At 35.7% G+C, this 144,179-nt stretch overlaps 8 protein-coding genes across 12 annotated transcripts; 4 read left to right on the forward strand and 4 right to left on the reverse strand.

Annotated features, from left to right (window-relative positions):
• Positions 1–30,633: 30,633 nt before the first annotated feature.
• LOC126708202 (protochlorophyllide-dependent translocon component 52, chloroplastic-like) lies at positions 30,634–33,643 on the reverse strand. Its single transcript, XM_050408005.1, has 5 exons — positions 33,550–33,643; positions 33,060–33,148; positions 32,791–32,978; positions 32,459–32,664; positions 30,634–30,709 (listed from the first exon to the last, which is right to left on the reverse strand). The coding sequence occupies exons 1-5, from the start codon at positions 33,573–33,575 to the stop codon at positions 30,634–30,636; spliced, it is 585 nt and encodes a 194-aa protein (XP_050263962.1). The 5' UTR covers positions 33,576–33,643.
• A 5,358-nt stretch (positions 33,644–39,001) lies between these two features.
• LOC126708203 (U-box domain-containing protein 52) lies at positions 39,002–45,758 on the forward strand. Its single transcript, XM_050408006.1, has 10 exons — positions 39,002–39,203; positions 39,675–39,787; positions 40,118–40,239; positions 42,755–42,969; positions 43,084–43,144; positions 43,250–43,553; positions 44,044–44,145; positions 44,217–44,645; positions 44,771–45,529; positions 45,699–45,758. The coding sequence occupies exons 1-10, from the start codon at positions 39,002–39,004 to the stop codon at positions 45,756–45,758; spliced, it is 2,367 nt and encodes a 788-aa protein (XP_050263963.1).
• A 6,962-nt stretch (positions 45,759–52,720) lies between these two features.
• On the reverse strand, positions 52,721–65,932 carry LOC126709665 (RNA-binding protein 208-like). The gene is made up of 12 exons (XM_050409978.1): positions 65,517–65,932; positions 64,683–64,744; positions 64,125–64,227; positions 62,866–62,942; positions 62,410–62,471; positions 62,209–62,296; positions 61,860–61,935; positions 61,505–61,535; positions 61,241–61,360; positions 60,046–60,131; positions 54,584–54,757; positions 52,721–53,322 (listed from the first exon to the last, which is right to left on the reverse strand). The coding sequence occupies exons 1-12, from the start codon at positions 65,628–65,630 to the stop codon at positions 53,008–53,010; spliced, it is 1,308 nt and encodes a 435-aa protein (XP_050265935.1). The 5' UTR covers positions 65,631–65,932; the 3' UTR covers positions 52,721–53,007.
• A 1,164-nt stretch (positions 65,933–67,096) lies between these two features.
• On the reverse strand, positions 67,097–85,100 carry LOC126709664 (uncharacterized). Its single transcript, XM_050409977.1, has 22 exons — positions 84,858–85,100; positions 83,353–84,123; positions 82,846–83,267; positions 81,900–82,554; positions 81,042–81,128; positions 79,781–79,827; positions 79,135–79,244; positions 78,932–79,032; positions 78,657–78,749; positions 77,528–77,611; positions 77,277–77,360; positions 75,410–75,478; positions 73,637–73,696; positions 73,462–73,533; positions 73,105–73,212; positions 72,917–72,993; positions 71,850–71,933; positions 71,539–71,647; positions 71,281–71,370; positions 70,295–70,360; positions 70,123–70,218; positions 67,097–67,714 (listed from the first exon to the last, which is right to left on the reverse strand). The coding sequence occupies exons 1-22, from the start codon at positions 84,969–84,971 to the stop codon at positions 67,601–67,603; spliced, it is 3,513 nt and encodes a 1,170-aa protein (XP_050265934.1). The 5' UTR covers positions 84,972–85,100; the 3' UTR covers positions 67,097–67,600.
• Positions 85,101–98,597: 13,497 nt separating this feature from the next.
• On the forward strand, positions 98,598–103,447 carry LOC126710472 (uncharacterized). 3 transcript variants are annotated; one of them, XM_050410942.1, is made up of 5 exons: positions 98,599–98,813; positions 99,576–100,117; positions 100,223–100,607; positions 102,108–102,376; positions 102,468–103,447. In XM_050410942.1, exons 2-5 carry the CDS (start codon positions 99,580–99,582, stop codon positions 103,226–103,228), a joined length of 1,953 nt encoding a protein of 650 aa, XP_050266899.1. In that variant the 5' UTR covers positions 98,599–98,813; positions 99,576–99,579; the 3' UTR covers positions 103,229–103,447. The 3 variants fall into 3 exon arrangements, with proteins under 3 accessions (XP_050266898.1, XP_050266899.1, XP_050266897.1); XM_050410941.1 differs by having other exon boundaries at positions 98,598–98,813; positions 99,511–100,607; XM_050410940.1 differs by having other exon boundaries at positions 99,576–100,607.
• Positions 103,448–104,797: 1,350 nt separating this feature from the next.
• On the forward strand, positions 104,798–111,839 carry LOC126708746 (UDP-galactose/UDP-glucose transporter 7). Of its 3 annotated transcripts, none has more exons than XM_050408663.1 (9): positions 104,798–105,126; positions 105,224–105,411; positions 105,801–105,906; positions 106,005–106,250; positions 106,907–107,017; positions 107,138–107,296; positions 110,895–111,038; positions 111,272–111,465; positions 111,594–111,839. In XM_050408663.1, the coding sequence occupies exons 2-8, from the start codon at positions 105,371–105,373 to the stop codon at positions 111,434–111,436; spliced, it is 972 nt and encodes a 323-aa protein (XP_050264620.1). In that variant the 5' UTR covers positions 104,798–105,126; positions 105,224–105,370; the 3' UTR covers positions 111,437–111,465; positions 111,594–111,839. The 3 variants fall into 3 exon arrangements, with proteins under 3 accessions (XP_050264620.1, XP_050264618.1, XP_050264619.1); XM_050408661.1 differs by having other exon boundaries at positions 105,230–105,411; XM_050408662.1 differs by having other exon boundaries at positions 104,798–105,102; positions 105,230–105,411.
• A 9,583-nt stretch (positions 111,840–121,422) lies between these two features.
• Positions 121,423–125,456, forward strand: LOC126708679 (probable xyloglucan glycosyltransferase 5). Its single transcript, XM_050408535.1, has 5 exons — positions 121,423–122,661; positions 123,213–123,521; positions 123,615–123,905; positions 124,040–124,153; positions 124,282–125,456. Exons 1-5 carry the CDS (start codon positions 121,939–121,941, stop codon positions 124,924–124,926), a joined length of 2,082 nt encoding a protein of 693 aa, XP_050264492.1. The 5' UTR covers positions 121,423–121,938; the 3' UTR covers positions 124,927–125,456.
• A 6,439-nt stretch (positions 125,457–131,895) lies between these two features.
• LOC126709336 (probable cyclic nucleotide-gated ion channel 14) lies at positions 131,896–137,844 on the reverse strand. The gene is made up of 7 exons (XM_050409539.1): positions 137,387–137,844; positions 136,713–137,295; positions 135,947–136,159; positions 135,556–135,857; positions 134,709–134,820; positions 133,846–134,082; positions 131,896–132,965 (listed from the first exon to the last, which is right to left on the reverse strand). Exons 1-7 carry the CDS (start codon positions 137,431–137,433, stop codon positions 132,231–132,233), a joined length of 2,229 nt encoding a protein of 742 aa, XP_050265496.1. The 5' UTR covers positions 137,434–137,844; the 3' UTR covers positions 131,896–132,230.
• Between the last annotated feature and the right edge of the window lie 6,335 nt (positions 137,845–144,179).

A 144,179-nucleotide genomic window follows, 5' to 3' on the forward strand; every position in this document is an offset into this window, starting at 1 on the left:
TTAGTTTTGAATTTTATGTTAAAAATATTTTTTTTGTTTGGTTTTTCATAATTCATATCAATTTGGTTAATACTAAATTTTTTTTTCTTCATTTTGATAAAATTTGATAAACAGGTCGACACAATTAACCCGTTTAATAAATGGGTAGTGTTAGGGTTGAGGAATCCTAATCTGTTTAATAAACATATCGGATTAGGGTTGACCTATATAGTCGAATACTCATAAGTCGATACGACATGAATCCGACACGCGAACACAAATTGCCACCCCTACTAATACCATAAAATATATAATAACCTCAAATAAAGATATGAGGGGTATTACACTCTTCCCCTCTTAAAACAAGTTTAGTGCTCTAAATTTGATGTACCTTAGTCCTTGAACAAAGAGAGATATTAGTCAACCAAATCAGCATCACTAAAACTCAATATTGTCCATAACGCAATCTTAAGAATATCTTCCTTCTTAACTTTGAGTTGATGGTAACCTAATTTAAGGACAATCTTGGGTAATTGATATTTATTCCTCATAGTCTATTCAATCGCCTATTGTCTATGCATAATATCTTTTCCACAAGGAAAATACACTATTGAATATAACCCCTCTTTAGAACTCAAAAATATCATGATAACCAATCCACATTATATCATATCAAAATCTTAAATCTAAAAGAGAATTAAGTTAGCCATTACTTCCTTGTCTACTATCATAACCATACAATACTTGCATAAACTCAGCAATCATTGTTTCACTTAATAAGAGAAAATAAGGAGACAATACCTGACTTAGGGTTCGTTTGGTTGGAGGGGTAGAAAAGTGAGAGGATAGAAAATGGAAGGAGGATGGAAAGATTTTTAATTTCTCTCTTTTTTATTTGGTTGGGAGTGGAAAAATGGAAGGATGGAAAAAGTGAGTTCGTTTAAATTTACTCATATACCCTTATTAAAAAATGATAGCCAATTAAAACAAAAAAGTGACAAACAATCAAAAAAAAAATCACCCAAATTATTAAAAAAAAAAATCATGTCTAGTTAAAACAAAGAAAAAAAAAGGAAGAAGAATAAGAAGAAGGCAATTCCTAGGAAATCCAAAAAAAAAAAAAAAAAAAAAAGAAGAAGCCAACGTCCAGTGAAGAAAAAAAGAAGAAGAAAGGGAGGCAACATCCCACAGCACCAAAAAGAAAAAAAGAAAAAGAAGGAATTGGATGAATTCCCATGTGCTTTTGCACATTGACATTTTTGTCCATTAAATAGTCTCATTTTCTCCTTTCAGTTTTCTCTCCAATTTGGAGAGAAAACTTTTTGGTGGGCCAGGGGAGAAAACACCTAAGCCCCATAATTTATTTTCCTTCCTCCCTACTCAACCAAACACACTCCAAAAAGTTTTCCTTCCTATTTTCTCTCCAAAGTTTTCAATCTACCCTATTTCACCTCCAAACAAACACACCATTAGTTTCCTCAGCACCTTGCCTGGTAATGGCAAACACCCGTCCTTGGATTTTTGGCCTTTGATTCACATCATTAGGCTTAACCATCGGCTCACTCTTCAAAGCTAGGCAATCTTTGATATGATGACCCATTTGTCCACACTTAAAACATGCCCCACTTTCACGATAGCAAACACTGTTATGCTTTTTACCGCACTTCGAACAATTCTCTATTACCTGATGCACCATATTAGGCTCTAGTTCTATTGTAGTCTTCTTTTTGAATGGTTTGTCATTTTCATTTTCTTTCTAAGATCCTTTAGGCTTGGATCTCTTTTTGTTTTGATCTCGAATTTTCTGATAGTCTTCACATTCCTTCTCAACAACTTTTGCTGTCTCCACTACCTTAGAATAAGGCTTCAATCGTAAGGTTGCCATCCTAGTTCTAATAATTGGTCGTAGTAACCTTTGAAATTTCTTAGCCTTCCTAACATTATCAGACACAACATGAGAGGCAAATCAAGCCAACTCAGTAAATTTAGCCTCATATTGTAACACTGTTTTATTCCCTTGAATGAGCTCCATAAACTGCACTTTTTTCTCATCCCACACACTTTCTGGAAAATATTTCTCATGAAAAGCATCAAGGAAAATAGTCCAAGTCAATATCTCATCTTCCTCAAGTGGCAAAGTCTTTTTGGTGGATCTCCACCAATGCTCTACTTCCCCTTTTAGCATAAACTAGTCGCAGACCCATGCGTGGGAATATATGATTACTTTGTAATTGTGATATGATGTATAATTTGTTCTCTCTGAAAATAAAAAATTTTCTAAAATTATTTTTCATCTATCCATCTTTTATATATATATATATATATATATATCATTTTAGTATTTGTTGTGTTTGATTGAAATTATTTCTTTTTGATGTAGTCCATATTTTTCTAAATTATATTATGGTATGTTGTGTTTTCCTTTTTTTGGCGAAAAGCACATTTTAATCCCTACATTTTCAGGTTATTCTCATTTTAGTCCCTACATTTTATTTTTACCGCTTTTAATCCCTATCTTGAAAAATGCTTCCCGTTTTGGTCCCTGCCGTTACATCAGAAACGGAAAAAGCTAACGTGGCAAACAGCAGAATAAATAATACTAAATTAATGTCCACATGGCTTAAACTAATAATAAAAAATGCCACATTAGCATTTAAATTAAAAAAATTAATTTATTAATTTTAACTAAATTAAAAAAATAAAAAACTAAAAATAATAGGAATTGAGATCTAGGTATGTCTTGAACAAGAACAACAAGAACACAATCTCAGATCCAATAACACAAACCCAGAAATTAAAAAAAAAAAAAAAAAAAAAAAAAAAAAAAAAAAAAAAAAAAAGCAAATTCCATTACTTGAATCTGAGAGTGCCAAATTACAGAAATACAACCTAAAAACAAGAAATGAAATCCAGATCTAGAGGCAAGATCTACAACAACCACCACAACTAACTAAGTACACAAATCTAATCATTAGTGTAAATTTAACAGCACCGTCGAACCCAACCCCAACACCACTGATTCAAACCCAACCCCTAGCACTAGTACTACAATCAACCATGAACCATCGAACTTGAAACCCAAATAGCACCACCAAAATGACATAACCCACAACCATCATGAACCACACCTCAACCACTACCATTGTGACCCATACCTCACCACAACTATGAACCACACTCTGAACCACACCTCTACTACAACCATGAACCACACTCTGACCCATCGTGACCCACACCATGACCATTGAACTTGAAACCAACCCACACCACATACCCAGCAACCACTGTGAACACAAACCCTGACGACAACCCATTGCCAACACCACCACCACTGAAGAGCATGACTGTGAGCAAAACCCACCACCACCCAAAAAAAAAAAAAAAAAAAAAAAAAATAGACCCACAACGAGCAAAACCCAAACCCATGACAGCAAACGGCGAGCAAATCCCAGACCCACAGCGGCAAACCCACACCCCGATTTCATTCAACCACCCAAACACAACCCCAATTCCAACCCCATCTAGGTTCGTTCAACCTCTTTCGATTTGCGTTTGGCAGAATCGTCAAGCCCCTTCAGCTCTTTACCCAATTCCTTAACCCTTCGATCCCCTTACGATGTGATCCCCAGGATTTTTTGCTTCAGCTCCACCATTGCTAGGTGGGTTGATATGGAGGGAGATCTTGTGTTTTGCTTTGTGGCTTTTGGATTGGATTTGGGTTCTTGGCTTCTGTTGTTGTTGTTGGGATGACATTTTTGAGAGAAGAGAGAGAGAGAGAGAGAGGTGTTGTTGGTGTTGTTACATTTGAGATCTGGGTGTTGATTTTTGAGTGAGTTTGAGCGAAGGAAAGAAAGTGTGTGTATGTGGGTGTTTTTTTCTTTCTTTCTTGTATCTCGAATTGTGTTCTTAGTATTTTTTTTTTTTTTTTAATTTTTGGGTTTGTGTTCTTGTTGTTCTTGTTCAAGACACACTTAGATCTCAATTCCTATAATTTTTAGTTTTTAATTCTGTTTTTAATTTTTTTATTTAGTTAAAATTAATAATTTAATTTTTTTAATTTAAATGCTGACGTGGAATTTTTTATTATTAATTTAGGCCACGTGGACATTAATTTAGTATTATTTATTCTGCCATTTGCCACGTCAGTTTTTTCCATTTCTGATGTAACGGCAGAGACCAAAACGGGAAGAGTTTTTAGGATAAGGACTAAAAGCAGTAAAAATAAAATGTAATGACTAAAATGAGAATAGCATAAAAATGTAGGGGCTAAAATGTGTTTTTCGCCCCTATTTTTTTCAAATATATTATTCAAATTTCTCATTTCTTAAATGAGATATTGTAATAATTAAAACTCATCACAAAATTACACTTGATATTGCTTAAATAGTTGAGAAACACATTCAAATACATAGCAAGATTGTATTTTGATATAAATTCCAATTTTCACTTTCAAAATAATGAAGTATTATGTCAAACAAAAATCAAACAAAAGCTATAAGATGGAGAGAAAAGGCTTGTGATGGAGAACTCAAAAACACACACAAAATTGTACATTAACCCAAAATAGTGTTATAAAAAAATACGATGATTCATCAACCTAAAGTTGAGTTGCAAGAAAGAATAAATAATTGAGAAAGAGAATGATCACCTTTTTCGGGAGAGACCTGAATTAGATAAATTTATAGAAAATAAGATAAGAAGAAGAATAGTCAAAATAAAAGATATAGTCACACCAAATTATCCAAGTCATGTTATGTAATTGAATAATATTATATTCTTATATACTATCTTTATAATGCAATATGATAGCATTTAACAATCAAAGAAAAGAAAAAGAAATAAAACAACTTAAAAACACAAAATCAAAAAGTTTGAAGCATAAAATACAATTTAATCCTATTTATTTTTTGTAGTGGTATGCATCAACCTAAAGTAGAGTTCTAAAAAACACACAAATTCATCAACCTAAAGTAAAGATATAAAGCATAAAATAAATCCACACAAAAAAGGGGAGAGAGAGAGGGGGGGGGGGGGGAGAGAATAATAGTAGAGTTCTAAAGAACATGAAAATTCGTCAACATAAAGTAAAGATACCAAAAAAAAAAGCCAAAAAAAAAACATGAGAAAGAGAGAGAGTAATAACCTTTTTATGTGATAAAATTATGTATAGAGTGAGAGAGAGAATAGCAAATTTATAGTAAGAGGATGGGGATAAGAATAGTCAAAATAAAAAGAAGATGAAGGGATAAAGGAAGAGTGATATTAATGTTGATAGTAGTGGGGGAATGAAAAGGTAAAAAAGGAAGAAAGAATAAATAATCAAGAAAGAGTGTTATAAAAAAATACAATGATTCATCAACCTAAAGTTAAGGAAAAGTGATATGTCAACAACATTTTTACAATAAATCATAGGTGGTTAGTTGTTATTGGTCCAAATTTGAACCTACTACTGGGATTACTTTTTTGCTCAAATAATAACAACCAATAATAACTTACCACTTATGATTTGTTGTGAAAATATTGTGGACATATTATTTCTCAAAGTTAAGTTGCAAGAAAGAATAAATAATCGAGAAAGAGAATAATCACCTTTTTCAGGAGAGACTTAAATTAGATAAATTTATAGAAAATAAGATGAGAAGAAGAATAATTAAAATAAATGATATAGTCATACCAAATTATCCAAGTCATGTTATGTAATTGAATAATATTATATTCTTATATACTATCTTTATAATGTAATATGATAGCATTTAACAATCAAAGAAAAGAAAAAGAAATATCACAACTTAAAAATACAAAACCAAAAAGTTTGGAGCGTGAAATACAATTTAATCCTATTTATTTTTTGTAGTAGTATGCATCAACCTAAAGTAGAGTTCTAAAGAACACACAAATTCATCAACCTAAAGTAAAGATATAAAACATAAAAATAAATAAATAAATAAATAATCCACACAAAAAAGGGGAGAGAGAGAGAGAGAGAGAGAGAGAGAGAGAGAGAGAGAGAATAATAGTAGAGTTCTAAAGAACATGGAAATTCATCAACATAAAGTAAAAATACCAACAAAAAAAAAACCAAAAAAAAGAAAAGAAAAGAAAAACATGAGAAAGAGAGAGAGTAATAACTTTTTTATGTGATAAAATATGTATAGAGTGAGAGAGAGAGAATAGCAAATTTATAGTAAGAGGATGGGGATAAGAATAGTCAAAATAAAAGGAAGATGAAGGGATAAAGGAAGAGTGATATTAATGTTGATAGTAGTGGGGAGATGAAAAGGTAAAAAAGAAGGGGAAAATGTGGAGAAAATGTAAAAGTAAACTACAAAATTAATAAATAAATAAAAAGAGTCAAAAAAATAAGAGAGAAATGATTGAAAATAAGTAGGTGATATGGCCGCTGATGTGGCTCAATTAGAGCGTAGTAACAATAAATGTTATGCTTCAGCTTTTATCTATATATAGATGAAGCAAAAGAGACTTTTTGCACCTCAATACAACCAACCACATCAAATATTTTCTCCATTTGCATTATCCAAGTCTCTACTTCTGTAGGATCAGGGTTTCCCAAAAATGAAGGAAGACCCATTTTCCTGAATTGCTCAATTGTACATCCTTCAATCTCAGCATCTTTGGGCTTAGCTGTTCTACTAGTACTAACATGTTTTTCCACCACCTCAGCAAGACTTCAAATAGCATTTAAAACACCCTCAAGATTTTCATGTTTTGGCTCTGTACGGGGGATGCCCTAGGGGCATTAGGCCTTGGACTCTAGCCTCGTAACACTATGCGGGACAGGGACCCAGGCCCTTTGGGCCTTAGGCCCTATCCTTAGGATGTAACACCTGGCCCTCTCCTCGTCGTGACCTTGACCCAGGCACCGCTTAAGACTTGATATGAGCCCAATAAACATAACGGGACCATGTCACTTGGAGCATCGAAAGCGGATCACACCTAATCAATCTTAACTTGGTCGAGTGTGTGATTGCTTGGCAAAACAACGTCTCGGCTTCCCGGTGTTGCCTTAAGTGATATTACTGCCGAGCAGGCTCTTGAAAGTGGGAATCAATTCCAATGCCACTACCACCTTGCCCACCTAAACACCCACTTAAACACAATGGAATTGGACTATCATTTCTACTTATAATTAGAGATAATCATGGCATTCCCACTAACCTCACACTATAAATAAGAAAAAAGGATGAGAAGATGGGGTTGGCAATTTTGGGAAGAATACTAAGGAAAAAGAGTAAAACACTCAGAGAGAGCAAAGGAGTGATTCCGTGAGGAAGAGAGGAAAGCTTAAGGAGATAGGAGTGTACTTAGGTCGGCCGAGCATAGAACCACCCATAGTAGGAAACCCAAAAGCCCACAAAACAAATAGATTGTGAGCCCAAGTAGAAGTTAGGCCCAATAGCCATATATTTTGGGTATGCACAGGCTCAGACCTAAAAGGGGTAGAATTGTGGGGTGGCATTTTCCTATAACCAAACAAACAACACTTTAGAGTCGGATAATCTCAAGGAAAAAATCGTAGTATACAAGAGATTCTAAAGCTTTTACTATTCTTATGATTCTAAGCACATAGGCACACAACTTCTAGCTTTAATACCATATGTAACGACCCAAGGAAAAGCGCTAGTCACATCCGCACTATACCTCAAAATGATTAGTCACAATACGGGCTCCTTGTAGTTGTTAATAAAGCCTAAATCTATCTAGTAAATACCCGATATGGGACTCATCACACACTCACACACATCACACAATCAATCAAATTAGGACATTACATATTATGTTTTCTCTATGTTATTTGGATGCTATTGCAATTTTATCATGATGCATCCTCTCTCTCTCTCTCTCTCTCTCTCTCTCTCTCTCTTATCATCGAAGTACCTATAGCATTGCACAAATCACTAAGTACAAGCAATGGCATTATAATTGAAGTAGCAGTTGGTGGGTTTGTCCTTTGTTAATGGTAGTCCCCGCAGTAGTTTATACTTTCCACCAAAAGAAAAGAGCAGAAAGAGCTAGTGAATAGAACAATCCTTTTTGTAAGATGAGTTTAATGTAGACCTAGCACTTTTTAGTTAATCATATGGAATTTATAGGGACTTATTATTGCTTTCATGTCACGAAAATGTAGCACATTGGGATCAAAATATGGGAAATGGAAGTGTTCCTCAGTTACAAGCAGCCAAGCGGTTCTCTTTTGAAGAGCTTAAGAAATACGCCAACAATTTTCAGAAACAAATAGTATTGGATCTGGGGGTTATGGGAAGGTTAATTTTGATAGTCTTTTATCATTATTATTTATTATTTTGCAAGATTCATTGGATGCATGAATAACTTATCGATATATAAAAAAAAAAAATGATTACTCAAAAGTCAAAACAAATTTGAACTTTTATTCTTTAAAGAAAATTCTACTTAAAGCTAACTTCTCAGAATATTCATGGACTATTTCAAGTGATAACCAAATGTCCATTTGTGAACATTTGCACAAGTTTATCAGGGAACTCTTCCCACTGGGCAACTTATTGCTATCAAACGAGCTCAAAGTGATTCTATGCAAGGTGGGCTTGAGTTCAAAACTGAAATTGAACTTCTATCACGGGTCCATCACAAGAATCTTGTCAGCCTTCTGGGGTTTTGTTTTGAGCAAGGTGAACAAATGCTGGTGTATAAGTATATTCCAAATGGTACTCTAATGGATAGTGTTTCAGGTACTTTTATCAGTTCTTCACATTCTCTACTCAATATAAATTCTGGCAACAATTGAATATCATTGCATACTTTGTATATAACCACATGGAAAATTTCCATTTTATTTATTTTTAATATTCTTTAATTATTGAGGAATTAATTTGGGCAACATAATAACTTGTATTCAACTAAAGCAATGATGAACTTTGTACTAGAACATGAACATATAATCTTTATATAGTTTCAATAGTGTGCCTCCAACTAGAGAAATCTAAGATGAATTCTCTGTCTACATGAACATCATTCGATGCTTCTCTGGCCTTATCTTCTTGAAAAATGGAAAGTGACTATTTTAATTACCCTAACATCACTGGCAAGAAAATATAAACCTAGTAGAGACTCTTGGTATAATACAGCTGAAAGATTTAACGAGTTGAGTTTAGGGGTTCAATCTCTATAACCTCCTTTGTGACATGTCTTGTCTACCTTGAAGTCCCATGTTTCAGTTTCAAGTGTACATCACTCCCTTTACAACCCATCTTGGAGACAACTTTGTTAAAAATGACATATGTAGTACCTATTAACTTTCCTTTAAAAGTTTTTTAAGTAAGAACACAATGCTTTGCCTTTTATTTGATAACGTGCATATTGTATTTGCAGGGAAGTCAGGAATCAAGTTAGATTGGATGGGCAAACTCAAAGTAACCCTTGGTGCGGCCAATGGCTTGGTCGATTTGCTTGAACACGCAAATCCTCCCATCATACATAGGGACATCAAATCAAACAACATCCTACTGGATGAAAGTTTTGATGCAAAAGTCGCCGATTTTGCATGGTTTTCAGACCCGGACCGTTCATTGAACCGTAAAAGGGAGAGGTTCAAGGTTTTTGAGGTCGAACCGAGGTCGAACTGGGGTCGAACCGTGATGACGTCATAATTAATTTAATAATTATTTTAAATATATATAAAAACATTAAAAACCAAACAGCCTACTCTCCCATGTAAAATAATTTCAACAAATTTCCCATGTAAATTCATTATTCGAATACCATTTCACAAGTATATATGAATCTCCAAGACAATTTTTCCAATTGAAATTTCAAGAAACTTTTCCAGTCATCAATCAACTAAAAGAAAACACCATAATACTACTTCCATCTACTATTACTTTCTGTGTGGTTAATGCAATCATAAAGCAACACTAAATTACTATAATAGAGGAGGCAAACGAAAACCCACAAGAAAAAAAAAATTATTATTATTATTATTACCAAAAAAAAAAACTGATAGTAAGTCCAAAATTCTAAACATCCCTACAATTATCCTAATTAAGTAAAACCCATTTGATATTTTACCCATTTTTAGAAACCAGTAATTCTTATACTCCAAAAAAAAAAAAAAAAAAAAAAAAAAAAAAAAAAACCATTGAAAAATTCTAGTATACTCCATGATCAGAAACATTCCTTTCCGAACCTCAAATGTAGCGATCAAAAACCATATCTTGCACAAGAAAAAAAAAACAAATTGAAATAATTGTTTACTTTTTCTTTTCCTGCATTTTCTTCTGCAACAAAATGAAAAACCCAAAACAAAGAGCGTACCTCAAGAACAGAGGAATTATCAGAGTGAATACAAGGCCAAAATTTCTGAATCATGTCGTGGCTACGGCACACGGCGCTAGGAGTGGTGGGCCAGCCGACGAGAGCCAAGAAGGGCCCACCAACACACATGAGCAACCCAGACAAGTAGAGCAGAGGAAGCACCACCAAGTACCACAGGTTTCGCCAGAACAGAATGCCACCGTCGAAGTAGTCCTTTAAGAGCTGAGACTGTGCTTTGGACCGCACTCGTCGCCAGCATTGGGATACGCTGGAGCGAAGCGGCGGCGACGGAGGCGGGCTCGGCGAGCTGCTGCGATCTTGGCTGAGAGAGATGAGCGTGAGAGAGAGGCAGAGAGTGAGCTGCGATCTGGGCTGAGCTGCGACGGCGACGAGGGAGAGAGGCAGAGACGAGAGAGTGATTGAGAGAGTGAGGAAGAGGCAGAGAGTGATTGAGAGAGTGAGGGACCTGAGGGTTTCGTTTCAGGGTAATTCAATCAAGATGCCCCAAACGACGCCGTATCAAAAAAAAAAAAAAAAAAAGGACAAAACGACACAGTTTTAAGCTAAAACAAGGCAACCCGTTTGAACCGTGTGAATCGGTCACGGTTCACAGAACCGGACGGTCGGACTGCGGTCCGGACGGTTCCATGCTTTTTTCGCATGGAACGGTTCTTCACCTTAAATGGACCGTAGATGTGAACGGTTCGAGGGTTTTCCGATTCGACCGTACGGTCCGGTCCGGGTTTAAATTCCATGCGATTTTGGTCTCTCCAGAGTCTGAGTTTGATGGTGAAAGGAATTTTGTCACCACTCAAGTTAAAGGAACATAAGTCAGCATATAATCCTGTCATGCATGCTGACTGCTAGCCTTCTAGGAATGCCCCTATGCATGCTAGCAAATGCAAGCATTTATGCATCCACACACACGCATATTCTTTTTACTGCTAGAACCACCATGTCATTGTAGCTCGCGGGTAAGGCCTTCCCGCGAGACACTCCCGAAACATTCTGTTTTGCCAGATTGTCCTATTTGATACACATTTTTTGTACTCACACTATATATACCCACATTACCCACAAATGTTAAGGAGTGCTTCAGAGAGAAAACCCTAGCCACAAACCTTGAGAATTAGAGATTGTTATACCCACATTTCTCTACATAATTTGCTTTTGGATTTTCCTCAACTCTTACCTCTCCATTTCCATACCATTAAGAGGTTGATAACCCAAACACTTACCACACCCTTTCAAAGTGTCAAGTGAGATTTTGGTGCTGCTGGGAAACATTGGAAAAAGCCAGGCTTTGGCAGATGCAATATGGAGCTTGTTGTAGGATCCGGAGAGCTAGACAAGACACGGTTCCGACAAGTCTTGTTAGAGTAGGAGCTTGAAGGGCTTAGGTACATCGGGTAGATTAGGCTTGGAAGGTCTCTTGCTAACCCATGTATCCCAACTGATTGTCTAGTGGATCGATTACTGCTTGAAGGGCGGCAGAGAGGTTTCACATCGAGAACTTCGATTTCCTCTTTGATAACACATCGCTGTGTTGTCTTTGTATTTGCATCTTTCTTCCCTACTCTTTTACCTTTCATTTTACTACTGTGTTATTATATGGGTTAAAGTAGCTTGTTTGTTTATACTCTTGCATTTTCTCTTTTCCGCACTTAGTAAAAGTTAGAGTAAAATCTATTGAGCCGTAATTTTTTTTTTTTTAATCTAAATAGCTCTTGTATTTTCACACATTTTAGAGAATTCACCCATAATAGGGGATAGGAACTCCTCCCATTTATCCTCTAATTCCTTTCATTTTTAAGGTGACTAGTATCTATCTATATATATATATATATTATTTTATTATTTTATAGTAGTATCTTTGTAGAAAATTTTCAAAACATTGCATCAAATTTTAACAGGGAGAATGGGTTTTTTTTTTTTTTTTTTTTTTAGGGCTACTTGGATCCTCAATATTACATGACCCAACAGGTGACTAAGAAAAGTGACATCTATAGCTTTGGAGTGGTCATGTTGGAGCTAAGAACTGCAAGAAAGCCAATACAGCAAGGGAAGTATATTGTGGTAGAAGTAAGGAATGCAATGGATAAGACAGAGGATTTATACAATCTTCATAATATTCTTGACCCATTCATTGGTATGGGAAAAAATCTTGAAGGCTTAGAAGAGTTTATGAATTTAGCAATGAGGTGTGTGGCAGACTCAGAAGACAAAAGGCCTACAATGGATGAGGTTGTTAAAGAAATTGAGAACATTATGAAGCTTTCTGGGAAGAACCTCAGTGCTGATTCCGAATCCACTACAAAAAATTTATATGAAGCCAATAAGAGCGGAAAAATTTGCCAAACAGTATAATTCTGGAAAAATTATAGGCGGATGGCATGCGTTTGAAGTTTATTAGTTAGTTGGATTGTTTTTGAAAGTCGATTTTAAGAAACTCTAAACTCGTCTTCCAGCAAATAAATAAGTCTAACGTGGATTAAAAAAAGGAAAAGAGCCACATAGAAGTCGAGTTTACTGAACTCGACTTCTATTAAAAGTCGAGTAAAGTGAACTTGACTTCAAGCATAGGTTAAAAAAAATTTCATAGGGGTAAAAACGAGAATCCGAGTTTAATAAAATCGATTTTGAGGGAATCTTCTTCTTCAATTAACCTTTTCTCTCTCTCTCTCTCTCTCTCCGATGTCTCTCTTAGAGATTCCTACACCGTTTCCTCTCCTCAGTCCCTCTCAACCAGCCTCTCTTAAAGATTCCTACGTCATTTCCTACGCTATTTCCTTCATCCATCATCTTCCTCTATGGCAAGGAATCCAACTCAACCAGCAATTCATTCTCTCTCTCTCTCTCTCTCTCTCTCTCTCTCTCTCTCTCTCTCTCTCTCTCTCTCTCTCTCTCTCTCTCTCATGCGATTTCTTTCTCTTTATTTATTGGCTGAAATAGGTTTTGATTTGCTTTTTAGGTTTAGTGATTTGGAGATTTAGGTTTCATTTGATTTGGGTTTAGTTTTTATTTGTTTTCGTGTTTTTGTTTACTATGCTATTACATATATTTGTTCCAATTAAAATATTTATATTAGCTGGAGTCATAAACTCATAATCATTGGGATAAACAAACCTTCATATAATCCTGATGTTGTGTTTTGGCTAAAAATGGAATCTTGTTCCTGTATTTCTACTTCAAAAGTTAAGATGAAGATATAGTAGAAGAAAAGAAAACTTAGAATCTTGAACTAGTACTCAATCCAAATAATATTAAGCTTCAAATTTCTTTCTTATTCAATGTCACTATGATGTAAGTCTCTCTCTATTCAATGTCACAATATTAAACCATATACGATGTGTTGAGGCCTAAAAAAATCACAATAAAATAAGCCCAAGAAAGGATAAGCTAAGCCCAAGAAAGAGTGAGTTAAGCCCAGAAGAAAAAAGACCAAGTCCAAAGGGATTATACAAAAGGCCCTGAGGATCCCGAAGCCCAGAAAAGGAAAAGCAACCAAAAAAGAAAAAGAGAGAACATCACAACAAAATATAAGGCGCAAGGATCCTCGGGCACCATCAATGAGCGCGAAGAAAAAAAGAAGACCAGGACAGATCGATAGAAAGAAAAACAAGAAAAAAACAAAAGGACGCAAGCGACCCTTCAGGGCACAGACAGAAAAGGCGTCGGGGAACCAAAACAAGGAAGAAGAATGTTAACAAAACGATTTCAAAAGAGCAGAACAGGATTCCGCCCAAATAGGAAAGAAATGGAGAAGTAAAAGACACCAGAAGTGAGGATGCCGAGAAGGGCATACCTCAGCACCTCCCAAAGAGGATGGCCAACCAGAAACTTTCAAAGGAATCAGAACCAAGAGAAGGAAAGAATGAGAGAAAACGGAAAAGGGGACTTACCGAGATGATGAGGACAGAACATACTCTGTTTACAAAAGACCAAAACAGGGGAACCAACGGTTCCCCAAGACGCCCAGAAAACTCCACTATAAAAGGAGAGGATGGGTTGTGAAGAAAAGCAGCGAGAAAAAAAGGAAAGAAACACAATAGAAAGAAGAGATTCTCTAGAAAATTATCAGAAAGTTTAGGGAGAAAGAAAAATACCAAGGGAAAACAAATACTGCTTCCCGATATCCTGTAAAAGCAACTATGGCACATACTCGGATCCAACGAGAATCAAACTTCGCAAGTTTTGAAGGCTGAAATAGCCATTCAAGGCTGCAATTTTTGAGCTTGATTGGACCTTGTATCACGTCCTAGTAAGCTTGCTGTGATCGAATAGATAATGCTTTAATTAAATATTGTTCCCAGGATCCCCACAGCACTTCTCTTTTATTGTCTTGCTAATCCTGCTTTTCTTTTCTGAGCTTACGTTGTTAATTTTCTGGCACTCCTCGATATCCTTGTTTGTCATTTTTGTGTGTTGTCAGGAGTATCCTCTGCATTCACTTGATTCTTAAACAGCCATTTAGCTGCGGTGAGTCAAGGCCCAGTCCACCAAATCCTTTCTTTTCATTCAGGTCCGGGATCCTTGGGCCTGAGTATCCCGAGAAAAAGCACTCTCACATTTTGGCGACTCCACTGGGGACTGGGCAAAGAAGAAGGAAGAAACAATCCCTTCGCAGAGAATGCCTCCAAGACAAAGAAACAGCAAAGGAACTAACGTGCCACCTACGGCTTCCGAGCCTGTAGGAGAAAACGAGGAAGTCTCCAGACAAGGAGGTGGGATACCCTTGGTAGAACAGGAGGTTGTGTCAGAACAAAGACACGCAAGACAGGAACCAGACCTAATGGCCAGGATGACAGCAATGTTAAAGGATTTGGAGCAAGAAGTTCGTCTTCTCAAAGAAGGCAGGACACAGGAAGTCAGAGACAACATTCCCCCTACTGGCCACCAAGATGGGACCCAGCCAGAAGGAGGGTCAGCAGTAGGAGGAAGAGCCAACCCTCAGTATTTGACACTGGCAGACGTCAATGCCCTCTTGGAGCAAGAAAGGGAAAAACTCTCAGGGATCCCCAAGAAATTCTCTCGGGATCCCCCGTTCCCTCCAGAACTCCTTGGCAAACCATATCCTAAGGGATACGAACCCCCAAAGTTCCATCCTTTCGATGGGAGGAATGGAAGTGCCGTGGAACATGTGAGCAGGTTTGTCCACACTATGGGCCCCTATGCAGGAGACAAAGAATTATGTCTGAGGGAATTTGCCAAATCCTTAGTGGATAGGGCATACACTTGGTACACCACGCTGAGACCCGGGTCCATTAAGACCTGGGATGAAATGATGGAAAAATTCTGCGCCAAATATTACCCTGGTGAAGACAAAATCACTTTCCAGAATCTGCAAATGGTGAGGCAGAGACCTGGAGAAGATCCTGTTCAATTCATTAAAAGATTCGAAGATGTGTCCCTAGATTGCTATGGAGACCACGAAGAAAAGGAGCTCGTGGAAACCTGCATAGCCAACATGCTTTTTGACTACAGGCTCAACCTTGAAAACTTATGTATCACACAGTTTGCTGATCTGCTGCAAAGAACCAGAAGGACGGCGCAAACCATGAGAACCAAAAGGCTGCCCGCATCCCAAGCTATGACAGCATCAACAGGAGAAAAAAGGAAAAGACCATACGGAAAGGTGTTTGAAGAACCACCAGTGATCCCATGCACAGCTGAGGAGTTAAACCATGTCCTAGACAAATGGATTGGAGATGGGGTTGTTAGGCCATTCACTGTGTCCAGGCCACCAACCGAAGAAGAAAGGAAGAATCCTTTATTTTGCAGAATCCATAACTATGTGAAGCACTCCACTAAGGACTGCTGGACCCTTCGTAGATTATTCCACAAAAAGTTGAGAGAAGGAACCCTGGAGCTCACCCAGAAGGAACCGGAAGTGCAGAGGAACCCCTTACCTAACCACAAAGGAAAAGGGGTGGTAGCAGTAGTAATACATGGGAACCCAGCAGAGGCAGGAGAATCTGAAGGATCCTTCCACCCGAGTACAGTCGAGACCCTCCAAAAGAATCCTAAGTTCAGGTCACTATTCAATCAATTAGGATTCGGACCAGAAGCAAGAAGAGTGGCCACAGAGTCTCTCATGAGTATAGCAGCAGATTCAGGGATGGAATGTTTTACAGCTGAGTCACATGCTAGTCGAGCTTTCCTGGAGACAACCAATGCAATAACTTTCACTGATGAGGACATGGAGATTGAGCACCCAGACCACCATAGACCCCTTTATTTAATGGCCACCATAAACGGCGTTCAAGTCAGGAGAGCACTGGTGGATACAGGGGCATCACTCAACCTCATAGCCTTGAGTACCTTGGAAGCTGTTGGCTTAGCTGACAGAAGGATCCTGGGGACCCCCATGGAGATAACAGGATTTGGAGGATCGGTGGAAGCAACAGAAGGATACGTACAGCTGGCCTTAAGGGTAGGGCCAATAGTAGCTTTGACAAGGTTTCATGTGATTAATGCAGAAGTTTCTTATCACGTGCTGCTGGGACGCCCGTGGCTTCACAAACATCGCCTTATTCCATCCACGTTCCATCAATGCATTAAAGGGAGACTGAATGGGAGGCCCATAAGGATCCCTACCAATCATAATCCTTTCAGCCAGGGAGAAGTAAACTTTGCAGAAACAATGTTTTATGATGAGTTGGAGCCAGATGATGAGAACCCCACCCCAGGGACCCCGGGGGCACCTATCCTAGAAGAAGAAGAAGGAGGAAGGGGCACCCGTGACCTGAGAAACCTTTTAGAAAGAAAAAGACAAAAGAGGGAGCCCAGCTCTTCAGGATCCCGAGAATGTGTGGTGGTGCGGGAACCTGGGGGAAGGCTAATTTATCGTTTGTGAAGGTGCGCGGGACCCGAATGCATTGTGCAGGAAGGTCCCGGACCACCAAGCTGCATGATGGCCCAAGAAGAAATCCCAGAAGAACCAGTTAAGGAGGCCCAGATTCAGCCCGAGGAAGAACTGAAGGAAGTAGACCTGGGAACAGAACCAGGATCCCGGAAACCTGTTTTCATTAGCAGTCAATTGGTGGCTCAAGAAAGAGAACAACTGGTAGCCTTACTTCAAAAATACAGAAATGTGTTTGCATGGACTTATGATGAGATGCCTGGTCTAGACCCGGAGTTAGTAGTCCATTCTCTTAATGTGGAACTAGGGGTGAGGCCAGTAGTCCAACCAGCCAGGGTCTTCCACACTGAGGTAGAAGCTCAAATAGTCCAAGAAGTCAAGAAATTACTAACAGCTGGTTTTATCAAACCCATCCAACACCCAAAATGGCTGTCCAACATTGTACCGGTGAAGAAGAAGAATGGTCAAATTCGCTGCTGTGTAGACTTTCGCAACCTGAACAAGGCATGTCCTAAAGATGAGTTCCCCTTGCCCAATATCGATCTCCTTGTAGATTCAGCTGCAGGAAACTCAATGTTCTCGTTTATGGATGGGTACAGTGGGTACAATCAAATTCGCATGGCAGCCAAAGATGCAAAAAAGACGGCGTTCAGAACTCCGATTGGGAACTTTTACTACACTGTAATGCCCTTTGGCCTCAAGAATGCGAGGGCTACGTATCAACGGACCATGACAGCCATTTTCCATGACATGATGCATGAGAAGATGGAAGATTATGTAGACGATATTGTGGTCAAGTCGAAAACCAGAACAGGACATTTCCAAGTACTTGAGCAGGTCTTTGAAAGATGCAGGAAATACAAGTTACGTATGAACCCCATGAAGTGCGCCTTTGGAGTGTCTGCTGGAAAGTTCCTTGGGTTCCTGGTACATCACAAAGGCATAAGCGTGGATCCAGCCAAGGCCACAGCTATTGCCACGATGAGAAGACCAACTACTGTTAGAGAACTCAAAAGCTTCCTGGGAAGAGTCTCCTATATCAGGAGGTTTGTGCCTGGTTTAGCCTCAGTTACGGCAGGCTTATCAAAATTACTGAAAAAGGGAAATGAATTCACCTGGGGAACAGAGCAGCAAGAAGCTTTTCAAAGAATTCAAAGCATTATGAACCATCTGCCCACCCTCCAGGCACCAGTACGTGGGCGACCTCTGTTGCTATACTTAGCATCGAACTCTCAGGCAATAGGAGCTTTGCTGGCACAAGAAGATGACCAAGGAAATGAGCAGCCTATATATTATGTAAGCAGAACACTCAAGGATATCGAGACCAGGTACCCCAGAATAGAGAAAGCCAGCCTAGTAATCGTTTATGCCTCCCAAAGGTTGAAGAGGTACTTCTCAGCTCACCAAATCCTCTTGGTAACCAAGTCCCACCCCATAAAAGCACTCCTGCACCAGCCCCTCCTCACGGGAAGGATGGCACAATGGCTGGTATTGCTCTCACAATATGATATAGGCACAAGAACTCCCAAGGCTGTAAAGAGCCAGGCCATAGCAGATTTGCTAGCTCAATTCCCAGGGAAGGAAGAAGGCCCGCTGAGCGAAGAAATCCCTGGTGAGGTAGCAGTGATGGAGATCCCAGGGAAGAAATGGACTATGAGGTTTGACGGGTCAGCTACAGCAACTTCAAATGGGGTAGGAATTGTGCTAAGCTGTGAAAATGGGGATGTCATGCCCCTGTCTTTCAAGCTTGGTTTCTCATGCTCTAATAATGCAGCTGAATATGAGGCATACTTAACCGGGTTGGCTATAGCACTCAGCATAGGAGTGAAACACATGAGAGTGCTGGGAGATTCTAATCTTGTAGTCTCCCAAGTGAAAGGTGACTTTGCATTACGGGAACAAAACTTAGCAGCCTACAGGACTTGGGCACAAAGACTGGAAATGGAATTTCAAACCTTCAGCATAGAATACACCCAAAGAAGCGAAAACAAGTTCGCAGATGCTCTCGCCACCCTGGGATCCCAAATACCATTTGATGGGAGAGATACACTGATAAAAATAGGAAGGCAGGAACATTCTATTGTGAGGATCCTCCAAGGAATGTACCCAGGGGAATCCAAACAGTGGGACTGGAGGGACGAAGTCAAAGAAAGGATGAAAGAAGTAAATCCTAGAGGGAACATCAAAGAGCTAATGGATTACACTCAGATAGAAGGAGAATTGTACAGAAGACTGCCAGGAGGAATACTGTCCAGATGTATCACCGAGAAGGAAGGAAAGTTGAAATTAGAAGAATTACACGCCCAAACATGTGGAGTTGCAGAAAAAGTCAGCCTATACAGGAGGATGCAACGCATGGGGTACTACTGGCCAGACATGGACAAGGAAGCAGCAGTCATACAGGGGAAATGTAGAGAATGTCGATTGGCAATCGATAAAGAAGAAAGCTACGCTGTGTTTGTTATAGAAGATTGGCGGGTTCCTTTCATAGGATACCTGGCTCAGGGTATCCTGCCAACCGACAAGGAGCTGGCCCATAAGCTCAAGAAACTGGCGTGCAGGTATTTCTTGCAGAATGATATTTTGTTCAAAAAAGGATACCACGGGGATCCCCTCAGGTGCCTAGGACCAAAGGAAGCCAGAGAAGTGGTCAGAGAAGTGCACTCTGGAGATTGCGGAAGTCACCCAGGAAAGAGAAGGCTGCACAAGCAGTTACTGTTGTTGGGGTATTACTGGCCAACGATGAAAAGAGACTCTGAGGAGCTGGTCAGAACATGTCATGCTTGCCAAGTCCTAGGAGATGCGATTCACACTCACCCAAATGTCCTACAGGATATGACAACACCATGGCCTTTTCATACCTGGGGGCTCGATCTCATAGGGCCCATAAACCCTCCATCCAATGGTTATATATGGATCCTGGCAGCCACGGAGTACTTTACAAAATGGGTAGAGGCCATCCCTTTGAAAAAAGCTACTGGAGCAACTGTAGCAAATTTCATTCGAGACCACATCATCACAAGGTTCGGGATCCCCAGAAGACTTATCAGCGACAATGGAACCCCATTCATAAACAAAGATGTGAAGGGATTAGCTGAAGCATACCACATCAAGCATAGAAGATCTACCCCATACTACCCACAAGGAAACGGCCAAGCTGAAGCTACTAACAGGGTAATATTAAAAATCCTTAAGAAAATGAAGCATGAGTATGGAGGAAAATGAAGCATGAGTATGGAGGAAAATGGAGTGACCATCTGGCAGATGTGCTTTGGGCATGTAGGAGCTCTGTAAAGACAGCCACAGGATTCTCCCCATTCTCCCTGGTTTATGGAACAGAGGCCATCAGCCCTGTGGAGTTAATCATTCCTACACCAAGGGTAGTTCTTGAGGAAAATCAGGGAGAAAGTGAAGATGCAAGCAACGAAAAGAGATTGGTAGATCTGGAAGGAGTAGAAGAAGAAAGGGAACTGGCCAAGAAAAGGAGCCAAAGATACCAGCAAAGAATGACCAGAGCATATGCACAAGCAGTACGCCCAAGAGTGTTCACCAAAGGGCAGTTAGTGCTAAGGATGGCGGAGCACGTGAGGAGGAACCTGCCAGGGCCTTCCAAGTTCACCCCAAAATGGGAAGGACCCTACATCATCAACACAGCTCATGAAAGTGGATATTATTACCTTGCCAAAGAAGATGGAACAGTCCTGACAGAACCCATAAATGGGAAGTGGCTGAAGCAATATTATGCATGAGGACAAGGGGATCCCCAGTACCTCAGGGTCCTTTCACCAACTTCACTATCTGCTAAGTTCCTTTTTATTTTGTCTTTTATTTTTTTTTTAGCCTTTATCAAAAATTCTAGCCTAAGATAATTTTGTTCAGGAACATGTGATAGATTGACACTTTGTGGTCAATGCTGCACCAAAAGACTTTTGCTTTGTTCCAAAAAAAAATGATTACGTTTTAACGAAATTCCTGTTTCTTCAAAGTTTGAGTTTTCTTATTGCAAAGACCAAATTTGGATAAATTTAAGGAAGGATACCTGAGTCGAAAAAAAAGAGAGGAGAATATGTAATACCCCTTTTTACATATGGCCCAGGATCCACCACACAAATAATTTCGGATATCCCACAAACAGTCCCAAGTGCATAGGTCTAGGATCACAGAATAAAAGAAAATATCTAGGATACCTAGCCTAGCACTTGGCAAAAGGGGAACCTGTCAAAGTTCATGAACTGGTACCGTATCTCAAAAAAAAAAAACATACATAGAGAAGGATACTAGTGTACCCAGCTCAGTACTTGCACAATAAGTCACCAAGTACCTGGACCAAAACTTACAGTGAAACCTGTGAAAACCATGGTCCAGGACTCAGGAAGGAAAAGAATCACAAGAAAGTAAAGACAATATATATACATCCAAGGAAAAAGGCAGATTCACATACCAAGAAATAAGAAGCAGTTTTGAAGCACAAAAGAGAAAGAGCAGAGCAATGTTTAAAAAAAAAATTATACAACCCCAAATTGTTCATATGAATAAAAAAAAAAAGCTAAGGAATGAGGCCGGCCAACAGAGAAGCATCTGGAGAAATAGCAGGAACAGCCAAAGAAGAAAGGATCCTCTGCCGCTTGACTTTCAAATCTTGTAGAACTTTGTGAGCATGAGCCAAAGCTTCCTCAGCAACAGCTATCTCAGTGTCTATACTCTTGAATGATTGCCTTTGAAACAGCATATGAGCCAGCAGACGCAAGTGATCCAGCAGGAAAGACAAATTAAACTTGGCCTCTAGAAGGTCCTGCACCACACCTCTCCATTCCAGAAGCTTTTCTTCAGACAACGAATCAACAGAGGAATTCTTTAGAGAAATCAACACAGCACACAGCAACTCCATCAGAATATTGCCTAGAAAAATGCCTCCCCTGAAGCCACTGGTAAAATCCCCGTGACTCTTGAGCAGGCTTTCTAGCAGCGGCAAGCCCTCCACAGGAACAGAGAAGCGCAGGAAGCTGCCATAAGAAGACCCAAAGACATGAAAGTGGCTGGCAGGAAGACTGTTGAATTCCAAAAAATCGAAGCGAGCCAGGAAAGAGGAAAGCCTTGAATCAAGATCTGAGGCAGCCACCTTCGAGGCATCCCCCATCACCGCGTCACCACTTGCAGAAGCCTGAGGACTTGCAGCCTTTTGCTCTGGATGAAGGTCAGCAACTTCAACAGGTCTCACAATTCCTTCAGGGATAACAGGCTCAGAACCTGCAAAGCCTGTATCAATATTCAAAAAAAAAAAGAAAAAAATAAAAGGAAGAACAGATTTAGAAGAAACAAACCGGTTCCAGTTTCTTGAGGCAGAACCTCTTCTTCCTGATCTCCTGACGTCCCCGAAGATTCTGGGAAGGAACATAAGGCAAGTTGAAGAAAAGGTGAAGGACCAATGGCAAATTGGCTAAAGGAAGGGATAGATGCAGGGGGCTTCGCCATATATAAAAAAAAAAAAAAAAAAAAGAGAAAGGGGGGAAAGAAAAGGGAAAACGCGATGGAGCAGCCTGCACTCACCTTCTGAGCTCTCTGATTCTAGAGAAGAGGCAACACTGGGAGCGGGTTTCTCACTGGTGTAACCTAAAAGGAAAAGAAGGAACTCAAGAGAAACTGGGAAAGAGAGTGAAACATAACGTTATTTAAAAAAAAAAAAACAAGGTTTACCTGTTTGTTTGGATAAAGGAGTGTCTCCCAAAGCACCTTTATCTGACAAGGACTGAGGAAACACAGTCTTGATAGGACTGGGAGTGCGTTCGAGATGGGGACTTTGAGATGATGGGATCCTAGAAGCTTTGGGATCCTGAGAGTCCTGGGAACCTTGCATCGGCTGCCCAATTTCCTCAGCAGGGTCATCAGTAGGGGGCTCCTCATCCATAACAGGAAAAATGACAGAAAGAGCTGTGATAGTTTCCTCCCCCAAAACCTTGCCAGTCACAGGAGGGGATACCTCCACCTAAAGAAAGGAGAAGCAGAGAAGGCAATACTAAGTAAAAAAAAAAAAGAAAGGAAAACAGCAAGAATACTAGCAACACAGAAAGAACAGAAGAAGGGGGAACACACGTACCACGTCGTCTCCAGAAGATTGACTCTTACCCTTCTTATAATCAGACTTGCGCTTGGACTGCAAAGAAAATCACCACTCGTCAGCAAAGATAGAAAAATGAATGCAACAAAAAAAAAAAGAGAAGAAGGAAAGAAGTTTTGCCCTTCTCTCTCTCTCTACAGATTCTCTGGAAGTCTTTTGCTTACTACGAGTACGCCCAGAGGGTCCTAAAGGAGGCTGGGATACCAAACCAGAGGATCCTAAAGAACCATGGACTGAAGCAGTCACAGGAACCTGGGGAAAAGAAGACTCTACCTTGGTCTTCTTCCGGGTCCTTGAAACTAAAGGTTCCTTGACATCCTTGCCTTCGTGAGATGCCAAGTGTGCTTGAGATTTCCCCGTTTTCCTTCTTTTTGCTTCAGAGCCTATCTCCACACCCCCTGCACTTTCGCCAACATCAGCAGCTTTCATTTTTTTCAACTTAACATCCTTACCTTTAGCAGTAGCAGCACTAATTGTCTCTGTTGCACCCTTTTTGATGGGCACCCCAGAGGAGGTACCAATGATAAGACTATCACCCAGCCAGGCCTCAGGAAGATCCTGTCCATAAGTCACCCAACCTCCCCTGGAGGAATGCCACTCTGCGAACCCAGTCTTGCTGCTTGCAGCAGCAGAAACAATCCCAACAATAGGAAGGGATAAACGTCTATTAGCTGTCGGAGCAGAAACAATGCTAGAGTTCGGGACTTCCCGAATTGTACCAGTGCCAACATAGTCAACAAAAGATTTCTGTACCCTTCTCCAATAACCGGTATAGCCACTGGAAGCAAAGACTCCTCTCTGGGAGTTAGGCACCACGAACTGGGGGCTCCTCCGAGACCAATAAGAAAAGGCCTGCAGCCTCAAGAAAGGATCCAAGGAAGGAAGGGATGGCACCACGTCCTTGAAAACTGGCGGGATATCTTGATCAAAACCAAACTGTCGAAGCACCCGGTGTGCTGAATAATGAGTGTACTTTGGGCCACTTGAAGAAGGCACGGGAAGCCAGGAGGGGCTAATGCAGGCAAGATAAGCCAGACTGCCCTCATCACCACGGCGCAAGTCGAAGGTATTACTTGTTGAAGATAAAAAAGAAGACAACACAGAATCACACGCGAAGCCAGGACCAAACTCGCGAGGGGATCTCCAACATAAGCTCCCTGCTTGGTCAAACAACTCCACAAGATTGAGGCCACCACCTTTTAAGCTAATCCAACGAAAAATAATGGGAAAGGCATCAGTAGAATTGCCACAAAGACCCTTCACTATGTCGGGGGATCCTTGGAACTTGTCCTTCACAAACTTCAAATTTCTACACTTAGCCAAAGTGGCTGCAGAACGGTCCCACATAAAAATCTGAAGAATGGCACAATGAAGAGATGAAGTAATCACATAGCAAGAGTCACCCTCAGCCTCATCTCCATGAAGCTGGTCCAGTTGAGAATAAACGTGACCCAAAAACAGAGGGGCCAAAGGATATTGGGTACCTCGAGCCAACTTGATAGCCAACGGAAAAAGCGAAGACTTAACTCCGTACCCAGGGAACTCACTAAACAAAAATTTACTAAGCCAGAAGGCCAGGAAACCGGCCCACCTTACTTCCTTATCCTTTTCACGAGAGAGGGTCATCACCCATCTCCCCATCCTAGCCGGCTTACCACCAGGAGAGGCGGAGCGACCACCAAAATGACCAAATAATTTCTCCTCTACCACAAGATCCTCACCAGAAAGATCAATATCAAAGGGATTCTCTTCACCAAACACCGGGAGGAGGAAGTTATTAACCACATCCTCCAAGGTGATTGTCAATTCACCAGTAGAAAAGAAAAAAGTATGAAGGGAAGGGCACCAACGACGTACCAGATGCCTGAGCCCTTTGGCGTCTCTGAAACCCTCAAGGTTTCTGGAAATAGCCACTGCCTTTAGGATGCCGGCGCGCTCCAAACGACCCACAAACTCAGCATCAGACAGTTCCTTGTCTACCCATATGGGCCAACCCTGAATCTTCCCCGCCACAAAATCAAAGAAAATAGGAACCGCCTCTCGGATTCCTTGTCTGATCTGGAGATCGAAAACCTCTCTAGAGTCAGGAACCTGGGCGGAACCAGCGAAACCCGCTTGGCCAGAAAATAGCCAAACGTGAGGGGATGGAGGAGCCTCACCATGAGAAATATGAGGAAAAAATAAACTGGGAGAATACCAAGGATCCCGTAGAGGGAAGGCTGGACGCTCAACAACCTCATGAGAATCGCTCGGAGCAGAACCAGAAGAACCTTCACCCTCAGAAGGACCAGGAGTACGCTCTCTCCTCTTTCGAGAAGAAGAAGAAGCCATGGAAACACACACACTATGAAGAAGAAAAGAGATTGAAGGTGCGAAAAAGGAAGACCAGAGTAACAGAGAAGAAGAGGAAAAGAAAGAGAAACACAGAGAGCGAAATAACCCAGAGAAGCGAAGTGATAAGATGAAACGGCTACAATAAAGGCGCAAATAGCAATTGGGGAAAACAGTTTATGAAAAGACGCGCCAGTTGCCAAAGAATTTAATTTGAAGTAGGGGTTACAGCAGTTATTAATGAGAAATAACGGGAAACGAGGAAAGTGGGTAGAGGAGTTTCACCTCAAATATCCAACTGCCACGTCCCGTATAAAGAGGGAGCTGCGAAAGAATAAGGGAATGCAACACGCAAAAAAGAGGCGGCTAGAAGCAGCAGAAAAAGAGCCGGGATCCCAAGTAAATAGGAAGGGAACCCAGTAAAAATTGAAAAGGGGGATACCACAAAAACCTAAGGAAACCTAAATCACTCACGCGTGGGCTTCAGGCAACCCACGAGCTCGGGGGGCTAAATGTTGAGGCCTAAAAAAATCACAATAAAATAAGCCCAAGAAAGGATAAGCTAAGCCCAAGAAAGAGTGAGTTAAGCCCAGAAGAAAAAAGACCAAGTCCAAAGGGATTATACAAAAGGCCCTGAGGATCCCGAAGCCCAAAAAAGGAAAAGCAACCAAAAAAGAAAAAGAGAGAACATCACAGCAAAATATAAGGCGCAAGGATCCTCGGGCACCATCAATGAGCGCGAAGAAAAAAAGAAGACCAGGACAGATCGATAGAAAGAAAAACAAGAAAAAAACAAAAGGACGCAAGCGACCCTTCAGGGCACAGACAGAAAAGGCGTCGGGGAACCAAAACAAGGAAGAAGAATGTTAACAAAACGATTTCAAAAGAGCAGAACAGGATTCCGCCCAAATAGGAAAGAAACGGAGAAGTAAAAGACACCAGAAGTGAGGATGCCGAGAAGGGCATACCTCAGCACCTCCCAAAGAGGATGGCCAACCAGAAACTTTCAAAGGAATCAGAACCAAGAGAAGGAAAGAATGAGAGAAAACGGAAAAGGGGACTTACCGAGATGATGAGGACAGAACATACTCTGTTTACAAAAGACCAAAACAGGGGAACCAACGGTTCCCCAAGACGCCCAGAAAACTCCACTATAAAAGGAGAGGATGGGTTGTGAAGAAAAGCAGCGAGAAAAAAAGGAAAGAAACACAATAGAAAGAAGAGATTCTCTAGAAAATTATCAGAAAGTTTAGGCAGAAAGAAAAATACCAAGAGAAAACAAATACTGCTTCCCGATATCCTGTAAAAGCAACTATGGCACATACTCGGATCCAACGAGAATCAAATTTCGCAAGTTTTGAAGGCTGAAATAGCCATTCAAGGCTGCAATTTTTGAGCTTGATTGGACCTTGTATCACGTCCTAGTAAGCTTGCTGTGATCGAATAGATAATGCTTTAATTAAATATTGTTCCCAGGATCCCCACAGCACTTCTCTTTTATTGTCTTGCTAATCCTGCTTTTCTTTTCTGAGCTTACGTTGTTAATTTTCTGGCATTCCTCGATATCCTTGTTTGTCATTTTTGTGTGTTGTCAGGAGTATCCTCTGCATTCACTTGATTCTTAAACAGCCATTTAGCTGCGGTGAGTCAAGGCCCAGTCCACCAAATCCTTTCTTTTCATTCAGGTCCGGGATCCTTGGGCCTGAGTATCCCGAGAAAAAGCACTCTCACACGATGTAAGTCTCTCTCTATTCAATGTCACTAACCAATATTGCACATTACACAAACCTATTATTTATAGCTAATATGGCACAAAAAATTTTTGCAGCATGACAATAGATCCTGAACCCATTGATCGTAATGTATTGACGGAACAAGTTAAACATCGATCTGAGTTACTGTGGAACCCTGGGGGACAGGTAATTGCATGAGTTTTCTGGTACTATGCATTCATGTCACAACTCTAATTAGCCATAAATACTAAATATTTGCATAAGAATTTTATCTATTGTTATAATATTTGTAGGATTCTCTTAGCACACTAGATTGTCGAAGTCGCCATGAAAAGTTAACACTTCAAGGTCCTATGGTAGATGATCGTGTCCTTGCCATTGTGAGGTTGCTTGGTCTAGAGGGTCTGCACTTAGTCCTATCCATATAGCTTGACCATGCATTGATCATTGCATTTGTAGAGTGATGGCGCCCAGAGACCCATACATTCCACCTACCACATGGTGAGATGACGATCACATTGCAAGATGTGGAAGTTATCATGGGGTTGCCCATTAAAGGTGAGGCAATGGTTGGGCCCGCTAAAAGAACTTGGACAAAAGTGTGTGCTAAAATGCTTGGAATATAAATTCCAAATGGTCATCAAACTGTGCTAAAAGGTCAAAGGATTTTGATATCCACATTTGTCGACCGAATCAAACAACCATTGCCTCCGGATGCCAATGAGATTCAAGTTTATCAGTACGCTCGCTGCTATATACTAGCCCTACTAGGGGATATGGTATTTCTTGACAAGTCTGAAGATAGGGTGCATCTTATGTGGTTAGAGTTCATGCAGAACTTTCGTAATCCACGTAAATATAGTTGGGGTAATGCAGCCTTATCATGGTCGTACAGACAGCTGTGCAATGCAGCCGACAAGAAGGCAAAGCAGATTGGCAAACCATTGATTTTGGTCCAATTGTGGATATATGTCAGGTTCCCATATATGTCCCCACAGATGGTGCCCTAACCCGAGGGAATTTATAGTCCACCACTACCACCAATTCTTCTTGCTATGAAGTAAGTATATATTGCATAATTAGTGTGCTATCATGTATTATGCCACATTTTTATACATAAACGACTAATGACCATGCGATGTTACTTGCTTATAAGTGGGCAGGGGCGATGTGTACAAAGAATGCTCCCACGCACGTGCTTTCTGCATATCGCAATCACATTGCCACGACATGGCCCGACCAGGTATAATACTTATATTTATACGTCCATAACATCTTATGTCCTTCAAAGAGTTTTTCATTGCCCACTATTGTGCTACTTGTTATGTAAACTATGGGAAAATTTCTGAATGTGGTTGCTTTACTTGGTGGCTTTTGTAGGTTAAGTGGGAGCCATATGGAAATGACTTGAGCCACCTCCCTCCTAGTTTTCGCATCGAGGGAAATAACGTGCAGAGGTCAACCGTTCCATTTATATGTTTTTGGCTGGTAGAGTTCCACCTACCCGACTGTGTCCTACGACAGTTTGGGCTAAAGTAGGAATAACCCAGAGATGCTAATACCATTCGCAATTTGCAAAAAATAGATGCGAGAGGCAAGGTAGAGAAAAATTGGTCGGTGGAACATGCAGTCCATATTCAGAAGTGGAATGATCATGACAAGTACGTTTGTAATGCACTCAGGATGGAGGAGGTGATGTCACGTCATCATCCATATATGGTGTGGTATCGTAGGATCACTCAACTATATATCAACTGCGCTAGCGCTAAGATGGAAATTTTGGTAATATGCATAAATTTATTTTATTTTGCATGTTGTGTTTGACATTATGTATGTGTCGTACTTAATAATGTCGGTGATTTAATGATAGCTTGCAACCCAACTGGCTGTCCTCAACTGGTTCAGTGAAGAATCTTATGAATACAAGTTCATTAAGAAGGCCCTTGAGGATGTGGATGAGGTTGATAGTATCGATGTGCCAGCCAATGACAAAGCAGCAAACCAGACTTAAATACTAGATGTAGGGCCCAGTACGAGCTCAGCTGCTCTAGTGACATGTCATCGACCTGCCTCCACCCCTCCTCCAACCACTGAGACCCTCGTTCCACTCTTGTCCACCCCTCAGGACACAATCGGGCCTCCCATGCCACCCATCCCTCCCATTGACACTGAATCTCCTTGCGGTTTACCCATGCTGAATTTGAGTCCTCCCCACACACCACCACCATTGACCACAACTCACCCATGGCCCCATCCTATAGCTCCCCCCAGACAATTATACCCACCCCTAGCCTTCAAACACCTTATGTTGAGCTCATGTGTACCAGCCCAAGTCATACGCAATCACCTCCTCTACCTTGATACATGTTCCACAAGCCACGCATCCACATGACAATGACGTTGAGTAGGGGCAACGTGACCAAGCTGAGCAGCCACAGGATGCAAACGCTCATGCTCCATTGAAATGGAAATCAACTCGTGCCATCCAACCAAGGAGATGTGGCACAGGTTCCCACCTGGTATTCCAAGTGCTTTACTTTGATTTTAATTTCATATATTTTTCAGGTTCCTTTGTGCATGAATTTGTTTGTTTGTAAAAGCTTAAAAATATAACATTTTGAGCAGGTAACAAAGCATGTTACAGCTCCATGTGATGGAAACGCTTACCCTACAACTAAACGGTACGCTAGACGCAACCAGAAAAGAAGTAAACGCAGGGAGGGTGCAACCTAATATGTTGAAATCCTATATGGGCTACTGCAGTCTTGAGATTCTTATTGTAAGTACAAACTAATTTCCTTTTTCTTTAATGAAAATTTATATTTTTTGGGTTTGATAAGATTTTGGAGATCCTTTATTTTGCTAGTGTGATCTGCAAGTACATATGTATGAAGTTCTTTGGCAAGAAAATTTGAATCCATCATTTTGCCATCTTTGTTCACCCCAACTAACGGGCAAGTGTAAGGACCGCTGTATACTGTGATGGCCCATAATCTGTTAAGCTTCCGTTGCGAGAATGCTCAGACTTTCCATGCACATGACTCATTCACGCACTTCACACACAATCTTTGCTGATTGGACCACTCAGTTATATAATTCTTGTTGTTGTCCATAGAGTAAACTATTAATGCTTGTCTCATTGCCTCTTTATTAGGGAAAATCAATCATTTGCTAAAATTCATTCCCTGCACCCAACTTGATGAAAATGGTATCTTAACATTTGAAGGATCAATTATATTATCCTAAGTGTCTGCATGGAATGACGGGCCATGAGCTTCATATGTAGGGACTGTAGTTGTAACATGCTACACACCTATACCATCGCCTATATCATCTTGAAAATCTATAGCATCATCATCATGATCATCCACAACATCATGACTGACATTGTCAACATTTTCATAGAACATACTCATGAAAGTCATCTCTCCCAATCATCTCTTTATACTAATCTCTACCATGATCAACATCGTCTTCGTCTTCCTCCTTAGAGATTGAATACATTCTTGTTGATAACTAGATCTGCAAACCTCCATTGGAGTTGGTGTCTCTTGACATGGTAGTGTATAACCCCCAATTGTGGTGCACGGGGTAAGAGTCGAATAACTATCTGCATGTAATGATTGGAATTCTTTCCCCCTACCACTCTCCAAAGTTGTTTATTGCACATCTTCACCGCTAACTTCTATACGAGGCTCCACACTTATATACAACTCGGTAGCTTTTAATTGGGGTGTAGAGTTTATCCTGTCAAACATAATCTTAACATGCTTGTCTCTTTTTATTTTAATAGGCGTGAAGACAATAAGGTCACTAAACACTGCATGAAGAGCATGATATATATTTTTTATGTTATGCAACCGACGGTCCAAATCCAGCTCTTTCATAATTTTCTTTTTCAACTTCTTCAAATTGATCTTCCACCATTTTTTTAGCTGAATAATCTCTAACTTTTTACCAGACCCTTCATATATCACTCCATAAGTCACGTCACTGCAAGGCTCCCCACCATAATATAGATATAAATCAATCGAACTCATTACAAGCCTATAAGTCAAATAAGTTTACTAAAAGTTAGTGACGAATATAACATCTTTATTCGATATGAACTACAAAATATTGCCTCAAGGAAAATATAAAGATAACATTGTATAGTCCACCAAACAATTATAAACAATTGAAATTTTATTCTCTCCAAGCAAAAATTCAAATTTTTAAACTCAAACAAATTTTTACATGGTCGCTAACCTTAAAAAATTAATGGGATAATTACACATAACCCACCTGTGGTTAGGGCGAAAATCACTTTGCCTACCCGTGGTTTGAAAAGTATCACTTAACCCACCTGTGGTATGTTTCCGTCAATCTCCGTAACCCACCTCAAGCCCAGCCGTTACAAAAACACCTCTTAACACCAAAACACAACATAACGCGAATCAAAACACCCAAAACTCAGAAACTTTTCAAGAGAGAGACTTGTGGTGAGATCAACGTGTTCTTCGTGGTTTTTATATCTCTTTTTCAACATCACTCACCCGCAAATCCCTACTCTCTTTCAGTTTCATGGGGTTTTCTCGCAGACCCATTTCGCATTCCACCCGAATTCCCACAAACCCAGTTCAGATTAGTGGGTTTCATACTTGTTCTTCGTGCCACTCTTACTCTCACCCGTTGAGTTCTAGCCATGGAGCCGAGTTTAAGAATTTGGGCCGTTTTGAAATGCGATTTGGGCAACTGGGTTTTGATCATTTTCTAGTTTCTACAGGTTTGAATGGTGGGTCGGGTGGCTATGGAGGTTCTGGTGGCTATGGGCAACTGGGTTTTTTTTTTTTTTTTTTTTTTTTTTATAAATTCGAGGAGTTAGCCAAAGGGTTGAGGGAGGCAATGGGGAAAACTTCTATCTTTCTTTTCTCTCTATTGTGAACCCATAACCACTGGCCACCGTGATTTCTGCAAAAAAATAAATAAATAAAGCACACCCATGAATCTGTAGTAAGGTTGATGTGGTGAACCTATACTAGTAACTTAATTCGATAGTAACCCATCAAAAGCAAAAGTGATTTATAATGGAATAAACCAGCTGCCTAGATTGAAAAAAGAAAAAAAGAAAAGAAACTTGCAATAACATACAAAGAGATGGGAGTCACCTCAATGTGTAGAAGATATAAATCAGAGTCTATAACCAGGTTTTGTTCCTTATGAAATATCCATCGTGGCACAACTTTATTAATCCAATGACCATAGTTTCTTGGGAAGCTCCATATCAATTTGCTACTCCCTAGACTAACTGGAATGGAAAAAAAAATTTTAAAAAATTCCTTCTGCACAGATGTATCCTGCATCAACCAAGATTTACATAAATAGAAGTACTAAGGAACGAAAAATGAAATACATAAGTAAGAATTAACCAAAAATTTTGTTTATCATCTATGTATAAAAGATTAATCAATCTAATAGATAACCTTTCTGGTTCCAGCTGATGATTCAGATCCATTAGCTTGATCCTCAGGCTTAAGAGATGCATAAACCAGGTATGGGGCAATAAATGTGCATCTGCTCCATTCCTGAAACTGTACTATATTGAACCCATTGCCGTCCAACTTTTCAATCTTAAATTCAATCGGTGTGCACCCCTCTCTATCAGCCTCCGCTGTGAAGGTAACTTGGTTTCAGTCATAAATAAAGAAATCAAAACTTATTGGCAGAACATAAGGATTATTCAAAACTTCACTGTTTTTGGATGGTAGAATTTCCTTTACTCTATAATGTGCATAAGGAACATGAGCAGGATCCATAAGATTCTCAATCAATACCTCATATCTGAATTTGTAAAAAATCAATATATTCCCAATCAGATCTGCTAAAGAGAAAGGAGGTAAGATATAAAAAATAAAAAAATAAAAAAAAGAAGCAAAGCCCAAATTCAGGTGCCCAACTTTTAGTGATACACACATTTGAAAACCTTCCATATGATATTTATGCCAAATGAAAAGAAAGAAGAAACCATTTACAATCAATCAAAAAGATATGAACTTTCTTATGACATTTGCCAAAATGAAATTATAAAATATTAATACTTTGTCCTTCAGCATTACAGGTGCCTAAAAGTTATAAAACATATAGCAGGAAAAAAGGCCAGATATGGTTTCATAAGTAGAAAAAATAGAATCTATATTTTCCAAGATAATAGGTTCTTGTCAGAAGATAGTAGCAAACCATACCCATTAGGAATATCTCTATTTCCCATTAAGTTAGTATATGAAGGATCATCTATTTCTGGAATGTAGGGGGGTTTCTTTTCCACAAGAATATCTTTGTATCAAAAAAAAAAAAAAACAAAGCACACCCAAATGCAAAAACCAACAAAACCCACAAATGGTGACACAAAACCACCAAATGGAGAGCCACAACTCATTAATGGCGAGAAAATTTGTAACCACTTATGGAGAGCCAGAACCATCGTGATGAGATGAAACCACCGGGCCAGGATAGGCTGAAAAAGAGATATAAAAACCACGAAGAACACGTTGATCTCACCACAAGTCTCTCTCTTGAAAAGTTTCTGAGTTTTGGGTGTTTTGATTCACGTTATGTTGTGTTTTGGTGTTAAGAGGTGTTTTTGTAACGGCTGGGCTTGAGGTGGGTTACGGAGATTGACGGAAACATACCACAGGTGGGTTAAGTGATACTTTTTAAACCACGGGTAGGCAAAGTGATTTTCGCCCTAACCACAGGTGGGTTATGTGTAATTATCCCTAAATTAATATTCGTTACACCTTACAACTAACAAACCATTACACATTACAACACATTGCAAATAAATAACATGTTACCCATTCATTCGCATTATACATAACAACACATTACAAAGAAAAACCCATTGCATATTTCAAATAACAACCCATTACAAAGCACAAATAACAAATACATAAAACAATAATAATAATGATAATGATAAATTACTATTACAAACAACGCATTACTCGTCAACAATATAAAAGTGGTATGTGTATATATATCTACCAAATGAAAAAAGTGAGTATATATATTAGCTAGGTCTAACCAAAAAATTTTAAAAAAATTAAAAAGGTTTGAATATTTACCTACAAATTGAAGAAGAAGAAAAGCTTTTTAATTTGTAGAATGATCAATGTGTGTGAAAGGGAGAGTTTGGGCGTGGGAGAGAGCTGGGAGAAGTGAGAGTTGAGTGAGTTGGGAGATGAAAAGTGTATCAAATAGTTTATATCTGAGATGGTTGAGGTTGGTGTAAAATTTATTGGAACTCGAATTTAATAGACTCGAGTTCCATTTAAAAAAAATTTACCGTGCTCGCATAAATGAGATAGGTGGGGTGGTGTAATTTACTAGCCTGGAAATTGAGTATGCTATACATTGAAAGTCAAGTATACCATACTCGACTTTCAATAGTCTACATGGCTTTTTCCTCTCTTTTTTAATCTAATTCAAAGCTAATTTTTAGTAGGAAGTTGAGTATAGTATACTCAACTTCCATTGAAAGTCAAGTATAGCGTACTCAACTTCCAAAAACAATCCAACTAACGAATGAACTTTGAACGCATGCCATCCGCCTAAAATTTTTCCAGAATTATACTATTTGGCAAATTTTGCCCAATAAGAGTAGTTCTCATCACCAATCAAGCAATGATGTATTTGGTTATAGTGGGTGTTGAGAGGAAAAATTCCCGACCTATCACAAGCTGACATGTCACATTACCAAGTCAACAAAATACAACCAATTTCAAAGCACCACATATTGCTGCTAGGTTTTGCTATCACTATTCAAAAGCCAACGAAAATTCGCCAAATGTCATGCAAAAACCAATCACGCATCAGCACACGTGTAAGCGATGACACAAGCAGCCTCGCACGTGTAAGCGATGACACAAGCAGTCCAACACGTGTATGCAATGACATAAGCGGACCAATTAGGCTGTGACATGTGTCACCAATCAGACTCCGCCACATGTCATTCACCCACCCTCAAACTCCTATAAATAGAAGCCTTCCTAAGACATTTAGGAGGACCAAGATTCAGAAGTGAAAAAGCTCTGCAAGAATCAAGCCTCAAAGCCTTCAAGAGCATCAAGAACTTCAACCCCAAAATCGAAGAACATTCGAAGCAGAATCATCCAGACTATCTGCCTAGATCTTAAAGTTTGCGAGAATCAAGCCTAAAGTGTCCGAAAACATCAACAAATCACAAATCAGTGAAGCTCTACGGATCCAAGCTTCTAAAGCCCCGAAGAACTTCCACCATAAACCTTCGAAGAAAAAGAACACACGAAGAACACGAAGAACGTGAAGAACAAAGGATTTCTAACAAGCTCATAGCTAGAGATTCATTGTAATTCCGTTTCAGCAATCTTCGATCCATCCCTCAGCCAAATCAAAGGATATTTTGTGTTCAAGTCAAAATCACATTACCACAAATCCAATCAATAAGTCTTGCAAGGAGATCAAATCAGAGGATCACTCTTTTGTAATTTCAGAGAATTGTACCACACAATCATCAATACAAATTCGCATTTGTGAAACTATTTTACTTGTTTGATTTATTTCGAACTAGAAATTTAGTCGCTTACGGTGGGTCCTTCCCTCCTTCGATAGAGCCTATGTGAATATGATTTTACAATTCAGAATGCTCAACTTGGTAGCAAAAAGTTTTTTCATAAATATCACAAGGCCTGACTTTAGGGGACTCCCTTTTGGGGTACCAAGGATGATAAACTGTGGCTATACATATGTCCAGAGAATGGTGGGTTAAATGACCCTAGCCTGAAACCAAGATCTTGATGGACTTGGGTGTGAGAGGGTGTTGGTGTTTGTGACTGAGGTTGACCATTTGAAGGGTCCAGCCATGCATTACTGTGACGAGCTGATGAGTGAGAAGGTGGGAAGGGAGTGTTGAGCTTAGCTTTTGGAGTTTTTTTTTTTTTTTGCTAAATAGGTTTTGGAGAATTTAAGAATGACACATGGCATAGTCTTGTATTTTGGTGATATAGTCTGCTCTCATTTATTAAGAAAACTAAGTTTTGAATCTCCTCTTTCCGTTTGTTGAAACTATCAAATTATTAACCAAAAAAAAAATGAACATGGCCTTCATTTGGGAAGAGAAGTGGGAATACCAAGAAATTGATTCAAAAATATGTTTCTTTCATTTGAGAAAAATAGGTTGGTGTTGAGATTTGGAGATATAGGCTTGGATTGGTGATGAAATGAGGTCATGTTTGGTTGCAAGAATTTAATTATGTTGGATTTGAAGGTGAAAACTCAGTCTTAAACTTTTTTCTGTTTAATTTTATTTTTGGGTCTTTTTAACTGGGGTAAGATCATCAAGTAATGACCTCTTGTGGTTTTGAAGTTTTTTCTATGCACCAGAGGAAGGCCATTTAGTGTGATTTTGTAGATAGATCTTGGGATTTCCTGCGAACCCTTCCTTGCCCAACTATTGGGAAGTGACATTGTGGCAGAATAAAAATGTTCACGAGATGACCAATTACACAAAGCAGATTTCATGAGAACAATTTAGGCCATTACGCCCATTACTTCTTTATTTCTTTATCTTTTTTTTGGGCCAAGTATAGATAAAAGGATCGGTTTTATGGGAGCTTTGCCACGTTTTGATGGGCTATTGCAAAAAGTACAATCTTATAAGAAGAGCCTTGAATACTAGCGTAGCGTGTGAAAAGGTTAATATAGTTAATACTTTTTTTTTCTTCTTTTTTTTGGACAAATCAATCTATATATATATATATTAATAGGTAAAATCTAGAGAAAATTCAATTAGATTTTACAATTGAAGACTAGTTTTGTATTATATGTCCTAAATTATTTATTTTCAGAGAATTTTATTTCTTAATTTTGAAGTCAAATGTAGGACCACATCATAAATATCCATCCAAGTGAGTTATTGTATAAAAAAACCAAAAAGTCTAGAATTAATGAACTTTAAAAAATAGACAATTTATATTTTCTACTTAATAATATTCTTACAAGACTTTATATATATATATATATATATATATTAATAGGTAAAGTTTAGAGAAAATTCAATTAGATTCTACAATTGAAGTCCAATTTTGCGTCATGTGTCCTAAATTATTTATTTTTAGAGAGTTTTATTTCTTGATTTTGGAGTCAAATGTGGAACCACATCATAAATATTCATCCAAATGAGTTATTGTGTACAAAAACCAAAAAATCTAGAATTAATGAACATAAAAAAAATTTAAAAAAATGGTCAATTTACATTTTCTTCTTAATAATATTTTTACAAAACTTTTTAAAGAGTTAAAAAAATATAAAAATCACTGTCAATAATATTTAAATTATATATGTAAGAATTATATTATGCATCTTCATGTATATCTTTTAAGTATATCTATGCATAAGCATGAAATTACAAGCTAGTATAATTAATGCTTATACTTCATTAATGGGGCCAAAATAATTTTCGAGCTACGATGAATTTTTGGTTTTTTGGGTGAATAACCCCAAAAATAGGGGATGAAGAATATATTCCAATCTCCACATTTACTTGTAACGCGGAAATTTTTAGAAAAAAGTTCATGGGTGCCCTAAGTAATTGGTTTAGGAAATATTTTTAGGAACTTTTTATTGAAAAAAAAAAAGTAATTCACTTTTTTGAAATCTTTATATATTTTCCAAAATAGTAGTATTAAAAATTTCTTAAAATAGTTTATTAAAAATTGCCTAAGGCCACCTTGTTAACCAAATCCAAAGACCAAAATTTTAAATCAACTATCAATTTTATTACAAAATATTTAAAAATTGGAATGTTATTACTTATTAGTAAATGGTGACACTTAAACAACTTAATAAATAAAGAAGTGCTACATACACAATATTTTTACAATATTTTCACAAGTGGTAAGTTGTTATTGGTTATAAATTGAATTCGTCACCAAAATTATGTTTTTGCCAATCAATAACAACCCATAACAACTTGCCACTTAAGATTTGTTGTGAAAATATTATGGACGGTTTTTAGGATAAATAAATTATTGAATTAGTATTTTTTATGATCGGTGCATAAGGCTTATAGATAGAATACACCTGATAATTATCAGACTGGTAAGAAAAAGATTCATAGGTCAAACACAACTAACACCCCCGCTAATGATGGGGGCTCTCATGTAACTGACGGATCCAACTTAGAGGGAAAGAGAGATTTTAGGATTGACTGGTTTGAAAAAATCAAATTAGACTAAAACAACCAAACTGCTAATTCAAGAACATTGGTGGAGAGAAAGATAGGGTCAGGTGCTTAATGTAGTTGCTAACTAGAATAACTGATGTCAAAGTCAATCTAAACAGAACACTGGAAGATAAAGTCCTGTCTCTCTTGGTTTCTACTAGAGAGATAGAGAGAGAGACAAAGGAGATCCGTAAAAAAAGAACCCATTTTGTTACTGTCCAGTAAGAAGGAATAAAAAAATTCCTGGGTTTTTTTTAGAGACACAAAACATATAAATAAATAAATAAATAATCCCATTAGATTCTAGTTGAAGGGAAAAAGTTGACCAAGAAAAGGGTATTGGATTTTCACATACCAAGACAATTACATTAAATTTGCCTTGTGGGTATTGTTGTTCTTTTGATTTTGGCAAAGGGTTTTGAAAAAGAGAGAAAATGTGGTTGGCAAGAAGTCATGCAGATAGAAGAGGAGGAGGAAATGGGTTGGTGGCAGTGGCAATAGACAGAGACAAAGGTAGCCAAAATGCACTCAAATGGTCTATTGATCATTTGGTCCTGAAGGGCCAGACCCTTATTCTTCTCCATGTCAAGCTCAAACCTGCATTGCTTTCCTCCTCAGCATCTCTTTCGTCCCAAAGTAAGTATTTTTCTATTATATTTCTAGGAATGTTTTCCTTTTCCAGAAGAGGAAATTATTGTGTACTTTCGGAGTAACATAAATACATACTCCTTCCTCTCACATAAATGGTAGGTCCTACTATGAATTTAATTAATGGAACCCACTATTCATGTGAGAGTAGGGAGTATGTATTTATAGTATTCCAGGAATACCTAATAATTTTCCTTCCAGAAGTTTACAGGCAATAAAATTTTCCAAAATTTTCTATGAAATTTTCATTGCAATTTTAGGTGCATGTACCAAGGTTCTTTCCTTTTTAGATTTGGGTCATAATAATGATGACTACCATCTTGAATTACCTCAATGTCTTTACCAACTTAAGCCTATTAGTTGATAGGTTTCATTTGCATTGAACCACTTCCATACAACATGCACACTTCACATTTCTCATCACATGGACTTAATTTTGTACATAATTTTTGGGCGCAGGGCTACCCCGTTTGACAGGTATTGTTGATGTAAATTCACTGATATGCAAAGATCCTGATCAACGCACAAGAGAAATGTTCCTTCCTTTTCGATGTTTTTGCACACGTAAAGATGTAAGTGCTTAGGTTCCAAATCTAAACATAAATTCACTGATAGCATTGTCAATGATTACAAGGTCTTTGCTCTTAGGCATTAGCAAAAACTTATTGTCTCATCAAAGGTGAATGCTCCTAGATTATCTAGCAACTGGTTCTGACTGGTGGAGTCAGTTATTCATAGGTTTTATTGGTTAGAGACGAGTCTAAAAGACTCTTCTTTATAAAGATTCTCTGCGTTCTTTAAATAAATAAATATCTTCTGTGTCTGAACTTACCTAAGAAAAAGAGACAGTTCCCCATATTATACATGTGTTCATATTCTCACTGGGTTCTCTTTGACATCAGATAAATTGCAAAGATATTGTACTAGAAGACACAGATGTAGCCAAAGCATTAATTGAATATGTAAATCACACGGGGATTGAGAATTTGGTTGTTGGTGCCTCAACAAAAACTGGCTTTCTCAGGTATGTACCTCTCTTAACTACTTGCTTCAGCAAAATTTATGAAATTACTCTAGTATAACATTCCTTTATATGACTTTTATGAGCTCAAAAGCAATATCTAACTAGAAGTCATTAATGGCATAAAGTTTTCTTTCCATTGTTTCAATAAGAGTGGTAGCATAAGATTACAAAACAACATTCTCTATAAATATAGGGAGGCAATGGTGATAAACCCAACCATCTGAATATTGAGGAAGCTATCCCAACCAAATTATGGTCTAAGCTTGGGGATATTCACAAACCACAAAACATATTTCAGTTTTGATATAAACTAGTTGTAGACCCGCGTGTTACGCGTGATAATATTTTTAGAATGATCTCATTAAATTTATTTTTTGTAGTTTGGACTAATCTAATAAATAGTAATGTATTTCATAATCCTATTTTCATTTATTATAACTGGGAACAATCACAAATGTAATACATATAATTTTTGTCATATCAAAATGAAAACAATACAGTTTTTCTCAAGAATTCAAAATGTAGCAAAAATATTAATTTTTTAATAAAAATTATTTATAACATTTTGTGTATCATTAAAAAAGTATATAAAATTTGAAATTTTTTTTTTTTTTACTTTTAAACAAACTTTTTCAAATCCAATTGTATCTACCGTAAATCAAAAACACCAAAAAACATATCAAAAAAAAAATCAACAAAAACTAAAATTCAAAAAAAGAAAGAGAAAAATAAAAATCACATTAAAGTCAAACTTCTTCTTCCGAATATGTAAAACATTACAAAAGTGATGTGATCAAGCCAAATATCCAATGTATAATCAAATTCAAAATTTTTAATAAGATTTTGAAGTGACGCAATAGGAATATGCCGTTATTCCCAAGAAAAAAAGTGTTGGTAATAATTTTATATATAATGATTGTAACCAAGAGTACAAAGGGGAAATTTATAGTTTTTTTTTTTTTTTTTATAAAAATAAGAAATACTGTGTTAATACTATCGTAATTTAATCTAACATCTAATCCAACATATGAAAAATGAATAGACAAATAAATAATTTTAAACACAAAATTGAATTTGTTTTTTTAAAAATCTCAAAGAATACACAAATGAGATAAAAAAAAATATGAGCAATACAAAATATTCGTAAATGCTTAAAAAAATTACTCAAGCATCTAAAAATATCATATAATAAGGACATAACAATTTGCTACTAATTTGTTAAAAAAAATATTTACAAATAGTAAAAGGAAACTACACAAATACCATCTTCTTCAACTGCATTAATTGTTCTTCATCGTATTATCTAGACTATCTTGCTGTTTTCCAAACTAACTAAAACCTGACAACAACACAAAATATGGACATATTATAATATGATTTTTCCCTAAATCTGGTCAACAACATTAAAACTATTTTGTGTTGTAAATAAAATGATAAAAAAATACTTGCATCAAGTAACACATATAAATTAGTCAATAATAAGAAAATGGGAGTACAAATCTCATATGAAATCCAATAAAAAATGAAAAAAAAAAAAATTTTGAGAGAGAGGGCGAGAAATAACCTTTTTGTGTAGGAAAAATATGCATAAAATGGGAGAGAGTGACAACTTTATAGTAAGGAGATGAGAATAAGAAGAGTCAAAATAAAGGAAGATTAAGGGACAAAATTATATGTAAAGTTAAAACCGTCTAAGAGGAATATGTATAGACAATACTTAGTTATAACATCAAAATTAAAGTAAGTGAATATGTAAAGTTAAAACCGCCTAAAATGAATTTGTAAAGTCAATGTATTTACATATATTTAATATTGTCAAAAAAAAATATGAAAAACAATAATGATGTGGCAATGACATGGAAGATGATGTGGCTTAACAGAAGCGTAGCAACAATAAATACTACGTTTCAACTTTTAGATATATATATATTGATATATTGACTAAACTGAAATAATATAAGACTTAATTTTTTATATTCAATTTCCTAATAAATATATATATTATAATTAGCTTTCAACATGCACACGTGTGCATCAGTGTAATGCAATCCTAACTGTTAAAGCCATTATTTTAAATAATTTGTTGAACTTTAAATAAAATAAAATAAAATTTGAAAAGCTAAAACTTATTACTATATTAATGAAAAATGATTATAATTACAAAACCAAAAAAACAAAAAAGTACACATATGTGCCTATATCACACACACAAAGAATTATCTTATAAGATCATCTCATGAAGTATCCCTCTCATAGCATATGGGTCTCATGGGTGTGTAAGTCCCAAAGACGTGTGGACCTATATAAAATCATGCTTGGTAAGAATTATGATCATTTAAATTTTCAGAGTATGTATATATAATTAGTATCACTGGTTCTTATATCATGATAAAATGCCCGTGGTCCCAAAAGTTTAAATTGTAGAAAAAAATGTTAAATTTAATCATTTATCCATGCATTATTCTAACACCCTATTAAAAGTTTCTTGACTTTCCAAAATCATTCCTCTCCGAAGATTCAAGGCAACAGATATTCCAGGCTCAGTAGCAAAGGGAGCACCAGATTTTTGTAACGTATATGTGATATCCAAAGGAAAAATTCAGTCCATGCGATCTGCCTCGCGTGCTGCACCACCCTCCTCACCTTTTCGTAGCCACCTTATTAACCAATCTAGCATCAAATCAGATGCATGGGATCCAAATCTCCATCACTCTACTACTCCTAAGAAAGGTCAAAACACCTTTTTTTTCAAGCGTATTGCTTACTCTCTTTTTTTTTTTTTTTTTTTCACCATATTTGCTCAGCCATTTCTCATTAATAAATAAGTAATAAATTCTGTTTCAGGAACAGAAAAGCCACCAGTTGATTTATTTCATAGAATGCAAGATGATACAGATATCATGAGGTCAGTGACACTACAGATTAAGAATGAGAAAGATCTAAAGTTCTTATATAGATGGTTTTAACTATCACTTTCTAAAAGGACTAATTTAATTCTCATTGGAAGCAGGTCACCATTCTCTAGAAAAGGCTATGATGGAAAATCATACGGGGAACTCACTCTGCCTGATACTGACATATCCTTTGTTAGCTCCGCGAGACCCAGCATTGACCAGATGTTCACTGTATACGACAATTTAGATATAGGCAGCACCCCCTCACGGATGTCACTCACCTCCACAGAGGTAGACATGAAAGAATACTTTGATATAATGCAGATAGGACGGAAGTCACCGGAAATCGGTTCTCCACCACCTGAAATTTCAAATCTCTCACAGGAAAATGATAGGCTATCAAACTCAGCGCAAACAGCAGTAAGGACATACAGTCAATTAATTTGATAAATGTACATATTTAGTTCCTATATTTTGTGCATGTATGTAAGATGAGGAATGCATTGAAGCTAATACAAATTCATGACCCAGGAGCTAGCGCCATATGTGATATTTGCATGTTAGTGCTTATTATGGATATCTAAGCAAGACTGTGTTTATAGTGTGTGTGTGTGTGTGTGTGTGTGTGAGCATATTAGTGAATAAAATTCTCAGTTATCAGTGTTTTTATAAAGGCTAGCTACCCTCTTATGAAGCATGATGACAGCTTTCCTATCTTAATCATGTGTTGGCTAAAGAACCAAATTTTTCAAAAACTTCACCTAATACCTAAACTTTGAATGTTACCAGCTTAGTGAAGATAACACTTCCACACATACACTTTTTCTTTTTCTGTAATTGGACTATAAAGGTACATTTACATGGATGCAATTATTGATACATGAAACTTAATCTTGTATGGAAATTACAGGAAGACGTGGAGACTGAAATGAGGAGGCTAAAGCTAGAACTCAAGCAAACAATGGAAATGTACAGTACTGCCTGCAAAGAAGCACTAACAGCAAAACAAAAGGTACAAGAAATAATATCCACTGAACGCCTTTCAAAATTTCTCAGCTAGCTCTGATATGATCTGCATAACAGGCAGTAGAGCTGCAGCGCTGGAAATTAGAAGAAGAGCGAAGACTGCAAGAGGCACGATTGGCTGAGGAAGCTGCATTGGCGCTTGCAGAAAAGGAGAAGGCCAAGTCTAGGGCCGCCATTGAGGCTGCTGAAGCAGCCAAGAGGATAGCAGAGCTAGAAGGACAAAAAAGAATTAATGCAGAAATGAAAGTATTGCAAGAATCAGAGGAGAAGAGAAAGGTACTTGATGCTCTAGCACAATCAGACATAAGGTATAGGAGGTACTCAATTGAGGAGATTGAAGCTGCCACTGACTTCTTCACAGAATCCCGCAAGATTGGAGAAGGGGGCTATGGACCTGTATATAAGTGTTATCTGGACCATACACCTGTTGCAATTAAGGTTCTTCGTCCGGATGCAGCTCATGGAAGGTCACAGTTTCTGCAAGAGGTATGTCTAAAATAGAATTTAGGTATATACAACACAAGACTAGCATTAAATTTTGGGAATTCAACTAGAAGTATTTCAAAGTATTTCCCTTATATGATTTGCTTATGAATCATGACCATTCACAGGTTGAGGTATTGAGCTGCATACGGCATCCAAACATGGTTCTCCTCCTAGGAGCCTGCCCAGAGTATGGCTGCTTGGTCTATGAGTTCATGGCTAATGGGAGCTTGGATGACCGTCTCTTCTGTCGGGGTGGCTCTCCACCCCTTTCTTGGCAACTTAGGTTTAGAATTGCAGCCGAAATAGGTACTGGCTTGCTATTCCTACACCAGTCCAAACCAGAGCCACTTGTGCACCGTGACCTGAAACCAGGTAACATCTTGCTTGACCGCAACTTTGTCAGCAAAATTAGTGATGTTGGCTTGGCCAGGCTAGTACCCCCATCTTTGGCTGACACCGTGACACAGTATCGGATGACATCCACAGCTGGCACATTCTGCTATATAGACCCAGAGTATCAGCAAACAGGAATGCTTGGAGTAAAGTCTGATATATATTCCATTGGCATCATGTTTCTACAACTAATAACAGCTAAACCACCAATGGGCTTGACTCACCATGTTGAAAGGGCTATTGAAAAGGGAACTCTTACTCAGTTGCTAGATCCAGCTGTGACTGATTGGCCAGTTGAAGAGACCTTGTGCTTTGCTAAGCTGGCACTCAAATGTTCGGAGTTAAGGAGGAAAGACAGACCTGATCTTGGCAAAGATATCTTGCCAGAACTCAATAGATTGAGAGCAATTGCTGAAGAAACTATGCACCCCACTTTGATGTTTAGCAGCCCGAGCCTCTCACCTGCCCACAGCCAAGTTTCCTTGCAGCTAGTAAGTTTGACATTGCATAAACTCAACCTTTTATTCAAGAACAGAAAAACTATCCCCAATTTCATTATCATTACCCTTAAAAGTTCCCTAGTATTTGCATAATGCTTGATTAACTTCTCCTTCATGATGAAAAGCTTAGTTTGCAATAGACTAATTGACATTTTTGCAGGACGAGGATCTTCCACATGAACATTCTGATCTGAGCTCCAAATATTCAAGCACTCTATAACGGGGGAAATGTAAATTTTGTAGATAATAATTGATGTCCATATCATCTTTAACTCTTAAAGCAATGTTAGCAAACTGCATCATCTGAACTTGCATGTTGTCAACCCCCACAGAATGTATATTAGTGTAGCCACAACCTCTTTGAGTTATCCATTGTTGTTATCTTCATTAAGAAATCGGAAAGGTTCTGCAGAGAGGCAACCGCAAAAACAGAAGTTTCTAGTTCCAAAATTAGGCATCAAACAGGCAACAAGATCCATTAAATGCAGGTTCCCCATCTGGCACTAATGTTGTCTTGTAAATTTACGTCCATTTCATGAGCTGGTAGTTATTAAGGTTGTTTGTGAAATTTTAAAATTTCCAGGCTGAGGATTGTCTTACTAGGTCTTATTTTTATAGTTTTTTTTTTTTTTTTTTTCAAAAGGTATATATCCTGTTTTAGAATTCAAACTTCAATGTACTTTTTGCACACCAGAGAAAAATTGCTTATCACTCAAATCAGTACTGTAAAGCATCTTGTTATCACTAAAATTCTGTCCACTTCATGATTTTCCCTATAAGCCATAGGATATTTCAATTTGGAAAAACCAACTTCAGCACCTCTACCATTCTAAAACCATTAGAGGCCTTGGGCATGGAACCATCATGTTGATTAATTCATTTTCAGGAAAATGAATGAGAAGAAGTAAAATGATTCAAAAAATGATTGCAAATTAAAGCAGGACTTAGCCATAGCGGTATGAAAATAGAGAAGAATAAAGTGTTTTGCTTATTCCTCATGATAATCAATGCTTGCTTAAATGTATGGATATTCTAAATTTTCATGTTAAGAATCTCTTTTTTTTCATTGGCAAGTCATGGACGCATCCAATAGGTCTTGAACCCAAGATCTCACCCTCCACCTAGAACTTATAAGTTAAGGATGTGCCAGTTGAACTAGAACTCATTGGCTTCATGGTAAGACTTTCATCAAATCTTTTTTTTCGTTTTTTTTTTGGGGGGGGGGGGGGGGGGGGGGGGGGGGGGGTAAAAAGGAAACTTCATCTAATCTTTTAACTTCCCTGAAAATTCCAATTTATAGGACATATTTGCCTTCAAGCGCCAAGGAAATATAATGCACCACTCTTGTAACACATAAAGCAATGTATGTAGAATCTAATTGATCAATAAATAGGCTATATTGTGTACTGAATATAATTAGATTACAAATCTATTTGTCCAATGTTTGAACAAGAAAGTTTTAACAGTTTATTACTTCATTATGGAGGTACAGTTTCCTCATAAATGCTGTCAGATTGTTTCTATCTTCCTAAATATCAGATGATTATAGATGCTATGGTGGGAGAGAAATTTCACCTCTTTCTCCTGTTGAGACCAAGAAGATCCAAACAACTTTTGTGTTTTCCAATTATTTATTAAGAAAATTACAAAATCCAAAAATGGCCAAATGGCAAAACAATTATGAAAAACTCGTAAACCTCCTGGACATGAGAACCATATTCTTCCAAGTAATAATGTCAATCATCAGTCATCACCCTTGATGCAGACATGCGCAATGCAAAATTTTGACAATTTTTTTTTGTTAAGTGGAAAATGAAAATAGTATATAAAACTATAAGCTTTAGTAACAAACCATTATTAAAACAATGTGATTATTTTCTAACAAATTATAGTTGATACAATATATTAAAATTTTTTAAATTAAGCTTTCTATATTTATTATTTGAATGTTTTTAAAATTTTATAAGTTTTTTTTAAGGAAATATAGTTCAATTATTACATGATGTGAGATATTTTGTAAAATAATTGAATGTATGGTTGAAATTTGTTTCTAATACTTCTTACAAACGATTCATTATCTACACGTCTTGAAATTTGAATAGCCTAAAGAGAAGCAAATATGATTAAATCCATTACTTTAAAAAAAAAAAAAAATGCAAGACTTTAATAACATACAAAAAATTAAAATTTTATCAAAAACCCAAAAATACAACTAGAATGTGACATATTTGTCAATGAAACGGCTCTTCTTTCTACACAAACCTCTCCTCCCAAAGTATCACACTAAATATATTGAAATGCTACGCTGATGTGGCTTAATAAGAGTATAGCAATAATAAATGATAGACTTCAACTTTTAGATATTAAATATAGATGCAATGAAGCTCAAATCAATTCGCACAATTTTTCTGTACTAAATTTACCTATGCTAAAACTTCTTTCTGCATGTGCTTTCCAACAAATGATTCAAATTAGTTTTGAATCTAAAAAATATTATTGTTATCTATATCTATATATATTTAAAAGCAGAAAAGTAGTATTTATTGTTGTTATGTTTCTATTAAAACACATTAACAACTACATCATCCACCAATTTTCAACACTTTCTCTCTTTTTTTAAACTCTTTTTTTTTTCTTTTTAATTTCCCAACTTATTATTATACTTTCTCTAACTTTTCTCCTCTCTTATACCTTTTCATATCCCCACTATTATCTATCTTAATATCACTTTTCCTCTATCACTTTATCTTCTTTTATTTTTGACTTGTCTTATTCCCCACCTCTTACTATAAATTTACAATTCTCTTTCTCATTCTATACATAGTTTTCCCACACACAAAATGTTATTTCTCTCTCTCTCTCTCTCTCTCTCTCTCTCTCTCTCTCTCTCATTTTTGGTGGTTTTTATTTTTTATTTTTTTTACAATTCTATTTTAGGTTGATGAATTTTTGTATTATTTGGAACTCTACTTTGGGTTGATGTGATTAAGGCTGTGTTTGTTTTGGGTGAAAATCACTTCCGGAAATGTTTTTCCGTAAATGCGGGTGTTTGGTTGCGCATGGAAAATAAATTTTCCGAAAATGCTTTTCAGTTGACCGTGTGTTAGGTTGTAAAATGATTTCCGTTTTTATTTTACCTTCAAATATCATTTTCCGGAAAACAAAGAAAGAGCTGAGTGAGAGTGAGATCGCGCCCATGCGCAGAGAGAGAGAGAGAGAGAGAGAGAGAAAGAGAGAGAGAGAGAGAAGAGACCGAACCCAGAAACCGACTCCGACAAACCCAGAAAACCCAAGATCGAGCTCGTTCGTCGAGCAATGCCCAAACCCATTCGTCAAACCCAGAAAACCCATTCGATCGCACCATCTCAGACCCTCATCGTGCCGATCGCACCACCGGCGAGATCGATCGCACCATCTCAGACCCTCATCGCACCGATCGCACCACCGGCGAGATCGTCGCACCCCAACACCGATCCACCCAAAACCAATCGTTCTCGTCGCACCCCAAAACCAATCGTCCTCGACCCAAATTCGTCGTCCCCAACCCAGATTTGTCGTCCCCGACCCAGCTTCGTTGTCCCCATTCATCGAACCCAGTCGCCTCTCTCTCTCTCTCAATTTGACCGGATTTGATGAATTTTTTTTGTTGGGATTTGTTTCTTTTGTGTTTATTTACTAAGAAATAATATTAATATTTGTTTGGAAGCTGAGAAAATGTGAGAAACATGATAAAAATGGGTTTTCTAGAGCATTTTCAAGAATACAACCAAACACCAGAAAATATTTTCCAAAATATTTTTTGGAATGCAACCAAACACTTGAAAATATTTTCTTTTCCTAAAAATAGCATTTCTGGAAAATATTTATTTTCCGGAAAATATTATACGGGAACCAAACACAGCCTAAGTTTTGTGTTTTTAAGTTGTTATCTTTTTTATTCTCTTTGATTTTATAGATGTTATCATATTGTATTATAAAAATAGTATATAAAAATATAATATTATTTTATTATATAACATGACTTAGATAATTTGGTGTTTATTACTATATTTTCTATAAATTCCTTATTATTCTCTCTCACATTCTCTCTTGAAAAATTGGTTATTCACTCTCTTGATTTTTTATTCTTTCTTACAACTCTACTTTATATTGATGAATCATTATATTTTTTAAACTCTATCTTGGGCTCATACATTTTAGTGTTGTATTTTTTAGTTCACCATCACAAGTAGTCTCTCTCTCTCTCTCTATCTCTCTCTCTCTCCCCAATAACATTTAGAGAATAAATTATACATATTCAGTATAAGTTTGATATGAGTTTTGATTATCATGATAATTTCTTTTAAAAGAATGAATAAGTTGTGTAAGGACTCAATTTGTAACGACCCCAAATTGTTTTGTTGGGTTCGAACGTTAAAGGCCCAAACAATAAATTTGTAGAGAGTGGGCTAAAAGGCTAGGCCTTGGTTATTGGACAGTAGTTAGTCATGGTGTTCATGATGATCGCATGGAGGTGAACTGAGTTTGTCCAAGAAAACGTTCTCCTCGGCACGGCCTGAGTGGCTCTGGTTCTTGGCCCTCGTCCGAGGAGTTTTATGTTCTTATTATCCTTTTTTTCTCCGGTTACCATGGTTCAAGAGTCCATACATAATGCCCTTTTTGGCGCATGAATTCTTACATTATATAGCCCCTCTTAGTTGATCCTGACCTTCCATCTGTTGATTAGGCAGGTAGCTACTCGAGTGTTTGTCCCATCAGTCGCCTTCCCCCACTTTCTGTTAGTTGCAATAACCGAAGCCATACTGTTCAGGGGTCTTTTCCCATCAATGTGGCCAAGACGTTTGTTGGCGCATTCAATGTGGAGGTGACGTCTTTTCCTTGAACCGTTCCCACACTGTACCCCCGTGCGAGTCCTATTCTACTCACCTTTTCTTCTGGGAGCGCTTTGGGGGCTGCTTTTGATGGCGTGTCGTTCTTCCCTTCTAGGCCTTGGGATGCCGAGGACAGGGTCGTCCTCGGCTGCATCTCTAGGCCATTTGAACTTTCGCTGCATGTCCTCAGTAACGACTCTCCTCGACGCGGGCCTTGGGCCCTAATGGAAAGTGGACCGAGATCACAAATTCTTTGGCCCCACAAGTTGAATAATTTATTTAAATAAAAATTATACACACACATATATTGCTTAATATATATATATATAGAGAGAGAGAGAGAGAGGAGCTTAAATGTATAATTAATCTCATGCAATTTATTTAAAAGTAATGACATTAATAAAAATGAATAATTGCCCTAAAAATTCTATTTGCATATTCATACCCTATATGTTTAGAAAAGTTTTCGTAATTAAATTTAGTCGTAACAAAGTGGACTGAAATGCTACATTAACAAGACTCAACAAAAGCTTAGCAATAACAAATACCATGCTTAAGATTTTAGATATTACGAATTTGAGATATATATATATATATATATAGAGAGAGAGAGAGAGAGAGAGAGAGAGAGAGAGAGAGAGAGAGAGAGATATATATATATATATATATATATTAATAAATTTGGATTTAGAATAGGTGTTTTCAACCCAAACATGTTTTTTCTCATTACGAAAGTGCACAAAAATATATCAAAGTGAACTAAAATGGATTGAAGTGGTTTGAATGGACAAGGTGGACTGAATATGACCGAAGTGGACCGAATAGGAGCAAATTGAACTGAATAAGAACAAATGGACAAATTAGGACCAAAGTGGACAGAATAGACTAAATGGGACCAAATTAGACCGAATAGGATTGAAGTGGGCAAACTAGACTGGATAGGACCAATGTTGACTGAATAGTTTCGAAGTGGACAGAATGGACTGAAGAAAACCAATGTGGATCAAATAGAAGGACAAAATTGACGGAATAGGACCAAAGTGGACCAAATAGCCCGAGTAGGACTAAAGTGGACAGAATAGACGGAATAGGACCAAATAGAACCAAGGTAGACAGAATGCACCAAATAGGACCAAAGTCAACCGAATAAAATCAAAGTCGAAAAAATGGACCAAATAAGACTAATATGGACCGAATAAGACCGAAGTGAACAAAATAGGACCAATGCGTACAAAATATAACCAAAGTGGACTGAATAAGTCCAAATGGACTAAATAAAACTTTAGTGGATTGAATGGACTAAATAGGACCAAATTGGACCTAATAAAACATTAGTGGATAGAATGGACTAAATAAGACCAATGTGGACCGAATAAGACTTTTGAATATTTATCATTTTTATTGCATTTTTAGGACTAAGGAGGATAGAATAGAACCACAGAATAAGACTTTTGAATATTTATCATTGTTATTGCATTTTTAGGGTTCAAATTTCTAATGTTTATTTTATTGTATTTTTAGCTCAAAACTAAAAGGTTTAGCTCAAATATAATAAAATTTCATACTTTTAAACACAAAAATTAAGGAAAAAAATTAATTTTTGAGCTAAACTTGAAAAGACAATCTACAAAAAGAATCAATTTAAGGCTCAATTAGTCTAAAATTGACCAAGTGGATCAAATTGCATCGAAGTAGACCTAATTGGACCAAATTAGATCAAATAGAAACTGTTTAATTTTTAGGGAGAACAAATTATCTTCAACAAATTTTAGAGAAAAAATTATACATTGCATTACAATACAAAATAATTATTTATTCCCACATATTGGTGGGTCTACGATTAGGTTATTTTGTAGGTAAGACAATTTTATTAATAAAAAACTACTTCATACAAGAAGAATGAAGCAGCCAAAAATAATATGTATAGAAAAAGAAAAAGCAACACAGAATTATGTGCAACAAAAAAGGGAATCTAAAAGCGATGGAATGGAATCCCTAGAAGTGACTCCCCAAGCACGAGACCAAGCAAAAAAAGTCCCTACAAACAATACTAATAGTTGGTCCCCTCTTTGCTCCTAATCCTAAGAAGTCTGATTATTACGCTCCCTCCAAATCTTAATTATTCTTTCAAATGAAAAATTAGAAAAATTATGCTGTTTATGAACATACGAGAGCACCTTTCCCAGGCCACTGCTCAGAGATGTGATAACATAAGTTTAGACACAGGCAGAGAGCTCCACCAAATTTGTTACAATTTGGTGATAGGCATTATTTATGTCCTTTTTCCCAATGATTTTAACACAACCAAAAATTCAAGGAACTGGGGAAAATGTGATAAATGTTGTTAACATGAAAAGTTACAGCAATCCACGTGCAATTGACATGAATGAGGAAACAAAATCCAAAAGAAGACCCTGTTACAAAGCCAAACAGAACATATCTTACAGGATACAACATAAGGTATCAAAAATTTAAAGTTATTGAAGAATGATTCACATCTCAAGCAGAAAGCCCATAGTATACTGACAAAAACCAAGAGAAAAACGATTTACTATAAATACTACCCAAAAGAGGGGAAGAATTCAGCTGAAAACACCACTAACGATAGTACATGAGCTGTTGGCCGGACGAATTGTTAGGATATCCATCATAAATTGTTTGGGATCCCCCAGAGCTCAATCCCATGGATCCTGCAGCCAGCCCATGCTGTCCAGTCATCTGCACGAGAGCTTGACCTGAGAGGCCAGATGCAGCAGCCTGACTTAAAGCAAGTTGGCGCTGATAAGCCAACAACTCAGCTGGAGAATAGCCTTGGTTCATACTAGCAGTTGGAAGTATCTGATATGGTTGAGTTGGAAGAGGTAATGGATTTGAAGCTGTCCCAGGAGGAGTTGGCTTGCTACCCCACGAGCACTACACACATGCATCCAAAATATAAATATTTTCTTCAAGCAGGTAAAAATGCTGGTTGTAATTTCCACTACAGCCATTAATCATGTAACACAGTACCGCTTGTGTTTCTCATAATGTTGCCATGGGACCTCATAGGTCCTCTTTTGAAACCAATCACAGATAATAGCAATCTGCACTTATTCTTCTAAACTGCCTAGTGGCCACAGATAAACGTATAAATGTTTTCCTAACAGCAAGCCAGGCAAAAAAATATTAATTTCTCAGTTTGTTCTCATTTTCTTTTCTTTCTTTCTTTTTTCTTTTTCCTTTCACCCTATTTGGCAAGACTGAGCCAGTGAGGTCCCCACTTCCATGTAGACAACAATGCACAACATAATTGCTAAAACCAAAATCAGGAAGAAAGATTAAAAAACAATCTAGAGCGCCTCAAGGTTGTTGTTTACTTCCAAATACAAGTAACAACCAGCAAGTTCCATATACACTATCTTCTCCTGTCCACCTGATCGCCTTAATAAAATATTTTATTGTGTTCCACATTTTCCGGTCTTGTTGACCAAAATAATTTATTCATTTAAAGAAATTTTCTTTTATTACATTATAATCATTCGAGTTGATGCGCTCATAGGCATTCCATAATCTATGTTTAAGATGAGCTCATAAAAAATACATAATTTTTTGGGGGTGTCTGAAAATCTTTGTGCATATAGGAAACTGGTTTGGTAGGAAGTAGTCATGCATCCATGCCCCCATTGCAAAGGGTTTTCTTCTTTTTTCTTTTTTATGGGTAGGTTACACATATCCAAAGGGTCTTGAACCCAAGACCTGATTCACATCCTCTATACAATGTGTCATTGTATAAATTCTACCAACATTACCATTCTCATACCACCACCATTGTTCCATCATTACGCCACTATGCCACTGCACCACCACCATCAACTGCTAGCACCACCACTACCACCGCTGCCAACACCACCACTACAACCACCGCCTACACCAAAATCATGGCGCACCATACCATCACCAAGTTATTGCCACCACTATTACCACCATCGTTTTAAGTGTCATAATACTCGAATTTCTTAATTTTAAATATATATCCCATGATTCCCATTGATTTAAATTCCATAATTTTAAAAATTCAAAGAAATTTTAATTTTTCATCCAAACACAACCTTAGAATACGTTATTATTATGCTCAAATGGGAATGACACTAAGTGACTGTCAAATGAAACAACCTCCCAGTAAAGGTTTTCTTACCTTTAAGGGTTTGCCACGAATTATCCTCCCATTAGCCATTTGAATGGCCGAGGCTGCTTCTTCATGAGTGTTGTATCTAACAAATCCAAATCCTTTATCCCTCTGGACACGCACCTCCTCTATAACCCCAGCTCCAAGAGCATGAAACTGACAATGGAGTTCAGCTTGAGTTACCTAAATGCAAACACCAGAATTTCAGGGAGGAAGTACAAACTTAAAAACAAATCTTGAAACTGAACAATTAGTTTATGCCATGGGACCTTAATTACAATTTAAAATTTAGGAAATGGGAAAATAAACTGACAAACTAACCAAAAAGACATATGGAGTTTGATACCAGAAAATAATTCAAGATGACCAAAAAAACTAAAATGAAGCAAAGAAAAAGTTTTTGGCTTTTTGCAATGAATCAAGACATCAAGAAAGAGTTTGAGGGACCTCATGATACGGAGAGCACATGAGCTAAGCCGTTCATGAAGACCTTGGGCTTGAAGGTGCAACATGCTCATTCAGACTTGTTTATTTTACTTAACAGCAAAATCCAAAATAAAATAAAAAATAAGGCCAAGCTCTAAACTTGTTTGGAATACTATGATAGGTACACTAACTAGGAAAGTGCTTTTGCATGGCCCCTCTAACAATGGGGTAGGGATGGAGAAAACTGGAACATAGGCCAGGTGGTGGTTGGGGAAGATGGAAAAATGCAGCATGAATTCGGGGCAGGTATGGATTTAATACTTCCCTGCCTCAGTTACAGAATTCCCTAGCATAGTTAAGTAATTTCTAAAAAATGCAGCAATTCCCTAGCATAGTTAAGTAATTTCTAAAAAAAATAATATACGTAGATATCTTATTGATTCCTTTGAATATGTACCCTACCGCACCATTCCTCTCATATTCCAGGGTTCTTTTTCTCTTGCCTGCTTTCTTTCTTAGGATATTTAGCTAAAAGATTAGATTGCAATATCAATGAGAAATTTGATAACAAAGGATTTCTTAATTCTGAAGTAACAGAGTTTCAGTGTTATACACCTTATGATCTCTTGATCCCTTTTTTTAATAAGTTTATGATCTCTTGATCCATACTTCCTTGGGAACCTTTCTAGTTTTTCTTCTCTTTTAAAATTTTAGACTTCCTTTTGAAAAATAATCATTTTACCTTCTCCTTGTGCTAAACACACCGCTTGGACTTTGTAAGCAAAAATGCAGAGATATGAATCAGTTTGAGGTTGGTGTTACTAATAGAATTAAATTTTGGCATCATGTGTGGGGTGTGGGTTGTACTCTCTAGGAGGCTTTTCCGGAACTCTATAGCATTAGTTGTAATAAGGGGTCTTCTATTGAGGATGTGATGCACTTTCCTAACCAAAGGCTTCACTGGGATCTTCAATTTTCTAGGGATGTCCAAGATTGGGAATTGGAACATTTATACACTATTTGGATATTCTATGCCTATTAATGGAGAGGAACAAAACAAAATTTGTTGGAAACCGGCAAGGAGTAAGAATTTTAAAGTGCGTGAGTACTACTTCTCCCTTTCCTCAACTCCTGACACTCTTTTCCCTTAGAAACCTGTGTGGCGTTCAAAGATCCCTCCTAGGGTTGCGTTCTTTTCATGGACTGCTGCCTTAGGTAAGATTTTGACTCTTGACAACTTATGGTATAAGGGTGTTGCAATTGTAGATTGGTGCTATATGTGTAAAAAGAGTGGAGAATTAGTGAATTATTATCTTCTTCATTGTCCTATTGCTTCTAAGTTATGGTTAAGGTATGGGCTCTTTTTGGTCTTCTACGGGTTATGCTGTAAAGCGTTACTGATTTATTTTCGAGCTGGCAAGGTTCCTTCGGTAGACATCGACGCATAGATTTGTGGAGGGCTGTACCACATTGTGTCTTATGGTGTGTATTTGGCGAGAATGGAACTCAAGATGTTTTGAGAGGAAGGAATGGTTTATTCTAGAAATTAAATCTCTCCTTCTCCACACCTTGCTGGATTGGAGTTTGGTTTTTAATCTTTTTCCATGTTCTAATTTTTTTTTTAAATGCTTGATCTTAGTAATTTAAGAGTTTGATGTACTGCTACCCATGTACACCCCCGGTGTATCTGGATTTTTTGATTAATACAATTCCGTTATTTATCACCAAAAAAAAAATATATATATATATATATATATATATATTCACGGAGAAAATGGGTGATGTGGGAGATGCAAGAAAATTATTATTTAATATTATTTATATTTGCAAGCAAATTGTATTTTTATGTTTTAGGTCCTATTAGTTTATTGAGCTTTTAGTATTTTAATTTAGAAGTAAGGTTATTTTTGTAATAAGGCAATTAGGGTTTCCTAGCCAATTAGAACTAGGGTTTAGCAATCCTTTATAAGCAACCTATTGTACTCCTTGAGAGATAGTTGATATTTTGATGAATGAAAACAATGGCTGTTTGGTCTTTCTTTGGTCTGTTGCTGACTCCAAGTCTACCCAAGGATAGTGCGTCAACAAATAGTTGGGAGTTGAAACAAGAACCTAGGCTGCTATGATGTTCTCTGGACAGGTCGTTGGAATGGGCTTCTAAGACTATTCTCTCAAATAGTTGCTGGAACTAGGCTTGGACTGGTCTGTCACGGGCCTAGACTCTGCTTGGTCAGTTTTTTTTTTTAATAAATTACACTGCTGCTTTAAGACACTACAGACACGGACTTAAAAGAAATTCAAACGGACTTAAAAGAAACTACAGACACAGACTTAAAAGAAACTCAAAGTACAGACTAAAAAGAACTCAAACCACGGACTAAAAAGAAGGACCACCGAAACTAAAAAAGACCGGCGATGGGCTTGCGGTGCTAGGGACCAGTGACTGTGGTGGTGCAACGACGGGGGCATCGACGAGGAAGACAGCGGCGACAAGACATGGAGGAGTAGTGATGATGGTGTCGGCGGCGGTGGTTGGTATCAGAGCAAACACCGATCTGTTGAAGCATCACCGCAGGAAAGAGCCAGAAAATATTACCCAAAAAAAAAAAAAAAATCCCTCACCATCGTGTTTTTCTCCACCAAAGGGTTGTCTCTGTCATTTTTTCTACTTGGTGCAAGAAAGCTGTCGTACAGAGTACAGTTGTGTTTCCCATTAAAAAAAAAAAAGAGAGAAGAGACCCACGTTGAGACCCATCAGCAACCTTGACCCACCACCCTGAGATTGACCCACCAGCCGCCGGAACCCACAAGTCAGCACTTAGCCGCCGACCCACCAGCCACCGCCGCCGACACTATCAACAGACATCAGCCACCGCCACCAACACCATCATCACCACTCCTCCATGTTTTGCCACCACTCTCTTCCTCATCGATGCCCCCGTTGTCGCACCACCACAGTCGCCGGTCCCTAGCACCGCAAGCCCATCACCGGTCTCTTTTAGTTTCAGTGGTCCTTTTTAGTCCATGGTTTGAGTTCTTTTTAGTCTATACTTTGAGTTTCTTTTAAGTCCATGTCTGTAGTTTCTTTTAAGTCCGTTTGAATTTCTTTTAAGTCCGTGTCTGTAGTGTCTTAAAGCAGCAGTGTATTTTATTAAAAAAAAAAAAAAAAAAAAAAAAAGACCTAGCCCACAAAATCCAAACCTGTCAACCAGCCGAGTCCCAGCAACTATTTGAGAGAATAGTTTTAGAAGCCTATTCCAACAATCTGTCCAGAGAACATCATAACAACCTAGGTTCTTGTTCCAACTTCCAACTATTTGTTGAAGCACTATTTTAGAGAATCATGGTAATATTAGAAGCGCCTTATTTTGATGGTTATGAAACTTATCCACGAGATTTTGTCAACTAGATGAATGGGATGGAGCAATTCTTTGAGCAAGCAAATTTTGCAGATAACAAAAAGGTTAGGTATGCCAAGTTGAAGTTAAGAGGTAAAGCACAAAGGTTATGGGAGAATATTGAATATTTCTGCTATATGCAGTATGAACCTGCCATTACTGTGTGGGAAGATATGAAAGAAAAGCTTTGTGATGAGTATTTGTCACCATACTATCGAGCTAAGTATCTACCCCAATCTCAGTGTAGTACTTTTCAAGTTGAAGCAAATACGATGAATTCTCATCCTCATCCCATTTCATGTCCTCAGCACACTTTTGAACAATCTACCAAGGAATTAAAGGAATTATCTTTAAAGCTCATGAAAAATGTTCAAGACAGGATTGCTCAGATGAAGCAAAAGAAAACTCAAACTGATTCAATTGAGAAACCAAGGATACTAGATCACAATGAACTTATTGCTGCCTCAATAGAAGACAACATTGATGATGATATCTTGGTCGTGGAGAATCCTCCAGCAACACCAAAGCCTAATGTTGACACAGACGTACATGCCTCGACAAGTGTTGCTTTAACATGCGTGCAAGGAAATGAATCTATTGAAGAGCAGCAAGGTGAAGAGATGGCGCCTAAAGAGAGTACCATGTTAGAGGGTGCACATGATGTGAAAGTTGAAGTTGTTGAATGTGCTTCTGATCAACCCTCCACAGTCCTTGAAGATCTACATCTTGGTAAAGTCGAAGAGGTTAAAACCACAATGCTTCCTATGGTTCATAAAGTTCAAGAAGAAATTATACTGATTCCACACATTGATTTTGTTATTCCAAATGAGTTTGATGTGGTGGAATTCAAGGTTTTTCTTTTCTCTGTGCTTCCTAAGGTGATTTCAAACTTGAAGCAAGTGTTATTTGTCAACATCCTAATCTTTCAATACTTTAAAACTCGAGGTCGAGTTTTCTCCAACCAAAGGAGAATGATGCGGGAGATGCAAGAAAATTATTATTTAATATTATTTATGTTTGCAAGCCAATTGTATTTTTATGTTTTAGGTCCTATTAGTTTATTGGGTTTTTAGTATTTTAATTTAGAAGTAAGGTTATTTTTATAATAAGGCAATTAGGGTTTCCTAACCAATTAGAATTAGGGTTTAGCAATCCTTTATAAGCAACCTATTGTACTCCTTGAGAGATAGTTGATATTTTGATGAATGAAAACAATGGCCGTTTGGTTTTTCTTTGGTCTGATGTTGACTCCAAGTCTACCCTAGGTGCTGACTCCTAGGTCATATCTTTTATTTTTCCGTTATTTTAATTTTGTTTTGGCTGTCCTGTGTCATAGGGTTGGGGGTAAATGGGGATGGAGCTGTCAAATTTTAGGTGGAGCAGAGATGGGGAAGAAAGTTCGCCCAGACACAAGTACAGAACAGTATTGGAAGGGGTCTCACCTGGGTGGCACAGGAATGGGAAAAGAGAAATTGGCCCCACCCCATTCTATTCCCTTTTAAACCTGGTACCTAACCTAATCTTACTAAAATAATAAAGAAATTTCTCAAATTTCAAAACTATTTCCAGTGTACAAAGACAACAAGTCTTTCCTGCAATAATGTGCTATGTGCAAGAATTAAGAAAATTCCATGCATTTCTTATTACCTCATGGGAAAGGTTGCCAACATAGACAGTAGTGTATGCTGGATTGTTTTCAGGAGCCTCCTCATTGATATTCTCCTGGCTTCCATCTACGAAACAAATAAAACAGAAGAAAATAGCTGTCAAAATCCAGATATTCCAAGCCAATTCTAGCCTAGCATATCATAAATTAGAGCACATACTTTGGGATACAGCAGGAAATAAGTCAAATTTAAAGAGGCCACATAATATATGAGCTTAGCTCTTCTGACACAACCTGACATCAGTTCTTATACTTACTCCTAAAGTTCTCATGAGCCTATTGAGCTAAGAAATTTCCTAAGACACATCAAGGAGAAAAGAAGACTTCTCACTCCATAGCCCTTTATTTTACTCGTCATTGCATGCCAATGGTCCTTGAACCAAATGCCTCCTCCCCCACTACCTGCCACCCCAGATTTTTCTTTTTGGGGGAAGAGAGAAGAGGGGAAGAGAAGGGGGGGGGGGGGGGGGGGGGGGGGGGGGGGTGTGGAAGGAGAGGAGATTCAATCCCATGTTAGTGCATGTGCTGTATACTAACCTATTATATATGTATGTCTGTGTATGTATCGTGTATCCCTATCCTTCAATAGCTCAATATAAATTGTCAAGGCTTAATGTATTGCACTTAATGACACCTTAAAGCATCTTAATTATTAAATGTGAATGAACACCCTAACAAATCCTAACTCAAAGCTTTTGTTTTGAGTCTGCTAGGCATATCACTTTCCAGTCTATCAATGACCATAAGCTATTTTGTGTTTTCCACAAATATTACCAAAATACACCTCATAAAAACAGCTTGTCACCCAACTAATAGAGTAACCAGATTGGCAACTAGCTGGGACAAAGTTTTTTTTTTTTTTGATAAGTTGGGACAAAGTTCTATATCACCCAAGCTATTTTAACTTTTGGTGAGTGGTTATACTTCAAGTAAATGGGCACACTTGTCGATTTTCTGTAAAGCTAATCATAGTCAGATTACTGATATACCCTGGCTTTTGGCTATCAAGTGTGAGATTATGTTGTGTTGTATGCTGTGATTCCATATTACATGCATAAGCATATTCCAGTGAATGTAGCAACCAGAAACTTGGCAACATAGGCCCTAAAAAGGCACTGTCCTGATTTTCCGGGACTCTACATAGTGGACAGAATCAAGTAGAAGGTTTCATGCTACCTGAAGACCCATTTGTAAGTACAACTGCATTTTGATTCTCATTGATTTGCCTGTCTTCACTAGAAGTAGAACCTTTGGTCGCCCAGTTGCATCTTATTTGCCTATTTCCAAGCCATTTACCTACATGATGGTGGGAAAAACAGCTCAGCTCCTGGAAGGATAGAAAACTAGACTATTCACAAAAAGATTATTTTTAATAAAAAAATAATTTTTTTATAAAAAATAAAATAAAAAAAGGCAATGGAGGTGAACAATCTGCCTAACCAGTCAAGTCATTGATGGCACTCTGTGCATCCTGCAAAAAAAATTCCATAAGGAATGTTATAAGTTTTTCAACTTGGCACATTGTTAACATAATGTTCTCAATGCTCTCAATACAAAACAATATTGTAACGTTTGTGCCCAAAAATCTAGGTGGAGTACTTTGGCTCTTTCTTTTAATTTATAAGTAAAGAATAAATTTGGCTCAATTTCATTTGGAAAAACATATCCAACAGTCTTAACTGTTCTTTGATGAAACACTATTTTTCTTCATGGATCTCCATCTTAAAGTGAGTAAAGAATTTATGCAGCCATTATTTTGTACTGTATGCTACAAAACAGTTTTTTAAAGAAATACCTGCTGATTACGGAAAGCAACAAATCCATATCCTTTTGAGCGGCCAGTTTTGTGATCCCACATGACCCTTGCATCACTATAAATGAGAAAGCAAAAGGATCATAAACCAAATATCTTAACAGACACCACATGAATTAGAGTGGTCCAAAACATGCACAAGGGGGGCACAAGATTTAAGCAACTAAATAACAACATTTGTATATTCCCCCATAAACTTTTTGTCTTGGACATGTTGCCAGTAACAAAAATATGGTAGTCATCAGAAAATCTAGGGTTTGCAACCCATATCTGGTACCTACTCATGACAAAATAGTATAAAAGGAAATATTCAAGGGAATGAAGAACTCACGAACAACTAGGATATACTGAGAAGCACGCAAATAACGTTGCATCAGTAACCTCTGGACTCAAATCACCAACAAATATATTGAAGTGTCCTGATGATTTTTAAAGTGCAGAAAAGGGAAAAACATATGAATGTTAATAAAAGGCACTCAACAAGCAACAAAATCAATCAGCAGGATGAAGAAGAATGGAAGCCTAAAGTAACCTGAAGTATCCTCCCTCTGGTTATTGGTATATGCCCAATTCACCTTAAGTGCCTGACCATAACTGAAATTGTAATATAACAAAAAGGAATAGCCATTAAAAACCAAAAGACCATAAATCAAAATAAAAAAAGGAATAAGACATTTAATGAAAGTTAAAGCATCATGATATATGTGGAACTGCCAAAAATGAGGAAATATGCTGATTTGAGAACTAAAACGATTAATTGGAAAGAGGAGCATTAATGGCAAAGTCCATTTATACTTGTATGAGCAGTTAATAACATAATTTTTTAATTTCCAAATGATGAGAAATCTATCAATAGATTCTTTACATATACATAAGTATAAAGAAAATCCCTGCCCTCTCGTTCAATGCCTAACAGAATACCAAGATTAAATTTTCCAAAGAAGGGACTAAAATGACCACGGTTGATGTATAATAAGTGAATGCTTACAGTTGGCGCCCATGCAAATTCATTATTGCAAGGGCTGCAGATGTCCGGTCATGGTAGTCCACGAAACCATATGATGACTGCAACAATGACGAATCAAGCCATCAAAACAAATCCAATTAAGGGAAAGTAAGGCACAGACAATGAATAATTTCAGCAAATAAAGAAATGTTTTTATTCAGGTGTAGGTCATATTAAACAGGTGAGTTGCCTCCTATATTTCTACAAATACGTTAGACCCAATTAGATGCTAGTCATGACAAGAAAAAACTATCAGAGCCATTTATTTGCTAGTCATGACAAGAAGGAACATATATCGTGATTATGGCAACTTCACACAAGATGGTTAAGAGTTAAAAGTTCATTGAAAAGGCCACATGATAAAAACCCCTAGGTTCAAACAGCTTTTCGATAAATAAGAACTCATGTCATCCCATGGAGATTGACTCAAGTTAAGGGAAACCGATTTATTTCTTATGTCATCCCACACAAGTTGGTTTACAGTAACAAACTTCCTATAGTGGTGGCTCATTTTATCTGGAATGCACTGTTTTTATAATTGGTAATTACTCATGCATCTAGTGCATGTTGAACCTATGACATCGCCCTCCACCTTATTCTTTCAAAGAGAAGAAGATCCATTTGAGCTAGAACTCAATGGCTTTATTTAAAATGCACTATTGGTGAAAATTGATTATGATTCACTGTTTCAACTCTAGAAATGAACAGCAACAACTTCAGGAACCATACGGATAGCAGGACCTGAAGGTGTCCCCCACCTTCTAATCCATCGCACCCCTCACTCTCAGCTTTAAGCACAAATATTTCCAGGTTAACATGTCCTCATCTTCAGCTGAAACGCTTGTAAATCACCACAATAAGAAGAGGAACAGAAGGTAAGTGAGAAATTTTCCTACCCTCCACATCATGAGAATTTTCTACAGAAAACGAATAGTTATATATAACAGGAAGTTTTAAATGGCTGAAGCATACAGTTGCCAAAAGATTGCATCACCAACTTAACTTTTGCACTAATTGCTTAGTATGTCATCTTAGCAAGACCTTGATGTCTTTACTAAATTAAAAATCTTGAATTTTAGTACCATGTAAAAAAATATATGAATTTTCACTCAAAAAATGTTTAAATATTTATAAAGAACTAAAGAAATTAAGAACATCAGTGGATGTTCCAACAAAGCTAGTACAATGACAAAACAAAGATCAAGTAATGATGCAACATATACATGAGTACTAAATCAAACCTTATCCTTTCTGATGAGCTTGCATCCAGCAAGAGGCCCAGCAGTCTGGAAAACTTCACCAAGAAGCTTCTCGGTGACATTTACATGAATATTTCCTACATAGCTGACATCATCAAGCTAATTAGATTGGCAATCAAGTAAAATAAATACAGCAATACAACATCTTAAGTAAACCAGCACACATCATGCTTATGCTATAAAACTTTTGATTTCTTAAAAAGCAATGTGATAAAAAAGGAATACCAGCTAACAAACAAATCCTTCCTTCTACATTTACAATTTCTCATTAATTTGATGTTATAGAAGTCCCATTAGGTGGAAAGTGCTTACAGAACCTAAACAGACCATGAAACACAAGATGTCCTCAGGCTAAAAGATACATAGGCGATTTTTATTAATTATTGGTAAGTTACACATACACCAAGTGGAACTTGAACCCACGACCTCACCCTCCAAGCGCTTGCAAGGGCCTCAGGTGCCAATTGAGCCAGAGATCATTGGCAAAGAGAGGAGAAAATTTTAAAAAGAAAAGAAAAAGAACGGTTACGTAGCACTCACACACTGCGGCATGTAGTCGAGTCAAAGCCAGGAGGCAGATTCCCACTTGGGATAGGCTCCATCTGCAAAATATAAAAATAAAAGAAGGAAAAATGAAAAAAAAAAAAAAAAAAAAAAAAAGATCCTAGCAACTACAAGCTAACATCCTAGATAAAATCAAACGAAGAAACCCAAGAAAATAAAACAAAAAATCTAACTATACACACACTAATAATTGCTACTTTCATTAATACAAACTAAAAAGATAACACAAAATACATATAGAAGCAAAGTAGTTGAGAAGGCAAAAGAGAGAATAATCAAGGGCTATAATTCTGCCAATTAAGCATAAGGGGAAAAAAATAAAGACACAAAGAAGATTAGACATCACATTAGTTTCAAGTAGCAAATCACATCCTTATTCAAATAGTTGAAATCTGATGTATATGCAAAATAAAAATATGAATTCACACTACGTATTTACATGTAAAGTGTTGCGACAACAAAAATGGTGCAAAATCAAACAAAATCCATAGGTCTCTACAACTACATATGGTACAAACAACCTTTTAGACATAACATGGGGCAACCCCACCATTCCAAGTCATTATAAATTAAAGTACAATAAATTGATTTTTTCCATTCTTTAAAAAAAAAAAAAAAAAAAAAAACACAATTGTTTACCCATAAGAAAAGGCTCATTAATTAGGCGCGAAATTTAAGGTCGTACCCAGTTCACAAAACTATAATGATTTATTGTAACTATAATGATTTATTGTAACATAGAATTGAATTGGAAATTAAAATAAAAATGATACACACACACATATATATATATATATATATAAAATATACCTGAGACATGGCAGCAGCGAGGACACCAGGGTGGTACATGTGAGGCTGTTGAAGAAGGGCTTGTTGCATTAGGGCTTCTTGTTGTTGTTGCTGAAGTTTCAACCTTTGTTGCATGTTCTACACTCTCTCTCTCTCTCTCTGTGATTTCCTGTGTATTTTGGGGAAAGAAATAGTTTATAGATAGATCACGATTTGGCAAAAGGTGGTGGTCGTTGATAAAAATCTGTTCGGTTCCTAAGAAAACGCAGGAAAGTATTGGATGGAAAAATTTAGGATTCGTTGGAAAAGATTTTAAATAAATGTCTGAAATTGAGAACGATTGGACAAAATAAATGAAATTAAGACAACCTGGGATCAGAATTTGGATTTCTCTTTAATTTAACGTGCGGGTTTGTTTGTTTCAAGGTTCAGCGTGTGCCACCTCTCGGTTCGGGTAGTTTTGAAGGTGTGCAAATGGGTTCGGGTTTGGATCCACTTAACCAGATGAATTTGTTGGACTTTAATTTTTTGTTTTTTTAAATTTAAAGAAATTGTTCAAAATTTTACAAGACACTATAAGATATTGACACGTGTTTACATCCTAACATATCTAATGCAACTGATGCACTAGACACAAACTCTTCTCACTTTAATAAACCATCAGCTACTATACACATAAGTTACTCTTACGAGTCACAACACTCTTGGCTATGATGTTTTTTTTTTTTTTTTTTACTCTATTTGTTTTTAAATTAGATTTTTTTTAGAGTAAATTATGTATTTAATCTCTATCCTTTATACCATATTTCAATTTTGTCCATAACCTTTCAATTGTGTCAATTTAGTCTCTATCTTTCAATATTGTGTCAATTCAATCCTTACTATTATCTCTTAGATGGAAATTACTGGCATACCTAATGACCAAAATAAAATAATTAGTTTCCGTTAATGTGGCAATAAACTAATCTTTTATTTTGGCTGTTAACCAAATTAGCAATTTTCATCTAAGATATAATGACAAGAACTAAATTGACATGACACAAAAAGTTAAGGACCAAATTGATACAATTAAAATATTTGAGACCAAATTGAAATATGGTGTAAAGTATTGGGACTAAATACGTCGTTTATCCTTTTTTTTATTTATAAGAAAGAAATTTTAATATTTTTAGTAAAAACTAATACGTTTTCATTGGTTAATCAACCGTTTTTAAAAATAAAAAATGGATGGAATGATTACCTTGACAACAAATGCAAAATTTTGACAATAATTAAACTTTAGAAATGAAAATGACAATTAATTCAAACTTGAAAAGTGGAAATCTAAATTTAGTTGATATTATTTATATGTAGGTGATTACAATCATACTAATATTTTGCCATCCAGCAATGATACATACTCGAAACAATTCTAAATAAATGCTATCTATATTCTCGATCTTCTCTATAAATTGACATATAATAATAAAATTGAATATATACACTTTTTTTTAATCCCTTTTGATAAGTACTTCAATGTACTGTTAAAAATAAAAATAAAACCCTGCAATTCCGACTAATTATGATAAATCATAAGAATTTTTGTTCAAGTTCGGTGTCCATAGAAAAGAACATCAAGTGGGGCTTATGGTTTTTATAATTATAAAAGTAAACTTGTACAATTACATTTTTAATAGATGCAAAAATTCTATCGGCCTTACATTACTGAGAAATGGCACCAGAACGAATCTACAATAAATGGCATAATCTTACAATAAAATTGACTACTGTCACAACTCTGATACACTCTTCTTGCAGTGCGAAAGAATCTCCATATGCCGGAAGTTTATGCACTTCTTTGGTCAGTTCTTGTTTTGGCCAATGAGCTTTAGCTCAAATGACAGTTTCTTCTCCCATAAAAATAGGGAGAAAATGAGGTTGTAGGTATAAAATTCAATGAGGTTGTAGGTATAAAATTCACCAAATGCATGTGTAACTTACCATAAAGAAACAAATTTCTTGTTGTGATGGGGTAAGTTACCAATTGCCAACCTAAGTATTCATAAAAAGTAGTCTGAATCATCCAAGAACTTGCACATTTCTTCTATTTACCAAGGCTAGATGGCCTAAAAAGCTTCTTCAAGCTTTGGTTTGTTCTTAGGTCGGCCACTTCGGCTTACATTGTCACCTGACAAGAGCTCCAATGCTTTCTCAATGGTAATGTCTTCTGGCTTCAGATTCTGCACATATTTCAGAACACAGTCCTTTATATTAAATACTGCAAGCCTTACATGGATCATCAATTGAAGTTAATAGAGCCAAGGGGTTGCAAAAATTACATTAATGGAGAACATGAGGAAAAAGGAACTATAGCAAGCTCACACATACTTTAGAAGCATTGTCCTAAAGTTTTTTGGTTTTCAACTCATCATAAGCAAGCAAATATATAAACAGAAGACACAGTACACTTTTACCTTTTTGGTCAGGCAAGTTAAATACGTTATGGTCCTGTCTCAGGTTACTCAGAGTTGGTGCAATCAGTGAGAAATAGAGAGAGAGAGGAGGGGGGGGAGGAGTGGGGGAGGGATAACCAAAGATAAATTGAGCTGATAAATGCAACAACCCTTTTAACAATCTTGATTTGCTATATCAACAAAACATTAAGCGGAATTGACAAAACTAGATTGCCATGAAAACTTCACTCGCTATTAAAGATTGTTTGCAATTTGACCATGTTTGTAACACCACCACAACATTATGCTGACATTGCAAATTTTGCATATATATTGTTCAGATACCTTCTTTTCCTATGTTAAGGCAATTATATTAATAGCATAATGTATAAAGATACATAGAGAACAGAGTATACTGGCTATATACCCAAAAGTTCCCTTACCAAGAGTACAACCAATCTATGTAATTGTACAAATTTGAAGGTCTACTCCCATCCAATACAAGACAGACCCAACAAATTAGGATTTAATGTTCTTGATAGATAGCTCTTGCTCCTCCTATTCCTCTCCACATTTTGCCCCATCAAATAATATGTAACTATATTCCATACTCTATTTCTGAAAGAGTTGCATCTTCATTGCCAATATTGAACATAACCCATTTAACTCCAAGTACTACAAATACAATATCCCGTTAGCTCCATGGCAATTGGACAATGAAGTAGCAAATGATCAACATGAATATCTGTTTGTAAATACAACACCAACTCACAATAAAAATCCTCCAATTCCAATCTTACTGCACCCCACCGATAACTTCCATGTAATTAAAACACCATGGCATCTTTATTTGCATTGCAGCTAGCTGGAATGTCTCAAGAAATAAAGATGATAGATTACTTTGGGCACACCACGTATCATGCCAAAATCTAACTGTAGTGTCATCCCAATCCATCCAACAAAATCTAGAAAATGATCCCACCTTACTCTGATTGCCTTCCAAACTCCCAGTCCATCTATTATTCCTCACCACAATATGCCCAATATATCATTTAATTCATACTTCATACTTCATAGCACAAAAAAAGGGGTTTCTATGCTACAACCTCTCTAAATTTTTAAATTTAATCCCTCAAATTATCATGCACCAACAAGTCCATCTCAATACTAATTTCATCTATGTATGTTATGCATGTATTATCCAGTACAACAAAAGGCTTTCTAGCTAGATCCCACTATCTATCTATCCAGTTAGTCTATATGGTGCTTCTGCTTTTTCCATCCACATAACTTTGCCCTACATTAAAAGGATCTATGTTCCCAACCAAGCAGTGCGGGGGGCATAGGGGGAGGAGAAAGGGGGAATGGGGGGTGCCCCTATTGTTTTGATCTGACTGGTTTCTAGGGCATGTAGACAGCCAGATAAAGTGGTGTAATTGTAAGCTAAATGAAAATAGATTCTATATATAATGTGTTATGAACCAAGATAATGTGCTCGATAAATTGTTATTTGAATTAGAAATATTTAAATTTAGGCTTAGTGATAGATCTTTATCTGAATAAGGTAATAGTAGATTAGTACTATTATTTGCTTGTATTCAAATTGATCCCTATGTTTTAGGATAGGATTAGTTTCTGTATTTTAGGATTTGTTGATGAGGTAATCCCATCCTTGACTATTTATGTACGCGAATGGATTAATAAGAATTAAGCAGAAAATTAACCAAAAATGTCTATTTCCTCTCTCAAATTCAAGAGAGTAGTCATCTCCAATTGACCATCTTTTATATTCAGTAACTTATCCCAGTTCACAACATAATGGCCAACTGTAAATTAAGAAACCAAAATTTTGCTAAATTTGTCAAGCTCTTAACCATCTGATATATAAATTCTCCAGATCCAATATGTAACTTTTTTTGTCATCTTAACCACGTTTGCTGCATGCCTTGACATATTCTTAGGTAGGGTATTATCTTTTGCATGCTAAATCCCACTTTCACGTTTTCCATATATAAAGTGCTCATACGTCCTATGTTGTCACCAATAACTACAACATGAACCAGCAACAATGCTTTGAACTACATAGAGTCAGAAATTGCCAAGGAGCAACTAAGTTTTTTTTTTTTTTTTTTTTGGGTGGATAATTCTGAATGACTGTCATTTAACAGCACAATTGTCAACAAATAGTCGTGTACCTTGGGGACTGTAGCATTTGTGCGTCGATGTCTAATTTTCAATCCAGGTTTTGTAAGCTTTAAGATCACCGGTTGGCCATCCTTTGGATGGTTTCCCTAAGAAGTTAAAATGAATGAGTTCAGTAATAAGTAAAAATGAAACAAAACTCATTTCAGAAAATGACATGCATACCAATGTGATAGGGTAGCGCAGCAACTCAAGAGCATCTTCAAGGGTAATAGAGTCCACATTCTTTATCTGAAAAGAATAAATTTAGCCTGTTTTAGTATGATAGTTTATAAAATCCAATTAAAAGTATGTCATTAAGTGCATTGACACAGCAAAAACTAGGGAAAGAAAAGGGACAAATGAATTGGTATTGGTTAGATCAGTGCAGTGATATACAAACATACATACCAAAAATAGCTATTGCAAAAAGGACCATGAAGAATCAGTTCTGCCATATCTGAGACCATTTAATTTTTTTAATTTATAAGAAGACCATTTAATTAATTAAAGTTGGGTGCTGAACAATATATCTATATAAGAGAATCTAATGACAAAATCAGCAAGACAGCAAGGTCACTGAAGCAGATGCTGGAGAAAGAAGTGTACACGTGCACGCACCCCCACACATGCAACTATTTCAAAAGGAACATGAATATTCAGTTTTGCCATATCTGAGACCATATAATTTTTATTTTATATTTTATATGAAGACTAATTAATTAAAGTTGGGTGCTAATAATATCCATATAAGAGAATCTAGTGACAAAATTGGGCAAAGACAGCAAGTGAAGTGCATGTTGGAGCTAGGTACATACACATATTACACACACAAACATACATACTATATATATAGACACAGCTATTTCTAAAGGAACATGAATATTCAATTACCATATCTGAGACCATATAATAAATTTTTTATAAGAAGACCATTTAATTAAGTTGGTGCTGAACAATGTATGCATATAAGAGATTCTAGATGACAAGATGAGGCAAAGACAGAAAAACAAGCATTGTGCGTGCCTATTGATAGAACCAAAAGGAATGATGATGTTTGCTTGAAACATGAAAGATACAAAGATAACATCTTTAGGATCCACAACAACAAATATTTGCAAAAACCCAGGATTTTTGGTTCCAAAATGTCAACAAAAGAAGAATTTACATACATGCGAAACAGAGGCTCTTTTAGGTACGAATCCCTTCCTGTCTTCACCATGCTGAACATAAAATCCATAAGGACCACTCTTCAAAAGAATCTGAAAAAAGAGAACAATTAATTGTCAATTTATACAAGTAATACAACAATGAAGCAAAACAATATGAAAGATCCAGTGATCACATTTGGAAAAAAAAAAAAAAACAAACAAACAAACAAAAAACAAAAACAAAAAAAAAAAATATTAAGACCAAAATTTAATGCAAACCTTTTCGCTGGAAACTGGGTTAGTACCCAGCAGTTTTGGCTCCTCAACATTATTGTTTTGAGGAGGAACCTCTTCATCATCATCACCATATAACGTCTTGGCAATATACCTATTCACAGTAACCAAATGCATGATAATAAGGACCTTTTTGCAATCACTACAAAACACTATGACCAGTATCGATGATAGTTTTTTTTTTCCCTGGCTGAAGAGTATGGATTTCAGTTGAGAACATATATCAAGCAGCACCTCTATTCTATGCATATAACACGCAATGAAATGAAGCTATTCTCATGCTGTTATGGACTTACTTGCATCTTGGGTGTTGATCACAACCTATAAAATAGCCAGCACCAAACCTACTTACTTTGAAAATCAAATTTCCTTCCATACAACTGAAACAAATCAAAACAAAGATTATATTAAGGTTATAATTGGTGAAGATATCAAATAATACATATCTGTAAGTAGATCATTAAATAACTATTACAGCATCATGTTAAAGACCAGAATAACCAAAACTATCCACGAGAACAAGAAATTATGAAATCATATTTTATGAATTATAACATCAACATGGAAACATTTTCCAAGTGTTACACTGTGGCAAAACGTGCTAGTACTAAATCATTTAGAATTTGGGGGACGCAAAATTTGCCAAGCTCATCACTTGTTTTGATATCTGCTACATGCTTGTTATATTCACCAAGTATCAATCTGGCTATAGATTGAGTGCTTAAATTCAAATTCAACACATGTAACTTTATGGGTCAGATAGATATGAACATCCAGTTAACCAAGATATTTTGCTTCCCAGGTTTAGAATGAGAACATTTTAATCTAAAGGTACCAAAAACTTCTTCAGGGATAAAATAGGAAGTTTAAAACTTTGTGTGTGTGTGCATATCTAGAAATATCAACTATTATCACAACTCTCTTAAGAGAAAATTGGAATGTACAAAATTTTGACATTAAGCTCAATAAATTAGAAATACATTGTCAAGGTTTGACACTGAAATGTGAAATGTGAGGAAATAATCAAAGCAAATGGATTGTATAATCCGATAAAAGGGGAAAATGAGAAAGCAAAATATCGTTTTCCTTTAAAATTAAGCATCAAAGTCCTATACAAACATTCCTTAAGGGAAACGTTAATAACAATAAACCCAATGGTCTCTAGGCCAAATGACATCTCCTCCCCCATAAACAAAGGGTGGAGTGCGAGTTCACAATTTCAATACTGTATAAGCGTGTGAGTTGTACTACCTAAAACAACAGCAATATAATATTACCCAGTTCAGATAGAGGTCACTTCACCATTTAATTACTGCACATTTCAATTTCCATTTCCAGAGTAGAAACAGAAGCATATACATACCTGGGACAGGTCCTACTTTTATCAGGGAGAGAATCAAACAAGAAATCCCCAAATTTTTTCTCCAACATTTTCTCCACCTGCAAATATCATACAACTATAGTAGTTGAAAATTCCTGAACATTATGCAAACTTATGCTATCATCTCTGAACAGCACAATCAGAGCCTACTCCAAAGAAAGCAACCATACCTGATGAATATGGACACTATTAGCACGGTCACAATATGAGCTGAATCGTGTCCAATAATCTCTAAGAAGGCCTTTCCATTCAGTCAATCCAGCAGATACATTATCAAGCTAAAGCAAAAGTGAAGAAATTAATTTTAGAAAAAAATTACATCACAGCTGACAAGTATCCAATCTTGAATCAATCTACATGACGCAGGATTAGACAAGTATATCAAATAATTAACGATCACATGAACATAAGATCACTTCGTAAAGGAGGCTAGTGTGTTTAAAAATTCACGTGGCAACATCAGCCAAAATTAAATCACAAAAGGTAATGAAAAACAGAATATGTAACAAAACAATGAAAAAAATTACCTCACTCTCCATATCAGCAGTGAAACTGTAGTCTGTGACCTCAGAAAAATGGTGACAAAGAAATGCTGACACCTAGATTAGATATAATCAAACAAAATTGGATAATAGAAAAGGTGGTCAAGAGAATCAGAAAATAGACAATGGGAAAGTCTTCAGTGACAAGGCCAGAACATACCATGCGGCCACGAAATTCTGGATACAAGACACGGCTTTTTGTTGTCACATAGTTTCTATCCTGATACCACAGATGAATCAGAAATAAGATCGCAACTCAACATCCCAAAAAGAAAAGGGGGAAAATTACTAATAAATTTAGTTAATTTTTCCAAATAATTGCAGACAACAGATGCATATTTATCAAAGATTATGACTCAATGTCAACAAAGCATGTCTAATGGATGATATTTAAATTAATCCTTTTTTGTTTTGAACTAAATAATGAGTCAATTTGCGCTATCTTACAAAGAATCACTGGTTAAAGCAGAGCGCAATAAATATTTGAAATTATTTATTACGTGATGTGATGTGATGACTCCGACCTACATTTTGCAAGAACTACTAATGTTATAATTGCAGATGATCCTTTCACTCACAAATTGGTGAGGAAGGGAAAAGTGGAGCAAATAAAGGTTCCCTGACTTGGATATTAAAATCATTAAATATCTCAATGGCAAGAGATATTTTGGTCATTTGTGTTTGCTTTATTTGGGGTATCCTGGGTTATGCAAAAGACCATGATTTATGTTGGATTGTTATCCAGGAAGCTTTCATCGCCAAAGGAGTTAACAAATCAGGATGATTGTTCCTTTGTGTGTATTGTGGACAATTTAGCGAGAAAAGACCTGAAGAAACTTTGATGGTTTTGAATGTCCTAATCATGTTATCAAACAGTCCTTTTTGAGATCCTTACACGACTGGTTAATTGCCTAGGGTAATATCCCCTCATCATCTTTTTTAGACTTTTTTTAATTTTTGAATTTGAGATTGTACATCTTCAAGAGTGGCTTGATACACATCATGTGTATTTGAACCATCTCCTTGTGCGAACAAAAATTTTTTTACTTATTTAAAATAAGCTCCAAGTAATATTTTTTTATAGGAAAAAATCTAAGAAAGCCTCCAAGTAATCATATATACATTGGCATATTGTGTCATCCAATAAACTCAATAATTTGCTTCTAAAAATATAAATTTATTAGAATAGATAATTTAGTGAAGAATGGAAAAGAAAAGATTCATTTATGTGTTGGCTTGCTGGAAAGGGTGATTCACAAGACAAGGTATTGGAGATGTGCAGTCCCTTTGTGTCTTATGTGGATGGTTTGGAAGGAACCCAACTAAAGAGCATTTGAAAATTTAGAGACGTTATTATGGGAGTTGAAGTTATTCATTCTCCGGGTTTACACGAGTGGATGGCTATGTTACCTACCCATCGAGGCATCTTCTTCCTTGTTAGCTTTTATTGATAGTTGTTCTTTCTCTTGATTTATTGCTCTCTTAGTATATTTCTTGTAGGCTAAGGGTTCCTTCTCTTTTAATATAATTTGTATTGTTAAATTACCGATTCTCCCAAAATTTTAACATGGTATCAAAGTAAGAGATCCTAAGTTCAATCCCTATCTCCTCCACTCTACCGTCCATTTAAAATCTCACATGTTGGGCCTCACTTATTAAGGAGTCTGAGCTTACACGTGAGGGGGAGTGTTAGAAGTATGTGGTTAAATGATTAAATTTACCATATCCCAATGGGTTAAACTTTTGAAAGAATCGGTAATTTAACATTTATTATTCATTAATAATAATAAATGGAAAAGAAGAAAATACAAAAGCAAGAGGCCCTCCAAAAGGAGCGCCACCCACTAAAACCCAAAGAAACAATTACAACAAAGGTACATGATACATCAATCCCAAGAATATATACAAATGCTATCCAATTTGACACTTATACCTGTAAAACTTTCAGTGTGCTTGCATATGTGGAAGGTCTTCCAATCCCAAGCTCCTCTAACTTCTTAACCTATAAATTTTAAGATTTCAAAGGTTAGAGAGCAAAAGAGAAAGCCAACAAATAACAGAAGTTCAAAAGCAATTTCAAGCCTGCCTCCCTCCCTCCAACCTTGGCACTTGGAAACACATAAACAATTGTGTATACGTGAGGCCACTGAAGCAACTAAATCATCACATGTGGCAAGTTGGTAACAACTACACCCTTTAGGAGAGAAAATCAGCAGGACCAATAATAGGTCTATCACAAAAGTTAATAATTAATTACATGTCTTTCAAATATTTCAAATTACATACAAATAGACTGATTACATAGGCAAGACTGTCACTGTTTCCAAATTTGAGTTTGCATAAAGGCTACAAATATGACCCAAACCAAGGCAGGCACTAGGTTGTTTGAGATTGGATTAGCTGGAAGGTAACTTTATTCAAGCCTGGTTTGAGCTGAGATAAGCCATCCAGCTTCAATTCAAACTCAGCTCCACTGTCATACAAGCCATTAAGGCTCAGATGATCCCATATGTTTGCCAAATACACCAGTCTTGTTGTCGAACACTCATGAAATTGGTTTTCAAGTTTTAAAGAAATAATAATAATAATCAATTTAACAAGTATAGAAAGGCTGATGCAAAAGACAGTGAATTGGCATCATTGTGTATAAAAGAGGTTACAAAAAATGCAGGTTAGTAAAATTGGTTTCCTCAATATTTTACCATGTTCTTTCTGAATACACAAACGAGTCAAATCATCAAAAATAATTGGAAGTAGAACTTTTCAAGCTGATCTAATAGTGCTCACACTCGGCTCATAAAGGAAGAGGGCTCTAAAGTTGTGCTCAAACTACACTCATTAAAGTTATAAACAAGTTTAAAGGATCCCCAGTCTGAAGCAACCAGAGATTGGAATTAAAAACATGAAAGAAATTACATGACATTTTACAAGCAGCTCAGATAAAGTGGAAGTGGAACAGGATCAGAACGCAATAAGATAGAAAGAGAAACCCATAAAACTATATTTAGAAGACTATGGGTAGATAGATCAAATAAAGGAAAAAAGAACTTTTAGCATTCCAAGAAAACGTGCATACATGGAAAACAATAGTATGATATATCAATACCAATATCTAACACATGGTAATTTTTTCGCTAAAACACAAACTACACCTATTGAGCTTGCTGAATTGTCATTTTTGTCCACCAAGTTACATTTTAGTCCTTAAAGTTTATGTTTGTTGCCAACATTAGTCCTTCCATCCATTAACTATTTAAAATAAAAAAAATTTACTGGTAAAAAGGTAATAAAATTACATGTTAGTATTAAAAAAAAGAGTAATGACTAAACACCTGACTTAAAAGGTGTAAATTTTATTTTTACCAAAAATAAAATGAAAAAATTGATCAAAAATATTTTTTAATAGTTAACCAAGTTTACGGATGGAAGTCTAAATTGACAAAAAAGATAATTCAGTAAACTTAAAGGTGTAATTTGTATTCTAGCCTAATTTTTTAAAACTTACTTTCAGTGCATAATATATTGATATTGCCCTGCATACATACCAAAACATAAGCAATTTCAATGGTTGTTATTAAATACTTATTACATAAAGAAATTATTAATATTCAACCTTCAGATACAAACACCTTTTTATGGGAATTTCAATTTTGTGAAATTTCTTTTTGTGCATGACAAGATGGAATGTTACATTTGTACGGAAATAGGATCACACACACACACACACACACATATATATATAGAGAGAGAGAGATTGTTCTAAAATACTACTAATATAAAGAACGGTGATGATAATGTACCAAGAATCCCTCAGAGTAGCGTGGTGGAGGCTTGGTATAGTGCTGCTTGAGTTCCACTTCATCAAGATATAATCGATCTTCTAGCTACAAAATGCACTAAGTTAATAAAGGCACAATTCAGGGAACAGGTATAAAAAATTACCATCATCAGTACAAATTCAAGAGAGATTTTGATACAAAAACATAGTCAAGTAATATTGCCCTCGTGCCTCATGGCCCAACGATATATATATATATATGAGATCCACTACCTTCAATGAATTAAGAATACCAAACGCCTCATCTTGATCATTCTCGACATTTTCTTTACTTCGGACTGCTACAGCTTCCACGTCCTAGAAAATTAAAGAGCCGACAAAAAGGAAAATCTCACAAATAAACTTGTGACAAGGTACAATAAAGCATCATATAAATCACACGCAAGTCAAATGAAAAAAGACAGATAAGGTGATTGAACTTCCATAGCAAAGAAAAAAAAAGTAAAGAAAATATAATAATAAGAAGAAATGCAAGCTAAGAAATAGAAATAATGACAATATAAAGTTACTATCAACTTCTTCTTAAACAACTTCAACTATAATTTCTAATCAGAATTAACTACTGAAAACTGATGAAACGTTTATACGCTCCAACATGTGAAAGTAGGGATTGAAGTGGAATAGTGGATATCAAAAATACTAGTGGAAAAGAAACCATCGGCACAATAGCCAAAATTTAAACTTACAACTGAAGAATGATGAGCACTATCATTTTGAATTAGTCAAGCATTTCCAATCATATGAATTACACAGTTATATGAAATACCATGTCTACAAGCATTTGCAGATCCTTGTGCACACATGTATATACGTAGTATTCATTTGCTTCCAGTAGCCCAAATTATGCAGAAATAAATATCAATTCTAAAATATAATTCATCTTGAGTTGACCTACTAGGAAACATGAAATTGTAAAAGGATATTACTTCAAACAATTCATGCAACATTCAATAGTGCATCATAAGAACAGCTGCACAAACAAGAACTGCAAACTTAATAACTATTTCTGTTCATTTTGAAGGATTCCTCATTCCGTCCTTCTGTCGCTTCTTCTTCTTGAAGTTATTCATCACTTCATCATAACTAAAACAATATTAATTTCAGAATATACATGCCAAAGAGCCCTAGTTCAAATGGAAATTCCTCCTTCCATAAAGAATGGGGTGGAGAGCAAGGTCCTTGCTTCAATACCCACTGAGCTCACACACAGAGCAATACAAGACTGGCAAGTAGATGAATTATGACCCGCTAATGGGCAACTGCCACACATACAGTTCTACTAAAGACACATTTACAGCTTTGCAGGAATATTGCCATTGCAAGATGGGAGTAATGAGTGCACCTTAAAAACTGACTGATATCCAAGAAAATTAACTCTTGAGCATGCAGATCGGAAAACAAGGGACTTGTCAGCATTTCCAACATCAAGTTGTATCTGTTTGATTAAAAAAAAGTTAGGAAACAGATGATTGTAATTGCATGACAAATACCAAGGAGAAACAACCCTTAATTGAGAACAAATAAGTCCAGTAGGACGTAATGCAATTTCTTTAGTGATTTGTCAAACAAAATATGGCTTAACTCACTTTGAATGAGAGAAAAAATTTACATTCTCACCTGCTCTATGATAGCAGGTTCCATTTGGCATGCCACTGTCCGAGACCAAATAAGAGTGTATAGCTTCATGGAATCTTCATCAAGCACTCCAATGAGCGTTGCTGAAAGCCAAAGAGAGAAATTTCTCTAGTTAATAGACTACAAACTCAAATTAAAAACCAACCAGATAAAGTTCCATAAAGCCTGAAAATATATTTATTTACATGGTAACCTCCGAATATCAGTGGGTCTAATTGCTTCATGGGCCTCTTGAGCATTCTTCACCTTCTTAAAATATTTGCGTGAATTCCCTGATGCAAACCCTTGTCCATACCTGCACAAAGTATGTTTTTTATGTTAAATGACAAGGAAACACGAGATATCATTGCATAAGGAAATGCAATTTTAGCACAAATAGCAGTATAAGAGGAAAAGGGTGGGGAGCAATTCAAGTAAATATTAAGGTAATGACATCTTTGCATCTTGATAAAACTGAAATTATAATTCTTTTCGCAACATTTTTTTTTTTTTTGGATAGGTAACAATTTATTTTTCCTCAACAAAAAAGCAACATTTAACTACAACGCCATCATCAGATCATGTATGATAATCAACAAGCATGTCCTTTCAATTATCGTAAACAAACAAGCCCTTCCAATAATAGCAAGCATCTGCCACCAGTTCCAGAACGTGGAAAACATATGTTGTACACAATACAAAATTCCAAAACAAGACAATAACCATAATTTAACAAATACATGCACAAATACATACATCAACAAGCAAATGCAGAATATATAAACTACAAAGAAAAAATGAAAAGAAACAAAAAGAAAGAAAGATGCAAGCGTGGATAACTATATATGTCACCTTTCAATGACCATAGAGCGAATCTCTTGGACAGCTTCATCGGACATCTGAGATAAAAAAGGAAATGTGTTTCACTATACATTGCAAAAGGATCATCTTTACAACAGAGTTTAATAATGTTAGCCAACATGGAACTCTACTGAGCTCATGCAGACATGTCCAGAAGAAATGGTGTAGTATATCACATCAACAAACATAATGAAGATATTGACATCAATTAAAATATTCTATAAAACTATTAAGAGCATTTAGAATCAATGAGGGTCCTAAGGTAAAGCAGGCAATATACATTAACCAATTTTCATACCCAAATTACTACTTGCAGTGGCAATACTTTCTCTATTACCAGTAAGAAGTAAATGATTTTGCAATTTAATTTTAGAACAATTAGTTATTGCCACTGCCAAATTTAATTTTGAATCAATTGTTTTGTATACATTAACCAATTTTCATACCCAAATCACTACTTGCAGTGGCAATACTTTCTCTACTGCCAGTAAGAAGTATATGATTTTGCAATTTAATTTTAGAACAATTAGTTATTGCCACTACTAAATTTTTTATTTTTTATTTTTTTTGAGGAACATTGCCACTACTAAATTTAATTCAATTGTTTTGTATACATTTTCTTAAGTAGGTTCAAGTAGACTCCCACCTAGAATATCCAAATTTACAACCACACACTACCATCAGTAGAGTTACAATTTTCAAAAACTATTTCTATTATAGAAAGGAAAGATGAAAAAAAAGGTACTAAAAGAAAGAGAGTCTTTAAAAAGAACAAACAGATATTTGAAGAAAAAGAAAATGCACCACAAGCACCATCCAACAACAAATCAAGCTGCATACACAGGGCCTCTAAAACATTTTCCTGTCCTTGATGCATTTTGCCAGGAAATTTGCCTCAATAGCAACAATCCATAAGTCAAAACCAAAGTAACAATCTACAAGTCCTTACGAAGAGGTTATAACAATACCAGCAAAATTAAAACTTACTTATGACTCGTGGTACAGGGCCAAAAGCTAACTTACATATATAATTTAATAAATTAAAAATATATATATAGAGAAGAAAAAATGACCTGTCACAAAAGATATTGGAATGCAGCTACAGATACTTTGAATAAAGAAGAAATTCAAAATTAACAAAGAATTCTGAATTCAGCCACCATTAGGCACTGGGACTGGGAGATTACAAAACACTACATTATGCAACAAGCTGCTACATTGAAAATACTCATGCAGCCAACGTGATACCTACATGTAGTCCATCTGTTCTCATGTATGTTATCAGACCAGCTGCCTTACCATCAGATAATTGCACCCCCTCATAAAGTTTCTGTGCAACCTGCATTCACACACATAATGTAAGTCAAAGGCTCAAGAACATATCTTGTCTCATAAAATACTGTTACATGTCAGCAGCAAATGTCAATGCTCAAGCAAAACTGTCCTCATTTTTTTTATAAGTATCAATTTTTTTTTTTTTTTTTGGGATAATTCAATAGTTGGGGAGGGGGATTTAAATTTTACTTATACTTTACCCCATTTTTCCCCTAAACCTAATACTTTGCCAATAATTTCTCCTAAAATAAGGTTTTTTTAGTGGAATAGAACAAAGTATGTCAAGCCTTGAGCCAAGAGCATCTTCATTCCTACATAAGTAATATAAAATGGTGGAAGTAAGAATCCACTGCTGATCTTGTTCTTCAACTAGCACATTGCTTTTGAGACAGCATTTTAAACGAAACTTTATCAAAGCATTCTTCTGGGTTGCTATAACTGGTATGTAAGATTCAATTATGAAATCAGGAATTAACCATCAATTTAGTTGTTACATATTAATGTATACTTCAATGAATGAATAAGTCTCAGCTAGATCACTTTAACCCAATCTACAACATATGAACGCAATATTTTATTAATATATTTTTCTTTATGATTTTATTATAAAGAAATTAGATTGTATTCATAATATAAAGTTATAAGTGACAAATAAAGCAAATAATTATAAATTCAATTATTAGAATTTGAAAAACATAACATTAAAAGTTTTACAGGAAGAAAAGTTATGAATATGAAATATGGAAACGCAACAAAGACATGAATTCTTCCAAACCTTCATTGTATAATATGCAGAAAAATGTAATTTGTTTGCTGCATCCTGCTGAAGTGTTGATGTTATATATGGTGTAGGAGGGTTTTTCCGCATTTTGCTTTTTTTAGAGCTGACCACTTGAAAATTTTCTGAACTAATCTTCTGTTCAATATTCTTTGCCTCCGTATCAGAGCTGATCGAATACTGATTTAACTTTTGGGAATCATAATGGGTCAACTGTGCTTGAAAAAAACATTCTTTCAGCGAAGAACCCGGTCTATTTGTGTTCATCTTCACCTCAACACTCCAATACTCCTGAGGTTTAAATTCATCAATTTCCATTTCCCTGTCACATATAAGAGAAAGTGCAGCAGATTGAACCCGCCCAGCTGACTGGCAACCAGGTAGTTTCCTCCATAATAACGGTGAAATATTAAATCCAATCAAATAATCGAGAGCACGACGTGCAAGATAAGCATGAACCAAGTTTGCATCAATTTCTCTTGGAGTTTGGAGAGCACTTTTAATGGATGTTTCAGTTATTTCATGAAAGACAACCCTTGCTATGCTAAGATCTTCACGTAAAGCATCCTGTTGCTGCAACATCTCAACAATATGCCATGCAATAGCCTCTCCTTCTCGGTCAGGATCTGATGCAAGGATAAGATTTTCTGCTCTGAGGAACAAGGCAACAAGAATAAGAAAATTTAGAAACAGAAAAACAACACTGAGGGAAAAAATTAATAATGAAAACGACTAAATAACAAAGCTCCAATTATTAACATAATAAATCAGCATCAGCAATGATTATGAAAATGACCAACAAAAACGCCTCTCAACTCAGAATTAAACTATTGATTATTAAGTTGATAGGCATGCAAATAGATAATATTCCAGTGCACTTTTATAGTCTTATGGCTTCGCTCTAGGTTAGTTTAAAATGATTGAAGAGGATAAGAAACCATACCCACTTACTGCAACCTTGATGCTCTTCAAATGAGTCCAGGCAGGTGATGGAACCTCCCACACCATACTAAAGTCATCATCAGGCCTCACAGATCCTGATCTTGCAGCCAAGTCTCTTACATGACCATAGCTAGGCAAGACTTCATACATATCACCAAGGTAGCCCTGAATAACCTTAGCCTTTGTAATAGACTCCACCACCACAACAGATTTCCCATCCGGGGGATATAGCTGTTTCAGTGGTCTTTGTCCAAGATGCTTAACTTTGTCTATCTGTTGTGGATTCGGTTTCTGTGGTGACTCATTAGCTGCTTTGACAGATTTCCCGCTTCTACTAGATTTACCATTTTTCTTCTTAGTCTGGAGTTCTCTTGAAGTAGAACTATCAAGCACTTCCACAGCTGTGCTCCCAACTGAATTCTTCTGAAGAACTGAAGTGTTAGTTAAAATATTGCAATGAAATAAAGGACTTAATTTTGATGCTACTACAAATTAGTTAATTGCTAACCTCTAAAGCCTGTGTAGAATTCTGGCTTTTTTTGCTCACACCAGAACTCTTCGCTTTAGGTCCTTTTGCTACAACAGCTTTGTCTGAAGCATTTGCAGCAGATTTCCGTACCTTGTTTTTCTTGTTTCTCGATGGCTGCTTCCGTTGTCTGTCAATTTCAGAGTTTTGATTATCATTGTTAACACGGGAAGTTGAAACCTTTGATGACAGTTCCACATCCCCTTTCCCATCTCCAACTAGCAATTCAGTAGAAGTCACCGTGTCAATGTCTTTAGAGGCTGAGATATTAGAATTTGCAGTTGTCTTTCTGCTGTGAGCGGCCAACACATTTGCCCTCTTCTGATGCTGACTGAACGTCTGGAAGGTATTCCCACCACCCTTTTTTCCCGTAACACCAGTATTTTCACGTATACTTGTTACTCTCGCATCTTTAGAAGAAAACCTCCGAGCAAAACTTCCACAATTATTAAAACTCCTAAAACCACTAATTAGAGGTCCATAAATTGAAGTATCCAAAGGTGCCATAAAATTAAGGAGCCCAAGTCTTAAGTGGGATGGAACTGTGAAACCAAACCGAGAACAACCAACATGGCTTCTGAAAATATGGAAATCCTTTCCGCCCTTTCCATGGTTGGTTGAGATCATGCAAGATACCTTGACTTTACTACACTTAAGTTGAGAACATTTTCTGTATCCATTGCCATTACTGATGCCAAATGAAGAACATGGTAAATGTGTTCTTGGGGTCTGCTGAAGTCCCCTATACTGCAACTGTGGCACCAATGCAACACACTAATATTAATATTCGCCACATCAAATACAGATAGACATAATAGCATAACATTTATGCATAAAAATCACTGAAAACCTATGCATAAATTTAAGCATGGAAACAATAGCAGCCTTTCATTTCCAAGAAAAATATGCTCAACCCAATGTACTCTGCTAATTTAATTCTCAACAAAAACAATTGAAACTGTGAGTTCAACAGTACTTTCATATATCACACATCTTCTACACTTCATTCATCAACTAAACAAAACCTACAGAATGCGCGTGTACACAATTCAATCAACTACAAGAATAACAGGATATAATAATAAAGAAACACCGCTTGATAAAACTTAGAGAATGAAGGTTCAAACAACAAAAACAATAGCATCCGTAAATGGTTTTCTGAATATTTTAAAACTTTTCAAAAGACAATAACAGAACTAGACAAAACTAGTTAAAATTTGAAAACAATAATATACGTTTTTTTTTCCCAATTTTTTTTTTTATATTTTCTTCTTTTCACTCAAAAATAAAAGGACCCATTTTTATAAAATGGGCAATGAATTTAAATTCTACTTACTTTTCCTTTCTTAAAATCTTTCAACAACTAAACCAAAAAAAAAAAAAACATAGCAACATAAGTATATATATTGCTAATTTTCTTATTTACAGTTTGTGGGTAACCAAAGAGAAATGTAATTGAAAAGGGAGTGAAGTGAAGAATGGGTAACCTTAGACATGAATGAGTTGAGGCGAAGAAATGAAGGAGTTGAAGGTTTAGAGAATATGGAGGAAGAGACAGTGGCAGTGTTCATCAACAGCGAGCTCCTATGCAGTTGAATCATCGCCACTATTGATTCTTATTTCCTCGACATATTTGGCTTTCTGTGTGTGTGTGTGTGTGAGAGAGAGAGAGAGAGAGAAAAGATAGAGCAGAGAGGTCGGTGTGGGCTGTGAGGGTTTTGGGTTGAGGGTTTTGGAGTGTGCTAATGTTATACTGTACACACTTATCACTTGCCCAAACAAAATGTTAAGGGCTTTTGGACTATTAACGTTGTATTTTTTACAAATCGGTGAAAAATGCGTGAAAATATATGTAATATTATTTAAAAACTGAAAAATGTTGCTTAAACCACCCTACCAAATAACACCTTAATGTTTGATTTTTCTACTTTTAATATTGTGGGGGATAAAAGACAAGGAGGTCTATGTCAATGTCTACGTTGGACCAAGGGCCCAATCCAAGGAAAAACCCCTCCTCGATCATGGGAAGAACCCTCCTCAGCATGAATATAGCCGAGGACAAAGGGGGCAACCTGCTACTGGTAGTGACACTCCAGATCATACCATGGAACAAGACAAGTATTAAAGCAGAAAATGACAACGAATAAAATAGAAATGTATGAGGGAAAGGCTGCCATTATTGCATTCAATGCCTTGTGCCTGACATAGCCATACTTTTCTGCCTTTACAACCACTCCCAACAACTGGAGAAAAGAACTGATGGGACAAGTACCTACCCTAGGAACCTCATTCAGGAGAAATGAAACTACTATAAAAAGTGAAGGGAGGGAGACAGAAAGCGAGGGCTGAAACCCCCCTAACACACCAGGCACCAGAAAAAGCTCATCGGACCGTGCTGAGGACCAATCCTCTCTGGTAAACTCAGTCCATCTCAGTTTGATCGTGAAGAACACCGTGTTAACCGTTGTCCATACACTAAAGCCTAGCTCTTTGACCCACTCTCTACAAATTCATTGTACCGGGCTCACTGATCTAAGGTCCTATGCATCTTAGGCCTAGGCTGAAAAACGTGACCCTACAATTATCATTTGTCATGTTTATGGAAAAATAAAAAGCCCTAAAATCGTGATATAATTATAAATTGTGAGATGGTGTTTTTTTTTTTTTTGAGAGAGAGAGAGAGAGAGTGAGATGGTGTTATTAAGGCAGGATTTCACGATTTTAAAATTATAATAACATGTTTTGATCATTCGATTTTTAAGAGGGTGTTTGGTACATGTTTTCAAACAACAATCTTCAATTTTTAAGTACATATACCAAACACCTCTTAAATTTGCGTGTATATACGTGTACAAGTACAACAAACATTATCAAAAATATTCTTCTCAAAAAAATTTATTATAAAAAATATTATTAAGAAAAAGTCTCATGTGAATGGCTAAGATAATTAAGACTATTTCCTAAATAAGTAAATAATAAATAAAAAAAGACTATCTCTCGACCATCAACCTATTGAGACGTGTGGATTCCAATTATCTTGATTGGTAAAGTCTCTCATGGTTAAATAAGAAATCCGGTGTTCAATTTCTACCTATACCGAAAACTTATTAGTGTTTTAGGCTCAACTATTAATTATTTTAATTTACTTAACAAAATAATTAACTATTTAAGTGATGGACCCAACAAATTTTTCAAGATACTAAAAAGGCTTCAATTAATATATATTACTCAAAACATATAAATTTTTTTCCCAAATATAATCGGTTGTTTAGGTGAGTAGGATGCTAATTATGTGAGGAAAACAAGCTAAATTAGCACTTACTTGGCAAAGATTTTTTTTATTATTTTTTTTAAAGAAGAACTTCAATGCATCATTAATAGAGATTGTTCAAATCAACATATAACACTAAGTGAACGTCTAGTGGTATATCTTCCATCCAAACTAACAAAGAAAGGAAATAATTGCTTGCCTTGCAAGTAAGTGCACCACGAAATTACAATGCATATGGATATGAGAGAATTTTAAAGCTATAAAACCTGAGGCAAGGTCATGGATATCCATCACTTTTTATTTTTCTTTTTTGATGGTGAAACTAGGAATAGATATATTCCAACTGAAATTGGAGTACAACAAAGAGAAAGTTCCCCTCAAAAAAAAAAAAAAAAAAATAGAAAGTAGCTAAAGTACAAAATTACATGAGAAATCATATATCATAAATTGCTGCACAAGAAGAGGAGAGACTCATTTCCAGATTTGAGAAATCCCAAAAGATTTAGCTACTTTGGCCAATTCATGAGCTACCCTGTTGCCTTCCCCTTCCAAGTGGTGAAAGGAACATAAGCCGAAGGAGTTCTTGGTAATTCTAATTTCTTGGAGAATATGTCCTAATTTGCCCCATCCTTACCAAATTTCAGAGCTTAGACAAGGGAAAGGACATCAGATTCAAAGATGGTTTGAGATAGGTTCATTTATGAAGCAAGTCGAACTCCTTGTTGTAATGCAAGGGCTTCGGTAACCTCTGTTGAATAAGGCATAGGCAAAATCTTACTCATAGCTGCTAAGGGTGATCTATGGTTGTCTCTAATAATCACCCCGATGCTAGAATTTCTGTTGTCATTTAAAGCAGCCCCATTAACATTGATTTTGAAAAAACCATGAAGGGAGAGGGGAGGGGGGGGGGGCTTTCCAAGTAGAGATAGATGAGGGCTGTATTGGGAGGGAAGTTGAGATTACATCTTTATATTCCAGCGAAGTTCTATTTGCTATTTCCCAAGTCTGAATAGGAGGAGAACCCAAGTCATCATGAGTAGCTTGGTTACAGTTCCACCAAACAGTCCAAGCTACAATAAAGAATAGTTCTAAGTCACGAGCAGTACCTTTATCTAGCAAGTTGAGGGTGATGTCTAGGATATCCTAAGCTTCCAAAGACAAGTTCACAGGGTAGTTATGCCAACAAGCCCAGGTTTGTTTTGCATGCTCATAATGAAGTAAGGCATGAGGGAGGTTTTCAGGAACTTTTTCACAAGGAGGGCAAAAATCAGCAATGTTCACACCTTTGAGTTTTATATTTTGCATTGTGAGGAGAGCATTCATGCATGTCTGCCAAGCAAAAATACCAATTTTTGTTGGTATCTTTAGCTGCCACATCATTTTCCAAAGTTGGGACCTTGAATACCTATTTAAGCTTTCTCCCTCCTAACTAGAGTCAACAATCTTAGCAACAATGTAGTAAGCGTTTCTTACTGTGAAGGAACCCCTTTTATTTTCCACACATATTAGTTTGTTGTCTGACATATTGTAGCTCAAGGGAATTTTTAAGATTGAGTTTGCTTCAAAAGGGAGGAATAAAGCCTGAATAGTATTCACTTTCCACCATTTTGTGTCCTCATCAATAAGGGATGAGACCATTGGAAAGTCTCCAAGGTCTTTAGGGGTAGAAATCACTTTATAAGTAATCGGAGTAGTGAGCCACTCATCTTCCCATATATGGATTCTTCAACCATTTCCTACCCTCCATCTGGTACCCTTTCTTATTACCTCTAAACTGTTGTGGATGCTTCTTCAGGTATAAGAAGGATTACTACCCTTCTTTGAGTTTAGCACATCATCAAAAGGGAGGTATCTAACTTTGTATACCCAGGCAATAAGCGAATCTGGATTTTAGAGAATTTTCCAACCTTGTTTTGCAAGCATAGCAAGGTTGAAGGCTTGGAGATTGTGGAAGCCTATGCCCTCATTGAGCTTAGAGTTACACATATTTTTCCAACTCACCTAAGCTATTTGTTATTCCTGTTTTCTTTGTCCCCAACCAGAAGTTTCGCATCATCCCCTAAAGATCATCACAGAGACTTTTAGGTAATTGGAAGTAGTTTATGGTGTATGTGGGTACGGCTTGGGCTACCGCTTTAATGAAGATTTCTCTACCCCTGATGGACAAAAGTATCTCTTTCCAACCCGCCAACTTCTTCCCCACTTTCTCTTTAATCTAAGCAAACATTGCAGTTTTTGACTTCCCAATGATTTAGGGGAGGCCTAAAATATTTTTTATGTTGTGAATCTTGCATTGGTCCTTGGATACTCAGGATCTCCCTCTTGGTTTCTTGGGGGGGGGGGGGGTGTTGGGGCTAAAGAACATTGATGATCTGTCAGTGTTGATTTTATGTTCGAAGGCCGCTTCATAGTTCTTAGGGATGTCAATGAGTTTCATACATTCCTGAGCATTTGCTTTGCAAAATAAGAGGCGGTCATCGGCAGAGAAAAGATGGGTAATTATTGGGCAGTCCCTGCAAATTGATATGCCATTAAGCAGCTGGCTTCGAGCAACTTCATGAATGAGGGCAGAGAGACCTTAAAGGATTTTTATGAGGATTTAATGCATCACATTCTGACCATACTGAGCTAAAGATCTGATGCAGCTCTTCAAGGATTTTTATGAGAATCTCATAATCACCTTCTAAAATAACCTCATTCTGGTTCTTGTCGTGCTGCCAAAGTCTTAACCTCAATCACTGTGAATGACAGAGGAACCTACTGAGATAGTGAAGCCATAATCAAGCTAGCATCATTCTTAATTATCACCCCCAAGCTAGCACAATTCTCTTCTTCAAAAATAGCTCTATCAAAATTTATTTTATACCTATTGGAAATTTTATTGTGAATATTTTACATAGTTTTTTTTTTTTTTTTTCTAAAAAAAAATTATCTATAATTTTTTCTTAATTTAATGTTTGGTTTTGAATGTTAAAACCTATTTTCATAAGCTTAGCTACCACAGTCATCACCATAAACCTAGCCACCACTTACCACTATAAACCCAGCCACCATCAACCACCACCAACCACCACATAACCAATTAACTTGAAAAAATCATAATCAACAAACCCACCATCGATCCACCATTGAAACCCACAACAAATCCATCATACAATTTGAAAAAACCCACCTCAGCCATCATTGAAACTCACAACAAACTCATCACATAATCTGAAAAAACCCATCCCAGCCACCGATCCATCACCCCCAAAAACAAATATTATTTGCAATAAAAAAAAAAAAAAGGCTAAAAAAAATCCAAAAAGGGTAGCGAGATCGTTGAGGGTGGTGACAGTGCGGGTGGGCAACGAGTTGTAGATCGATGAAATGCAATTCAAGATTTGGCCTTGGTAGGTGTTGGGGACGTTTTTGTGACAAGGGCCGAAAATGCGAGAACGGCCTAAAAGTGTTTATTTGTGGAGAATCAAGCCCAAAATTCACAATATATATAAAACAAAGGCTAATGGTGCTTTAACAAGAGAGAAATCAAAATTCCATGACAAAAGTACAAGAAAATTTCGAAAAGTACGCAAATACAATAGGTCCGAAACTTTGACCTATAGTCAGCGAGAAGAGGAAATTGAGAGAGGTTGTGAGGAAGAGAGAAAAGGTTTCCCTGTACCCATATTTCCACCCCCTTGGCCTTAGAATTTTAAGAATGTTAACTGACTAAATGAACTTTTACTATAAAGTTTCAGCTTTGTGGGGAAAACGTGGTTCAACAGGTCTGAAACTTCGACCCACAATGAGCGAGAAGAGAAAATTGAGAGAGGTTGTGAGAAAGAGAGAGAAGGTTCCCTTGTACCCACATTTCCACCCCTAAACTTCGAAATTGTAAGATTGTTGATTGGCTAAATGGACTTTTACTTTGAAGTTTCAGGTATATGGGTAAAACGTGGTTGGTTCATTTATGAGTTGAAGAGAGAGTTTTATATAGAGTTTGGGGTGTTGCTCTTGACTGGTTTTTAAGTAGTGGAAGAGGCTTTTATCCCCCAAGATACTAATTTGGTGTTTTGGCTTGGGTTACTTTTGTTTAGGGAAGAGTTTGGTTGCTTTTTACATAATTTTGTAAATGCTTGACTAAACTCCTATTGGCTCCCCATTTTTAGTTGCTTCAAACCATTGGGAGGCTCACTTAGATGAGAGCTAGCAGTTGAAGTTGGCCAATAAGAGCCAACTATTTTTAAAGGAAAAAATGGTCCAAACAGAAACTTTGTGCCACAGTCACCCAGAGCATAAAAACTGTTTTGAGGTGGAAATTTTAGATACAAGACCCCACTTGGTAGCACGCATGGGATGAGCTCATGCAAAAGGTCCGAAAGGAACCAACCTATACCCTCCAAACCATACTTCTTTAATTTTCCCCAAAAGTCACATGGACTTAGGCTATGCTTAAAATAATAAAATAAAATATAATATAATACTCCCTCTGTTCTACTTTTTTTGTCTTCTATTTCATTTTGAGATGTCCCAAAATATTGTCCTGTTTCTAAAAATAAAAGTCATTAATTTACTAATGTTCCTATTATACCTCTATTAATTTACTAATTCAATTTTTTGATAAAATTTTTTAAGGGTAGTTTTAGAAACTTATACATTTTTAAAAGGTAGATAAGACAATAAATGATGTTCCCTTAAAACGTTTGACTTTTCAAATAGGACAAAAAAAGTGGGATGAAGGGAGTACATGAATTAAGGCCACAATGAAGTTGGGCTTGGTTGAATTAGACTTGTAGAAAACGTGTCACAAAAATGGGTATCAATAATAGGTCATTGGGAAAGTGAGAGAAAGAGAGAGGACGAGAAGAGGAAGAGATGGAATAGGGAAGATAGGAGGAAGTGGCAGATTAGTAAGTGGAGGTAGCGGCATAGGCAGATTGGCAAGAGGAGGCAACGACAAGTTGGCGAGTGGAGACAATGGCAGAGGTGGATTGGTGATGGCATGAGCTGGGTCTCTCTCTCTCTCATTCATTTGGCTTAGTGTGTGTTAGTGAGGAAAGTGGAAATTGATTGAAGGTAAAATCACTATGTAGACCAATTTTCGGGTCTAAAGAGTTAACTTATGGTCAACTGAAATAGATTTTCAATTTGACCATATTTTCATGTGCACCCAAATACACTCAAGGGTGTAAAATATTTTCCTCATTTCCATTTCACCTGAAATAAACAAAACCTAAGACATTTGGAGGAGCCCAAAAATGAAAAATTACATTTATTATCATGGGTTAGGGGTAAATAATAAAATATTTATTGGTCTTTTTTAATAGATACGTAAAGTTTAACCAAACATATAAAAAAAGAAAAAAAGAAAAATAAAAAGAAATTCTTTCTGCTCGTTATTTCAAACGAAACCCCTAAACCCCCAAAAATCTAACTGAAAGAGCAACAGAGTGAGAGAGTTGAGGCTATCGAGATTTGAGAAAGCTAATCGATAAGAACACAAAGGTAAGTCTGTAGCTACTGAGAATCAGAAGAAGAAAAACTAAAAACGACAAGAATGAAAGCAAAGTTAAATTTTGTTACACGTGCCTTTTATTGCAGTGTTTTAATTGTTCTGGTGACAACAAAAGATAACAATTCTTAGCTCTTTGTTCGTACTATTGTATTAGTTGCTTTCCTCCGATGTCTGTAGATTTTTCTATTTGATATTTGTCTCACATTGTACACTTAGTAGGGGTGGCCCTAGACATTTTGGGTCCTAAGACGAGAACTAAAAATTTATGTGTATATGTATGTGTATGTGTGTTTATGTATGTGTATGTGTGTGTAAGTGTATGTTTATGTGTATGTGCATGTGTGTTTATGTTTATGTGCATTTATGTTTATGTTCATTTATATTTATGTATGTTTATGTATGTATATCTGTATGAGCGTGTATGTGTATGTATATGTTTATGTGTGTGTATGTGTATGTGTATGTTTATGTTTATATGTATGTGCATGTGTGTTTATGTTTATGTTTATTTATATTTATGCATGTTTATATATGTGTGTATGTTTATATTTATAAATATAAATATAAATATAAATATAAACATGCATACACATAAACATACATGAGCACAAATACAAACAAACAAACATAAACACACATACACATAAACACGCATAAACAAACGTAAACAAAAACAAACAAATATAAACACACATACACATAAATATATACACAAATATAAATATACATAGACATAAATACACATGCAGATTGAGAAAAATTAAATCCTCATATAGATTGGAAAAAATTGCAAATTAACACCAATCCTCAAACAATTTCGTTAGTTAATTTGGTGTGCTAAATCAAGCCTTTATATGTGTTTATATTTATATTTAAGTTTATGTAATATAAATATAAACATGCATACACATAAACATACATGAGCACAAATACAAACAAACAAACATAAACACACATACACATAAACACGCATAAACAAACGTAAACAAAAACAAACAAATATAAACACACATACACATAAATATATACACAAATATAAATATACATAGACATAAATACACATGCAGATTGAGAAAAATTAAATCCTCATATAGATTGGAAAAAATTGCAAATTAACACCAATCCTCAAATAATTTCGTTAGTTAATTTGGTGTGCTAAATCAAGCCTTTATATGTGTTTATATTTATATTTAAGTTTATGTGTGTGTATGTTTACGTTTATATGAGTTTATACATGTTTATGTTTATGTGTATTTATATTTATGTATATGTATATTTATATGTATGTGTATGTATGCTTATTTGTATGTGTATGTGTATGTGTATGTGTATGTGTACATGTGTATGTATATGTTTATGTATATATGTGTATGTGTATGAATGCTTATGTATGTGATTGTTAGAATTATGTGCCCTAAAAAACAATACAATGCATTTTTATTTGATGATAAAATTTTATTTTCACATTCATAACTTTTATAGGTATATTTCATTGTTTAAATATGGCATGTGATGTCACATCTGTAGGAAAAATCATGTTAATGGTTAAGGAACCAAAGACAAGGGAGTAATGATTTTTCATATATTATTAAAATTGTTCTAGGTTGTGGATATTAATTGAATATTACCATTGAAGCCTACACTTGTTGTGCTGCTATATGATAGGATGATTTACTCCATCATTGAAGTAGTGACTTTAAGCAAACAAGTGGGTGTAATGTAACAAGTACATACACTGAATTGAATCCGATCAAGGACACTTTATGGAGTGATCATTGTTAATTAAAAGGTTGTTCTATCACAATTTTTCTATTGTCGTCAAACATGAGGGGTTTGTGTATATTTATGGCGAAAATCACATTTTCGTCCCTACATTTTGACCCGATTCCCGTTTTGGTCCCTAAGTTTTTTTTTTACCGCTTTTAGTCCCTATCCAGAAAACGGTTCCATTTTAGTCCCTGCCGTTACATCAAAAACGGATATTGCTGACGTGGCAAACGGCAGAATTAAAAAATATTAAAAATATTTTATTTTATTTAAAATAAAATAAAATTTTAGTTATCAATAATTTTAAAATAAAAATATTAAAATTTTAGTTAAAAATAATTGTTATTCATGTTCTTCCCCCAAGAACATGGTTGCCCAGAAATATTTTCTTCTCTTTTATTTCATTTTCTTGGCATCCAAACAAGCAAAAACATATACAAAAGTCATTTCCCTTCACGCTCCGCCACCAATGCCTTGGTCTTCTTCTGCATAGTGATCAACACATTGTGCCAAGTGTTCACCCTCGACCTCTCTTTCCCAACAACTCCCACATTCATTTCCACCAGAAAAAGAAACCCAGATCAGAAGAACACAAAATGCAAACGAAAAAAAAATGAAAAAATAAAATACTAACAGGGAGAATGAATAACTAAGAACGAATGAAAATTCAAGGAATTTCTATTCCAAGATTTGTATATGTTCTTCCACAAAAATCAAACACAAAGACCTTTAAAGATTCTTTCACTCAGATGAAAACCACTACAAACCCAAAGGACCTTCAAAGATTCAAAACACAAATAGCAACAAAGCAAACCCAACAAAGTAAACCGAGATGTCGTGGGTTTGGCTTTGGTGTCGTGGTGCCTGTCGTGGATGGTGGTGGTGCTCGTGGGGTTTGGCTTTGGTTGAACTAGAGATTTGAGGGAGATCTAGAGATAGATCGAAGCGAGAGAAGCAAAACAGAGAGAGAAGCGAGATCTGGGAATGTTCAGATCAAGGAGAGAGAGGACGGTGGGGTTTGGTAGTGAGAAACGAGGGAAGCACCGCTAGAGGACGGTGGGGTTAGTGAGAAATGAGGGAAGCACCGCCTGGATAGGCGGTGGTGTTGAGTGGCGATGATCGAGGAAGAGAGATCTGGGCGGAGAAAACAGAGAAAGATAGAGGGAGGCCTTGCCAATTTGTGGGTATCGAAGGTTTTGAGAGAGTGAGATTGAGAGATGATGATAAGGACGAAGAGGACGATGGGAGGTGGAGGATGAAGATGATGATTTAGTTTTAATGTTATTTCCTCTTTTACCAAAAAAAAAAAGAAGATGATGATAAGCAAAAAATTTCTTTTTCTGGGCAACCATGTTCTTGGGGAAGAAGAACAATTATTTTTAACTAAAATTTTTAATATTTTTATGTTTAGTTTGTTCTTGCTGGGTTTAGTTCTTTCTGGGTTTTGTTGTTCTTGCTGGGTTTAGTTTTAAATTTGTTTTTGATTTTTTTTTTTTTTTTTTGATGAGAGTTTTTAAATTTTTTTTATTTAGTTAGAATTAATAAATTAATTTTTTTATTTAAGGAATTTTTTTATGAGAGTTTTTAATTTTTTTTTTAATTTAGATGCTGACGTGGCATTAAAAAATATTTTTTATTATTAATTTAGGCCACGTGGACATTAGTTTATTATTTTTTGACTTTGCCGTTTGCCACGTCAGCAATATCCGTTTCTGATGTAACGGCAGGGACTAAAATGGAACCGTTTTTCTGGAGAGGGACTAAAAGCGGTAAAAAAAAAACTTAGGGACCAAAACGGGAATCGGGTCAAAATGTAGGGACGAAAATGTGATTTTCGCCTATATTTATTTATTATGCAAATAACTTTGACAATGTCAACTGGTGATGCCAATTTTAAAGGCTATATACAGACACGTTGGGTTATGTGTGTAATGAGTAAAATATATAAATGCTCAACAATGAATCCACCAATCTCTAAAGAAGATAGTATATTAAGTTGATTTTCATATTGAAGTTGGATTTAAAACGAAACCGGTCGGTGACATTTTTCAAAAATGCTTTTTATATATATAATATTGTATATATATATTTAAAGAGTTTTTTAAAGATATTTTGGAGTCCAATAGAAATTATGAAATTAAGAAATTAAGGGTCACATAAGTTAGGGACATGACAACGATATTTATCCAGTCCTAGTGGCTTGTGAGAATATAGTATGGTGGAAGGACATAGATATAAAATTGTATGAAATGAGACCTCATTTGTAATTCTCTAATCTTCAGGGGTCAATTGCAATGTGTTGATGGACATTATTGCAATATGGAGAAGTTCAAATATTTTCTTGATATGGTTGAGAAAATTAAGAAATAATTTTGGAAAGAGTTTCAAGATAAGTCAATAACGTTCAAAAAGTTATTGATAAAATCCCACGGCTGAAGATTAGGATCCCTAAGGATCCCACGTCCAATCTCTCTCTAGGGTTTTAGAAGTCTACTATAAAATAAGATTTTATAATATCATATTTAGTGGTTGGCCATTAGAATTACTGTGTGATACTGCAGTCTTCTGAAAACTCAAAAGAAATAGAGAGAGACGTGAATACCTTGGGAGGCAACACGCTTGGGTTGCTAAGAGATGTACATAATTTTGTTCTATTTAGAATCCATGGTTGTGTGGTACAACGATATTTAAATGAAAATATGATTTTTGTTTTATATTACTTTTGCAAAAGTTTTCAGTGTATGTGTATGTGTTTATGCGTGCTTATATTTATGTATGTTTATGTGTATGTGTATGTGTTTATGCGTGCTTATGTATGTGTATGTTTATGTGTATGTGCTTATGTATGTGTATATGTATGTGTATGTGCTTATGTGTGTATGTGTTTATGCGTGCTTATGTATGTGTATGTATATGTGTATGTGCTTATGTATGTGTATGTGTATATGTATGTGTATGTGTATCTGGAGGTCTTTTTGTTTTTTCAGATTCAGGTGCAATACCTTGATGCAATTATAATTAACGGCTAAGATTGAAAGTTGTTCTCAACTATTAAATAAAATATATTAAAGGAGAATTAAAAAATTTAAAAAAAGAGTAAAAAATGTAAAAAAATACCTACGACTGTTCACCTAATCTCAGTCTGTCTTTCTTCTCTCACCATTTTTCTTTTCTTCTTTTTTACGTGGTGCTTTGTTCTTCTTCCTTTTATTTCTCTTCATACATCGCCTAGACTGGCAGGAGAGGAGCGAGCGAAAGTCACATCAAGAAAGGAAATCGAAGATTGTGCTGCCGAGCCAAAGATTATGAAAATCTCTTCCTCTCAACTTAGACGATCCTCTTATGTGAAATTGTGGCTTACGAGACTTCACCAGATTATGATATGTGGTTTTTGGTTATTTATTTATTTATTTGAGATTATGAAGTAAATAGTTTTTATATTTTGCTTACCCTTTTTATTTTCTGAAAACACTTTTATGGGAAATACTATTTTTTTTTGCTTTACTTTCAGTCTATCATTCTTGCTTGTGGTATGTGTTTGATTAATTTGGATCTAAAATTAGTTCAACAAGATGATTCTTCTTCTAAAATATAATAACAAAACCAATATATGTTTTTTAACAATGGGTTCACTTTCAGTATTTTCATTTTGTGATTTTGGTTGTTTTGTGCTCTGATTTCGGTAGGTATGATTTGATTTGTGATTTAGTGGGCTTCTGGGTTTTTGTTGCGATTTGATTTTGGCTGGGTTTTGGCCGTGGTGGTGGTCGTGATTTGATTTTGGCTGAGTTTTAGTAGTGGAGCGTGGTTGGAGGTGATGAGCTTGAAAAGCTCCAGCCATGAAGGTTTAGAAAGAGAGCTTGGTGGTCAGCCATGGAGCACGGTGTGACATGGGTTGAGGCAGAGAGAGGATGAGAGGAAAATAGGGGCGACCCTAGACATTTTGGGGCTTAAGGCGAGAATTAAAAATGAGACATTTTTTATACTTATATATTAATTAAATTAATGTTTATTTAATATTTTTATATTATATTTTTCATCATTATTTTCATTTTCTTTTAAATTATTTTGAAGTTCATTATCAAGATTTGTTGTATTGCAAAATTGAATATCAATTTTTTCTAAATTATTTTGGTGAATTTTTTGCTCATTTGTGATATTTTCATCTAAATTTTGTATTATATTTTGTTTATTACTAATAACAAATTTATCCATTGATCATTTTTGAGACTCAATTAATTTTTCTTATTTTTTTCTTTTTTTAAGTTTTTCATATCCAGATGCATATTTTTTAGTAGACATTTCTAATAAAACAATATATTTATAAATATTAAAATAAAAAATAACTTTCAAGTGTAGGGCAAATGAAAAATAGAACTTGATTTATATAAAAAGTATTGTTGTAGTTCACTGAATAATAACAAATTTTTAACAATTTCAACCTGCATAAATTAAAAAAAAAAATTTAAGTACAAGCATAACAAAAATTTAAACACAGCCATAACACTAACACAAAACTTATTAATAAGATCCATCCAAAAAAAAAAAGAAAAAAAAAAAAAAAGAAAAAAAAACCTTGAAGGCCCAAACTTAACGCCCAGTCCAGGGAGGGTCCAGGCAGCCATAATGATAAAGTGATAAGTGATAAACAAAGTTAACCAGGGAGGGCCCTAATAAACAAAGTTATCATAAGTTCTTAACAAATAAAATGGAGTCCCCTGTGCCCAAATATTTATAATTTTATACCTGATTCCTGAACCTCAGAACCTGATACGGTGAGGTGAGCAGTTGAGACTTGGAGAGAGGCGGAGAGCAGAGAATCAGAGAGAGGCTGAGGCAGATGAGACCAGACTGAACAGTGGAGACTGGAGACTAGAGAGAGGCGGAGAGCAGAGACTAGAGAGAAAGGTAAAATTTTTAGGGTTTTGATTTGTGATTGTTTTGTGGTTAATCTCTTAGACCGGATTTGTAGTTTATCTGGTTGTTTTTTGGTCAATGATTTTGTTTAGAACCAATGTTTAATAGGATTTACCAAATTTTTTGTTTTTTTGGTTAAAAGGATGTGCCAGATTATTTTTGTAATTCATTTGAAACTAATTTTTTTTTTCCTCTACTACCCGGTTGGTTCTTTTCTAAAATTTTGGGGGCCTTAGGCAATTGCCTAACTCGCCTAAGGGAAGGGCCGGCCTTGACACTTAGCCTTTAAAACCCAATTGAGTAAACAACATAGTTGGGGAGATGTATATTCTGTGTTCTTCTTTAAATGGGTTTTTGGTGAAGTATATAAGAAGTGTTTATAAATCAAAATTAGTTTCACATAGAAAAATGGGGTTTGCTAGTATAATGGCCCAAGGAAATGCGCTAGCCACATCTGTGTTATACCCAAGAGAATTAGTTCAGTCACAATCGAGTCTCCTTGTAGTTCCTAGATCAGCCCATGTCAATTAACAGGCAGTCAACTAATTCAATATCAATCCAAGGCATCATAGTTAGTATCGAAACAATGAGACGTGTTTCTCTGGTTATAATTCTTGTTTGTTTTAAAACAATGCCCATATCTCTTGCCATATAATGATTTTTTTTTGGTTGGGGTGTGTATGTTTAGTGTTGGTAAAGTTGAACATTGTCACAAGGGCTGCTGAATTTTTTGTTAGCTGATTCATTCTACAGGGTGATGGATCGACAGCCTCATGATTATGCATCGGCTTCCGCTATGGCATATGCCCAACAGCAGCGACAACCTCCTAACATGCAACAGCAGCAACAGTTTGGATTTCCTCCACAGCATCAACAGTTTCCTCCATCGGTGCACGGTCCTCCTTTCCTACCCCCACATCCTTCTCTCCAACAATTCCCTTATCACCACCACATGCAGCAGCAACCACAGCAGCTCCATCCACATCCTCACCTTCTTCATCTTCAGCAGCAACAGCAGCCACAACAAGCTTTCCCTCCACATTTAGCCCCTCCTCTCGCTCCTCCGCCTTTTCATGGACTATACGATGCCCCTCCACCTCCAGTTTCTCCCCCTTCTGATCCAGAGCTCCACAAGCGCATTGACAAACTTGTTGAGTATTCTGCAAAGAATGGCCCTGAATTTGAAGCTATGATTCGTGAAAAGCAGCAAGATAATCCTGATTATGGCTTTCTTTTTGGTGGGGAGGGACATGCTTACTATCGTTATAGGCTTTGGTTAGCTACACATGCTCCAGGTGGCCCCTTCAATTCTCCTTTTCCATCCTCTTCTATACCTATGATGCATCCTCCTAATCCCATGATGAGTCCATCTCCTTTAAATGCTCCTCCAATAAATACAGCAGCTGCAGGTGTTGGGGCTTCAGCATCAATGTTGGGTGCTCAAATGCACCAACCTCCTTTCCCACCATTCTACGACCAGCAGCAGCACCATCAACATGCTCAGACTTTTGGGATTCATGGTCGACCAGATTATGACCAGTCATCCAAGTCTTTCAGAGGTCTTTCTGGACCACTTCCATCCGATGTTGCACTGGAGCTCAACAATGTGCTGAATAATCTTAATGGTACAAAAGAGTCGATTAAGGGTGCCAAAATTTGGTTTATGCAGAGATCTCCTTTTGCACCTGCTCTGGCTGAGGCACTTAGAGACAGGATTTTTGTCCTAGATGATTCTGAGCGGCAACTGCATATAATATACCTTGCCAATGATATTCTTTTTGACAGGTATCATTCTATTGCTGCATAAATCATGTTATCTTACAGACTTGTGATTGCTACTCACGCTTTCCTGACACTTTGTTCATCAATTACTTTTTTCTTGCTTTACACTATGTCTGATAGCTCTTTCTCTATGAGTCTTTTCATTTATGTGATATTTCATTTATTTTTTTAAATGTTGTCTTTCTATGGTTATTTTGGGGAATACTTCCAAGAATACAATATAAATTTGTTTGTCTTGCAGTTAACATTTGCTGTGTAGGCAATTAAGTTTAACAATATGAGTGCCACAAACACACACAGAGAAGCCTTTAGTTAGCTATTTTATTTTTTTATTTTGTATTGACTTTTAGTTTTGTTCTTTGCCTGTTCTCCATAATGAAATGTGAAAAGTATTAATTTTTTGATCTTGGTTAACATAATTCTAGGAGCTTTAGTAAATCAAAACAATAAAAGCTATATATTTTCCTCCTTTTGTGTGTCTGTGTGTATTGGGGGGGGGGGGGGGGGGCTGTTTTTACCTGTATTCCTTAGGAAGGCCTGAAGGCTATCTGATTTTGTGTTGGTGAGATTGTTGTCTGATTTGAACAAGAATCCATCGAATTTGGCCTGGGCATTCCCTTGTGACATTGAAAACAAGGAAATTGTAGAGAATTAATCACAAAGTCTTTGGACCTTAGTTTCCTTAACTGGAAAGCTTTTAGTTTATTTGCACCCTTGTCCATCAACATAGTATGGCTGTATAATTTAGATTCTATAGTATTTTACTAAAAACCTCAGTAACCCAAAATCAGAGGCTCCCTTAAGATAAGTTCAAGCCCTCAGAGTTGGCTGAGTGACTCTTCAACTTTTATTTCAAACTAAATAAGTGTCAGCCTGAATTTAAATCACGTTGCTTGTGGTAGCCACCCCTGGGGATATGTTCCAGTCATTGTGAAATTGGGTATATGTGGGTTGGGAGATTTCCAGGGAAGGGAATAGTAGAGTGCTCAAAGAGCTGCAGATACTTTGACAACCAAAAAGAAAGAGTAGAAAAAGCCCCCTTCAGATTTTGTTCCTTTTTATTTGGCTCAAGACTTTTATTTGTAAGTTACACACACACTTGGTGGATCTTGAACCCACAATCTTTCTCTACTTTGTTTATTTAAAGTAGATGTTTTTGCTTCTAAAAGTCCATAAAGTACTTTCTGGTACTCAATTTTTTTTTGAATTGAAGGTTCCTGTGGTTTGTGATACAAGTCCTCACCACTTCGTTTCTTGCAAAATGACCTTTTTCTTTTCTTTTTCTGTTTTTTTTTTTTTTTTTTTTTTTTTTTTTTTTTTTTTTTTTTTTTTTTTTTAAGAAAAAAAAAATCTTGCATGCAATTGTATTGTTCTTAGTCAAATTATGGGATATTAGTTCTAATTTTATATTTTTTTCTTTGCTGCAATTTCTTTTAAGCTTTCTATATATTAAATGTTCCCGTATGCTATTTTCCCGATTCTTTTGCTTTGCAAACTTTGCAGCTTACAGAGGAGGACAAGCCCCGATTTTGATAATGAAGCCCACGCATTTAAACCTGTTTTAGGTTCCATGCTTGGGAGGATTTATCATAACCCTCAAAGCAAGGAGGAAAACCAGACAAGGTTACAGAAAATCTTAGAGTTGTGGGCTTCTAAAGATATTTATGATCAGAATACTATCGATGCACTTAAGGCTGAGATGATTGGTGGACCACCAACTATATCTTTCCCAGGGCCTCCTACAATTAGTGGTTCAGCAGATCCAGCTGCTGGTAAGCTATGCCTGTGTGTGTCGCGCGCGCGCATCTTGCAGTTCTCACATTGTCAATGCTAGAAATTTCACTTAGTTTTCTTTTCATGCAGGATTGCCACAGATGTCAAACCACAATATCCAACAATGGCAAACTGATAGGAGCTTATCAGATCAAGAGCATCTTGATAAACATGCTGCCTCTGCCCAAGTCATCCCACCATCTGTAGTGAGCCAGCAATTTCTCCCTAATTCAGTCCCTGCTGGTGCTTTTGTGGGATCCATGTCCATACCATCTTCTGTTCAACCTGCAAACCAACAAGCTGCGCCCCATTTATTGCCGGGTATGACTAGTAGTGGTGAAAAATTGCCGCCATATCCTTTATTTCCACCTGGTCTTATTCCTGGAATGGTCAGAAAGATGCAGATTGGTAGCGGGGTGCCTTACTCTCCCATGAGCCCTTTGGACATACCAACTGTAATACCTCCATCTACTGTACCTCAATCCGAAATTCTTGAGAGAGTGTCAAAATTCTTCAAAGAAATTGGAGAGGTTAACCCTTCTGAAGGGCCCATTAATTCTGATTCAAGAGATGAAGATGATGAGTACGAGTATGACAGAGAACCTCAAGTACGAAAGGGAGGAGCTTGCATCCCCCCTCCCCCAAACCTGCAACTGGACCCAGAGACAGGGACTTATGCTGATGGAAGTGTAGATCGGAAACCAGGATCAACTAGCTCTGGAAGGCTGGGACTTGGGGCCACAGCTAATCCAAATGAGGTGAGTCAATATGATGATGTTTATACATCTTACAGGAAACAAAGAAGCACCACGTATCACTCATCCATGAGTGCAAGAGCTGCTGCCAGGTAGAACTCATGCAGTTATTTGTCATCAGAGATTGTAAAATAAGGCTGAATTTGAATGGTTTACCTGATTTCGAATGGCGACTTGACGTGGAGCGACAAACTTAATTAACCTATGGTGCCATCTAGAATTTTGATTTTGAGAAATGTTAATGTTTTCATGTACTAACCAGATGTAAACAGTTTGACGTATTGTTAAATCATACAAAGTTTCTTTTCATCTTAAGGATTTTTGGACTCGAACTGAGATGGATGATTTATGACCAAATGATGTACCTATGTGGCTATGCCACTAGTCACAAACATTAGTATTTCCAGTGTAGGCTGCAGAAACTGTGTAGCATAGCTATAGTCAATTACGTAGAATTTGGAATTTATAGGCTTTGGGGTCTGGAGGGATTAGAAAGTCCTTTAAACCCACTATGTTTACTTTAGTTGTCCCAATTTGGTTGAAATTGGATAGGAAGAGATTATGGTTTAATGAATTTTTATGTATTTCACATTTTATTTTGAAACAAAATAAAGTCAATCAAACTAAACTTATCTAAAGAAATATATTCGTTCATTTTTTAAAAACATTTTGCTCTCCCCATTCCGAGAAACTATATGTTATAAAAAAGATACCAATATACCATGTAGTCATGTAATAAACCAATAATTTAATAATATCAAGTATACAAATAAACCACATTAGAAACTTTTGAATCTTTTGATTTTGAAGAAAATGGGGGAAACATCTAAAGTTTTCTCCCATTTTATTCAAACCAATTTCATTAAAAGCAAAAGAGGATGCAGAGGCTCTTAAGCTTGAATAGAAGGATATCAAATGAGGAAGAGTAACACAACACCATTACACAAATAGCAGATTGCTTGCACAACCCCATAAGACAAACAATATTATTACAAACACAACAACTTTCACAACTATTTTTTACATCATCTGTACTAGCAAATTATGATAATGTAACATCATTTTCGCATAAAAACTACTACTAATATTACTTTTATTGTACACTAATCACAACTTGTCGTGTAAAATAAGTTATGAAATCACTTTCTAGATTTATGATAAGACAAACCCAATACTTTTTTTTTAGATAGAGTTTCACAATTTATAACATCCGCTTCTAATAATTGTGCTCTTTATTATCAGACTAAGACATCAATCAGTTTTTAATGTAGGGGGAGATTGAACCACAAATTTCTTATTCATCAATCCGATTTCTGTTTGCAATAAATCTTCTAAATGATGCAAGTATGTAACACTCTAATACACAATTTATGTTAGATTAAGACAATAGAATATTTCTTATAAAAAAAGAAAAAGAAAAAGAAAAAAAGAATAGAATATTTTGTCCACCCAAAATAGATCCGCCTGTCCAGCTGGCTTGTGTCTTGATACCACCATCATTTGTCCTCAATTCCCAAAGGTTAGAAAAAACAAACAAACAAACAAACAAACATGGGTTTATGGGGTCCATTAGCAATAATTAATCAGAATAAAAATAAGCATAAAAAAATCAAGAAAGTTCCAAGAGAGCCTCAACCTTGCTCGGCGTATCCGCAACAACATGTCACCCATCCCTCATCAGATGGCGATAGCCGATAGCTTTTCCAATTTTCCAATGGAAAAAAATGCTAAAGCCATTTCAACAATCCCATGTGAATGTGATTACCATCACTCACTCCCAAATCCAAAAGTCCCACAAGACTCACTCACCCAACTCCGCCAACTGTTTTTTTTATTATACACCCACTTTGTTCCTCTCCCACTCAACACTATACTCCTTTACTTTGACTCACATATAAACTGTGAAACCCTTACTTATTAGATCTCAAATTCACTAACCCATTTTTTTTTAAAAAGAAAAAACCTCTCATGTAATTTTCAATCCATAATATCAGGTTTATTTATTTATTTTATTTTATTAATTTTTTTTAAAAAAAATCTAATCTCGTTTTCGTATTTGTTCTTAATTTCTTAGTTTTGATTTTGATTGAGTGGCAGTGAGTTCGGGCATAGGCTATAATTGGAGCTTTCCATTTTTTGATTTGATGGCGTCACTCAAGTAACAGAAGAAACCGTTTTTCAATATCTCGATCTCATAATCAATCATCACCATCGTCGTCATCATCGTAATCATCAGCCATGGAAAATCACAGTGATTCTGAAATAACTCCATTTTTGAGGTCCTTTCTTTTACATACATACAAACAAACACGTGCTTATAGATATTTATTTGCTAATCACTGAATTTCAGCTCAAGCGATTTTGGAAACTTTTTTATTTTTATTTTTAAATTGATTAATAATAATAAACAGTACTGAATTTCAGTTCAAGCAATTCTACTGATTAATTATTCTTCGTTTAAATTTGGCCTTTTTTTGTGCTTGATTGTTAAATTGTCTGTTAATATCAATGGCAATGCGGTTCGGGTAAAATAGAACAAAATTGATTCCTTCATATGATTTTAGTTATCTTATCTAATCGTTGTCGAATCGAATTGTTAATCACACTATTTTGTTTCTTAAATTTTTCTTGGGCGGGTTCTGATTCAATGATATTTGTGTCAATGTAGTTTATCTGCAGCCATTTCATATGGGATTGCTTCGATGGCGATGGTTTTTATCAATAAGGCCATACTTATGCAGTATGCACACTCCATGACCCTCCTCACTTTGCAGGTATCGACTTTGTAAAAAGTTAAATATAGCACTGTCTCTCTTTTGCTAACTTTGCAATTTGCAATTGCATTGATACACTCGTTATTCATTTATCGTAGCAATTGGCAACAGCAATGCTCATACACTTTGGTCGAAGAATGGGATACACAAAAGCCAAAGCGTTAGATATGGCCACGGCCAGAAAGCTTCTCCCCATTTCACTGTTTTACAATGCTAATGTCGCGTTTGCATTGGCAAGTCTGAAAGGAGTTAATATCCCGATGTACATTGCGATAAAGAGACTCACACCCCTAGCTGTACTGATCGCTGGATTCTTTTCGGGAAAGGGGAGACCCACAATACAGGTCTGTGTATTGTGAAACTGCTTTCATTGTAGTTTTAGAGTTTTTGACTCAATAAGATGTTAATGGTATTGACCAAATTTTGTGTTAACATTGTACACTGGGATGCTTAACATTACTTCAACAGCATAAGCTTATTTGATTCTGCATACAATATTGATTTCATGATTATAATATAGTGCACTACATAGCTACTTATGTTTTAATAAGTACAAGCTTAAATACTTTTAACGAGCATATATGACGTTCAAGCATCATATCCTGAACAAATTTTTGGCATTCAGGTGAGAATGGGGACAACATAGTTCTTGCATTTCCACGAGAAAAGCATGTCTACAATGTTGTACCCAACTAGTTGTTGTCTGGAAAAATTGAATTCTAGTTTGGATCTTTTAAAATTTACATTATCTAACTAAGCCCAACCCAACTATCAATTAGTCTGTTAGTGTTGTGTTGCGTTGCCTGTACTGATCTAAATAAAGAACTTAAATGTTAGATTCAGTTAGTAATTTCTGTTTGTTATAAATGCAATGGCTGTTTTTTTTTTTTTTTTGGAATCTTTGATATTTTTCGTGTTAAAACTGAGCAGATAATCTTCATGGCTATTAAATTTGAATAGTTGGTTCTAATCTATCGATGGCCTCGATATCAAATGTCAGGTGTCACTTTCAGTAATATTGACTGCTGCTGGAGTTATCATAGCTGCTCTAGGAGATTTTTCGTTTGACCTTTTTGGATACAGCATGGCCCTTACTTCTGTTTTTTTCCAGGTTGGACTTTTATTTTTTAACTATTACTGGATATGTTTTAGTTTCAAAACTGAGAATTGTTTTGGAGCTCATAATTATGCATGCTTTACTAATGGAATTGCTTATTTTAAATGCATGCAGACCATGTATTTAGTGTTGGTAGAGAAGTCTGGTGCAGAGGATGGGCTTTCATCAATTGAGATCATGTTCTATAACAGCTTTTTGTCCCTTCCATTTTTGTTATTTGTCATCATAGCTACAGGAGAGTTTCCAAATTCTTTAGCACTATTATTTGCAAAGGTCAGAATCTAAATTGGTTTTCTTTATGTTAGCATTCATTCTATTTTGTTTTGGAAAGCAATGGATGCTTGGGCATGAAATAATAGTCTACTTAAGAATTATCTTGTGAATTTTTATACTAGAAGAATTATGATGTGCATAAATTCATAGTCGTTAAATCTAATGCATGCTGACTGCTCCTTCTCTGATGCATTTTTTTCCCATGTGGACAATATAGGATATGATTGGTGCTTGAAACTGGGTCCATGTGGATAAGGAGCCAAATTTTTTCATGTATAACACTTTAAGGATATTCTCTTTACTATTGAGACTAATTTGTATATGATCCATAGTCTTCTATGTTTGCTCAAAGCTGGTGATGGCATAACTATAGTATGGTTAGAAAAGTAATATCCTCTTTGGAAGCCTAAGGTTATGGTAAAGCCCAGATTTAAGTGTCCATGGTAGTTAATTAGGTTTTTATATTTTATTTGGTTATTCTAGAGTCAAGGCTATTGTAGTAATTTTGCAAACGTTGGGTATGGGCAATAGTTGTGGACCTTGGGTTAGTAAGAAGATCTGATTTAGTTATGGGCCTTTACATGCAGGTTTTGGTTCAATTTAATTAGATTTGGTTTACTAGTCAAAGTAGAAGTCCTAGTTCTACTAGAAGTTAAGATTTAGGATCTATACAAGTGTGTTATTGTACTTAAACAAGTTATAATTGATCAATAAAATATTGAGTGTTCTGACTTTTGAGTGTTGAGGCACATCTGTAATATGTAATTTCCTGTACCCCAGCACGCTTCTTGTGTACTGGGGGGTCTTTTTTCTTTAATAAAGATTTCTTATTGAGGCACATTGGCCTTATTGTTCTTTTTCCCTTCCATTTCTCTTCTGCCTTTTCTTCTTTTCTTTCTTGCAGTATTGCTCATGGATATTGTTTACACACATTGTTCATAGATTCTGAAAAAATTCAATTTCTGTTTCCTCCCCCCCACCCCCACCCCTCCCGCAACCTGAAATCAAATATTTTCTCTTTTCTGCTACAACCATACTCATCTTGAACCCTAACTTTCTTCAACAGTTGTACTCCCTAGACTCACAAATTCTCCTAACCCTAAACAGCAATCACAATCTCATGTTTACAAATTCCCAATTTGTACTATGTCAGCTGGTTAGTGCTTAGTGTTTGTATATATTTCTCATAGATGGTCTCAAACCCAGAAAGAGGAGGGTTGCAGTGGGTTGATGACCAATGTAAAATATGGTCACTTTATTATAAATAGATCCTTTACTGTCTTCTATGTTGTACCACAATATAGTCTAAGATATTATTTAGTTGTCCTTTTTTTTTTTTGATAGATAAAGATTGTAATAATATGGTTGTCCTTACTTCTTATTCATAACATAGGGACTTGTGTCTCACACACCAGGTTCATGTTGGATCTTGAATTTCCAGCCTCAGCTTTTGTTCTTCATTTTTTTCGTCCTCTTCCCCTTATTTTTTACGGTGTAATCAGTTCCAAAAGTTTAAAAACAGGATTTCAGTTATGATGTTTATTGTTTCTAAAAAAAAAAATTATGATGTTTATTCTTTCATTTTCACTTATTAAGTTATTATACATGAATAGACCAAGGAAAATAATTACTTTTAAATAAAATTTAACGTTTGCCTGCACGATGTCATTAGAGAACACAAAAGACGTGTAGTTTAGAGCGCACACACACATAAGTATGTTATATTTACTTTCTGTGTCTTTGAATAATTTTCCTTACAATTTGTATTTAAAATGGATTTTGCTTAAGCCAATGAGCTCTAGATAATCTGGCACCTCCCTCCCCATATAAGTGTTAGGTGGAGGGTGAGCCATCGGGTGTGTGTGTGTAACTTAATAGAAAAAAAAATGGATTTCACTTAAACTTTCTTTAGAAGTTCCATTTTCATTTTTATTCTCTAAAAGAAATGTATCACTTCTTTATAGCGTGAAAAAGTATGGTTTCCTGCCAAAGGTCTTGTAGCTGAATTAGCACATTCTCATGCACAAAGTGCTTGGGGTCTAGGGGAGAAAGGGTTCAAACTGCAGAGTTAGTAGTATGTTGTAATTATCTCTAAAAAAAAAGAGAAAGTATGATTTCCTGTGTTCATTGGGTGGCTATGTATTATTTAATTCTCTTGCTACCTGTTTAAAAATGTCCTTACCTTTTTACATGGTACAATCCTTGAGTACTGTCTGGTATACAGTGAGATGTAATGGAAACAACCTAAGTAGAGTTTATAATCAAGGAAACATATGGGTCTTTTTTGAAAATGAATTTTGGCCCCAGGAAGATTCTCCTTAAGTTTTGAATGATAATGGCTTTCGAATTGTTGTTGAGGTGGGAAATTTTGAAATGGGAGGTGGATTCTTGGTAATGGTGATGAGAGCAGTGAAAAGAAGAGAGTTAGTGAAGAGGAAGTGAAGAAACTTATAGAAGTGTATTAAGGAGTTGTTAGATTGTGAAGGGGGACAGGAGGAGCTTATGAGAAGTGTATAAGGAATTATTTGATTGAGGCATCACGGGTTTGTGGGGTGCAAGAAGCTTGTAGGAAGAAGCTCTTTAGTCTTTTGTTCTGATATCCTTAATACATTGCCTGTGTGCTTTGGGTTCCTGTAAAGCTTAGTTTTTCTTTCAATGAAGCATTAATTACTTATCAAAGAAGCTTGTAGGAAGAAATTATCAAAAGAAAGAAAGAGGAAAAAAGAAAAAGCATGTCAGAAACATTCACCATCAGTGTGTTGAAATAAGTAGTAACTAGAGGGGTACAGTGTGTACCTTTGAATGTGCAGCTCATGGGACAGTGTGGGTTTAATTTCCAAAATTTGGAACATTAAAAACAAAATTATAGGATGCACATTTCTGAGCCTGCAGACATGTTACCAACTTTCGCTGGCACTTCCAGTAATTGTGGTTGTTTCTTAGCTTAAGATAGAGATCAACAACATTCTATTGTGGCATTATAAAATTAAGAAATAAGGATGTTTCTAAATCATAACTGAAATTGAAAATTTGCCTTCAAAATAGTGGTTTATGTGAAACCCTATCTGATGTCATGATAACAGATCTATTTGGGAGAATAAATAGAGTTCTCCTGAAAAAGAGAGCCAATTTTTTGGTGTTATGATTTGGAAAACCTTCTAATAGCTTGAAGTTTAATAAGTGAATCTCCTTGACACTTACTTGCTCATAGTACATCATTGGTTATTGATAAAGTGCATCTTTGTAGTTTTATAGTTCTTGTATACCATATACAATCCAAGTGCCTGGGTCTTTGAAAAGAGCACAAGGCATAGCACATCCAAAAGTCTGCCTTATTGGTCGAGAAATACGTATGAGTTGCCCTGACCTAGTGGAGGCGTAAAGATTTCAAGAATGCAGAGGAGAAGAAACTGAAAGTAGGAGGGGCTCATTTGGGTTCTTCATTATGCTAACATTATTAAATCACAAAAAATTGTTTTTTGTTCTGTTGCATTAGTGAAAAGTATTCTTTTTATTTAATGTTGTTGGCATATAAATGTAAATTATGAAATTCTATATAGCATTGATATCTAATGTTAAATTTTTTCTTAATATGCAGAGTAATTCTTTATACTTTTTGGTGATTCTTATTCTTTCATTGGTGATGGGCATCGTCCTCAACTTCACCATGTTCTTGTGTACCATAGTCAACTCTGCTCTAACAACAACAATAGTTGGAGTCCTTAAAGGAGTTGGGTCCACGGTATGCATGGAATATCCTCAGGCTCTATTTGTTGTACAGAAGTTTGGCGATAGGGAAGGAAAATTTAGAATTCTCAAACAACCAGCCCATTATGAAATTCTTGAGGGCATTAAATTTTCCTTCTGTTTTCCTGTCTTTACACTTGAAAGAGCATGTAGGAAACTGAATATGAACTATTCAAGTGCATATATCTGACATATACTTTCATTTATTTATTTATTTTTGCTTCTCAGACTCTTGGTTTTGTGTTACTGGGTGGTGTGGAAGTTCATACTTTAAATGTGACGGGATTGGTTATCAACACAGCTGGTGGGGTGTGGTATTCGTATGCCAAATATCAGCAAAAGAAGAACAAACCACCGAAGTTAATATCAGATCTTGAGGCTCATAGTAAATAAAAGCATTATTGACTATTGAAGGATTGCAGGTGACCAACAGTTGCTTTCTGTTTCAACTTTCAGTCAATTATTTACTGTATCACTTATCAACAATGAGATCATCTTTTTATTTATTTATTTTAATAGTTGTTAGTAATGCATAACTTTACTTCAACAGCATAAACTTTATGGAGCTGTGCAGAGATGAAAAAGATTTATTAGCTTGGATACTTTGTTTTCGGTCATAATACAGTCAAGAAGGTTGATCAGAAAAGAGAACTTTAGTTATCAGTGTTTATTGTTGTAGATGATGGGGTTTGTACCCCACTGCTATTTCATGGGAAATCAATGTTTATCATAGCCATAAACAATGTTAAATTTTTATCATCATGCAACCACAATACTTTCATCTTTTGTCCCATCATACGATTCCTTTCTATTCTGATGGAAAATCATATTCTTTTTTTTTTTTTTTTTTTTTCTTTCTCCCCTCTTCTTTTTTTGTAACAAACTTGATACTTGTCCTTTTTTCTTTTCACTGAATGCATTCCCTTTTCCCCGAAAAAACTTTAAACTGATAATGTTTTTGTTTCTCTTTGTTCCCTGGTTGTATTTTGCATTCAGTTTTGGGTAACAAATTGTCGTCAGGGACATGGCTTCCTTTTGCTGTACTTTGACTTGAATATAGCAATAGTGTTATGTTTTCTAAGGAAAATTAAATTCAATATAATAGGTGTTTGAATTCAATTGAAAAACCTAATAATATATTGCACATGAGATATTGTACTTGAGTTTTACGAGGTAAACGTTGGATTGCAAGTTGCAGTTCGCATGTGACACGAGCATGACACGAAGACAAAAGCCTTGCCTTTGACTAGAACTAGAATACTTTGGTAAATATTATTCTTGGACTTTAGCATGCGTTGAGTTTCAATTTGTTCTTAGACTTTCGATTTAAACAGCCTATCCTCTAGGCATTAGGTTTGTGATAAATTAAGTTAATATATTCTGTTTTAAGTATAATGGATTTAATCACTTAATGTCACATGATAATAATAACATTTCATAATTACAATGGGAAAAAGGTGAACCTCAAACATTCTCAAACACTTAAGTTGATCAAAAGATTTAACAAAAACTATTAACAAAACGATTTGTTACAAACCTAATATTCAGGGGTTAATTTTTAAAATAAAAAATTCGAGGATCAAATTGATATTCAAAGGTTATTTGCAAATTTCAAATTTTTTTTTTTATTGGCAGTGAATAGGCAAAGAATGAAACAAATTTAACTCCTTTGAATCTTGAAACAGTAGACCAAAGTCGACAATAACATTCCCCTTCACAAGTATAATCATAAAAACTAAGATGAAACACAGCCATAAATAGATAGAGACAGACCGAAATAATTTGCATTAAATGGTGAGATGTCTTGAGTACTAAAAATCAAGGACCACTATGTTTCAACAGAGGCAGCATAGATAGTATGCAACCGCTAGCTCACATAACGTGGAACCCATATGTGTGTCAGACTCAGACGGTCAGACCTACATTCTGTGAGGTAGTCTCTGCATAACTTAATTTTTGCTTCGGACAAAAACTGTAAAATTTTTTTTTTTTGATGGTTTAAAAAACTGTAAATTCAAATCAATGGGAACCGTGTGAGAAAAAACTACATGTTTTCGGCTCATGCTTACTAGCATTCTCAATGGTTCTACGTATGGTTCTACGTCAGCTATGGCTTATTTGGATTCCTGCTCCTACATGCTTAGGTCCAACAAGAGCAAGTAGGGTGCCACTATGGTTACGCCTAGGTAGAAGACGGCAACTCAAGTCGCTTCCTACCCATTTTTTTATTATCAAAAAATAAATAAATTCTATTTTTAAAAGTGTTTATCAGTAGTATATATGAGAAGGTCTAAAGACACAATAAAATCTCATAATATTTTCACAATATTTTTGTTTTGAGTTGCAACTGGTCTTAGTATATATATTTTTTCATTTTATTTTAATATATGTTGTAAGATTTTGTTTGGTCCGTAGAACTCTTTGCCAAAACAATCAATTCACACCAAATGTACCATGTCCAGACCTTTACATGTGCATGTGGCCATGCATGTGCACACACATGGGCTGCCCAAGGATTGAACTGGCTGCGGTTTGAGTCTCTGAGAGAGAAAGAGAGAGAGTGAGATTGAGACTGCCTTCGGTTTGTAGAGGAGACATTTCTTTGAGTTAATTTACAGCCCTTTATTTTAACCAGATGTGCCACAGCTATGATTATATGGCTGACTTGTAGTGGAAATTTTGTACTCCATTTTGTATCTTTTTGACCATTATTGTCAATGCTGATTTCATCCTAAATCATCTTTCATCATGCAAAAGACAACATTTTTGCACTAGAATGTTGATTGTTCCTTAGTGGGGGTTTTTCGTGGTGATATTTCTCTACAGTCCAGTAAAAAACATTAAACACCCACTATTTCTTTAGTCTGTCTGTCTGGGAATGAGCTAGAAGTTATTGTTATTACAATAAATCTATTGACATTGAATTTTTTCACTAAAACTACTTATATGTATGATTGTTACATAATAAAAATAGTTTTAAATGATAGGTTTATATGAAAGTGATATTACTTTAATCAAAACTAATTGTAAAATCTTTGCCTTTATTATTTTTCATCATCATTGATCATCGTTGTAGTTTGTTTCTGGTAGTCTTCGTGAAACTTGTGTGGACAACATTGCACATAAAATAGCCGAAGGATAAGATTAGTGGCTTTATCTTAATGAATCCTGCCTCATGTTTTGATTGTAGTATTATTATTTATGGGAAGTGAGACTTGGCTATTTCCTGATTCATTATAAATGCCGGACGTCTCTTAATAAGTGGATTCTTCGCCAAAAATTTTGTAACTCGACTAATATGCCATATGATATTTTCAGTATAGACATTTAAGGTTCAAATCTCTCATCCCAACTATTAATTTATCTTTAAAAAAAATTACTTTTTGAGATAGTACCCAAAGATGTTATAATTAGGTTACTGAAATCTGGTTCTTCTACGGTTTTTATTTTTCTCAGTGATTCTTGAATGTTTCATAGTCTTGTATGGTGTATTAGGTGCAGATTTGATTCTTATAGCCAAGAATGCTAACTAAAGTAGAGATTTATGCCTCACATCATCTTAAATTAGGCTTGGGCCAGAATTGTTGACTAGTGTAAGTGGGCTTGGGCTTGGTAGATGAGGCCTTTTATGGGCCTGCCTGGCTGGAGTAACAGGCTAATAGCTCGTGTTTGGTTCTCACTTCAAAAACATCTTTTACAGGAAAAGTGAGAACTTTTCCCTTTTTCAAGGGGGAAAAATTGCTGAAGTATTGATATTGCCCTCATTTATGACTTACGAGTTACGTGAGATATTCAATTATGTCAGCCATTAAATTTTGCATGCAATTGAAACCTAAGCATTTATGTACGCTATTCTTTTTTGACGAATGATGATACTTTGTAGTTTGTATTATTATTGATTTAGGTGTGGCTTGTGGTCACACTAATTTTTTTTTTTTGGTGTCATTTTGTCTCAATTTATGTTCATGTACTATGAATAAATCAGAAATTATGTTCATGGACAAATTCATTCTCAAAAAAAAAAAAAAATGTTCATGGACAAATTGTGGTCACATTAATTATTGTTTGTGTCATTTTGTTTCACTTTATGTTCATCTACAATGGCAAGTATTCTTGCTGCAATTTTTTTGAGCATTGAACTTGGGTGTATAATTTTTAAAGCTCAATTTAGCTCCAAATTTTGTTGTCAAGCACATATTTTATATGAAAAATTAAAGATGGAGGAGACATATTTTGAGTAAAAAGTGTGCATAATAAGCACATTGTTGAATGGGAATTGCATCAACTTTTTTTGTGGTGGGCAGTGGGCTTCTTTTTAGTGACCGGATCATTAGTGAAGCATTGAATATTTACAAAAACACGATGGATAATCACAAAAACCAATACAAAGACAATAGCTAAATCAAAGGTTCAAATCTAAACATGGAATGGTCCACAGTTCACTTTCATGTTCCTTTTAAAAGTATCTAAGTAGAGCTCTCTATACATTAAATTTAGCCGACACAAAATTGCTGGGTTAGGGAGCATTTAGGGTGTGCTTTTAATAGCGAGTTGTTGGATATTGAGTGTGTGGTTGTCTTCTTCAGTTCTTTGGATACCATATGTGTCGGCACTGCAGAACTTTTGTGGGTTAGAATAAGAACAATAGGCAAGAATAAAACCATGTAAGACATATATATATATATATATATATGTATTCTAATCCCTTCCACTGAATAGGTAACTTGTCATTCAATAGCGGCAACACTTATGAATCGGAGGTTGTTTTTTCTTGTTGGTATTTATGATGTTTTAAAAAAAAAAAATTTATCTTAGACGTAGAGTACGTTAAGTTCTCTAATTAAATTCGAACATATGGACAGTTATAATGATAAGTACAACATGCATAGTGTTAATTTTTTTAAGAACAATTAAATTCAATACAACTGTGTGTTTAAATTTAATTGAGAACTTAATCTATTGTATTTAAAGTACTATACATTTATACCTAAGTTTTATTAGTATTATTATTATTATGATTATTATTATTATTATTATTTTGTTTCATATATCCATATTTATTTATGACTCTTTTGGGTTCAAATTTCATTTTTTGGAGGAGGATCAGGTATTATAATATTATTCCTAAATTTTAAAAATTTTACCTAAATCATGTGTACTGTAATAATTAATATATATTTATATATATATATATATATATATCTCAATTATTTTTAAAATTTTCAAATTGGGGGATGGGACTATGGCCTCTCTTCCCCTGCTTGTTGAGAAAAGGGATTATAGTCTAACTCCAAGTTAGGAGCTCCAACATTAAGAAGAGTCTCTCCCAATTGCTTAGAAAAAATGAGAAAATATTTATATGTAGATATTAATATTATGGTTCTATTTATTAATTCATTAAAAATTTTATTTTACTTTGATTGAGTTTTGCATGGAAATATTAATTTTTCAACGAATGATAGATATTAAGTAATTTTATTGGATTGGAAAAGGCAGTTATTAGGATTTTTTTTCTTCTATTAATGAGAAATAAATACACATAAAGATATAAAGGGAAGGGAAAAAGACGTAAAGTTCTAACTCGAAAACAAATGCGTGCACAGCACAATAATGTATCTGTATGTAATATTGAACAAATTGTGAGGAATTTAATTAGAACAACTGAATTTTCATTCTGTCTCGTGACTAGACATACACTTGGATTATGAAGGAATTGTGTAGTATAGAACTGACAGAAGTACTAAACCTGTTAAGATGTTAAGACGTGTCAAATTGATTCAATTTTTTTCTGTGTATAATATTACTTTTTGATTCAAATAAAAAGAAAAAAGAAAAAAATTCAATGGGAGTGGCACACCTGTATCTTTATCCTATTGATTACCCCCTCAGTTACGTCACAATGCACATGTTTTGTTATATGTATTGATATATTGATAATGCCCCCTTTGATATCTCCGTCTCTCATTTTCTTCTTCTTTTTGGTTTGTTGGTTTGGAATATTGGGGTTGATTGATCTCTCTTTGTCATGTATGTGTCTTTTCATGAGGATCATGACATGGTTGATTTGTCCACTTTGTTTAAACCGATTGAATTAGTCTAATAATTAATATGCAACTTGTTTCTTAATTCTTATACCTGGAACTTTTGAACTCAAGAAAGGAACAAAAATATTTAGTCCCAATAAAACTAAAATTAAAGTGTGATGAAATCGTACTACCATTAGAAATAATCATTCTATAAAGTTTTAGGCCATTCCCTATGGCTAGGACCCAGGAGTAACCTGAATTGATTCTCAACATTTTTTTTGTTCAAACCAGAATCAATTCCAATTTGGCTGGCTCGCACTCACTGGTTACGATATTATTATTATTATTATTTCAAATGCTAAGCCAACATCGTGGATAGAAAAACAAATTTCATTATAAATGCATATTCTACCTACGATGTCCAAACCTAGGATGCACAAACACAGATATGGATACAAATAGACACAGTACAAGTACGATACAACGATATGATCAATTTTTTAAAAATTATTACATAATACAGGTATAGCAAATAGGACATCGTTATGAAACGAATATGATACCCCAAATAAAGTGTTCGTATTCTAGGCCCAAACTTGCATATGCATCTAAACAATTAATTCTTTTCTCGACCATTTCATTTTAAAAGAAAGAACTTGCATGAATCTTGCAAAATATTGAATAAAAAATGTGTATAGTAATCTCATGCAATTATATACTTATTATCTATATTTAGTCATTTATATTTCCTTTCCTGTAATGAAATCCAAATTGTTTCAAAGGAGTATATATTAAAAGAATTAAAGTGGCGTCTATGTGATGCAAGTGTGTGTGAGAGCTGTGAAGAAAGAGAGAGATCAAACAAAGCCCATTTCTCCAGCTCAGGCAAATGATTATAAAAAGATTTTTAAGGTCATTGTGGATCGTTTAGACAGTCCAAAATCACATGCAGGGATGGCAGATCTGAAAATAATTGAGAAAAGCCATGCAAGGAAAACCGAAGCACGAGTGCACGACCAATATGGTTTGTGACAGAGAGATTCAACGAGTCTATGACGTACGTATAGGGGTCTTATCCTAATACATTTTTAAACTTTATAATTTTAGATATGTTTTATAAATCTTAAACTTTCAAAAGATTCAATTAAATCTTAATAGTTTTAAAATATAATGATTTAAACCTCCTTTCACTATTCCTCTAACATTGTTTGAAGCACATGTGACAAAAAAAAATTGTGCATTTTATTGAGCAGGTTTAAAAGATATTTATCTAAAACAATAAGGTTAATATAAAACTATTTGAGAACATGCAATTTAAATCAAACTTTTCATAAACTATATGAGGTTAACAATTTCACAGTTTGTGATTATTTTAATTTTGTGATTCATGGAAAGTGTTCACTTAGGAGTTAGGACTTGTGTTTAGAGGGAATTAATTATTGTTTCACACTCCCTAATGCATACTTTGCACATACAATATACACACTTTTAGACAAAGACTAAAAGACCTACCAAAGTATTCATATTTTTTTAAAAATGCTTACATTAAACACGTAATGTACACATGATTTATACAAAAAGCGTGTAAAAGAAGTGTGAACAATCAAAGTTTGAATTCAAATCTTTGGAAAGTAAAACTAATAGTAAACTATATATTAGAACTCTTATATTTATGCATGTCATATTATATTGTATGGAAAATTTTTAAGTATTCTTGGAGTAGAAATGTTACCCTCTCTTCTCATATTCATGGTGGACCACATCATGAATTTAATGAGTGGATCACACCATGAATGTAAAAGGAGGAAATACTATTTTCTGTATTTTGAGAGTACTTAAGAATTACTCGTATTGTATTGCTGCAAAACAATTAGAATATATATATCTCAAATTGTTAAATTACCAATTGTACCAAAAGTTTAAGTTGTTAGGAAATTGTGAATTTAATCACTTAACCATAAGTTTAACACCACCCTCACTTGTGGGCCTAAACTTCCTCTTAATAAGTGGGAGCCCAACAAGTGGGAATTTAACATTTTAAATGGGAGGTAGAGTAAAGCTAGAGATCGAACTCAAGATCTCCTTCTCTGATACCATGTTAAATTACTGATTATCCCAAAAGTTTAAGTTATTAGAAAATGGTGAATTTAATCACTTATCCATAAGTCTAACACATATATTTTTCTCATAACTCATAATCAATAATCAAGGTAGAAGTAGGTTGTTGTCCTATATATTTTGACTTACCAAAGAGAAGTGTTGTCCAAGAGAAAAACAGAAAGAAAAAGAAAAAGTAACCTGTGTCAAATCTACATTTAACTCCTTAGCTACTTAAGCCAGCAAAGCACAATGCCTTTAAAACGTAGTAAATTGTTCTGCAATTTGAAAGAATCATAACATTGACAAAAATCTAAATAATCCAACTACTTCAAACTTAAAATTGTCAGTCATCTTTATGGCCCCCTCCCCTAAAAAAGAAGAAGATAAATAGAGAAAGTCGCCAAGACCTAAACATTTATTTATTTCTAGGTAAGTAATAACATTAGGGAAAAATTTATGGATTTACTATGAACATAAGTTTAGAAAATATTTTTTTAAAAATGTTATGAAGAAAGAAAAGAGTGAATGATTTTTTTGACTAACTTTTTATATTTAACATAAAAATAATATTAAAACTTTCTTTAAATGATTTAATAACAAATATCCTAAAGATATCAGTTAATTGGGCCCATAATATTATCTCCTTTAGGAAGGAAATGCCATTATCAATCTCCTTCAAAAAGTGCAAAATAAAGCATGGTATGGAAGAGATGAGATTCTTTGCTTTTGATTACAAGAAAATACCTAAATAATTAATAAGAGAGTAGACAAAAGAGTTTGTGAGTCTTATGAGAAGCATTCTGGTAAGAAAAAGACCTTAGACATTTACTACTAAATATTAATTTTTGATAGTGGGACCAAATCATGAATAGGTATATTATAACTATACTACATTACTACAAGTTATTGCGGGGAGTAAAGAAAACAATCCATACTACTAAAGCCAACATGATTCTCTAGATCAACCACACCGTAATCTTCTTTGCCTTATATATATTAATTTACTCCTACATTGTTTTCTACAATAATATTTATATTCTTTGCCGATCAAAAAAATATTTATCTTCTTTTTTAAATATATATATATATATATACTTCGTGTACTACTTTTCTTTTTATTGGGGCAAGCACATTTCTAAAAGCTTTTGTTCCTTAATCATCTAATGATGGTGTACTACTATATTTTAATGAAAAAAATAATTAATGAATTATGATATGAATTTCCTCCAAAGACCTGTATGACAATTTAATATGTATCCACTTTTTATCAATTTTTTTTTTTATAAAATATATATTCACTTTTTATGGGCAAGACAGTCATGTCGCCACATTTGTTTTTGTCCAAAATATATTTGTTCAAAATTTATTGTTTTCATAATAAAATTATTATGCCTATTAGTATTACTGTATTAGGGTTGCCATTCACAAAGTCTGTACTCTCTGAAAGGAAACCGACATTTATACCCTTCACTGAGATACTTTTCTTCTACACAGAAAAGGGTTTAGTACAGGCCAGTATGGGCCTTTGATGTGGGCCCCTAATCCATATATATATATATATATATATATTTTTATCTTAACTTTATTTTTTGTTTTAAATTTATTTATTTTGCTAAAGGTTTATTCTTTTTGATGAGAGCTAAAGGTTTATTCTTTTTGTAAACTAATGAAGTGATTTAATAGAATTATCCCCATAGCCCTTAGCTCCTGACGATGTAAAAGCATAAAAGAATATTCTCAATCATACACAACTTACATGTGTAACATGTCTCTCTAAAAATTTACCACTAGTTAAATATTACTATTACTTTCCTTTTTGTTTTTACTTACCATTATTATTATTATTTTTACTATTACAGGAAAGCTGACTTAAGGCAAATCTAAGCATAGCACCAAAAAAAGGTTCTTATTATAATGAGTTACCAACTTACCATGTCTAGCTCTGCTTTTTATTCCATTTTCCTTCATTCCAAGCGAGCTTGCTTACACTTGGAGTCAAGTCAACACACTCAAACACCTGAAAAAAAAAAAAAAAAAAAAAAAAAAAAAAAAAAAAAAAAAAAAAAAAAACCATATCTTGATTTTTCACAACATAATGAAAGTGTGTTTACTTATAGTCAACTCCTGTATACTCTCTCTACCAACTTGCTTGCTCAGCTTCAAGTAGCATATGTTCGTTTTACACTTTCTTTTTTTAAGAGAAAAAAAAAACTTTTTTTTTAAGGAAAATAAACCTTAATGCCATTTTAAAGTACTAAAGTTAGATTCTATAAGCTGGAAATTATACACCAAAAATTAAGAGTAGTAAAAAATTTGGAGGGAGTTACTTGGGCGGCTGTGCTTTTGTTGTCTGGATTGCTTGACAAATACCCCACATGGTTTCGAAGGACTCTTACAGCTGCAGAAGATACCTTCCCTCATAATGTGGCTTTTCCCATGTTTAAGAGTGAGCGAGACTGGCTTTTGTGTTTGTGAGAGTACAATTACAATTACATAGAACTGAACAAAGCACTAACCTCCCAGGGCCCCTTCTCTTTCTTGGTTTTTTTCTTCTTTTTACTTTCTCACATTATGTGTGTGTGGAATTAATGCATGGTCTTTAAAGTGAATTCCTTTTAGCCTTTCTTTGATATTCTTAGCTATTTTCTCAAAATGGGTTTTGCTCATTTCTCAATTTTGAGATCTGGGTTCTGAAATTTTTTTTTTCTTTCAAAGGTTCTTCATTTTTGTGTTACTTTTTCAGTTTGAGGTTCCAAATTCCAAACTTTAATGGCTCCAAGATTGGACTTTTCTAACTGGTGGGCAAAAGATACCCGCAAGGGAAACCCAGTGGTAGTCACAATGGAGAACCCAAATTTCTCAGTTGTGGAGATTGATGGTCCAGACTCTGCCTTCAGGCCTGTAGAGAAAAGTAGAGGCAAGAATGCAAAGCAAGTGACATGGGTTTTGCTTCTCAAGGCTAACCGTGCTGTCGGTTGTGTTGCTTGGCTAGCCACTGTGCTTTGGGCATTGCTTGGAGCTATCAAGAAGAGGCTGATCCATAGGCAAGGAGTAACCTTGGCAAGTGAGAAGATGGGAAAGGGGAAATTGCTTTTTAGAGTGATTAGAGTGTTCCTAGTGACAGCCTTGGCAATATTGGCCTTTGAGGTTGTTGCTTATTTGCAAGGCTGGCATTACTTCAACAATCCCAGTTTGCACATTCCCAAGACCTCTGATTTGGAAGGCGTGCTCCACATGGTCTTTGTTGCTTGGTTGACGTTCAGGGCTGATTACATTGCACCACTAATTCAAGCACTCTCTAAATTCTGTGTTCTGCTATTCCTTATCCAATCAGCAGACCGTATGGTGCTTTGCCTAGGTTGCTTGTGGATAAAATACAAGAAGATTAAGCCCAGGATTGTGGGGGATCCCTTCAAGTCTGATGATTTGGAAGGGTCAGGCTATGAATTTCCTATGGTTCTTGTTCAAATTCCAATGTGTAATGAGAAGGAGGTAAATAAAAAACTCAACTTTTTATCTCTCTCTTGCTTTCTTCTTACTTTTTTGTACAATATCTTTAGATTACTTAGCTTCTATCTAGTGGAAAATTCTGGATTTGGGAGTTTTTCTGCACTAGGCTCTAAGAGTTATATTGTTCTTCTTTTCTTTTTTTGAAGAGGAGTTATGTTGTTTTGGGGAATGGAATAATGTGAAATTTAATAAATTGTTGAGGGGTTTGTAATAGTCCGGAGTATTTTGCATGGTTCAGGTATGATGAAAGTCAGAAAGTGTTAAAGATAAAAATAGAAATATGTGCCTTTGCCCAATAAAAATAAAAAATAAAACTATTGAGATATAATTCAGCAGTACTTAAAAAGGATTTGAGAATTGTGTCACGGTCAGATCTGTTTTTTTAGTTAGTGGAATTGAGGAAGTTACCCTTATAGTTGATATGTCTGATGAGGACATCAAAAATTAGTTCAAATATGTATAAATAATTATTGGCTTTATTTTGGTAGATTTTTCTTGATGTTGATAACGTTTTTGATATTGACCTCAAGCAGGTTTATGAGCAGTCTATCTCTGCGGTATGCCAACTTGATTGGCCAAAGGACCGTATACTCATTCAAGTGCTTGACGATTCTGATGATGAGAGTATTCAATGGTTAATTAAGGCAGAGGTTACCAAATGGAGCCAAAGGGGCATCAACATAATCTATCGACATCGCTTGGTTAGAACCGGTTATAAAGCTGGGAATCTCAAGTCAGCGATGGGCTGTGATTATGTTAAGGGTTATGAGTTTGTTGCAATCTTTGACGCAGATTTCCAACCTAATCCTGATTTTCTTAAGCAAACTGTACCACATTTCAAGGTGGAAAAAGAATTATACACTTTTTAGTGAAATTCTTTGGTCAAAGTACTGCTCAGGAATTAATCTGTTTGTCTCTCTTACCTTGTATTGCAGGACAATCCTGAACTAGGTTTGGTTCAGGCTAGATGGTCTTTCGTGAACAAGGATGAGAACTTGTTGACTCGTCTCCAAAACATTAATTTGTGTTTCCACTTTGAGGTGGAACAGCAGGTTAATGGGGTATTCCTTAATTTCTTTGGTTTCAATGGAACTGCTGGTGTTTGGAGAATTAAAGCCCTGGAGGAATCTGGAGGCTGGCTTGAAAGGACCACTGTTGAGGATATGGACATAGCTGTCCGAGCTCATCTCAATGGTTGGAAGTTTATCTTCCTGAATGATGTAAAGGTAATGTAACATATGAATACAGATGTAAGTGAAGAAGCACATGAATTGGACCTAATTTTTTTAAGCCTTTCCTTATAACCTGAAAATTTGTAGAACTGTTTCGCTTTCAAGCCTTAATGTATGTACATTTTCAGGTCCTTTGTGAAGTTCCTGAGTCATATGAAGCTTACAGGAAGCAGCAACATCGCTGGCATTCTGGTCCAATGCAACTTTTTAGATTGTGTCTTCCAGCAATTATAACTTCTAAGGTACCTCAGATAGTCAACCTTGATCATTCCCACATACTGATTACTTATAACTGTAGTATACGGTCTTCATTTGCAACTATTGATTACTTAAATAAGAACTAAAAAGGCTTAACTCTTTGATATTGCAGATATCAGTATGTAAGAAAGCCAACATGATACTGCTATTCTTTCTTTTGAGGAAACTTATCCTTCCCTTTTATTCCTTCACATTGTTCTGCATAATTCTTCCTCTAACCATGTTTGTCCCAGAGGCTGAGCTTCCTGTGTGGGTTATTTGTTATGTGCCTGTTTTTATGTCCTTCCTCAACATTCTTCCAGCCCCAAAATCCTTCCCCTTCATTGTTCCTTATCTCCTATTTGAGAATACCATGTCTGTTACAAAATTCAATGCAATGATATCTGGATTGTTCCAGTTGGGTAGCTCTTATGAGTGGGTTGTCACCAAGAAAGCTGGCAGGTCATCAGAATCCGATTTACTGGCTGTTGCTGAAAAGGATTCAAAAACAATGAACCAACCACAGATCTACAGAGGAGCTTCTGAGAGTGACCTTTCTGAACTGAACCAAATTAAGGAACAGAAAGAAGCAGCTCAAGTTCCCGTTAAGAAAGTTAACAAGATATATAGGAAGGAGCTTGCGCTGGCATTCCTTTTGCTCACGGCTTCTGTCAGGAGCCTGTTATCTGCACAAGGAGTCCACTTCTACTTCCTGCTTTTCCAAGGGGTGACATTCCTTCTTGTGGGTCTTGATCTAATTGGAGAGCAGATGAGCTAATAATGAAGGGAAGCAATACAAAGGAGTAGAAAGAAAAACCACCCTTCTGCTTAGATTCAGTCTGTGTGCATTTTAGCAGCAATGATGATCTGTGTGGGCAGTGCAAGCGAGGAAATCGGTTCCTTTTTGCATGGGAAGATTGCAGTGAAGGGGTAGCCCTCCAATTCAATAAAAATAAATTTCTTGCATTCCTTATTTGATTTTAAGTGTCCCATAGGATTAATTCTGTGTTTACCCATCATCCTCCACACCATATTTACAATTTTTATTTTTAGTCATTTATTTCCCACATAGGGCATTGGTCATTGTAATCTTCGATAGGGATTGAATTATCTTTTGTTGTAGATAGGAATAGAATACTCTATTTTCTTTAGTATATTACAGTTGACATCAACTCTTGCTTGTGTGTAATTTGGCATCTCCTATTCAAGCCATACTGTGTATTTATATAACGTAGAATGCAAAGAGTAGAGTCTAAGAATGGGATTGCACAATGCTTTCTGGTTTATAGATTCTTTCTTTTTTAGTTAGTGAGACATGTAAGACATCTTTCTGTACATTTTTTTTTTTTTTTTTTTTTTTCTGGTTATTTCAAATAACAAACAATTATTCTACCTACCTCTCTCTCTCAAACATACATGAATGATGACACATGCACTACACACACATGTAGCTGAAACTCACCACCCTTTTTTGCCATTCTATTACTATTTTGTTTCTTCTGCAGTGCACGTGTGCAAGTTTTGAGTTGAAATCTAGATGAATAGAAAGTGTCGGCAGGAGAAATGGGTGAAACCAAGCTTAGCTTTATATACTATAGGGGTGGCCGGCTGAGGATTTAGGTTCATCAACGCACTTTATACTTTTGAATTATAGGGTTGGTTATACATACATAATTGAGAGGACCAATATCTTTTGTAGGGCATAAGCTGATTCTGGCTTTTGTAGATATGGTGGTTTCTGGTTAGCAATAGGGCCAAGTACAAATTAACCCCATGTCCTTGACCATCCATCTATGGTCCACTCCATTAAAGGTTTGTCATGGACTGCCGATTAACAAAATCTTTGATTTGACAAGCCAATTGTTATGCCCCTAGTATCTCATTTTATTCACTTTGGAATATACCTAAAGCAGCTAAGCTGGCAAGTCGGTTAGGGTAGGGTGACATTAATGCTAGGGGTATAAACTTTTTTGACAAAGGTGGTGTTGTAATAAATTGGAATTGAAATAACATCCGTTGACCATTAATATTGGTGGTGCTCAAAAGTTATATTACTATTTTTAGCACCACCAAATACAAATTTATGGTTGTATTAGTGGAACCAAAATCAAATAATTTGGTTTTACAATCAAAAGTGGCTGTGCACGGTAGCTCAAAGGTAAAAAAAAAGTATTATTAAATTGTATATTTATACTACTTTATATTAAATATCTTATTTTATTCATGTGTTCACACTGTTTTGTAGTGAATATACTATTTTATTGTAGTGAATATATTATTTTATTGTGTTGAAAACTAAAATAAAACCACTGATGTTGGGTGTTTTGTAAAGTGAGAAATTAAGATAGATAAAATAACTTTTTTTAGAGTCATATTGCTAAATTTATGGCTCCACCAATATGGATGCTCTTATAAGTATATTATTTACATTATTTTTATTATTAACAACAATTACAACATATCACATGAACTATTGTAAAAAAAGATTATAAAAAATTTTGTTCACCTATAAGGTGATTTATTATCGCTGTAGTTGTGATTCAGTTTGACGGTCTTTGTTTATGGTATAGAGTCCTAACGGCTACATTATTATTATACGATGAAGTATGTTTACAAAGAACCCTAGTAGGGTATATATAGGAGTTACAATGTCTAAGATTTGCCCTAGACTGGCTTTACACTAGGGTGAACCTCTTGGGTCATTACCACAGTTTTAAAAACCGGATCGGACCGGTCGGTCCGACCGGTTCAACCGGGAACCGGCCTTCAATCCGGTCCGGTTATGTTAAAAAACCGAAAATAATGTAAAAACCGTGAAACAGTAAAAACCGGCCGGTTCAACCGAAAAACCGGGAACTGGCACGGTTAAACCGGTTACTGACCGGTTACTTATTTTTTTGTCCTTTCCCAGCCTAAAACGACGTAGTTTTGTTGTTTTACCCTAAAACAACAAAACTACGTCGTTTTAGGCTGGGATCCTAACCCTAAAGCTCACTCTCATTTTGTGTTTGTCATTTTCATTTTTCACTATCTCAAACTCAGACTCTCCAATCTCAATATCTCCGCCTCACCCAAGCTCACAGCCTCTCTTCCTCACCGCTCACAGCCTCTCTGCCTCGCCGCTCAGAGCTCGCCCTCTCCGCCTCACTCTCTCCGCCTCACTGCCTCGCCAGTCGCCGCTCGCCCTCTCCGCCTCACTGCCTCTGTACCTCGCCTCACACTCTGCCTCGCCTTCTCTGCCTCGCCCTCTCCGCCTCACTCTCTCTACCTCTGTAACTCGCCGCTCACACTCTCTAGTCTCTTCCTCTCTGCCTCGCCCTCTCCGCCTCAAACATTTTTCTTCCTCTCCGCCTCACTCAAGCTCACAGGTTTGAAGTACTGGGTTTTTTTTTTTTTTTTTCTTTTTGGGTTTTTTCCTTCTCATCCTTACGGGTTCTCGGTCTCGCCCTCTAAAGTGCTCTGCTTTCTACTTCTTGGCTTCATCAGGTAAGGTAACATTCTTTTCTTTTGATTTTATTACTTGATTTTGATTACTTGATTTTGATTTTCATAATTTTCTTTTCTCGGTTCTGTTTTTTTTTTTTTTTTTCATTTCTCTCGGTCATCTCAGGTTCTCCATTCCTTCACTTCACTGGACTTCACTGGGTATGTGCCTAAGTGGTAACTTTTATTTCTATCTTTCAATTATTACTTGATTTTTTGATTACTTGATTTTGATTTTGATTTTGATAATTTTCTTTTCTCGGTTCTTTTTTTTTTTTTTTTTTTTTTTCATTTCTCTCAGCTTCATCTCAGATTCTCCATTCAAGTTCTCGGCTTCATCTTAGGTTCTCTGTTCTGTGATTGCCTAATTGGAGGAGGATTTTTTAATGGGCTTTCAATGAGTTGTTGATAAATGTTGTAAATCAGTAAATGTGTGGCAGTGAACTCTTTGTAATGTGCTAGTCATGAGCCTAATTATGTTTTTAGTATATTAAAAAATTATTAATTATTTATATAATTTAAATAAATATTAATTAAATTATTTATGACGTCACCGGTTCGACCATCGAGGTCCGACCATAAAACCGGTAATTAGTTCATTTTCCGGTTTTTTCACCGTACCGGTTTTTAAAACCATGGTCATTACACAACAACTACAATAATATTATCTCTAACATATTTCAAGTAGCACCTCTTGATATTTTTAAAAAAGGTGACTGTTCAAATTCTCATATTCTCATTAAAATGGATGGTCGAAATTAAAGTTTTTTTTTTTAAAAAAAAATTATTTTTTATAATCTGGTCGAAATTAAAGTTACCTTATAGTTGTACATATCCTTACATGTAAAAGAGTATGTAAGAAAATTTTCAATGATTTGACATATCCAGGGTCAATTTGTAATGCACTTGTTTTTTTTTGTTGGTAATTCACCCTTCAAACAATCATTTGTTATAATAGCATGTCTTTCATGGCATGCATGATGTTTAGGTTGGCTATATGTATTTTCAAGACATGATGTAAAAAACTAAAAAACTTTAAGAGGTATACAACATTTTACTTCTACCCACAAAAAAAAAAAAAAAAAAAATGCATTTACGTTATAAAAATGGACAATGAAATTGTGATAGAATCATAGAAGAGAGATTAGGTTTTTAACTTTCTATTTTCGTAAAAGGGATCATTTAATTTTCTTTTTGCATTTATTTTATATATTTTAAGTGAAGAGAAATATTCGAAATATGGATGTTTCTATTAAAAACATGACAATACTATTAAGTTAATAAGTTTCTTGATCACTAAATTTAAATAAAAATAAAAAATAAAAGGATTATTATTATTGTAGGGACAAAGACTCAAAATCATGTAGTGGGCTTTGGGCTTCACCCGGGACAATTGGCGAATCCGAGGAGAGGCAAATGGTCACAAAAGGGACTCAAGGTTAAAGTCCCATAAACAGGAAATGCATGAGAGATGATCCGAGGAGGAATACCTCCTCACATGCGATCGATGTAGCTCAAATGCGTAACTCTAGAAATTAGAGGGCCCCTCCGAAAGGCCCTGGTGATGGGAGTGCGCCATATAAACATATGGGAAAGAAGGAAACGCAAAATATCTAAAGAAAAGCTGCTACCACCGCATTAAATGCAATGCAGCTACTTTTCTGGCCGTATTTATGTGAAGAGGACCTCTGAACAGTGTTGCCTTGGCTACCACAACTCACAGAAGGTTGAAGGGAGGAGTTTGATGGGACAGGCACTCAAGTGAGAATTTGGATGATCAACAAGTGTAGGATCAAGATGGCTCTAAGAAGGTTATATAATGTGAGAAATCCCCATGGGGGAAGGGGAGAGAAAAGAGAGAGAGAACACTGTAGCAATCTAAACTGTCTTAGTATCCAACGGTAATCAATATACTATAATTTAGCCTCCTCAGACTGAAAGTCCATTGACATCAACATCTTTTATTTGTGCTTGATCATCGTTTAGCTCAATACTAGCCGTTGTCCAATTCACTAGGACCTAGTTCTTTGACCCATTCTCTACAAATTCATTGTTTTGGGCTTATTGGACCAAGAGTCCATACCTTTTGGGCTTGGACCTCAAATCGTGACCCTACAATTATTATTATTATTATTTTTTTTTATGAAAATGAAAACCATTCAAAAAATTTGATGGGTGCCATCTTATCTTATGATTTTTTTCTATGAAATTCGCGTTTTAGGTCTAAAAATCCTAAGATTTGCAACATTAAATAATTATTTCCACATACATAATAATCAAAACCGTATCCTCTTTCTTATCATAAATAAAATTTATTTTTTATTTTCTTAATTTTTTTTTAGTTTTGACAATAATTTAGTGTTAAATGTCGCTTTTATCATGTACGTTATTGGAATAGTTACATGTTTTTCACCACATAACTTATAATGGTTTTTATTATTATCAATTTTCTTGTAAGTTATGTGTATTTGTTTTTATTACTTTACATTCTTTTATTTATTGACTCATGCATCATACGAGCGGGTGGGCATATACTCCTAATTTAATTCTCTCATTTTCCTCTACTTAGTATCCGCTTGGATACGGATGAAAACTCACGCGTCTGCGTTTTTGCCTTTTTTTTTTTTTTTTTTTTTTTTTTTTTAACTAGTGCCTCTTGCACTGTTCATGGGACATGAACATGAACAGTGCATTAAGGCAAATGTACAGTGTTTGGGGGAGTGAACAGTAACTCAAAAATTATTTTTTTATTTTTTTCAGCAATAAGTTTTTAGTTTTCAGCAAAATAAGCGGTATCCAAACATATCCTTAGTGTGTGTTTGGGACAAGCTGAAAATTTCAGCTTATTAGCAATTTCAGCTTATTTTTGCTACTATTCATGGGTCCTATTGTACTATTCAGCTAACTTTTTACTTTTATTTACAGTACTTTTCAGTTAAATAAGCTGTTCCAAACGGACACTTAATATTTTAATATAAATTAATTAATACATACAATCATAATTTTATAATTGTGTTGATAAAGTAAGGGTTTAGTGCTGCTTAATTATATTTGGGAATCACCCCCAACTAGTTTGGATGCTTTCTCCAAAAAAAAAAAAAAAAATAGTTTGGATGGATAGATCTTTTTTAGCTTAATTTTGGTTGTATTATTTGTCTATTTAGCTTAAACGTATGATTTATTTATTTATTTATGTATTAATGATTATTGATATTATTTTCGCTTTGGTGTTTAAAGCAAAGAAATTTAATTTTAATATCTACATGGACTGTAATCTTGTTAAAGTGGTGATTTCTATACGATGATTAAGGGATGTGAGGAGCTATTATTTTCTTACCAGCGTACAAGCTAACCCGAATCAAGCCCAAAATATGTAATTACAAGATGGGATCAGCCCCAAATATTGGGTTGGACTTGGTCTCGAGAATAAAATGCTTGGGTTGGGCCTGGGTCGGACTCTAACCTGCTCCGGCCCATCTTAGTTAAGGTCTTATTCATTTCTATTTAAATTGCAATAATTGTTTATTCATTTTTAATTAATATCTTGAATGCCTTCCTGCCCTAACAAAATTGGAATCATTTACTGGTGGATAAAATAATCAGAAGTTCAGAACTAGAGTAATTAACAAAAAATGTAGACTTTCAGTTGACCTCATAGTTTTTTTTTTTTTTTTTTTTTTTTTTTTATTTTTTTTTTAAATTATTATTTTTAATTTTAATTGAGATAATTTGATAGTTACATTAATAAGGGAAATGGTGATTGTAACTTTGATTCTTTTAATTTAAGAGAGCAGACTATGCCACTGAGTTATAAGAGTGTTGACTAAATCATTGAGAATTTAATTCAATGCTTCACTTGTAAGCTCACTTTTTTTTTCTTTTTTTAAGAATCAATAAAATAATAATCCCTGAATGAATAAAGCCTATTCCTCAACCTGCTAGAGAGAGAGAGAGTTTTGGAGAAGGCAAACATAAGATAACAAAGAAACTCAGTCTTGTTAAGTCTAGAAGAGAAGATGGAGTCAGGAGGAAAACTACTTGAAAACTTTTTTGTATTCAAGATAAACCAATTTATACTGGACCCTGTTGTCAAACAGTCCTTGTTCTATAGTTTGTGCAACAATGGTGATGGTTTTTCTCTTTTGAGCAATAAAAAATTTGTGTTGTCACTGTCAACTGGAATGTGCAAGTCATTTTCTTTGTAGTTCACAGTTGGGCTTATATGTTAGGAGTTTCAGTGTCCAAGATTGTAGAAATGCAAGGATTAGAAATGAACAACTCAATAAGTTGCAAGTTTTATGGCACACATTGAATCCTTCAGCTGTAAAATATGCTTAAACTATGGTCAGATCTACTTTTAACAAGACATGCTAAATATAAGTACATGCTAAAGTATATATCATACATGTTTGATACAGCTTTTGGAAGGGCAATACCAATTTAGTATACAGTTTATGCAATCACACCTGAGCGTTAAACCTATCCTACCATATGAAGAATTTAATTTCCTTTTGATGATTTTTTGAAGCTTTGTTATCTTCTTCACCCTTGGCAATGATAACCATTGGCCCTCATATAATTTAATTTAACACAATCGAACTAGTCATCCTCTGGTTCCATTGAGAAGTCTGGCTCTTCAGGCTTTTGCAACTTAGGCAATCCAACATCCTTGATTTTCTGAGCTCCTCTCCGTGTGTTTGCAGCAAACCTTGAAGCCAATATTGTGACACCTAGGTTCTGCTTTGCTTGCAAACTAGTTGAAGATGATGTAGAATGCTCTTCCTTACCTTGTTCTGTTTCATTAGCTACTTGCTCATCAAGACTATATGAGAATGACTCTTTCATGCTAAGGCTCTTTGCAGTCATCCTCTTCTTGTGTCGACGCCAAGCAACCTGAATGAAGCAGGCAGCCCATGTCCTCCAGTGGTGAGAATAAAATCGGAAAGTATGCTGTAACTTCTTACTATGGAGACGTCTAAACTGATTGGCAACAAATTTGAGATCTTCTGCTCGCAGTGCAAAGGCTTCCACTTCAACAATGGCTCTAACTGTTCTTGTAGAAGAAGGCAAGTTGACAGTAGATTTTGGAAGCAACGCCCATGCAAGCAGCTCTTCCCCACAAAAATCACCTTGTCTCAAAGTAATTGAGTTGAAGAAACCTGTCCGGCCTCCATTTGTAGTTGAGCTCTCTAGCCTCCCTCGGATTATAAAAAGCATCTCTGTCACAGGGTCACCTTCACGAACAATGCAGGTGCCCTGAGTACTTAAGGATGACACCAACCGCTCACAAATAGCATCAAGTAGTTGATCATCCATCTGTGAGAAAAAGGGTACCTGCAATTGGAAAAACAGACAAGCTCAACTACACTATTGATGTAAGAAAAAAAAAAGAAGAAGATTACTGCTTCAATTTGTTGGATGGTTATCAATGTTGGGAATAATAAGAATTTCTCTTTAAATCTGAATGAACTGGAAGTGGAAGAGTTTCTCTTTGACTTTCTCAAAGCATTGATAGGGTTTATAGGAATCAGGAACCAACATTGAACAGTTCAATCCAGTACCTACTTCGTAAGGAAAATAGAATTATTAGTTTGTATTCTATAAAAGCTGATTTACATGGTGTATCTACAAGAGTACTACCAAAATACCGGGTTCTGTTCAAACACAATGCACACTCGGGCACATTAATAATAGCAGCTTCTAGTATTCCCTCCTGAAGAAGTGGCCTTAATTAACAAATGGGATAGGCAATGAAGTTAGAAGCTACATGATACCAGTGTTTACATTTATATCTACCAGCAGGATCATAAGGTTTGGGCATTGGCACAAAATTTTTACTAAGCGATAATCCTCACACGGTCACACTCAACACGCAAATGCTTGATTTTGGAGGGGAAAGATACACCAATAATTCAAGAGAATTATCAACATATCCAGCAGGAAAGAAGGTATGCATAACTAGACCAACTACTCATTTCTTTACTGCAGAGAATTGTAGAAAAGTCCACAGTATAAGGAAGTTTGTATTGCTTGTTTTGAATAATCAATCTTCTTAAAGATCTCAAAGTACACCCATCCATAGGATAAGAGCAGCTACTGGGTTTAACAGCATAAATATGTGACATACATTATCAGAGGATGGAATCTGCCTTGACAAATCATGGACTGCTTGCAGATTTTAGCGTAAGTAAAATAATCTAGTACAAGGACTTACACGTCGAACAAGGTCCAAGCATAGGTGGCGTTGGATATCTCGACGGAGATCTGGAGGTAAGGCACGTAAGATTGACTCTTCATCAACTCCTCGAGTTGCAAGCCACTTGTACTGCACAAATCGCCTGACACGTTCTTGCAGATCCTGAGGGAGTTGGCGATGTCTCATCCACTCCTCAGTGTCTCGTCGCTTGAGCCTCCACTCCTCAAGCCTCACAGTGATAGATTGCAGATAGGTCTACAACAAATTGAAATTCTGGAAAATGAGCTATAAAATATACTTTTCTCAGTGCTTGAGAAATAACATCTAAAGGGATTGATGTGAATCTATTGCAACACAAGAGACCTAAAACTAACTATAATTATAATAAGTGAGATGTTCAAGACTAGTAAACAAATGGAATTCTAAGTTCCAAAACCATCACCCTAATGAATTCCAATATACCTCTATGAATATCCAGGACATCTCCAAGAATTACTTTGCACAGAAGTGCTGAAAAAAGTTTACACTACAGTGTACTTGTCAAGGACCTTAAAAGAGCCTATCAAGTATAGAGATTATAAAGATATCTTTCTTTCTACATACTATCAAAGATAGCAAATGACCGGCTTTCTACTCTTCGGCTACTGATGAATGCAGAAGACATAAGAAAGCAAAGGTTCTCAGAATTTAGGAGTCAATCAGAATGAAAATTGAGGCCTTGGAAAAATAAAAATCTTATTCTTAAAGGTCCAATGAATCATTTACAAGTATCAACCCAATAGAAAAAGAGAAATTAATTTTATTATGGAAAATAATTGAATTTTGATTATGAACATAACGGTTACAGAGGATAATTGCAGTAAATAACAGTGTAAGAATACCTGCATATTTCCAATCAAATGGGCAAACAACACCAGTCCCATTATTGCAATGAGTATGGCAAAAGAAGTTTCCCCTATAAATGTGCTTGTTGATAAATTCTGGCCATAAGAACTGAAAAATATAGGAAGCAAAAGAGAGACATCAAAATTCTGAATGAACAAGCCATTTAAGGCACCTGTTTCTGTTAGCCACTCGAATAAAGTAGTGATTTTTTTTTTTTTTCCACTAAATAAGCATTATAAGCTGGTCGTAAGTATTAGTTTATATCTTTAAGTACCATACTATGCTGCCAATGCAGACTTTTCAAGTAATAGACAATCTAAAGCACAGATGAGATCCAGAAACAAAGCAAAAACCTACTATTTGTTCAAGATACTTCACATTTTTAGCAAAAAGTCCACTAGTTGTTCAAAAAATCCATGAGTTAGAAGATTTGATACAGGAGTTTTTCAGTTTGCCTGAGACTTGTGACAATAAGGTAAAGTATTAGTTTTAACATGTCATTTATTTTTCTCTATGCATTGGCTGGTGACTCTTCCCCGTTGGTATCAGGTGGCAACTCAATTAAAAAAGAGAAGAAGAAGAAGAAGAAGAAGAAGAAGAAGAAGAAGAAGGAGAAGAAACATGCAATTAAAAGAGGGAGGAAAAAATGAAGTTGAAATTTTACGAATAGTATATATAATAAGATCAAATTGATTAGGCCCTCCCCTTAAGTATAAGGAGTTATAAATATCGACTTCAACTGTCAACACAGATGATTACAGAGACACTCATGTATCATAACATCCTTTAAATTGGAAATAAAAGTGGTGAATATGATTAGCATAGCATGTTCATGAATTATACCTCAAGTTCTGTAAGCCCCACCACAGACAATAGAAATACTTCTCAACAAACACTGAGGAGACAACATTATTTGTCATGGCATTTGCAAATAGGCCATAATTGAAACTGCTAGAATTATTTGGATTGCAGTTATTAAACACAGCAGTGCTGTTTTCCCATTTGATGCGATCATCGTCATCCAAAGTATCACATGACAAGTAACGAGGGACACATTTTATAGGGCTATCTTCCATTCTGCATTCAGATTTCCAGCAAGTTGCATACCGTTCAATGGACAGCAAATACCATGATGCCCCTAAGACCTACAAGAACGGAAGTCAAATCTTTGCAGAATACTTGAGAAGATATTGGATGTTGGGTTATCAAATATAAGCAGAGAAAAGTTACATACATGACTAGCTAACATGTAGAGTAGGAGATTATATGCAGCCCCAGCCCAAGCAGTTTTTGTGACGACACCAGTGGCTTTGATAATCTGAGAACTTAATGGGAAAATGAGATATAGTCTGGGAATATATTGGAGCAGAACAATCAGTACAAGGGTATTGTCAGTACTATGAGCTTGTGAGGATTTAATTGCTGGTAGAATGAACCATATCACAATCTGCAAAGCAAAAAGAAAGTTTCCAAGAATTAAGAATATACATGATTTCTCATGGTTATTGTGTAAACTATAGTCCATTATAGGATTGCCATAGCAATCCAATTTATCACTTTTTTCGCAATGCATCTAACATATTCTACAGCAAACCTGAGCAGCGAACAAAATCGCTAGCAACACCACCCCCCCCCCCCCCCCCCCTCCCCCCCTCTCTTTCCTATCCAAAAGTTCTTTTATGCTAAAGTAGGCTCCAATCAATTGCTGAGAAATAGTAGGAAAAGAAGAAAATTTGGAATGTTAAAAAGCCACTTCAATCCAAATTAGTTACTTAATGTTTGAAATTTTGCATTCTGTTAGTAGAATCACTTGGCAATTACATAAAGAGATCAACATAATTTTCTTTTACAATCTGCTTAACTATAATTCAGTAACCAAATTCTAAATAAACCTCAATAAACGATAGATTTGTTTTGGTTTTTCTTTTTCCCTGTTTTGAACCCCTACAAAACCATAGAATCAGTTGCACATGAATCGCAGTGAAACCAAATTGCAGTACCTGAGGAAGAGGCAGCGCAGCTATGAGATCTACCAAGAAATCCGATCTTAAATACCGCCTCAAAATCATCTTTGGATCCATGACAAGCTCACCTCTCCCAAACACTCTTGAACTTGGTGATACAAAAGCTGTCCGGGACTTTATGACTATATGTAACATGTAAAATATATCAGCAATTGTCCTAAAACACGTTATCACAATCCCCAGTCTCAAATCAGTTGTCATACACAAAGTACTGGCATTGTTCACTACCATTGGAACGTAGAAAAAAAGTGGATCAACAAAGAGTGCTACCAAACAAAAAAAGAGGAAAATCCTGTTCCATTGCAGGACAACGTCACTTCCAGGATCAAGAATTCGCCTATGCCATTGCTTATGATTCTCTGGGGAAACCTTAAGCTTTCCAAACGTGGAAGTTGTATTAATACTTTGGTTTTTAAAATCGCGAACACCAACACCACCACCCTCTGGTTTTAACAGAGCTGCAGAGACATTGTACACTGGCAAAGGCTTTTCTAACTGTTTCTGGGTGTCATTTTTTTCCCATGGAGATCGTAGATTTTGTTTTTCATCGTTGTAAAACCTGTGGAATTGAAAACCCATTAAGCAAATTACATTAAGAATGAAATGGGAATAAGAGAAACAGTCAAACAGAGGACATAGCAGAGAATTACCTCACTTTCTTTAGCTCCATGCTTGTATTTTGTTCGGTCGCATACATGAACTAAAATACAATGAAGAGAAAAAAAACATGGAGTGCATGAGTTCTACCAAAACAACATTTTTCTAAGTATCCCATTTTTTTCCTGGAACAAACTTTATGACGCTTCTCAATTCTCTTTCTATTATAAAAATATGGATCTTGATTAAAACTTCCAAGAAAAAGGCTCCACTGCACCCAAAATTTGAAAACTTTTGTATTGTACAAACAAAATTTAGAGTAGAATTTCACACAGATAGAGAGAGAGAGAGAGAGAGAGAGAAGAGAAAAGAAGAGGAAGAGGCCTGATTGAAGGCTCAAACTTAGGTGAAACGCTGTATGTATGGGTTTAAAATTTTTAATGTCGTTGACTTTCGTTGAAGCCCAAGAAGAAAACCAACAGTAATAGCTAGGAAACACAGCTCAAATAGATTTTAGTCTTTTTTTTTTTCTTTCTTGATAGCTCAGATAGTTTTAGTCACTGTTTTTTTTTAGGTATATTCAATTAAAAAACGCATTGGACTAAGAGAGAGAGAGACGTGCGGGCCATGAATTTTTATGAAAGACTGGCAGTGGCCCTAGTGAAAGAGAAGAAGAAAAGGAACAGAAACCCATGTAATAAGAGACATTTTTTTATGGCAGATTTTTTGCTTTGGTTTTAGGATTTCATATTAGAAATTTAGAATCTCTTTCATAAAATATATTTCTTTTTTCGTTTTGGAGATTGGTTAAGGTGGCAAGCAAGATCTCATTTTTGGCGCAGACTCCGGGTCAAACTTATGTAGGATCCACACCACAGCTGAGCAGACATGGTTCACAGCTTATAGTAGATCCAAAAATAAATTTAGGCTCACTGTCATGTCCAAAACAGTATGTTGCAACAATTTTGAGTATATATGATTCATGTGTCAATGTTTTTCAACAAATTGACTTGCTACTTGCTAGATAATTGTTTCCTTTTTTTCTGTTTTTCAACAAATGAGGGCACAAACAACAAATGGAAACCTGTCTATCAACATCTTGACCAAAATGTCCAAAAAGAGATAGATGAAATGGGTTGAGGTTCCCAAATTGAACAAAAGGAAGCCCAATAGGTAAGAAAATGAGTCAAACCATTCGAAGATTTTGGTCAAAAATTAAATTTAAAACCAAAGAAACGGGGGAGCAAGAGCTGTATATTGGCAATGATGGCCCTGAGATCCTATAGAGGAGTAGAGCTGTATATCTCTAATTTCTATAGATAAATGATAGATCCTCATTGATCAAAGTCTAAACCTTTGTCCTTGCCTTATTCATTTCCATGTAGGGCCAAAGCATTAATGCATATTATTGACAAATAGGTGTCACTAAATGATGATAGTAATTGAAATAGATCGATTAACCAGTGTACACACAAAAATGACGTTTTGCATATGTTAGGAACTTAAGCTTACCTTCTATTTTAATATACATGAGAGAGAGAGAGAGAGAGAGAGAGATTTGTGAATGAATGCAAAGGGAAGAATAAAAAAAAAAAGAAAAAGGAAAGAGAAGTATCTTAGGGCCAACCGGCCAAGGATTCTCAATGGAATTACACATGAAATACCTGCTTAAAGGGTTCTGAACACTATGTTTAAATAAAGAGAAATGTTAACTAATGCCCTTAAAGAACTATTTTTAGAAATATTTTATTGGGAGAATGATAAAACAATAAATGTGTTATTGACAGCTTTTTATATTTCTCATTAAAGTGGTGTCAAAACTTTCCTCTTATAGTTTATTAACAATTACTCTAAAGGCATCTGTTAACATGACCCTTAAATAAAAAACATGAGAAATTACAAATGAAATGACAATCCCAATTTTATTTTATTTTTAAATAATTATTACATTCTAAACCATAAATATAAAGCTAATTAACTAATAAAAGTTTGCCGACCGGTGAATTAAAAGCTTTAATAATGACTGACAAGTAACCAACAATCGATTATCACATTCTCAAAAAAAAAAAAAAAACAACCGATTATCAATGTGAAATAGAGAAACGGCAATGCCGTGCCCAGCTGATACCTTAATGGCCAAGGATTGCAGTATGACAAACTAATAATAACACATTGGCCAAGTTAAATCTTAAATGAAGTAAGAACTAATTAGTAGGACTATAATTTACGTTTCTAATAATGAGAGAAATACCCTTTATTCCATAATAGTAATATATTCTACAGTTGTAGTAGGTTAAACCTTTAAACCTAGGACTGAGCCGGTGTAGTTTTAACACGTTTAGTATTACACGGAAAAGAATATAGAGAATAGTATGCATTATTAAGGTTGTTTAGTTGTTTTGATGTCTCAAACGACAGCATTTATATGTTTTTTGCTGGAATCAAACGGCAGCATTTATTTCAATCAGAAAAAGGGTGTACATTTGGATATGTTTGGTGGCACAAAGAGGAATTTCTTTCAATCATATTCCTGCTGAACCTACCTTTCTATGGCTTCCAAAGTAAGCGTATGGGGCATCTTTGAAACACTTTATGTTGGAGTGTGAATATTGGGTTGAATTGAATAAAGCTTTGTCGTATTGAGAAATTTTCAATTCAATCCATCGTCTGTAAAATCTAACTCAACCATTAGGTCGGGCTGATGATCGTACTTAAATGTTTCATGTCTTGTAAAAAGTTTTTTTTTTTTTTTTTTAAGAAGGATATTTTGTAAAAAGTTGAGTTTTCATAGACTATTTAAGCCCCATTTCTTTTTAATTATTACTATAATCCTAACAAATTTTCAAGTTTATTGAAACTAATTCTGAAAATATCAAAGTAAATCAAACTAAAAAAAGTTAAAATAAGGATAATAAGGAAAAAGTTTACCTTCAAACATGCTTAGTGGAATTTTCCTTTAACTCATTATTCTGCACTTGAAAGAATTGTCCACTTACTTTTAGTCAAATAACTTTTTTAAAAGAGTGATGTGACTTGTTTAATTGGTACACATAAATTATCTTATAAATTACCATGTATTGGATTAAAGGGGATTCTTTAAAACTAGTTTGGGAAAAAAAACTTTATCCGAATGGTATAATATACTTATATATATGTTAGGTCTAATTGAGCTAAATATGTTGAAAAAAACTATAAATCCTAACCAAATTTAACACAAGGTTCAAAAAAACAATTCCAACACACAAATAACCAAATCAAGACATCATGCTAAATTGGATTGGTTGGTTTTGTTTAGTCGGGTTTGATGCACACTATTTACACTAATTTATACTTTTATGGAAGTTCTTTGCCATCACCTTAGAAGATCGAATTAAGGGTATGTTGGCCATCACTAATTTTATTTTTATATTTACCCAAATGCAAAAATAAAAACAAAATTTAACTTAAAAAAAAAGTTTTGTTATTTATTATTATTATTATTATTATTATTATTATTATTATAGGTGGGGGAATAGAATTTGAACCTAAGTGTTGATCTCACAGAAAATGCGGTGAAAGTGAAACTACAGAACATGGTCCAAGAAATAAGACAAAAAATAAAATAAAATTGATCGGATTTTCACTTGATTACCACCACTGTTGACTGGGTCGACCATGAACCACCACAAATTGTTAAAAAATGATAATAAAAACATTATGTTGTAATCAAAACAAACATGCAGAAACACTGGGAAGAAAAGGAAATAGAATGAAACATTCTAATCAAATGAGTTCAATTTACGACGGAGGAAATATGGTGGAAAATAATGATACGACTAGTACACCAATACAAGTGACCTTTTTATATGAATGGAAAATACTCTTAATGTCAATTTCGACATAGTGCCATAGGATGCGAGAGTTAATTCTATTGTTACCACAAAAGGTGGGTGCTGACGCTGAGCCCAAATAGCTACTCGCATTTTCTTTGCACCACATTTCATAGGCAAACATTATTTCAAACCAATATTTTTTGGTGCTGTAATAGCGTCCCCCATTGTCCACCAAAGCATAAAAAGATTTGTTTAAAACATCGGGTCCGTTTGGTACTAAAGTTTAAGTAATGTTATTTGTAATTTTTTGAAATACGTGTGGGTGAAAAAGTGTGTAAAAATGTATATAATGTTGTTTAAAAATTGAAAATGAATTGTTTAACAACTCTACCAAAAATTGAAAATTGAAGTTTGAAAACTCACTTAACTGACAATACCTTCCTACAGAAGGATCTCAGCAATAGCCAAGTTCATAAAGTCGATATACTGAAAAATGCTCACAGAATTGACTTGTTTAGGTACATATACCATCCTAGAGCATGAAATAGTACACTCTCACACAAGGTATAAATCCTTTTTTTTTTTTTTTTTGGTAACTAAAGATAATATAAATTAGGAAGAAGGGGGGAAAAAGGCCCGGAACCATCTCTAGGACCTGTGGAGAATACCCGATTAGGCAGAGAAAAGACGTCTAAGGCCCGTCTCACTTACAATGAGCAGCCCAACACGCAATATTATATGTATACATGTAGACTGTGTGAAACTCATGTAAAAATAAGAGGGAAGAAACATATATTGAATGCATGTCATACCTTTCCTCAACATGCCTTCCTTTTACGTCTCCCCCAACCCCTTTTTCTCTAAAATCATTTAAAAGTTTTTTCCCAACGGACCCTGGTTACTTCAACAACACAAGATCATTACTCATTTAATAAGATTCTTTTGAAGTCTTCATTGAAAAAACCAAGAGGGTTTAATGATTTTAATGAACCACAACACAGATCAAAATTAAAGGTAATCTGAAATGTAATTGATCTAGGTAAAATCTGAGGAAGATTTCCTCGTTATTAATTATTGACTAACCACCGCACACCCTTAGTGCGATGATCACTTTATAAATATAAACGCTTGTGAGACGTGAAGGGCAAGAGCCGGAGTTCAAGTTTCTAGAAAGGAGACTCACACACATATATATACCTAAATTAGCCTAAAGTAGAATTTCTATTTAGTATAAATATATATATATATATATATAAATTTATTGACTATCATACACACTGCACGTTACAGCCATTGGAAACAATAAATGATCATATTCCGTTTACCTTAAAAATATAAAAGCAAATCTCTCTGGCCAAAGGTAAGCTAGCTACTGTAGCAACACAAATTTGGTTTAATGATGAGATTGCTCTACTTACTTTTGGTCTAAAAACGGGGGGGTCCTCAAATCAACAACTTATTAGGAAGAATACTGACTTATCATCAAAGATTTGCATGAATTCAAATGAATGCATCAACAAATTAAAATGATATACGCAGAACACTTGGTAATAGCAGGAATTTTATAAAGGCTAGGCATCCTTTATCGTGCCTCTATTAGAATTTATATAAAAAGATCACACAAGATACATTTTCAACATGACTGCTTGTGTTGTATCCATGTCTTATGACACTAAGATATACATCACAAAAGACTTTGATTCAGATCACTACCTCACCAAATTAAGATGATATCTCTGTAACATTTGGCACAGGCAGTGAATTGTTGAAAAGTCCCCAATCCTTCTCTAGATGAACGTATGGCAGAATATTGAAATAAAAAACACTATCAACAGATTCATGCAAACCAAGTAACCCAGTGTTGACGTCAAAGAAGTCTCCACAATGAAGCCTACTTGCAGCAGGTGACATCCCACAACCAAAAAAATCTCCATTGTCGAGGTCAAAAGAAAGAAAATCATTTTTCCTTTCAATCAGGGGCTTAACAATACCTTTCCTACGGATGAGTTCTGCACTGTTTATTGATGTAATGCACGTAGATCAATTATATCCCATTTGAGCACAACTAGTTATAACATTGCAGTGAACTACAAAAATCATTCAAGTGCCGCACATATTGGAAGATTATTCATCCAGCAAAAACCACACCAACTAAGGGAGCCAGTTTAGCACCAAAGGGCAAACCAAATCATGGGTGCTGCACTGCTTATTGGTGTAATGCATGTATGTAGACCAATTATCCCATTAGACCAGAACTTGTTAATGACGCAGTAAACTACACAAGTCATTCGATTGCCGAGCATTTTGGAAGAATAATCGTCCAGCAAAAACAAAGCCAACTAAGGGAGCCACTTTAGCACTAAAGAGGAAGCTGCTTTAGCACTAAAGGCCAAGCAAAATTAGGGAGCTTAGCACTAACACCAACTGCCACAGATCCTCTTCAATTCGAGGAGCTCCTGATCTTCTACCAACACCATATAAATAGCTGAGGTCACCACATACTTTAGCCAAGGTCACAAAACCACAGCACGAGAAACCCATGACCCAAAAGATATGAAGGAGAAAGAAAAGTAAAAGACGAGAAGGAAATTAAAGAATGCACATATGGAGTAATATTAAGAAACTAAAAAGGCTAATGTCAAATCCATTCCCACCCCATAAAGGCAAAGTAAGATTCATTTAAATGCCAAGACTAAGATGGAACTTTTAGAACCATTCGCAACCCAATACAAGTCCGAGATTCAAGATTATCCCTTGCAAATTTAAAATTTTATTTTAAGTCCAAGACCTTTTTTAAACAAACAACAAAAATAAAAATAAAAAGCCTTCCTATTGACCTTACACCTAAATCTTTTTAAGTAAAATCCAATTTAAACCATGAACGAAAATAAACCCATTTGTTAAAGGAGAACCCCAAAGACCCAACTTCTGTAGAACAGATATAAATACCTGCCAGAAGTGTTTGACGCAGCTCCTCAATCCTTTCAAGTTAAATAAAAGAAATGCCACAAGAGAGGGAGGCGCATCACAACTG

Source organism: Quercus robur, chromosome 12 (assembly GCF_932294415.1).
Source record: "Quercus robur chromosome 12, dhQueRobu3.1, whole genome shotgun sequence".
Taxonomy (NCBI): domain Eukaryota; kingdom Viridiplantae; phylum Streptophyta; class Magnoliopsida; order Fagales; family Fagaceae; genus Quercus; species Quercus robur.

Coding starts and splice junctions, on each gene's coding strand:
- LOC126708202 (XM_050408005.1), bottom strand. CDS start 33,575: ATGGGAAATAGAGATATTCCTAATGG. Junction 33,149..33,549: donor AATAGAGATATTCCTAATGG/GTATGGTTTGCT, acceptor TTACAAATTCAG/ATATGAGGTATTGATTGAGA. Junction 32,979..33,059: donor AATTCTACCATCCAAAAACA/GTGAAGTTTTGA, acceptor TTACCTTCACAG/CGGAGGCTGATAGAGAGGGG.
- LOC126708203 (XM_050408006.1), top strand. CDS start 39,002: ATGTGGTTGGCAAGAAGTCATGCAGATAGAAGAGGAGGAGGAAATGGG. Junction 39,788..40,117: donor GTTTTTGCACACGTAAAGAT/GTAAGTGCTTAG, acceptor CTTTGACATCAG/ATAAATTGCAAAGATATTGT. Junction 43,145..43,249: donor GATGATACAGATATCATGAG/GTCAGTGACACT, acceptor CATTGGAAGCAG/GTCACCATTCTCTAGAAAAG.
- LOC126709665 (XM_050409978.1), bottom strand. CDS start 65,630: ATGCAACAAAGGTTGAAACTTCAGCAACAACAACAAGAAGCCCTAATG. Junction 54,758..60,045: donor TTGGCAACCTTTCCCATGAG/GTAATAAGAAAT, acceptor GTTTGCATTTAG/GTAACTCAAGCTGAACTCCA. Junction 53,323..54,583: donor TTCGTGGCAAACCCTTAAAG/GTAAGAAAACCT, acceptor GCATGTGTGTAG/TGCTCGTGGGGTAGCAAGCC.
- LOC126709664 (XM_050409977.1), bottom strand. CDS start 84,971: ATGATTCAACTGCATAGGAGCTCGCTGTTGATGAACACTGCCACTGTC. Junction 75,479..77,276: donor GCTACTCTGAGGGATTCTTG/GTACATTATCAT, acceptor TAAAATTTATAG/GTTAAGAAGTTAGAGGAGCT. Junction 73,534..73,636: donor CAGAATTTCGTGGCCGCATG/GTATGTTCTGGC, acceptor TATCTAATCTAG/GTGTCAGCATTTCTTTGTCA.
- LOC126710472 (XM_050410941.1), top strand. CDS start 99,580: ATGGATCGACAGCCTCATGATTATGCATCGGCTTCCGCTATGGCATAT. Junction 100,608..102,107: donor AATGATATTCTTTTTGACAG/GTATCATTCTAT, acceptor CAAACTTTGCAG/CTTACAGAGGAGGACAAGCC. Junction 102,377..102,467: donor TTCAGCAGATCCAGCTGCTG/GTAAGCTATGCC, acceptor CTTTTCATGCAG/GATTGCCACAGATGTCAAAC.
- LOC126708746 (XM_050408663.1), top strand. CDS start 105,371: ATGGAAAATCACAGTGATTCTGAAATAACTCCATTTTTGAG. Junction 105,412..105,800: donor GAAATAACTCCATTTTTGAG/GTCCTTTCTTTT, acceptor GTGTCAATGTAG/TTTATCTGCAGCCATTTCAT. Junction 111,039..111,271: donor TTAAAGGAGTTGGGTCCACG/GTATGCATGGAA, acceptor TTTGCTTCTCAG/ACTCTTGGTTTTGTGTTACT.
- LOC126708679 (XM_050408535.1), top strand. CDS start 121,939: ATGGCTCCAAGATTGGACTTTTCTAACTGGTGGGCAAAAGATACCCGC. Junction 122,662..123,212: donor CAATGTGTAATGAGAAGGAG/GTAAATAAAAAA, acceptor GACCTCAAGCAG/GTTTATGAGCAGTCTATCTC. Junction 123,522..123,614: donor AAACTGTACCACATTTCAAG/GTGGAAAAAGAA, acceptor CTTGTATTGCAG/GACAATCCTGAACTAGGTTT.
- LOC126709336 (XM_050409539.1), bottom strand. CDS start 137,433: ATGTATGCGACCGAACAAAATACAAGCATGGAGCTAAAGAAAGTGAG. Junction 135,858..135,946: donor TCTACATGTTAGCTAGTCAT/GTATGTAACTTT, acceptor CCGTTCTTGTAG/GTCTTAGGGGCATCATGGTA. Junction 134,083..134,708: donor ATTTGATTGGAAATATGCAG/GTATTCTTACAC, acceptor AATTTGTTGTAG/ACCTATCTGCAATCTATCAC.